Below are 144,179 nucleotides of genomic sequence, written 5' to 3'. Positions count from 1 at the left end.
AGCCAAGCTCTGCGATACAACCGCATTTGCTCCAACCCCTCAGACAGAGACAAACACCTACAAGATCTCTATCAAGCATTCTTACAACTACAATACCCACCTGCGGAAGTGAAGAAACAGATTGATAGAGCCAGAAGAGTTCCCAGAAGTCACCTACTACAGGACAGGCCTAACAAAGAAAATAACAGAACGCCACTAGCCGTCACCTTCAGCCCCCAACTAAAACCCCTCCAACGCATTATTAAGGATCTACAACCTATCCTGAAGGATGACCCAACACTCTCACAAATCTTGGGAGACAGGCCAGTCCTTGCCTACAGACAGCCCCGCAACCTGAAGCAAATACTCACCAACAACCACATAGCACACAACAGAACCACTAACCCAGGAACTTATCCTTGCAACAAAGCCCGTTGCCAATTGTGCCCACATATCTATTCAGGGGACACCATCACAGGGCCTAATAACATCAGCCACACTATCAGAGGCTCGTTCACCTGCACATCCACCAATGTGATATATGCCATCATGTGCCAGCAATGTCCCTCTGCCATTTACATTGGTCAAACTGGACAGTCTCCACGTAAAAGAATAAATGGACACAAATCAGATGTCAAGAATTATAACATTCATAAACCAGTCGGAGAACACTTCAATCTCTCTGGTCACGCAATCACAGACATGAAGATTGCTATCTTACAACAAAAAAACTTCAAATCCAGACTCCAGTGAGAAAATGCTGAATTGGAATTCATTTGCAAATTGGATACTATTAATTTAGGCTTAAATAGAGACTGGAAGTGGCTAAGTCATTATGCAAGGTAGCCTATTTCCCCTTGTTTTTTCCTAACCCCCCCCCCGACGTTCTGGTTAAACTTGGATTTAAACTTGGAGAGTGGTCAGTTTGGATGAGCTATTGCCAGCAGGAGAGTGAGTTTGTGTGTGTGTGTGTTTCCGGGAGGGGGGGGGGGTGAGAAAGCCTGGATTTGAGCTGGAAATGGCCCACCTTGATTACCATGCACATTGTAGGGAGAGTGGTCACCTTGGATGAGCTATTACCAGCAGGAGAGTGAGTTTGTGTGTGTATGGGGGTGGGGGGTGTGTGTGTGAGAAAACCTGAATTTGTGCTGGAAATGGCCCACCTTGATTATCATGCACATTGTAGGGAGAGTGGTCACTTTGGATAAGCTATTACCAGCAGGAGAGTGAGTTTGTGTGTGTGGTTTTTGGAGGGGAGTTAGGGAGTGAGAGAACCTGGATTTGTGCTGGAAATGGCCCACCTTGATTATCATACACATTGTGAAGAGAGTGGTCACTTTGGATGGGCTATTACCAGTAGGAGAGTGAGTTTGTGTGTGTGGGGGGGGCGGAGGGTGAGAAAACCTGGATTTGTGCTGGAAATGGCCCAACTTGATGATCACTTTAGATAAGCTATTACCAGCAGGACAGTGGGGTGGGAGGAGGTATTGTTTCATGGTCTCTGTATGTATATAATGTCTTCTGCAGTTTCCACGGTATGCATCCGATGAAGTGAACTGTAGCTCACGAAAGCTCATGCTCAAATAAATTGGTTAGTCTCTAAGGTACCACAAGTCCTCCTTTTCTTTTTGCGAAGACAGACTAACACGGCTGTTACTCTGAAACCTACAAATGGAGAGGTTATTCATGCTTTAGACTTAACACACAGAAGCCCCAGGATATTCTCATTCATTGTTTCCACTGAAGTCTATCACTCACTACAAGATGAGATTGTCTACATAGGAGCCAGAGAATGAAGGCTGAGGAGGTTCTGCAACTTGCCTCCTTCTGAACTCAAGAGCTTCCCATACTCATCCCTCTCAGGGACTGTGGGTTCAGGTCACTTCTCACCAGTGCATCTTTTCTTGCTCTTTCATAGAGCTACCGGGGGTTTAGAGTGCTGACCTATCACCTCTGGTGAGGCACAAAGCTGGTGCTAGAAGTCTTCCCCAAAGTTCCTGAATATAATTTTATCAGCTCTCTTTCATTGCATACCTCAACTTTGGGCAAAAAAAAAATTGGGTTATTGGAATAGATTCCAGTAATCAAAAGAAGAGATATGCCACACTTTGCATGTGATTTATATCATTCCATGCGATTTATATCATTCCATGCAACCATCAAAGACACGAGCCTCCTGCCAGCATTACTGGGCTGACTGGAAATCAACTTCCATGTTTATTACCTACAGAGCTCCCTGCACACAGCACCATCAATGGCCCTACACCCTGACCTGCAAGAACTCCGTTCTCTTAAAGGGAGGTTTTCAATGCTCATCTCCATTCAGCTCTGAGCTTGTTCAGTGGCCTTCCCACAGTCAGTTTCCAGAAAATAGTTAACAAAGAAGTCCAGTGTGATCTTGTTCTCTGACAGCCTGATAGATGGAGGAAGACGTGACACATTGAACAGTGGAGACTTTTCTGCAAGGGGAGCTCGCTAGTTTCCCAGGTGATCTGACACTATGGGCTGATCCTTCTGTACACTAACACCCCTTCACACCACGCAGGTGGTGAAAAGGGGGCCTGAATGTGGGTGTCACTGCCAGAAAGGCGTAAAGGGGCCTTAATGTAAATAAGAATCAGACCACACGACTCCTGGATCCCAGAGCTGCTGTAACAATGACAACAACCTGAATCAAGGAGAGTTTTATTAAGGGTTCCCAAGAGTTAAAACCAGCCTGTATAGGACAGAATGTGTCTCCTAGAGCACACTGATGTTTTACTTTTTCATACTTAGACTAACTCCATCTTAAAACCACTGTAGTAAATGTCTTAACCCCAGATCTTTATTTTTTCATGGTTTCCCCTCAGGGCCTCTTTAACCAGAGCACAGAAGAGTCACTGCCCGTGTAGGTGCAGTTGGCATGCCTGCAAGTGTACTTAAACTTTGCGTCTGATCAGGTTGTGTGTATTGGATCTGAAACCAGCTAGTCAATTCTTTCAGGTCCCTAAGTGGCGATTTGTGGTAATGTCTACATCAATACTAACAGAGCGGTCTGCTGGCTGGTTTACGTAAAGCAAATGCCTACAAGGGTGGAGGGGCTGCCTCCAAGGGTTCTCTCAGCTAATGGAGATGTGGCTGAAAAAAGAAACAGACACAGCAGAAGTGCTGCTTTTACAGTGACTGTATTTTACAGAAACATCCAACAAACTGGAGATGACAGCCAGGCACTTCCCAGACACACTCTCTTCCTTCTATCCCCCGTAAGTCTTCCCACAGAGACCTCCGCTCTGCCACTCCAGCTCTGTTCCCTGACTCTGCTTCCTTAGCCTCAGCCCTAAGAACCAAAGGGAAAACACCCGGAGTCTCCCATTTACCATCTCCTCCTGCCCAGAAAAAAGCAAAAGTAAAGTAAAAGTGACAAATAATTTTTAAAAATACAAAAATGCTATGGTTAAATATAACTAAATATAACTAAAAACACCCCAGAAGGGCAAATGGCTAAAAACAAACAAACAAAAAAGAGTGATAACCATAAATAAAGGCAGAAAATGGCTAAAGTTATCACACATTTTTGTTAATAAAGGCACAGTTCAAAATAAAAAAAATTGACAAGGGTTAGACATAAACAATAACATTTAAAAACAACGCTGGACAAGGCAGCTGTGGACATATCCTCACACTGTTGTGAGGCCCTTGTACCTGTTCCTTGCTCCTTCAGATTTTTCTTCTTGATCTTAATTAGACTGTCAGAGCTTCAGGGCACAGGCTGCCTCGTTCTATGTGTTTGTACAGCACCCAACACAAATGGGGCCTGGATTTGATTGGGGCTTCTGAGTGCTGTTGTATTATTCATACAAACAAATAAATTATTATGCAATAGGCTCCACAGGGTAAGGACTTTTATTATGTGTTTAATTTCTCTGTAGGGTTCCATACACACCTATGGGGCTAGAGAGATAATTCTACCCAGGTCTCTTGTCCCACACACCAAAAGCCCAGTTACTTCTTCACTGACCACGTTTTTTGTTCCATCTCAGATCAAGCAGCCCTGAGTAGAGATGACACATGTGTTCATGAAGAGCTCTGTATCTCTGGAATCATACTGGTTAAGAGAATTTGTGGCCAACAAGAAACAACAAATCAGAGGAATTTATGGAAATTTGGTTAGTCTATGATAGATCTTTGGATTAAATGGGCCAAATGTTCCCATGGACTGAGGAGAGAAGGAGTTAGTCAATCAGGGGTTACACTGGGTGTAGTGACGTATGCATATATGAGCATGGCTTATACATCTTTTGTCACCATTATTAGAGGCAGTGAGTGTCTGTGGGTGAAACCCAGCCCCATTTAAGTCAATGGCAAAACTCTGAGAACTGTGATCAATTAATACTTGTATTGTCTGCAGGTTCCCTGTTAGCTACTTGACTTTCACTCCCGTCCCTCTCTCTCTCTCTAGGAGATCCCAATGTTACACAACACAGTAGTTTCTGAACATTAAACTGATTTTAAAACAAAATACAGAAGCACAGTAACAAAGTGCACGAGGAATACTCAGCCTTCACACCCAAGAAGTAAAATACTTAGCAGATTTTTCATGTACTACAAGCGAACATGAGGTAACCTAAAAGTCTAGGATGTATATTGAACACAACAGCAGTTTTTCATGGCTGAGATCTGCTGCTTCAATTCACTGACAAATCCCAGAATATCAGTGACGTCACAGACTAGCATGGCCACTAAACAGTTCCTGGCTCCAGTGGCCAGGGGATGTCCTCTGAGCCCCCCAACCCTTGCAAGCCGCAGCCAGGGCCGTGCTTCCTGCCCCTGACAGTGACCTCCGATCAACTCATTCTGCTCTGGTGGCATGACCTCAGGGGGCCTTGGTTCTTAAAAATGCAGATACTGTTGAGAACTCTGGGCATGATCCCACATTCCTTGGACACAAAACCTCCCCCTGATCTTAATCCACAAGAACACAGAGGCAAGAAAGGGTCAGGTCCTATGACTGCAGCAGTGCAGTGTTACTATGACCATACCGGCTTCTACAAATGGCTCTTCCTCCTCAGGTGTCCCACCAAGGCAAGTGTGAGGTGCTGGAACTGTCCACAGATGGCTACAGGAGAGTTAATTGATACATGTTTCTCAATGTAGTGTCTCTAAACAAGTAGTGACAGTGATTTGTTTCCTCATAGTTTTGTTATTGTCTTTTATTAATTATTTGCTTTATAATTGTTCATCATCGTCTCTCTTTGTCTGTGCTGCAGGCATTTAGCATACAATTGATGGAAACTTTCCATATACATGATGCTACAAAGAAAGGGAGCGACATATTAGTTTAGAATTTGCAGACTATCACACGCTGAGCACACATCGCTGATTTATGAAACTCTGCTAGCCTATAAATTCCAAAGTACGGTGGTGCATTCATAAACTGCTGAACAGCTGGAGAGAGGAGCCTGGACTTGCAGCCTCTCACCACCCACCCACCCGAGAACAACAGTTCCATTCCTTCAGATTTTTCAGCCATTTATTGCTGGGTTATTAACTGGTACAACTGGTGACTTGTATCTACTTGCTTGGAAGAGGGTAGCATGAAACTGCAACTGCAATAACCATGATGTTCAGCTGATTCACACTCTCTTCACACCAGAGTTTCCCTGGAATAGAAAGTCCTGGGGTGAGCGGCACAGATCACTGAACATTCAGCATTTTACACAGCTCCACTGAGTTTCAAAGCAGTCTGAGTTGAGGATGAACAAACTCACTGCACCGAGATTTCACAAGAAAACTAGGCAAAGAGGTCCTGCAATGAATCAGCTGTGAGTGTGTCAATATGCACATCTGCACAGTGTGTATGTTCAGTGACATGTGCAGGTGTGTCCATATATGGTATGTCGGGCAGTGTTGTACTGCATGTGTGTGTGAGGGGATCACTGATGTGCGCCTATGTATAGAGATGCATGGTGCGCGAGGTAGATGCACATGTAGGTGTGTATGGATGGTGGGAGGGTGCATAGACAAACTTGTGTGTACGAGAGATATACATAAGCCTAGGTGCGTGTGGTCAGAAGCAATGGGTGTGTGCGTAAGTGTGGATATACTTCATAGAGTCATAGCTTCCAAGGCCAGAAGGGAGCATTGTGATCATCTAAGTCTGACCTTCTGATTAGCATAGGCCAGAGGAGATGCATGGGGGGCATATGGGGTCACGTGCCCCCCAAATTGCTCAGTCACACGGTGCAGCCAGGACTCCTCCCTGCGGGGCAGCTGAGTCAGCGAGCTGTGCCAGGCAGGAAGAGGAAGAGGCAGAAGGAACAGGGAGGAGCTGCAGCTTTCCAGGAGGGGGGCTGCCTGAGGGAGGTGTGACTCGAGCTGTTCTGGAGTTGTGCCCCACCCACCCCACTATCAGCAGGCACAGGTCGTCTCTGGCACAGGTAACAGAATGTCCCCAAAATAATTCACAGCATATATTCTAGAAAACCAGTGTCCGTGATGGAGACCTTTGGGTAAATTGGTCCAATGGTTAATTGCTCTATTAAAAGTTTACACCTTATTTCCAGTCTGAATTTGTCTAGCTTCAACTTCCAGCCATTGGATCATGTTGTATGTTTCTCTGCTGAATTGAAGAGCCCGTTATTCAATCTTTATTCCCCAAAATATTAAGTATTTATAGATACTTACAGACTGTAATCAAGTCACCCCCTTAACCTCCTCTTTTGCTATCTAAATGCAGAAGCTCTAAATATATATATATCTAAATATATTCAAGGAGCTCAATCTAAGGCAGGTTTTCTAATCCTTTAATCATTCTCATGGGTCTTCTTTGAACCCTCTCCAACTTATCAACATCCTTCTGGAATTGTGGGCACTACAACTGGACACACGATCCCAGCAGCAGTCACACCAGTGCCAAATATTGAGGTAAAATAACCTCTTTGCGCCTACTCAAGATTTCCCTGTTTACACATCCCAGGCTCTTTGGCCACAGCATCACACTGGGAGCTCAAGTTCAGCTGATTATCCCCCATGACCCCAAATCTTTTTCAGAATCACTGCACTCCTGTAAGTATGGCCTACGTTCTTTGTTCCTAGATGTATACGTATACATTTAGCCATATTAAAATGCATACTTGGACGGCATGTGTGTGGCATTGGGGAATTGTGTACGCAAATGTGGGTACAAGGGGATGAGGTGTGTGCGTAGAGGTGTAAGCATGAGGCTGTGCTATATGTGGGAAGGGAGGGGATGTGAGAAAGCTTGGCTGTATGTGGACAGTGTGTCTGGGAGGAATGGAGGTACAAATGTGGCTGCATATGTGCAATGGATATTAAAGTTCAGTCTTTCATCTTGATTCAGGACCAGGATATGTCACCTTCTGTAAGTGGCTGTGGAGGGCAGGGCTGCAATGCCCCAGTAAAGGTCTGCCCAGAAGTGGGGATTTTTCCTTCCATATGGCCAGGAATTCCAGAGCTGGCTGGTCAGGGAAGGCCAGGGACCTCTGTGCCTGGAGGACATACTGACTGAGAACGTGCCAAGGGCACTCTTTGCTGATCAACACCTAAAGAGAACCAATCACATCTTACGCTGGGGAAAACCCCAGGAACGGCGAGAGCTCAACCCCCACCCCCCACCCCTCAAGGGTCCGGCTGCCCCACAAGATGCAAGGGAAAGAGGACTGCCTAGTGGTAAGGCACTGGCCTAGGACTCTGTTTGGGCCCTTGGACAAGTCGCTCTCTGGGTCTCCGCTCCCAGTGTGTATGGGGGTAGCACCACTTCCCAGCTACAGAGGCTGGTCAGTGTTTTGTACGTGGTGTGGACATTTAAACATGCTGCTTGCAGTGTGTTTTGCCTGGCAACCCTGAGCAGGAGTTAGTGTTTGCACCTGCCAAGGTGTCGACCCGTTTCCACTGTGTGTTATTACCTACACTGAAATGAAATTGCCTCAGCCAATCAGAACACAAGGACTGCGGGACAGCCCCTGAGCCAAGCTGAACGGTTCTTCCCTAGTTGTGCAGGTCGCTGATTCAACCGAGAAGTCTGATATGCACAATCACTTTGAATATGCAAATCTATCTATTCTGATTAATTATTACAGACCTCCTTCTCTAATTGGCTCCTGTAGTTAGAATTTTCAAGCTGTTTGCCAGCAATTAAGATGCCACCTCAACCTCTCACTCCCACCAGCTTAAGCATAAAAACGTCCAATACAAGAGTCAAGAGGATGGGGTTGTCAAATCACGGACAGGAAGGTGTTTCAAGCCTCTTTCACTCATTTCCCTCCTCAGGCCCAGTCCTCCCACTGAAATCAAAAGAGTTTTGCCAGTGTGGGATCAGGAATAGGTCCTTCCTCAAATGGCTTTGCCCTCAGCCACCTTCCATCTCCACAGGCCAGCAGGGCTCCAGCCCCACAACTGCAGTGATGTGTTTACATGGTTACTCAGGGAGAATCCCAGCTCCTCCCTCTTGCGCCCATTTTAACAATCAATATGAAAGAACCATAGCTGACAGCAATTCTGGGGAGCAGAAGCTGGCTGGGCTGTGGGAAGGAAGGGGGAAAGGAGAGCAGATGGAAAATGCAGGCAGAGAGAAGGTCATTGATAGGAGGGAGGAAGAAGAACCACAAAGATTTTATTAAAGTTTGTTTTAAACAATGTCACTTCCCTAGGAGAAGGAGAAGGGCTTTCTTCTATTTTGGTTCAAATTTGAATTTTTAATATCAAATGTCAGTATAATAATGAAAACTTGAGGAAGCTTGCTGCTCACACAGTAGGAACCTTGTTTTGGTAAACTCTTTAACCTTCGCATTCCACATGTATCTAGCTCAAGGTCATGGGACCCAGCCCTGCAGTCAGATCTATGTTGGTAAGACTCTTGCCCCTCACGGAGCCTGGCTGACACCACTGGGTCGCCATGTGAGTGCAAAGGTTTCCGCTCTCACACCACAGATCAGATTGAAGGATTGGGGCTGTGATTAGCAGGAAGCACCCTCAAATTCTCATACTATTTATACAGCATGATAGGTATGTACAGCACTTTACAGACAAATAAGAGAAAAAGTCCATGCCAGAAGAACCATGTAGATCTTGCTCCCTTTAAAGTAGGTATTAAAAGTCCCATTGGATTCAGGGGGAACAGGATTCAGGAACAAGACACTACCAGAAGGAGAAAAGGTACTGGACAAGAGGATATGGTAAGGGTGGAAGTAACCCAACAGAAGGTAGTGAAAGTACGTGTTTGTGATACAGACGCATCATATCCGCCTCTGTTTTACAAACAATACTTTGATTTTATGGCTATCTTAAAATGTATTAGGCTGTATGTTTGTTTTTGCTTAAGTTTTATATTATATATAATAATAATAATATTTAATAGCCATAAAATCAAAGTATAGTTTATAAAACAATATAACATATATACATAACAAAACAATATAACATATATACATAAATAATGTGTGTGGGTTTGGCTGTTTATTTTTAGACCAAGTAGCAGATGAATGACAAGAGATCACTGAAGTGTAGGAGGGTATTTGTTTATTTCACACTATGGAACAGACATTTTTCTCCTATATATTTTGGGATTAGCACATCATATCCCATTGTTATGGCATAAATATAAAGATAGATAAACACACATGTGTGTGTCTGTCTATAGATATCTATTTATATATGTTATATTTCTAGAAACTCAACTTATGTGTGATGATATCCAGATGATTAATTGCAGAGCTATGTTGCAAACAGCATTTATTATGCACCTTTGACTGCCTCACCTGCACTCTGCCCACTCCCCCAATCCTCACTGCAACATATTCTAACATTCCAAATTTCCAAGAAGCTTCAGAAGTTGACATTAAACATCCATGTGTGTGCGCACACACACACAAACACACGTTCGTAAAAACTGCCAGAGAAACGTTCCCGCCTTCCCCCAGGTATGGACTTTTCTCTTAAAATTGCACTCTCCTAATGTGCAGGATGGGAAGACTCAGTCCAGCACCAGTGAGGTTTAAGGACAGTATCTCATTACCCATCATGACTAGATATTGGAGCATTTGTCCCATGAAAGAAGAAAGCCTGTCTTGCCAATGGCTACAATATTTGCTCCAAAGCACAGGTAGGCTGAGACATATGACTTTAAAATTGAGACATTTTTACAAACATTTAGGTAATGTTTAGAGCAGTGGTTCTTAACCTGGGGTGCACGCATCCCGTGGGGGTGCGAGATGCCCTTTTTCTGGGGGCGCGAGACAGGCCAGATTTTTTTAGAAGGTAAATCATCGAAAACACAAATTAAGCACAGGCACGTTAAGTACAACTACTTTGTTTCATCAAACCTCTGTATTTATTAACATTACACATTAAAATAAATATAGGTTTCAGAGTAGCAGCCGTGTTAGTCTGTATCCGCAAAAAGAACAGGAGGACTTGTGGCACCTTAGAGACTAACCAATTTATTTGAGCATAAGCTTTCGTGAGCTACAGCTCACTTCATCGGATGCATGCAGTGGAAAATACAGTGGGGAGATTTTAATATACACAGAGAACATGAAACAATGGGTGTTACCGTACGCACTGTAACAAGAGTGATCAGGAAAGGTGAGCTATTACCAGCAGGAGAGCGGAGGGGGGACCTTTTGTAGTGATAATCAAGGTGGGCCATTTCCAGCAGTTGACAAGAGCTGCCACATTTGTCACAGTTGTCACATTTGGGGACAATGTATACCTTCAAATCAGCGGCTCTGCTATGGGTACCCGCATGGCCCCACAGAATGCCAACATTTTTATGGCTGATTTAGAACAACACTTCCTCAGCTCTCGTCCCCTAATGCCCCTACTCTACTTGCGCTACATTGATGACATCTTCATCATCTGGACTCATGGCAAAGAAGCCCTTGAGGAATTCCACCATGATTTCAACAATTTCCATCCCACCATCAACCGCAGCCTGGACCAGTCCACACAAGAGATCCACTTCCTGAACACTACAGTGCTAATAAGCGATGGTCTCATAAACACCACCCTATACCAGAAACCTACTGACTGCTATGTTTACCTACATGCCTCCAGCTTTCATCCAGATCACACCACATGATTCATTGTCTACAGCCAAGCTCTACGATACAACCGCACTTGCTCCAACCCCTCAGACAGAGACAAACACCTACAAGATCTCTATCAAGCATTCTTACAACTACAATACCCACCTGCTGAAGTGAAGAAACAGATTGACAGAGCCAGAAGAGTACCCAGAAGTTACCTACTACAGGATGGCCCCAACAAAGAAAATAACAGAACGCCACTAGCCATCACCTTCAGGCCCCAACTAAAACCTCTCGAATGCATCATCAAGAATCTACAACCTATCCTGAAGGACGACCCATCACTCTCACAGATCTTGGGAGACAGGCCAGTCCTTGCTTACAGACAGCCCCCCAACCTGAAGCAAATATTCACACACCACACAACAGAACCACTAACCCAGGAACCTGTCCTTGCAACAAAGCCAGTTGCCAACTCTGCCTACATATCTATTCAGAGGACACCATCACAGGGCCTAATCACATCAGCCATACTATCAGAGGCTCTTTCACCTGCACATCTACCAATGTGATATATGCCATCACGTGCCAGCAATGCCCCTCTGCCATGTACATTGGCCAAACTGAATAGTCTCTAAGTAAAAGAATAAATGGACACAAATCATTGAATTATAACATTCAAAAACCAGTCGGAGAACACTTCTATCTCTCTGGTCACTCAATTACAGACCTAAAAGTGGCAATTCTTCAACAAAAAAAAACTTCAAAAACAGACCCCAACGAGAGACTGCTGAATTGGAATTAACTTGCAAACTGGATACAATTAACTTAGGCTTGAATAAAGATTGGGAGTGGATGGGTCATTACACAAAATAAAACTATTTCCCCTTGTTTATTTCCCCCCTTACTGCTCTTGTCAACTGCTGGAAATGGCACACCTTGATTATCACTACAAAAGCTCGTCCCCCTCCACCCCCGCTCTCCTGCTGGTAATAGCTCACCTAACCTGATCACTCTTGTTACAGTCTGTATGGTAACACCCATTGTTTCATGTTCTCTGTGTATATAAAATCTTCCCACTATATTTTCCACTGTATGCATCCGATGAAGTGAGCTGTAGCTCACGAAAGCTTATGCTCTAATAAAATAAATATATAATTCTATCCCTTTCATTCTACAGTTATGATATATCTAGGTTTAAAGAACTGACCTACTTCAACGATTTACGATAAGGGGTGTGAGAACATATTTTGAGAACCAAAGGGATGAAGGCTGTAGTAAAGGTTAAGAATCACTGTTTCAGAGGCATTTTAAATTTAATAAATAGTTTTAATTTTTCTCTCCCTCAGTTGGGCTCATGAGTGTTCAGGCAATTAGATTTATAGGTAGGAGGATTCAAGAAAAAGTAACAATACAAGAAAACTGTTCTGGAAACATTTGCAAGGGTTTTTTAAAATGTAAAGTATGTGGCAGATACAAGATATGTGAGTGTCTGTGGTGTGTTCACATCCTTAAAACTTATACCATAGATTCCTAGATTCCAAGACCAGAAGGGACCACTGTGATCATGTAGTCTGACTGCCTGTAGAACACAACCAGAGAAATCCCCCAGAATAGTTCCACCGTAACAATATGTGGTCCCTACATTTACACAGATTTACTTGTTTATATAAATCTGATGTGGCACATACTTATAGATACATGGCATAACTTATGTCAATGGTCAAAAAGGCCTTTAACAGAGACCATTAATATAGGCCAATTACAAGAGTTATTATAGAGCAAAAATATCCAAATAATGTAAAATCCAATCTACAAATCCATCTTGATAGGTTTCATCTTTGTGAGGAAATGTAGATATTTGAGTCTCTGGTAATCACACATATAAAGTTTAAAAAAGGTAAATGAGAGCAAAGACTGGATGTAAACCATATCCTGGATCTAACACAGATTTATTTACTGCAGAAATTCACACACATGTATTGTGTCAAACCTGACACTCATCATTATGAACATTTAGCTGGTTTAAAGTTGGCTCTCTCCTTCTCTGTGATGCCATTCTGAGCGTCTATGATTTATAGCTATCAGTCGATAATCAAGCCAATACTGCGAATGAAACTGACAATCAGAGAAAGCATCTAAATTAAACAGAATTGGAGTCTCTTTCAAAGAATCCTTTAAATGAAAGAATTCTGCTGAAGACTCCATGGCATTTAGTGAGAACACCTCAGAGCAAGAATCAAACTGTGAACAAAATGGACAATCTCAAAGAGCTCTCAAAATTAATTAGAAAAATTAAAACAAATTTGAAAGAAAAGCCTCTTTGTAATGGAAGTTCATTCAGCTGATGAGATGCTGCTTTAGGGAGAACCATCTTGCCTTACATAGTCCTGTGTTTGGCATGATGCGACACTTCATAAAAAAGCAACTAATTCTCAACTGAGGTAAAAATGACTCATTACAGCTGAACAAAATTCTTTCTTTGGGTTACAGAAAATAACATGATTTTTTTCTGCATAATAAACTCTTAGTTTACTTTGATAAACGGTGCCTCCTGGACGCACTAGGTTATCTCTGTGTGCTGATTTTCCACCAGGTGTTAAAAAGTTAGTAAAGAAAGGTTGAGGAAATAGCATAAAAAACCCTGACAAAGGTTCCTCTAGGACATACACACATGCAGACGTACACACAGCTTTAGAATTCTGAGCAGGGGCTTTCTGACTGGCTCTGTGCAGTATAGTTGTAGCCGTGTTGGTCCCAGGGTACTAGAGAGACAAGGAGAGACAGAAGTTGGTCCAATAAAAGATAATACCTCCCCCACCTTGTCATTCTGATTGGCTGTCAAGTCCTCCAAGGCCAAAAATGCCCACTAAATGCATTTAAAATGTTCACTTCCTTTGGTTACCAAACCATACCACCACCTCAGCCATACATTTCTCAGGAATTACTAAACTTTCAAGGAGTTAAAGTTACTCGTCATTTGATATCTTGCCTCATAACTATATCTAAGAACAGGAGGACTTGTGGCACCTTAGAGACTAACCAATTTATTTGAACATTAGTCTCTAAGGTGCCACAAGCACTCCTTTGCTTTTTGCGGATACAGACTAACACGGCTGCTACTCTGAAATATCTAAGATGTACACTAACCATCCATAAATGCACTGTTTCATGTTTTCTATCTATGGTAAGGTTTACTATAGCACCCATCATCATAGCATTGAAGCACTGATTCATTTTGTTGTTGAACCAAAAGAAATATCTTCAAACATCACACTGTGAACACATGGTTCTGCCCACGTTTTCCCCTGACTTCTTGAACATGCATGTGGCTTCAGCCAGAAACATGTGCAGTGCTGTCTGTTTACCCATGACAGCAATCACAAATACACATGGTCATGAATAGACAGCAGCAAGTCTGTGCCCGTGCAGTCACATGCATGCACAATATCCTTTATTTGTCTGTGATGCTGAAGAGAGAGTCCCCAAAGAGCACGGTTCTGCCACCGTGTGACAGTGCTCCTACTCTGTACGCCTCACAAAATCCAGCCTCCCCATTCCCTGCAGCAAAACCATGGCAGTTTCACTGCAAGGCACCCTCTTCACCCGTGGAAGTAAGGGCAGGATTATCCCCCAAAAGAAGAGAGGCCTGTTCAAATGTCCTGGGATGGAACATCAGATGTGTCAAACAGAAAGAACTGTATTTAAAAATGAAGAACAAATGAGTTCAACTATAAAAAGAATGCTTAGCACTTTAGAGAGTGCTTCTAAATTTCACAGTACTGTGAAAATAGCAGCTTCTTTATGAATTTCAAAGGAGTAAAGAATGCAGCTATTAGAAAGGACTGGCCACTCCTACTGTATGTACAGACTTGGGCAGCTGAACTGGCCTGGGCCAATTCCAGGTGAAATCTCTGGTTTTGGTTAATGATGGTTTCAAACCTGCTTACATCAATATGCTTTCATCAGAGTCATGGTAATGTGGTTAGGGTAAAGGGAAAAGCCAAGAGTATTCCTCAGAGACCAAAAGGGAGTTTTGTTCCCTCTCAGGAAGGGCTGCTGGGACCAGACATGCTAACAGATCAGTGTTCAGACCTGGGCTGATGCAACGAACTTTGGCTCTTTCAAAGTCTCAGTCCTTCCAGCTGCCACTCAACACCCAGGTCAGAATGAGTCAAAACAACTTGACTGATATTCTTTGACAAACTGCAGTGACCAAGATCAGAGTGAAAACTCTGCTGAGACCTTAACAGCCTCTCCTTGGCCTTCTGTGCTTTAAGTTTGAAGGAACCACACTGAAGACACTGAACAAGTGACACATACAAACTGGCTGCCCCTGACTTGGGAAAAGGAAAACTAAAATCACTCGTCTACCTGTCCTGCCCTCAAAATTATTCTGTCCCCTGAACTCCAGCCATCAAAAGAGAAACTAAATAAGAAATACTAACAAAAAGTTAATTAGTAAACAAGCAGAAATTGAAGGAGTTGGGCGGCAGATTCCTCATGACCAGACTTCAGGAGTTCATCCCTCCTTTGAAAGCCTCTCCATGGTGGAGAAAGTGTCTCTTTAATCCAAGCTAATATTTCTCTCTCTGTTGCTGAGCACAGGGAAGGAGGCAGGGTAGCCTGTATTACAGAATCTACAGCAACTCTTTGAACACGTAAAAGGAGCTGCATTTTGTCTGCTTTTTATTATCACAAAGTCTGCCTGGCATCCAATCCCCAGAACCAACCCAAGAGCAAGTGGTGTGTTCACTGTGCAAAACATGGCAGCATAAAAAAAGAAAGAGAGAAGGAATTATCAGAGGGAAAGAGAGAGCAAAAATAATGAGATAAACAGGGGAGCTGGGCCAAATGAAGACAAAGCAATGCACTTAACCCACCTGGAGAGCAAAACAGGGCATCAAGTCTGTGTTAGCCCATCACCTGGGGTTTGCGACAGGGAGGAAAATCCGCATGGGTTCATTTGGCCGAAGAGTGTTTCACAAACCTTTACAGTGCTGCTATGAAAGCTCTCAGAATCTTCCCACGTTCCCTGTCATACTGTGGAGATTGGCTGCTGGAGTGGTGGTGGGGAGGGGGGTGGACTGGCTGGTGGTTTGTTGGGGGCAGCGGGATTCGCTGGGTGGGGAGGGTTGTTCAGAATTTTTTTTTTTAGCTGCATATACTGATTGAAGAAAACAGTTTATTCCTTTTGGGTCATGTGAGAGAGCCACTGGCAAAGATAATAATATACGAGGCAACAGAATGAGAGAGAGAGAGAGAGAGAAGCAAAAGGCTTTCTATTATTCGGGACACCGGTGATGCACACTGAGGCAGTCAGAAGATTAAATTAAGTATTATATCTGCTGACCCAATTGCCATGGTTACCGGACAGCGGAAAATATTAATCAAGCCAAGCCTTTTCAGCTGAACATACGAGAAAAAATGCTAAATATATACGTATATACTTGCTGCTCCTCTGAGCGAATGTAGAACACCAATGACTGGACCACCTGATATTGTCAAGATAAATACATTAAAAATATTCTTGTCTCTCTGAGAAGGCGTACGGCACTGTGGAGAACGTAGCATTGGAAACGCAGCCTGCAGTGCGCTTGCTCTCTCCTTTAACTGATCTTTTTTAAAATAATGAACTATAAAGTCTGGTTTGATTGCAATGTTGAGGGTGTATTTAAGGCTCTCTTCTCGGAAATCTAGCCACAAACTAACCAACTGGTAAGGTATCATCCACATTGAAATATGACACTCAGGATTATTGTAAAAATAAAAAAGTCCTTGTAAAAGTGAGGTTGATAAGATTATACAGGGATTCCATTCTGCCCCTTACTGCAAGACCAGAGAACTGAGATCCCCATACTGCCACTCAGGGTTAGAATTGAGCCTACTGTACAAGCTATGAATTTCGGCTCCCATAACATCTGACTGCTCCTCAACACCAAATTTCGCCTCTTCACAGACTACTGCCACCCACAGGAGATAAAGATGCTTCCCACAGAGTTTACACCTGCTCACTCTACCCCAAAGTAAAAGCTAGAGCTAGTATTCCAAGTTAATATGGCTGCAATCTTAAGGACCCTACATATGCCGGCAAATCTTCACTATTCCTCTGTGTTGCATGCCTAATCTGCAGTAGGTTGGATATGCTTAGTTTCCTGTGACTCTGCCACAGACCCTGTTTGTCTGACAAATGCAAGTATAATATGGTGCTAAAAGATGGTATCCAAGGCAGTAAAAAAACTGGTAGAATATTTTGAATTATCTGAGGAACAGTATGTGATCCTGTAATTAAAAAGACTGTATAGTAATGCACAAAAAACACTGATAAGAGTAAGGCTTCCTGTGCACCCCTAATGCTGGCATTTCCTGATTCCTGAGTCCTTACCCATGCACCCGTAACCATCTCTGAAAACAGCTTTCTATATGGGATTTCTAGGGTTTTCTAAAAAGAAAAAATATTAGAGAAGAAAAAAATGAAAAACCACCACCACTAGTAATTTTCTATTATACCTTCTGCCCACATAGCAAAACCAAAGGGGGATGGGGAAACTGAGGAAGAAAGATTAGTTTGTTTGCTCATAGCGCGTGAGATAGGAAGTCAGTCGTAGAGTTAGAAAAGGAATCCAAAAGAACTCCAGTCTGCTGCTCTAACCACTTGACTACACTTCATGTCATACATCACCCATACTAAAAGAAGATTATTTTCTGGAGCTGCTGGGGAATTTTTCAGCAAAATGTTCTTCCGTTGGAAAATGCTGATTTATCAAAACTGAAACTTTTCCTGGAACTATATCAATTTAGCAAAAATGTTTGTTGGGAAAGTGTCCCAGGTCCAGGAAAGACTTTTTGGCCAAAATGAGAGATCCAGAGACCCCAGAATAGCCAGGAGTCCAGTGGTTAGTGCACTCATCTGGAAATCAGAGGTTCAAGTCCTTGCTATTGTAAGCAGGGGAATAGTCCTGCTATTGTGGGAAACTTTCCTGGCTTCTGCACTACCCCGGTGAAGTGGGCTAGCGAAAGGATCTGAGTCCTCGCTCCCACTTCCTTTACCCAGAGGCCTCCCTGCCCTTGAGGACTCCCCTTCCACTCTCCTGTCTGGCAAAGTCCTCGTAACCCCAACAAGGCTGGGCCCAGGATTCCTGGGGGGCCTGACCTCCAACCCTGCTGTGGTCACCTAGGACAGGGGCTAGGGTGTCCCCACTGGGGTGCACTCTCTCTGCACGGGGCACTTCTCTGACCCACTGATCACTACATACAATTTAAAGCAAATACAAGTTATTTAATCAACAATTAATTTTAAAAGAATAAGGAAAAATGGGAAAGGTGAAAGGAAACACATCACCCCACTCTGTGGCAGGGAACATCACAGACAGTGTCTCTGGAACGTCCGGGCAGTTCACAGTCTGTTCCTCGTAAGTCCCAGGCCCCTGCTCAGGCCCTGGCTGTGCTGCAGGGATGCTGCGGGTTGGACACTCGCTCTGGCGGTGGCCACACGCTTTCAGGCTCTAGGTGGCAGGACCCTTCTTCCCAGCGTTGCCCCTGCCCTGTCGGGGTTACCAATCTCCTGCCCCCCCACCCCCCGACCCCGGCCTGCAGAGCCTCCTGGATGAGGCGTCTCCCTGTGCTGGGCTCGCTGCCCAGGGTCCCCCCTCACTCTCCCCAGCTGCTCACGACACCAGGCTCCAGACTGCTCCAGCCCCAGCCCCAGCCCCAGCCCCAGCTCCACTCTGCCTCAGCACGGCTGCTGCTCGGCCTCCAGCTCCCTGGGCTGCTTCTCTGGCTCCCCTGGCTCTGGGTGCTACAGTTCCTCTGCTCCCAGGACAGGTCTGCTCTGCAGGCTGCTTCTGTGACTCTGCTCCCAGCTCTGACCTGCTTCCTGGGCTGCTTTCTGGCCCCTCTGGCTCTGGGGCTGCAGCTCTCCTCTCAGGGCAAGTCTGCTCTCTCAGGGCTGCTTTTCTGGTCTCTGTGGATCTGGCCCAGCTCTGCTCCCCAGCTCAGCTCAGGCCCCTGCTTTCTCCTTAGCTCGGCCCCACTCTGTCTGTCTGACCCAGGCAATTCCAGCTCACCCGGAGGAGGGGACACTCCTGGCCTCCTGACTCCCTGATGACCCGCCAACCCTGTCATTCAGGCTGACCTGGAGCATTGGCCTCTCCCCATTGTTCCCGGGGACTGTCAGTCTCAGGGTCCTGATTCCCCATCGACCCTTCCCCTTTGAGTACTGGGAGCTAGCAACTAAAACACCCCACGAAATGTTAGTAAGGGGGCGACAGTCCCCTTACATTATGCGTGATTCAGAGCAGCTCCTGGGTCTGCTACTTCCTGGGCAGTGCCAGGGTATTGGCTACTCTGTGGTGACTCTCTCTCTCTCTGGCCCAATGTGCCCTCACCACAGCCCTATAGCTTCAGTCTGCAGCTCTCTGGACCAACGAATAGTTAACGATTTGTACAAAGTGGAGCAGCTCTAACAGGAGAGATTAAGCAAGTGAGAGACTGCCTCTGTAACCTGATGGATAGGGCTGTTTTGGCAATAGCGACCCAGGGCGTTCTGTTTTCAGGTTCAAAGATACAAAGATGAGGCACTGCCAGAGACTGAAGTGACGAGAGAAGAGGTACTAGAACACACAGACAAGGTAAGGAGCAATACATTGCAAGACCCAGGAAAAGGTAAGAGTTTTGAAAGAATTTAAGAATAAAGTGGCTGATCTGCTAACAAAAATATGTAATTCCACCGTAAAATTAGCTACCATATGAGAGCACTGGAGGGTAGCAAATGCACCTGTCTTTAAAAAAAAGCCACTAGACGTGATTCCAGAAATTACAGATCAGCAGGCTCTGTACCAAATTTCAAGTAAATTGGCTGAAATTATCAAAAGAGAATGATAAACTACCTGTATAAACATGGTATGATAGGACAAACCAGCATGATTTCTGTAAAGGAAAGTTGTGCCTCTCTAATCTATCAGAACTCTTTGAGTGGTTCAACACAAAGATGAATAAGAGACAGTATGATAGAAGAGTACAAAATAATGAGCAGTACTGAAAACTGGGCACTCACATATACTCTCTTATAATAAAAGAAAAAAAGACAGCCTATGAAATTGAAAGGCAACACAGTTAAAACAGATAAAAGAAAATACTTTTTTACTTAAGACATCATATTTGGAAGCTGATCAACTCACAACTCTTGTGATGCTAATATGCCTCCGTAACCCATCACATACTGTTTATGGAGAAGAGACCAACTCCTAAACTGGAGGAGGTTTGAAACTGGAAAGAGATACAGAATGTTTTACAGTTGGCCCGAAAATCCTGGGGACGTGTATTTAATACACTGATTCACACAAATACACCTGTAAACATACTGACAAACAGAAACTGACGCTTGTACCCACACTGAAACACAAACAGGCTGATGTGCGCGCGCACACCCAAATGTGCTGACTCACACACATGCACTCACACAAGCCCATGCAAACACACACACTCTCTTATCCTTTATTTTAGGAAGGAATTTTGGCAAAAATTAAGGATAATAAAATTTATTCTATTGGGATTTGCAAAATGCTGCAGATTCAGATAACGTATTTAACTTTTTGTATAGATATTTTTAAACGGGAACAAAATTTTATGGCTGAATTAAGATGACCTAAAACACAGTGCCAAATTTATGGAAAGGATAAACAAGTAGGCTTATTTCATTAAAAAAAATGTTAATAAACACTGAGATTCCTATTTGTTCTTGATTCACTCTGATTTTAGCAATGGTTCTAGTGATAATTATTGACTGTCTATATTTAGAGAAAAACAGCACATATGGCAATAACAGGGCAATCTGATATTTAGCCCCTCAGCTATGTATTTTCTATAATTTATAAAATCCAGTAATTGTAACAAATTATTCAATCAGTTTGAAACTAGATAGATATCAATATGTAACAACTAGGCATGCCATTTACTCATTACAGCTCTCGAGATGGAAAATATCTCCCCATTAATCCTTAACATAAATGAAGCAAGCAAGCAAGCAAACAAAAAATGATGTTCACCTTTCAACCCACACAGTGTGGGTGCTTCCTAAAATGTACTTACTGACACTCAAGAGGGATGCCAAGTGTCAGCCAAGTGGGCTCACATGATAATCAACGGTCACGTCTACTTTCAAGTACATATACATTCATCTATACATGATGGTACATTCGTTCCAGAATTTTACCCAAATGTCATTCCTACCCGAACACACAGCCCCACATGTCCCCATCTGATTCCCCACAGGACAGGAAGCTTTGTAAGGTCTTCCTGACATCCCCCAGGACTCACAAGCCGTAACCAGGCAGGGACCTTAGTCATTCACACAGTCTCTGCCGCCTTATAAAGGTTTTGAATTTTTTCTGTTATTTCAGTGATTGTCAAGCTCCCTCCATGTAAACCCTGTAAACCAGAGGGGAAAGCTGAATACAGCACGAGATGGAAGGCCGACAAAAATATCACCCAGAGTTTTCAATCTCAGAACCTTCATGAGGATTTCCCGTTTGTATAGCCCTCCCCCTCAAACAAAGAAACAAGACCCAAAATAAAACCAAGATGCAAGATGGCTTGGACCACTCACTGGCTGGCTGGCAATCCATTCCTGGCTGGGAAAATGATTACTACACAATGGCCAGCGCGGATGGCTTAGGGCAGCTGTGTCATATAAATTGTCAGCAATGACCATAAGCACTCAGAGAAACAATTTAATTCTTCACTCCCGCCATCATGGGCTGATATATTCTTTCAAGGTCATTACCCAAGGCTAGGAGGGTCGCATGATTAACGAGTGACATGTCCAATGAGGGCTGGTGTGCTTGAGCAGGTCTTATATTAATTAGACTGAACCACTGGAAAATAAATGTTGCCAAGAAGGGAGGGGCCACATTTGAAACCTGATCTCTGTCTCCCCTTCCCTCACAAAAATCCAACACCCTGCCCTCCCCCTTAGCCTTAAACTTTTGCTTTTCGAAATTACAAAACATGGTACATAAAACATGCTTCACGTCTTGTTTGAAATGACCTGCGCTCTGACCGCAACTTCTGTTGAGTCTTTGTCTTAAGCTTTCCTTCCTCCTTAGCTGAATTTATTGTTGAATACTGAGTGATAACATGAAAGAGAATTATTCCCAATTAATTACACACCTCAAGAGCAGCGAAAAATATTGCCTAAGCCCTATTAAACTTGCTGGGGCTAGAGCATTCAAAGCCTCATGGCAAATACGGGGCCCTTCTTGATATTTTTCAAAACACAGTGAGTTTGCTGAAGGGTTTCAGTGATGAGCCAACACACTATTTGGTGAATTGAATGGTTCTGAAAAAAATCAAAACCACCTTCTTCCCAGACTCCTAGTTAAGGTGTTGGGCATTCCCGATTGCTTCCCATATAAACCAACAGCAGAGAAAATCCCCAAGGCTTCTGGTTAATTCTCAGCCTCTTTCTGCAGTGCGAGAGGTGAGGTTTCAGTATGATCAACCATCAGAATGGGCCTGTCCTCTCTACAGCCTCTGAAATCAGGGTTGCTGCTTCCAACACCACTACAAACAGTGGTTTTCAGCCTGGGGTCCACAGTCTAAGATCTCCAAAGGGGCCTGCACCTCCATTTGAAAATGTTTAGGGGTCTGAAAATGAAAAAAGGTTGAAAACCTCTGCTCTAAATGACCCTAGCCTGTTGATGACCCCAGGCAAATAAAGTAAACCTTCCTGTCTGCATCTCTGCATGTCAGTCACATCTCTTTTAAGGTGAGCATAAGTCGTGCCTGTGAGCTGGGATTCTACCAAAGCCAAAGGGATTAATGTCAAACTTTGCATTTTGATATTGGGGAGTTCATAACTGCAGGGGCAGGTGGTGGGGGAGAGAAGTTTTATGAATTTTGAAGCCACTCAACTGAGCAGAATAAAATATCCAGATCCCGCCAAAGAATCCAAGTCATCAGGTTTTTTTTGTCTGATGTACAGCAGATAAGAGCAACTTCTAGCTGAGTAAAGCTTAGCAGAGCTCCTACCTGCTTGGGCAGCCAACAAGGGTTCTTCTGTCTCAGTCTTAGCTGAGGGGTATGCAGGCTGCACACAAAGTGGCCCACATCCTTGGCTGGAACTGAGAGGGCAACTCAAAAGGGTGTTGAAAGGTGTCTCTAAGTCACATTTGCACTCTCTACCCTGGGCCAATTGTGCACTGCAGAAGTCGCCCAGCAAAAGCCAGAGCAGCCTTGGGGCTGCTGTTAATTATGCCAGCTTCCAAAGCCCCAAGGGGGTCGATATGCAGCTGCAGATCACTAGGGTTGCAGGAAAGCCTCAACCATGTCCTAATGATGGCAGCCACCTGTGAGGGGAGCTCTGTAGGAGCTTCTATGCCAGCTCTACCTCCTGAAAGGCCACCCCTTGCCCTGGGGTTCCTCCTCATTGCCAGGTACACAAGCTGTAGGAATGCTTTGCCCTGGTCATCCATCATACCACTGAATCAGCAAGGGATGGGAAGAATTCATTATCTAGCCTAATCCGGCCATCAGCTAATAATCTGCACAAGTCTGAGTACATGGGACCGTCCAGCTAAGATTCTTTTGTTGAATAAGTTGCAGCTGGTGTTGAGAACAGGTCTAGCTCTCCTCCAGCCACCTTAATCATCTAATTTTTTTTTGAGGGCGGGGGAGAGCTCTGTCTCTCCACTAACCATATTGTTAAATGCTAATGGTCTCTTACTAGTTGCAAGTCCACAAGTGTAACAGGTACTGTAATTATGCCAGAACACCCATCCATACACCTTGGTTACTTGTGAGACACAGCACGAAGGCCTTCAGGCATCCAGAAAGGAAAGGCAATTATTCTGGGGTGCCCTCACTTCTTGAAGCTGGTCATTATGTATATACTACCAGACGTCATAATACTATTTTGAACATACTCTATACTTTGCGTTCAAAGTTTTCAGACACTTCAAAGAAGTAGGTATTCTCAATCCAATTTTACAGATGGGAAACAGAAGGGAGGTTAAGAATTTTTTATTATAATTATTATTAATAATAAAGGCCACTCGGCAAGTCAGTGTTATAAATTACAGGATTAAGAAAATAGGCTTCTCTGACATCCACCTCTGTGATCTAACCACTATACTATTCTACCCCTCTGAGGAGTGTGGCTAGGGAGAACAGACACCCACAGCCTGGAATCCCTCCAATCCCATTTCTCTGGTTACCTGCATGTTTTATAATCCCCTTTATTCTCAGAGAAAACTAGATGAATTTCTGCCATTTTGCTTCCCTTGTGGTATGTCTTGTCTGCTCTCTTCCCATCTGCCATTTCACATGGTTTCATTGCTCCCCAACCATTCTCTTGTACTTTTGCGTGTTTACAGTGCTTCTGCCTCTGCCTCTCTTGTTTGTGAACAATAACTCGGCTCCCAAGGAACAATAACTGGGCTTACTAGGAGGTCCGAGATCCCCTAAAGCAGTAATCCACCCTTTGATTAATGTGCCCATGGCACACAGCACTGCATACATAGGTCTCGAGTTGTCTGGAGACATCTCCCGCCCACCGGGCCATGTTGAACTAATTTGATGGTATTAAACCTAGCAAGAGACAGACACTTAGCACAGACGGAGCTAGGACTATCTATTGTTGTTATGTGGAGAAAATGTGTTTGCATGTTAGCTCAAAACCAGATTTCCCTACAAAAATCTAGAAGTCAGTAAGTACAGGTTCCCACAGGTTAAACTGTGCTCGATTTATCTGTCCTAGGAGACTGAGAGGGACTGATGAATGATCTCATTGCCACCAGGTGCTCCTAACAGATGTGCCTGAAGTTTGCATTTTTGTATGAAAAGAGTTTACACAAATACAGAGCACTCAGGGTCTGAGTGAACATAAGGGGCCTGATTTTCTAAGGGTGTGTCTACACAGCAACTAGACACCTGTGGCTGGCCTGGGCCAGCCGGCTTAGGCTGTGGGGCTGTTTCATTGCTGTGTAGAGTTCTGGGCCTAGGCTGGACCCCAGGCTCCAGCACCCTGCAGGGAGGGCGAATCCCAGAGCCCAGACGCCAGCCCATGCCCGGATGGCAATGAAACAGCTCCACAGCCTGAGCCCCATAAGCCCAGGTCAGCTGGCCCGGGCCAGCCCTGGGTTTTAATTTGCTGTGAAGACAGACCCTAAGATACTGCGTTCCCACAGCTCCAAACGAAGTCAATGGGAGCATTCAGCAGCTCTGAAAATGCAGGTCTGGTATTTTGAGAGGTATTTAACCATGCCTTACGCCCATGTGGTGCTGATGTGTGCCCGCTGGCCAGCAGCAGTACTGGAAGCTGAGAGACATCCTCCTGTATCTTAACTACATTGTCCATGACAAACCAGCACCTTTATCTAAGGTGTGGCCAAGTGTACCCGGAAGGCTGCAGGTGACCAACGGCATTGTCCTATGCAGGCCTTTCTCATTTTACTGCAGAAGCTGAGCCTACAGATAGTCCAGATCCCTGCATGCACTTTTTTATCACTCTGAACGGCCCGCCTGCAGTTAGGAGCTGTGATCTCTGTGGCCTGCACCTTCATATTCAAGACAGGACGGGCTGTCTTTTATGCAAATTAGGCATAACCCTTATGCGTCTCACAAGTTACTCACGCCCCTTGAATGGGCACACAGTTGGGGTCCATCAATTTTACCTGCTTGGGCCTCATTTCCAAGCTGTGAAGTGCAGTACGGCAATTGACACGGCGCTGAAGAGTGTCACCAGGGGTCACAGAGACAGAGGCCTGTCCTCTGAACAATCCTCCCCCATATACAGGTGGGACAGAACAAGCCGTATCAATAATCTGAAATACGATTGGCTGGCCAGTCCAGCATTCCTTTTTCGAATCTCAGTAACGCACGAGAAAAACCCAAATGCAAACTCAAAGTGGACAGTGCTCCTTAGACGCAAACTTCTTATTTTTGCACCAAAGTTTCCGTTTATTCATGAATTGTTTTCTAGGTGCACATTCAGATCAGCTTTCCTCCTCTTCCTGATGGAACAGGCAGCTCAATGTAACACCAAAGGCAGACCTGATGTACAAGTCTCTCCCTAACAGTGTATCCTGGCCAATGCACGCATTCCTGTTCCCCCTGCTGAGACTGTTCATGTGTGGATACTAACCTGAGCTGCTTCCAGGGCAGTGCCTGTCTTCACCACACCCAGGCATCCCAGTTCTCGGGCTGTGATGGGCACCTGCTGCTGTGCGGACGCTGAAAAATCCTTAGAGCACCTCCAATGGCAAAGCAGGGATCTCTATGATACAAACTGAGCTAATAGTCTGTTTGTGTTGAAGGTGATGGGGGTCTTGTTCAATATCTTCATAAATGATCTGGAGGATGGTGTGGATTGCACTCTCAGCAAATTTGCGGATGATACTAAACTGGGAGGAGTGGTAGATACGCTGGAGGGGAGGGATAGGATACAGAGGGATCTAGACAAATTGGAGGATTGGGCCAAAAGAAATCTGATGAGGTTCAATAAGGATAAGTGCAGGGTCCTGCACTTAGGACAGAAGAACCCAATGCACAGCTACAGATTAGGGACCGAATGGCTAGGCAGCAGTTCTGCGGAAAAGGACCTAGGAGTGACAGTGGACGAGAAGCTGGATATGAGTCAGCAGTGTGCCCTTGTTGCCAAGAAGGCCAATGCCATTTTGGGATGTATAAGTAGGGGCATAGCGAGCAGATGGAGGGACGTGATCGTCCCCCTCTATTCGACATTGGTGAGGCCTCATCTGGAGTACTGTGTCCAGTTTTGGGCCCCACACTACAAGAAGGATGTGGATAAATTGGAGAGAATCCAGCGAAGGGCAAGAAAAATGATTAGGGGTCTGGAACACATGACTTATGAGGAGAGGCTGAGGGAACTGGGATTGTTTAGTCTGCAGAAGAGAAGAATGAGGGGGGATTTGATAGCTGCTTTCAACTACCTGAGAGGTGGTTCCAGAGAGGATGGTTCTAGACTATTCTCAGTGGTAGAAGAGGACAGGACAAGGAGTAATGGTCTCAAGTTGCAGTGGGGGAGGTTTAGGTTGGATGTTAGGAAAAACTTTTTCACTAGGAGGGTGGTGAAACGCTGGAATGCGTTACCTAGGGAGGTGGTAGAATCTCCTTCCTTAGAAGTTTTTAAGGTCAGGCTTGACAAAGTCCTGGCTGGGATGATTTAATTGGGGATTGGTCCTGCTTTGAGCAGGGGGTTGGACTAGATGACCTCCTGAGGTCCCTTCCAACCCTGATATTCTATGAGTCTATGATTCTTGTCTCCCACTCCCCTACTCCCTTTTGAATGGGCTCAGACACCCTAACCCCGAAAAGCGTGGAGGGAAGTAGCACCAACCGCTGAGCAGCTTGTCTTGGGGCTTGCTGAACCTACCTTACCTGGCTCGTACACCAGGGTTGCTGTCTCCTGGTAGGCACTGGGTGGGGCTGGTACATGGCCTTCCAGAGGGCAGTTTCCCTCCAGGAGCCATAGAGCTACCATCTGCCCTCTTCCAGAGCCACACAGAAAAGCCGGTTCATAAGCTTATATTCCACCTTGAGGTGATTGCCAGGGCTGGAGAGATGGGGCCAGCTTACCCACAGCAGCTCTTTAACCCCTTCATCAACAGTCTGGGTTTCCATACTCCCTGGCCTGCCAGAGTAAAACTACACACAGCAGCACCAGGAAAATATACCAGATGACAGAGTCTTTTAGTACGTCTACACTGCTGCTCCATCCCCCAAACAAACCAACGTGCAACGGAGCATCTCAGAGCCCTGCTCAACTAGCTTGGGATCCTGGGGTTTGCACTATGCAGCTACAAACAGCAGTATAGACACTCCTATTTGGGCTGGAGCCCAGGCTCTGAAACCTGTCAAGGGGACTGGGTCTCAGAGCCCAGGCTCCCACCCAAGTGGGAATGTCTACACTGCTATATTTAGCCCTGTTGCATGAGCCCCGTGAGCCTGTGCCAGGTGACCTGGCCTCTGAGACTTGCTGCCACGGGTTTCTTCTCTTTCTTTTTTATGAAGTGTAAACGTACCATCTGTAGCTTCCCAACTCATCAGCACAAATCAGCACAACTGTACTCCTTCCCTGTGCCAACTGTCTGCACCAGCCGCAGTATGATCCCACAGCACACTATTAGCATCTGCAAACAAACTTCAGAATTCAAAGCCAGACTGATAAACAAGCACATGAACTCAGGGAGATAAATAATGGGGGTCACAGGGGATCAGTCTGAAGAAAGGGTGACGCTAACCTACCCAGGGGATGAAGGTGAAAGACAAATTTCTGAGAGATAGTCACATTCAAATTGTGTCATGCCTGGCTAAACAAACACTTGTCCACACACCATGTGCACGGGAGGGACAGGGCTGTTTGGGGGGTAAACATGAGCTCTTGAGGAAAAAGCTGCATAATTGTGGAGAAGTGTGTCTCTGTGTTTTTAAGTGACTTTGGGTGTGTTAGAGAATGCATCTGTGCATGCTTGAATGTGTGTGGGAGTCGCTTTAAAGAGGGATGTGTTCTCGCTCCCAGTTTCTGCAGTTACTCTTGATAAAACTGAGTTTTAGTGCAAGAAAATAAAGCCCCAGAGCATTACCCCCCCCTTTTTTTATAAGGCCTCTGGCCTTACATTGCTGTTTATCACCTAAGGCAAACTCTCTCCCTCTCTTCCTTTCCCTCTCTGTTTCTTTAAAGCTCTAAACCACAAGGCAGCGTGTGAGCACCACCGGGGGTCACGATATCAAAAGCAGGAACTTTTATAGGTTTCCTCGCTAACACGGACAATAAAAGAAGGCGGCAGCACAAGCAGCATCACTGACCTTATTTGATGCTGTGCAATAAAGGGAGACTGTTCCCTGCCTGCCTGCATGTGTGTGTCCAAGCTCGCGGGTGTGTGGAGAGAGAGGCACTGTATAAACAGAGCCTGGGCTTTTCTACTCTCTCGGGTTGAGGCTTTCAAAGCTATTTCAGCAATTAATACACAAATAATTGAGATTACTCAATGCAAGAAAGGTAGTACAGCAAGAACTTCCCTGGGGACACAAATAGAGAAACTACACGCATCATACACACACAGGAAAGCACACGGTATGTCACACTGCTGCTCGCAACGACAAAGACACATTCCCATATGGATGCCAAGACATGCAGAGACACACCACAAACCTTCCATCAGCTGCTGGAAAACGTGTGCACCCACGCCACATGTTCCATGTGGAAGCTGCAGTAGATGTGTACAAATCACATAAAGCAGGAGGGGCGCACACGCACACACTCCAGCATAAGCACCCAGGCCAGACACACGAACAGTGCGTACAACAAGCAGGACCCACTGCACACACTCATGGCAGGTAGGAGACACATGTACATGCGCACACATCAAGTATGTTATTATTGATTATTTGTATTACCATCAAGCCTAGGAGCCCCAGTCATGGATCAGGGTCCCATTGTGCTAGGCGCTGTACAAACACAAAACAAAAAGATGGTTCCTGCTGCAAGGAGCTTAAAATTCAAGCATTAGATAAGAGACAACGCTGGATACAGACAGATGGGGGATGTCCAAGTCATTAGAACTAGATGAAATTTATGGACCAAAACTTTTTCTCTGAAAAATGCAGATTTGGCAACATTGAAACATTTCACCAATTTATTTTGGTTTCACTGAGTAGTTCTTTCAGGAAAAAGCTCCGCAAAGTTAAAAAAAAATGAAAACATTTTGTTTTGACATTTTCAAAATCAAACATTTGGATTTTTCAGTTCAAAACAGCATTTCATTTTGAACTGTTCTTTCCTTCTATTTTAAAAAAATTATAAACATTTTAAAATGCTCAAAATCAAACCAAACTTTTTAGTTTTGGATTGAACAAAACATTTTGTTCGATACCAAATTCCCCATCCCCACCTGTATCTGACTGAAACACTAGCCCCCGATCCCCTTGTTAGTTACACATTATTACTTGAAGCTTATAACACTGACTCGACAGCAGCCTGTTCTCTGAACTCTGTCACATTTCCGCCCCTTCCTAGGGGGCCCGCCTCCCAGGCAGGGATAAATCTCACTGCTTTGGGGGAACTGCTTGGCAGAATGGGGCTAAACCCACTGACTCTAGCAGCCACCTGCGGGACTAATGTGGGGGATCCCACCGCTCCGACATACTCCCGGGGGCTGCTGGAGGGAATGGGGAGATAAATCCCTTTGTCTCTTGGGGGGCATTTGGATAAATCCCACTGGCTCTAACACAGGGGTTCGCAAACTTCATGGCACTGTGACCCCCTTCTGACAACAAAAATTATTACATGACCCCTGGAGGAGGGACCAGAGACCGAGCCCCACTGCCCCAGGCAGGGGGACCAAAGCTGAAGTCCAAGGGCTTCCACCCTGGGTGGGGGGCATGTAACTTTAGCCCTAGATGGTGGGGCTTGGGCTTCAGACTTGCTGGGGCCCAGGGCCAACACCAGCCTTGGTGATCCCATTAAAATGGGATCGCGACTCACTTTGGGCTCCCGACCCACAGTTTGAGAATCCCTGCTCTAGCAGAATGGCGGGTGGGGTGGGCTCTCCCAGTCATTCGGCCAAGGCACTCGCCTTGCCCTACTCTGAGAGCTAGGTATCTGCTATATTTCCTGGGTCATACTCTCTCCTTTCCTAGTAGGCTGCATTTCCCAGGCCATTTGAGGATGTTTTCTCCCCTGCCAAACTTCCTGAAGCAGGGCTGAGGTACGAGCACTTCTTGCTCCTGCCCTTGCTCCACCTCCCTCCTTTTGCTGACCTGCCGCCATGGAACCTCATAAGAACATAAGAACGGCCACACTGGGTCACACCAAAGGTCCATCCAGCCTAGTCTCCTGTCTGCCGACAGTGGCTAGTGCCAGGTGCCCCAGAGGGGATGAACAGAACAGGGAATCATCAAGTGACCCATCCCCTGTCGCCCATTCCCAGCTTCTGGCAATAACAGGCTAGGGACACCATCCCTGCCCATCCTGGCTAATAGCCATTGATGGACCTATCCTCCGTGAACTGATCTAGTTTTTTTTAACCCTGTTATACTGTAACCCTTTTAAAAACTCTTTCAACTGCTGTTCTGATCAATCTGGATCCAGACATGGGAGTTACTACAAAGGATGAGGGACCTGTATTCCTTTAGTGACCTGCCCGCTCTGCATATGCTTGGTGCCGCCTCCCACAGCAATACACAGCCCCTGCATACAGTCTCGCACACTGCAGAAATACCCGTGCCTGCTGTGCAGACAGACACTGCATACGTGCGGCAAACAGGCATACCTCACACTCACACATACACTGCAGCATTACACACACACACACACACACACAGCCATGGGTTTGGAGACATTTTTCCACCTGCTAGGGTGTTGAAGACCCATGGATGAGTTCTGTAAGAACCGGAGGTAGTCACCATTTGAATGGCACCTTTTCAGTCAGTACCACCATCATTAGAAATACACTCCCTGAGCTGATGGGGCAGCAAAGGCCAGACTGGATTAGCAAAGCTGCTCCCCAGGAAGGAATAACCTTGCTTCCATGGATGCCGCTTGGAGTGATCACAGGGTATTGTCAGGCAGTCAGCACGTGTGGGGCTCTGAATCGCTGTAATGTGCCCTGCATGTATACGTCTGGGAGTATTTGCATTACAGCTGTATGAGCATGTGTGAAGAGAGAGCAGATCTGGTGATGCCCACTCAGATATAGTATAAAAACACACAGACCAATTACTCAAGCACATGTACATACAGACAGACCCCTATGTATTTGGCAGACCATATAAAGGCTAAGAAATGAAAAATGCACTCACACGCCCTCTGACACCCAGGCCAAGTATATGCACGAGAGCTCACAGTGGTAGGGACTGAAGATTGGTTTCTGGCTCCCTCTTTCTCCCTTCTGTTAAGAAGATACTTTGAGTGCAGGGATTGCTCAGAGTCTGGCTGTGTGATTCACATACGTGAGTTGTAATATGCCTGCTCGTATTTCTCCCCCCCCCCATCTCTCTTGTTCTCATGTTCAGTGGTTATTTTAGGTTAACGTGGTGACATCACAGCTCTCTGAGTGAGATAAAGCCCGTGTATTCTGCAGTGAATGCAGAATACAGCTTCACTGATCACTTTCAAATAATGGCATTTAGTGCGGGCTAGTGTTTGCTGTAACGTAAGATGCTGTGCTGTGGGGCAGGCTGCATGTGGATTTCTCTGCTCTGGGTTTAGATTGTTGTGCTGCAATATGTGGATGACAGCTCTGTGTGTGACTGTTTGTGTAAATTGGGGGTGAGACCAAGTGGGGGACGGGACTTTTATTAAGGGTATTCCTTTTTATGCAGCATATTGGAATAGGTAGGCACCTGCCCATTGTAACCACTTGACTGGGTGGGGTTTATTGACCAAATGAGATGGCTCTCCACAGAGCAGAGGTGTCTGAGCGCTGGGTGACATCTCATTTTTCAGGATCACAGAGCAGCCAGGAGAGCATTTGCATTAAAATAAAAATACGGCATGATTTTTTCAAGTTACTTAAATACCCATCTGCAACTTTTCATTTATTTGGGGCTTTCCCCAGTTCTCTATTTCAGGTACACAATGGCCCCAATGGTCATTGGAATTTGTACTCTGCAGCTTCTTAAAGGAGAAACAATGAAAGAGCAGATGATGCAAACTCGATTCCTAAGCGGGTGGGAAGTGCAGGAGGAGACAATAATGCAGTCAAATCAGCTTCCCTTTGTTAGCAAGTGCTGCAGGACAAAAGTGGGGTCCAAAATCCTAAACTATCCAAAATCATCCGATTACCGGTAGGAGCAGCTTGGCATAACACGCGAGGGGCTGTGGTTTCACGGCTGCTCCTAGAGCACATACATACAATTACCATTTCTATGCTGAGGTTTATTACCTCATTATAAAAATTCCCATCATAATTGTATAGGTAAAAACACCTTGCTATTAAATAGCAACCTATCCCTTAGGATGACCAGATTATCACTTGAATTTAAAATCTTTCTGAATTTTTAATAGTGCATAACAAATAAGATTATTTATGCACTTTCTTCAGCACGCCACTTGAAGGGCCTACAATTATTTACAGCCCCTTCTCGTGCAATGGAAGGTCTTAAATTAGGCTACATTTAGTGCTCGCTTTCTCTGTACATTCTCTCTCCTCCTTTAAACTATTTAGCTTGTAGCTCCCTATTTTCTTGTGAGCTGGATGAGGGAAGCCAGTCACTGGAGCTCAGCACGTCTCCCTGGGTGTTGCAGCCCTCGGCTGCACTATTTTCGAGCCCCCGGTAATTAGCACTATGGAGTTAGCAGCCACAGTAGTGCAAAGGAAGCAGCTGAAGAATCATAGGGCTAGCTGATGAGAAAGTCAAGTGGAGCCCTGGCTGTCTGAAACCTCTTCAATAGATCTGTAGTCTGGACTTGAACCCTGACCTTTCAACTCTGGGTCCAGTATTTCTTTTTTTCCCCTCCCTAACTCCCCTGCCCCCACTCTCTCTTCTCCCAGCTTCTCTATCAAGCAGGGATGTACTCAGGCTGACTGTGAATAAATGTAAGTGACCCCCATCCACCCACCCCCACTTCCCCGAGCCTTCTGCTGGAAAGAGAGAGAGAGAAAAAAGGAATGAGATAGAGAAGAGAGAGAGAGAGAGAGAGAGAGAGAAAAGGGTCCCCGACTTCCTCACAGGTAATTAAAGGGACTGTTTTCAAGGTTGCATGGGCAAAAGACAATTCGGCCTAATGAAGCATCGATCGGCCAGCACTAAGGTAGAAAGGAGCTGACATTCATTCAAAGGTACCTTTAACTGATGTAAAACACTGCACCGGGAATTATTCTTACGCTGCTCGTCATTGCCTATGCCCTGCTTTAGAAAAAAACTGAGCTTGTTTTAAATTTAATTCCGTAATGCCACAAACGTGAATATCGGCTGCATACAATTATTAATCAGAGGGTCAGTTATTTTTGTGGTGCATTTTTTATTTTTTTTCTTCTTCAGGATAAATTTTCTTCATTGTTCACATTAAAACTCCACCAATCAGCTCTAAAGATGCTGAATGCATGAGGTCAGTTATGGAGATGCAGGAAATTACTGGGGATTGGCAGGGACATTTTTGTTGATTTGTAAGCAAAATCCTATGTTACTGCAAGATTTTCATCACTGTTGGTTTGTGCCGGTGCAAGATATTTAAAAATAAAATCCTCTCGGTTACTGCAGAAGAATAGATGGGGAAGGATTACAAATATTAAACAGAAATATTTTTTTAAATATTTCCTCTAAAATAGAATCAGGAAATAGACATTTTAATCTAAAAATCTGTCCCATTAACCCCCCTGCAAATGACGACGTTTAAAGCTAGGTTTTCAGTCACAAGCAGGCATCTGCTGCTCCTATTCGGAAGCCGAACTAGCTGGAGACGGTGCTGTTTCTGCACAGCCAAGCCCCCGCTTCACCCACGTCTTCTCTTGTGCCCTAAATGTTTGCATTTATGGAATGTCTGAATGGTAATAAAGGGCTAAGGAAATGATAGTTGTGCCAAATAAATTGGGGTGAATGATGGGGGAGGGTAGTGCGTATTGATTGGGAGACAACTTGAGTATTATCTGGAGAGGATTTGCTCACAGTCCAGCACTACTTGGAGTTACATGAGGCCCCGCACTCAACAATAGCATGTCCCTTCAGAGCAGAAAACACAAAGGGAATTTGCTCTGATTCAATCCACACAGTGAGGCCCCTCTCAGGCTAAAGAGGGTCACTTTTTACCCTAGCTAAAAATAAGAAAGAAATTCTCTCTCTGTCTCACATACACACACAAATTCGAGACAGCAGCCTGCCTCCACTTGAGAGGACTTCTAAAACCAGCAGTTTTCTCCCTCGCTCATTCTTCTTTATAGACTTTGGAATTTACCATAATTTATTTTGGGGTTTTTTAAAAATAAAGTACTTTTAAGATGATCAACTAGCATTAAAACGGCATCTCTCTGCTATTGTAATATGTATTTACCAGGTGACAACACTTCCCTATATTACAGTATTGGCCTCTAAGAGCACATAAGTGGAAGCTGAATTTTAAGAGAGAAATGAGAACGCAGCTTTCAGGGCTTTGATGTATCCAGATTTATTTGTTTTGTAATATTTTTCTTTTATTTTTAAAACAGTTTAACATTCCCCTTATAAATTCAGTATGATTTCATCGAGAACAGGTCAGGAAAGAGAGGCAGTAATTGTGTGGAACACCTGCAGAAATTAAAAAAAAAGTTTTCCCTAAAAATGGCTCTAACGTACTCAGCAGATTCTATCTGCATTAATTTGGCTGAACAACCAGATATTGCTGGGGACAAACTCTGAATAAAGCAGTTCCAAATTCCCAGAATTGGCACAGCTCAGCCTAAACAATGGCTGCTTCCTAGTCACCTTAACCCAGCTTTTCAAAAGAACATCCCCAGAAACACAAAGCATCAGCGGGAAATGGCAATTTTATGAATCCTAATCAATCAAAGGGCTTATTAACTCAATGTGAAGCCAGATTAAAATCTTTAATTATAAATCGTGCTAAAAGGAAAAACAAAATGTACGTATGGTACATTGAAAATTCCGGATATTAACATCGCTGCCATTATCTCTTGTAATATTAAATCCCCCTCCCTGCCCCCAAACATGCTCACCTTTTTCTGTTCCTAAAGAACAGGTCTGCAGAGCAAAACTCATTTTGCTTTTTGAAAGCTTATTAAAATGTATTCTTTTTCACTGCACACCACACAGTTTGTAGGAAAGCTGGTGGGTGGGTGGGGATTGAGGAAACCCCATTTCAGCTGCACAGTGAGAGGCAAAGGCGAGCGAACAGTTGTTTATTAAGGGGGCAGAGTTGGAGTTAGAGATTTTGGGGATGGGGGCCCACAATCAAATGCGAAGCATTTTTGGTAATGAAAGCGGCATGCATGTCTGTGCAAGTGTGTGTGATTGGCAGGATTGCAGATTGATAGCCACAGGAAGGGCCCTTGCTTTAGGCCACGGTGTGAGAAAAGGCTATGGGTGCTTTTTTATCAGGCAGACATTTGGGAAATGACCACAGCAAATTTAATCACAGTTGGATGGGGAGTGGGGGTAGGGGAGAGCAGAGACTGAGATTCACATGTTTTATTTATTTGTTCAAAGTCACGGTCATCCTATTGTGTGTCCCTCTCTCATTCTGTCATTTCAGCCCCCTCCGACCCACCCCCTACCCTATCCTCATTGTTCATGCAAGAGACAGAGAATATAACCATGCTTTATAATAAAAACATACTCAACTCTCAAAAGCAGAAGGCTGATTTTCTGTTCATAATATTAAAATGATAAAAACAAAATAAATTTCCGCTCTAATGACACTGTGGTACGAAGAGATTTGTTCCCTGTGTGAGAATTAAGGCAACTGTTTAGCCGAGTGTATGCCTTGGTCTCACATACTTTCACCTTTGTAGCATATTATTTTTATATTTGCAATTGAAGCCCCTTCCACAGAATTGAGTTTAAAAGGAGTCTGCAATTTCTTATGGACAGTCAAAGCTAATGAAAGAAACAGAAGCCATGGTTCAGATTAAAGATTACTTCATTTCTTTTATGTAAAGTTCCTATTTCCCTCTTTCCAACTCTGACTCCTGATATGCCACCTCCTTAAGATTTATTCCTTCAGCTCTTCTAATAACTAATTTTTTCCTAAATGTGTGCTCTTAAGATTCACTGTCAGCTTTCTGCACTCTGCTGGAACCCTAAGACCATGAATCCCCCTTGGAAAGCAGGGAGGAAAATGCTTTTGGTTATGATTGATTTTGTTATTTAGAGTTTTCATTTTCATAATGCAGATTTGATTTTATATTTGTATAATTATCTGAACATTGGTTCCAAAAACATATTTAAAACCACATTAGAGTACAGCCTCATCTTTTATATTTCCTAACGAATCATTGGCTCCTATTTCTGTACCCTGTCCTGAATCTGTACTTTCTCCCATAAATGCTAGAGACGACTGCCACACTCTTTCAAATGGATTCTATTTCATAAGTAAGGGTGTGTGTATTTACCATGGACAGGTTAAATAATTACTAACATTGTTTTTCAAAAAAATACTAACATCTCTATGTAAGATATGAGTAAATTATAGTGGTTGTGAACATGAAAAAATTGCAATTTTTACCTATAAAAGACATGGTGTTTCACATCTTCTAACCATACACAGATATGCCAAATTTCAAATTTTAAAATTAATAAATGTATACAAACACAAAGAGAGTATGTCTGTCCTTACACTGAATACTCACTGTGTGCACTGGGCACACACAGCAGAGATATAGAAAACGGAGCACGCAATCTTTTTTTTGTTAACCTACATATATTTCTCAGCTAAAAACACAAAAATTCATAGAATTCTTCTAAATTCTTAAATGCCAAACAACTGTGATATTCCTTTGAAGATGATCATTAGACAAATAAACAGGATACTGGAGGCATAGATCTTGTCCTCTTTAGTTCTTGCAATAGCCTTTCAGTACATTCAAAAAAGACCCTTTGTGCCTAACTGGGTTTTCATTTCATTGCTTTTAAATTTGTTCAGCTTGACTTTTGACACTTTAGAGGCTTAGTCTTTTTTTTTTTTAAGTACAATAATATAATAAATATTTGTGTTTCCAAAGAAGAAGTGAATCTGTTGTTAGTGTTGGTATATAAAGCATAAAACCTACTTTATTCTTTTGTTATAAATAATTCACCCAACTATGTACATTTTATAAACATCACATTTAAGAAACTGATATTATCTAACATTTTTGAGACAACACACAGAAATGGAGATATCTATATACACACAGAGAGTATTTACTACACTGTATTGGAAGTTGTAAACAAAATAAAAATTATTAATAAAAGCAAAAAAAGTAAAGCTATTTTATGTAAATAATTATGTTAATACAATGTGTTTTCAGACTTATTTATACAAATTAGTCATCTAAATGACAAAAAGCTTTGACAAACTACAAACCCCTATCAAAAATCAAATTATTTGGCTCATTTTCCCCTGTGATTTCTATCCCCAGTTTTGCCTCAGAAAACAGGAAGATGGGTTTAGAAGCATGCTTGCTCTCTGTCAACATATTAGAAAAGAGATGAGTCAAATGGTTTTCTTTAATTGTACATTAACAAATATTCTCTCCGATTTACAGAAAATACCTGAAAAAATGGGTTTTAAAATATCTAAAAAAACCAAAATGCCAATTTTTCATTCAAAATGTTTTTTCCAAAATATTTACCTGCCTCATGTAATTGCTCAATTAGATTAGAAGAGTCAAATTTTCAATTATCAAATTAATCTGCAGAAATTATCTTATTTTCCAACACAAAAGAAAAATACTTTAAAATATTGAACAAAGAAAATATGCATTTAAAATTAAATGAAAAACAGAATTATGATTATACTTTGGAATAATTACCAACAGACTGAAATGTGGTTTTCATCTTTAATATGAGTATTTTTGTACATTTCACAATTGGTCTAATTTGAGGGTGTGAGGTATGCCTCTTTTTTATTCTGTTCCATTATCATTAAAGATATCTAATGAAGGAGCACTGAGGATTTTTCCGCTGGACTGTAGGAAATTATGAAGGAAACACTTATTGTATGATTATTTTAAAAATAAAAACCTAAAAAATTCCAATTAACTATTTTTTGATCTCTCTTTAAAGGTTGCAACTTTCTTAGTGTTTGGCTTTGTCAACACCAGACAGGCCAAACATGCTTTGTATTCTCATCATCGTCATCCACACCTATACGAACAAACATGTTCATACACAGCAGCCTTCCTTGAGATAAAAGCCACAGCAACATACGTGGTTCCAAAAGGTTTAATCTGGATTAAACCAGCTCCACATTTGCTCTATAAACCTAACTTTTTAGGCATGCAAAAGGTGAAAAGCAGGGTTAGGGGACTGCACAGAGACCCAGTTAGATTTGTCTCCCCATCTTTTTTCTGCATCAGTCTCCATGTTTAGATAAAATCATTTATCTTTATCATTTCCAAGCTGGTCAGACAGAAAGGGGGTGGGGGGAGAGGTGATTGTTTCACTTGTTGTCAGAGGGCATTGATCAGCCCTTCTGTCTGCTGGTCTCAGAGGTGAGGGCAGTTCCCCAAGGAGCACTTCAGGGCTCGGCCATGTCAGTGTAAAGCTGTATTGAGTCATGATCCAAATGACTGCTCATTGAGGGAAACGGGTATTGGCATCCAAATCATTCTGAGACACCCTCAGTAACACTTAAACAAGTCCACTCTGTTAATGTCAGGTCACAGGGGACACATTTAGCCCTCTCTGCTGACCATTAGACCCTTTGATGGAGTGGACGATAAACTTGACAGGACAGACTGGACAGTGCTCTTGAATATGCCTATGTTGACAGCGTGCCATGGCACACAGTTTATGGTCTGCTCCTTGCATGTACAGTAGGTGACTGTTTTCCCCTCTTCCAGAGAACGTCAGCCATCTCTCTACCAGAGTTGTCAAGGGATTGGTCCCTTTCAAACACAACAGGTTAAAATACAAAACTAAAACCACTTTAATGACAGTTTCATCAAAGGAAGAATAACTGGGCAGAAAGTCCTTATAAAATACTCTCCGCAACCAAGTAAAACTCTGAGTGTGGCTAAAGGAAATGGACTCTACCATGTTATAATTTTCATTTTTTCTTTGATTTCATTCTTCTAAATGCCATTGCTACGGTCTAGGCATTTTGAAATCCATTTGTTATAGCCTTCTGGGGGGAAGAACAAATAATTTCTTATTGTTTCAGAAAGAAAAGACTTCTACAAAACAGACTGCATTTTGGTTGCAGTGTTTTCAAGGCAGTTTCTAAAAGTGGTTTATGTCACATTCTTAAGAATCGAAAATAGTCAAGGAGGGAGAACACTAAAGTCAACTGCATTTCCCCATGATGAGGCCAATTAGTCTAAAACAAAATCAAGCTCCAACAATGAATCAAAAGTAGAAACTAACAAGAAATGCAGCCTTGGTTAACTGATGTTTTTGAAGACAATATTAATAATTGTGTTGCTACTATTAAAAGAAATTATATTTAAATCTTCCCTTAGATGAGAGCTCACTAGTGTTTACTTTTTCATCTTTTCCACCAGAAAAAAGAGCCTCAAGTTTGACAGAGCAGATTTTCTGGCATTATGAAGCTTTTATCCCAATTTTAACACCTTATCTCTTTTCCTCTGGAGAATTAACTGATACTGCGTTAAAACAGAAAATGATATAGAATTTTAAACAGTCCACACAACTGGAAACTGACAATTCCTTAAAAAAATAATCTCAATTGGAACAGAATCTTTATCTGAGCAAGGGGTAAATAATATGCACGCTGTGAATAGGGATAAACACTACCAAGTGGCTAAATAATTTGACAAAATTAACTTAAAACAAAATCTATTCTTTATTATTAAATACTACATTAACAAGAAAATGTTAAAACAGCTGTGGAATGTTTCTTTACCTAACATCTAACAAAGAATGACACAGCTAACGAAAATGTGAGTATAATCCAGTTTATTCAAACAATTTGTATTGTCAGTTAAACCTGACAGGTTTGGGGTATTTTGTCTTGTTTTTTAAAAACAAAATAAATATTTGTTGGCTACTAATGCAGTTTGTAACTTTTACAATATGTTCCAATTTAGAGCGGTCTTAAAAAATGCCATTAAAAAGCCAACACTTTAGCTCCTCATTTCTTACTAATTTAGCTGTGTTGCTCTCCAAAGAAAATGAAAACTGAACCTTTTTCCTATCATATATGTTACAGTAGTTTGCAAAGTGATTCTTTCATTTATTTAGAGTACTTAAGTATCTTCAACCTGGAATCTGATAATTATAGTAATTATCACTTGAAACTGTGTTATTCTTTATTGATATGAGTAAAAGGTAAAGAACACCATCCCCGGTTATCCTCTGCTGTATGAACGGCTATGTTGAGATAACGTACGAGGGTGCTGTGTGCTCTGTATGTACATGCTTGCAAGGTGGGCATGAATGTGTAGATAGAGTGTCGGTGAATGATATTTTAGATATTTAGGTGAAGACAAAAGCAAAGCAGATTAAAAACCGTCCTATTTATTTGGAAGTTCTTTTCCAAGAATCAGCTATAACTATTCTAATTTATTATGGTTGAAATCCAGTGATTTTCAATGGGCCTGGGGACTGCAGAATCTAGCGTCAAAGGGGAGTCTGCACCGTGCCTGGAGCCAAACCTACAGCTCCTCTTTGTGTTACATTTCTCTTACACCTCTTCTCTTTGTTTTTCAGTAGCCTGTAATTCTATAATTACAAATGTACTGATTAAATTAAACATCTAATACTTAGTAATGCAAATTTACATCACTGATATTTTATTGTAGCTAATATTTTAATTAATAACTAAATTTATAAGGCATGAAACACATTTCCTCCAAATAAGCAACAAATCCCAAGAACACAAATTGATAAATACGAAAAAATAATTTACAACCAATAATCTTCTGATTTTTTTTCTTTTTTTCTGTTCGCAGTGTCTGCAAACACACGGTGAAACTCCTTGACTTTATGCGTTTTTCAAAATAGTTCACTAATATCTGCATCAAATCATTCTTGGTCTGCAAATCATTTGTGGAAACTGTCACAATGCCAGTTATTACATGATATATAAGCCATCCAGCCAGAAATAATAACTAATCAAAGCTCTAATCCTGCCATGCAATCCACTCATATGGAACCCTGCCCTGTGCAGAATTTTGCTGAGCAGGCACAGGTATCCAGGTCGTAGACGACCATACTGCAAGACTGAGTCCAACACAGCATTAAGGGAAAATCAGGAATTTTATAATTGAATTTTGTAAATTTGGGTGGCTGTCTGAGCTAAAATCTTACTTCCCCGCATATACTTAGATTATTTAGATAGTGAGCACTTTTTGTTGTGTGCATTCAACACCCAGCACAATGGGGCCCTGATCTCTGATAGATAGACAGTAGATAAACTCTAGCTAGATAAACAGTAACAGTACTCCCAGTGGCAAACCTTGAATCTTCAGTACTTGTGAAAGCAAGCAAGTATTAGCATTAAAATATTTCCATCATTCTCAGCAAAACTAACTGGATATAATTAGCAATTTCAATTTGATATGTAAATCAGTAAAAATGTTATCCATACTTCGGAGCTATAATTTTGGTGTCTACCACAGGAATTCTATTAAAACAATCATTTAAAATCCACAATGATGGATACTTTGTGTACCAAACAATATGTCCACCTGTTAAAAAAAAAACCCACTGCACTGGACAAATTATGAATTTAAAATCTCTACCACTGAACTTGGAGTTCAGAAGTAACGTACAGAAGAAGAATTTTGTTCAAGCAGTAAAAGTAATAAAAAATGTAAATGTTGCATCAATATGAACAGTCTAACTGGCTACCATGGATTTTCTTGAGTCAGGAAGCCCTTGATCAGGACAGTGCAGGCCATTTCTTCCTTCCCCGCAAAATAAGGCTCAAAGAAAATAAACCAAACAACATAAAACATTTGAAAATGGCCAGTGAGCACAGTTACTCCTCCCTACCTCCACATTCAAACTACTGGAAAACCTATCACACAAAGGACTCCAATACCCACCCTTAGAAACCTTTGGCCCAGACAGCACTATCCTAACAATTCTGTTCCACACACTGTACGCACATGGGAGTCCTAGCAGTGTTGTATGTTCCTTATCCCACTGCTAGGCCAATAGAAAAATTATGTCCTCAGCTAAAATAGATTTACGTTTACTAACATCATGCATGTAAACAGCTCAAAATAATTATTTGAAAATGTATTGTTTCATTGTTTCACAGAATTATACAGACATTTAGAATGCATATATATAACAACATTTCTTGTTGTTTTACTTACATCAGACATGGTAAGCCTGATCACTGAGCAGATTTTCTTTTTGCATTTTTATGGATACAAATAACCTGGTTTGATCACCTGTTCTGATTTGGGGAGGACTCTTTCATACTAACCAACAAGGGCACGGTGTACTGATTTTCTCCCTAAATATCCAACGATGTAAATATATATTTTACAAACAGTTCTGCAGTTATCATTGGGAACTACTGTAAACATAAAACAAAACAGCTCCAGAAAGACTTCAGAATACTGAATCATAAATGGAGAAAGGTAGCTTTGTACACTTTTCCTCTTAGGATAAATATGCTTAGTGAAACCTCTTTTTGCTAAGTGCAGAAAGCAGCTTAACAATGGACAAGACACCAAAATGATCCTGGGACCAAATGCTCTTATACATTCGACAATAAGCCCACTACAGTACATAATGGTCACTGGCACCTTGAGAGGCATCCTGACATTTCTCTTAGGAACACATGACTTTTTGGTTGCTGGGTTGCTTTTTGCATTATAAAAAATTCCTGTAATATTTTAACCCAGAGAAATCTACTGAATTTATTTATGAATTGATCAGATATAAATTTTATGAATTCATCACACACAAAAAAACCTGAATCTTTCAGCATCAAGATAAATATCTGCAATCTCCTCTCAATTGATAGGGAGCCCTTTTGCAACTCCAGGACGGTCCAGTGGTTCTTACGTCAGCTACACAGTTTAAATAACAGATCTGGAGCTCATTGGAAGAATGCTGGTAGGTTTCCTGGCAGAAGAATGTCGGCTGGTTCATCAGGAATCTCACTTTGTTAAATAACTTTTTGTTGTTGTTGTTAAAGAAAGGTAGTAGCTTTCTTACAGCTTAGTAAAGACCAGATCTCTCCCTGAGCTCAGGCCTGATGGTCATGCAACCTGGATATTCTTGGGTGAAAAGTATTTTCCTTTTCCTTTAACTTGCTCATCACCTAGCCACTGCTTAACCCATGATTTCAGGGGAAAAACAGGACAGATGGCTAGAAAAAGTGATAAAATGTGGGGCTGTGTTTCACAGAAATGTTTATAAGAAACTAACTTTGAATCACTGCACCAGATGCAGTCCAAGGGAAAAGCGTATGCAGGCAACAGGGAGTTAAGTAAATAATTTTTTTCTTTTCTTTGTCAATGTGTTTAGTTCTCTTCCTGCCAAGACTCATTTCACTCTGCTATCTTGTGAGAGACACATATGGTGCAGTGAAATTGCCATCCAAGAAAGCATGTCCCAGCCTGTTGAGACATCATCAAATAAGATTAAAGCAAAGTAAAAATAAAAAGATAGGATGATTTTTTTTTCTTTTTCTTGTACAGAGAACATCTGATGAAAGTCACTGAGGTACTTGAATGCTTCTAAAGGTTTTGCAACCATTTCTTTACTTTGCATGGTTAAGAAAAAGGCAGGAATAACAAGCCAGCATCTCCTTTTCCTTCTTCAAGGTAGTGAAAAAATGTGCTTCGTAATAACCCTGATGTATGTGAATAAAGTACAACATTGGCTTTTGTACTCCTGTGGAAAGAGCACTTAAATGCGCTACAAACAGCACTGACTTTCTGGTCTAGTCTCCTCTTCACTCCTGTCTGAGTGCTGGGTACAAAATATCTGTTGGGGTCAGTACAGAAAAATTGACGTATTAATCGTACCGGGTGAAGGTACAAGTTACTTCTTGATAGCATATTCATAGGGATTCTCAGACGACTAAAATGAAACCTCCTCATCTGAGAAATACAGAAACTTCTAAAGTTATATTGTTGAAACTAATGGGACAAGGGGATGAAAATAGCTGCCCTGTTCCCTGTGCCTTACAAAGGCCTCACGACACCCATTTGGATGAACAAGTCCATTCAGGTGTCTTTCTTACCTGTTATATTCAGCAGCCACATTTAAAAAACATTGGATTGGGCTAAGAAATTCCAGCTGATCTCCGCCTGCTTTTGTGCAGCCTACGTGTGAAAGCACTAGGACGAGCTTGAAGAGCTGATAGGGTTTGTAGGGTTAGAGCAACAAGAATTGCTAGGGAAGCAACATTTCTGGTGCCCTTTCTTGCTCTGAAATGAGGCACTGTAATTATTACAAACTTCTTTCACTGTTCACTTACCACCTCGAGAGCACACATGATAACAGCACGGTGCGTTTATCAATCCTTTTATCAGCCTCCTAAACCCCCGACACAGTGCAAACAACATGTGCTTTATTTAAAGGGGCCTTTTAAAAATGGTCCTTTTATTCTTATTTTCATTTATTGATATTACTATTGGGCAAATAAACCCCTACCCAGAGCCAGCGGAAAATCCACGAAGAGAACAGGCGCCTACACCACAATTAATACCACCACATAGTGCTACAAATAAAAAGCGTGGGGGGAACATCTTAAATGCACACGTACAATCACCTGCACCATACAGCCAGTCTGGTTCTAGTGCAGAAACAGGAAAGCAGCTTGTGCATTTGTTTGGAAACTGTTCTAGGTGAGAGGCCATATATCTCCAGGATCTTGTTTCAGATGCACAGCCTTAATTGGACCTCAGGAAAGCAACAGTGCAGCAGTAGCAGAGATTATCACTGGCCTTAATAAGCTGTTGTTGGCTTTCATAACAGCCCCAGCCGAAAACGAGCCACACCGAGCGCAGAGACAATCTTAGCCATAGCCTGGAGCAAGGATTAAACAAAACAAGGATCTAAAGAGGGAAAGGGAAAAAAAAAAAAGAAAAAGAAAAAACCCAAAAAACAGGGGCTAATGTAAAATCGTTTACATATTAACCTTCCTTTCTTCTGACAGTGGTCAAGTTTTGATTCAAAATACAAATTATCTCCAATTACTTCAGAAGAGGCAGTCACAGAGCTGTCACTTAACCTTCACCATCTGTTTGGCTCAAAAGAAAGCTGTACAGCCTGCCACTTTGACCACATCTTTTTCTTTCCGCACTGGACAGGCACCAAAAGAGGAGAAGGCTTATTGTTCTCCAGAAAAACCCATCTATTTCTGGGGTGTGTGGAGGGCAGGGGATGGAGTTTCAAGAGGTGACTTAATTCAAACGTTTCAGGGGTTTTGTTTTGAGAGGATGAGTCTGCAGACCTTTCTGACCTCTTCTGTCAAACATCCGCAGAGATGAAGTTTGTTTAAAAAGGGAGCCTTCTGTCTAAGAGACAGTCACTGCTGTACACTGTGCGTGTGGTGTATGGTGCTGGTGGGGGGACTGAAGTCCATTTACAATGAATTCTGGCCTGCAGACTTTTGCAAACTCTTCTGTCTAGTCACAGTGCACACACAGCAAACCATGAGCAATTCAGGATTTCACTATGAGAGTGACACAGGTGAAGAAATAACTTACTAAGCAAGAGAGCAACACTGTACAACAATCCCCAAAACAAAACAAAAAGGTCCACGCTACTGGCAAGGACAACTGTAATGTTCTAAAATATGATCCCATTGTAGGATAAATCAGGGATCACTACCACTTCCAACTGTACAAATTAGACCAAAGTTTCTCTCAAACTGCTCATTAGGGGCTGTATATTCCAGCCTGTTTCATGGCTTCAGGGGGAGGGAGAGGAGTTTATGTTTCAAATCGAGCTCAAAAGTGGTAGCAGTAAAGCAAAAAGTATAAATCCACAACCGGTGAAGGAGAAGCAGTGTCAGACAAGGGGGGGGGGGAGGGGATCACAAGTGCAGCCTGAAGGTGCCAAGGTGTTGGGAATAAAAAAATCTGTCAGTGGAGAAAAGAGGTTCTGGGGGGAGCTGCAGGGCACAGTAATGGGCTGCAAATTTCTGAATATCTCATTGTCTATGGACAGTTTCTAATGCTTCTGCTCAGATACGTTACACCATTTCCATTGACTCCCATCTTTACTTTCACATTTATTGCCCACCGCATACTGGGTTTCTTTGAGAGAGAGAGAGAGAGAGAGAGAGAGAGAGAGAGAGCAGGTCCTTTTGTAAACAGGGGCATGTTTCATGTACCGAGTGTCTAGCACCAGGATCGTTTACGGTGTGAACAGAGCTCCTAAAACAAAATTCCCTGTGCCTGCACACACTACATGACACGCTTGGCATCTCTTGCCATGCGGAAGTAGAGCACCTTTTCTTGTCACACACTATTTAATGGATGAGATCCACACTACAGTGCACAGAGCTGGATGACAAGGGCTGCATACTTTCCAATTTCATAGCGGAGGAGAAGCAGTCGATGAAATACACAAAGCTTCAGGACAGTTAATAACAAGAAATCAGTGTATAAGAGATAGTATTTTCCTCTTTGGAAGAACTGAGAGGAAGATGCAAACCATGAAGCACACAATCATATAAACACCTCCAATTAATATCCTTTTACTCCACAGAATCAAAATTCCTTTGCTGCCTTTAAAAAAACAACGAAATATTGCACTCAATTTCCAGTTTAGTGTGTTCCTGCGTTCTCTCTATCTGAATACCCTGACAACAGCTGCAGCCACACTGAACTGTTTAATTTGACCTAAACTCTTCTCTTGGGCTTGTGTTCTATTTGAAGTGCTGTGTGCAGAATTATTTAATGAATTCTCAAACTAAATACTCCCATTTCGCTGCAGGCCGTTTCCAGAGAACAAACTGAAGGCACATGGGCTTCTCTCTCTGTCTGAAAGCTGAATTTAAACAGATGTCCTATGGACATCAGCTCCCTTCAGATTACTTCCCCCATTCACTCTCCTGTATCATTGGCCAATGCAAACCCCTCAAATTAAAAACAAACAGAGAAGAAAGATAAAAAAAATATGGCAGACACCCCCAGAACAAAAAGGGCTCTCACAGACTCTGGCTAGCCCTTCTCCAGGGTAAGAGATGTGGTGACAGTGAGAAAGCTGCTTAGGAACAGCATCTGACTTTGATTAGGGAGCAAGCAGTAGCATCTGCAAACTTGTCAGCTCTAAGCCCACAACAAGGTCCTGCAAGCAGATTTGTGTTCAGAACAGGAACTGGCTGTTACATTTTATAAGACCAATATTATCTATTTCCATTCCAGGGTACATTGTTATTAAAGCTCGACGTAATACACAAAATTAAAAAGGCTTGTTTCACTTGATATTTCATCTCTTAAAGACCCAAGGGAAAAAAGTACACAATTCTGAGCTTGTCCATCAAGAGTCTTCTTTTCACCTGTGTTTTCTGACCCGATTTTACCCAGAGTGAAACAAATCACGAGATCGTGGTAGCTGTTTCCTAATTTTGGTAGATAGCAATTTGCCCCAGAGTGTGCTACTTGGAAGGGACAGACGTAACCATTTTCAATACTTTTCTGTTGATGGAAAAATTATGTTCTTTATTTTGTGGTGATTTGCTACATTCAATTTAACCTTATTTATTTATTTATTGCAGTTTAGAAAGTGCATTTCATGGAGAGAGAAAGTTCCCATATTGTGCTAGGTTCTTCAATACCTTTTTTTTCAAATATGTTGAGGATTTGATCCCTCTCTATGCTCTTTGCATGCATCTGAATGACTGAGCTGCAGCTTTGTGTCTCTCTTCTATATCCTGAAACAGACTTAGATTTCTGCTTCAAAAAATGAAAAGCAAGAGAGTCCTGCACGCAGCAGGGTAACTTGTCCAAAGCCTAAAACACAGCAGAGAAAGGAAACTTAAACGCCACCGAAAAGTTAAAGCTCTGCCCATTTCTGCTTCTGCCACGGCCACAGTGGGAATATTTTTAACATCTAAAGGGGACCAATCACGAGCTACTCCAGTAAAACACTTCTCTGTAAAATTAAATATTCGTCAAATCAGTATTAGGGCTTTGGGTACCATATTTCTCTCAGTGTGGTTTCTGGAATGTGTCCGAAAAGCACCTGGTTTGGGAATTTCTCTGTCTGTGCAATTTGGTTTTGAAAGTTCTCAGCTGGTGCTCTGACCTGTCCAGTGATGGGCTGTATAAACTCTCAGTGTGGCTGGCAGCAGGAATGGATAATACAGGAAGGGGGAGAGATGAAAGCAACACACCACAAACTCCCTAGCAGAGACCCACATACTCTACCAGGGATAGAGGGGGAAGAAGAGAAAACACAACTTGCTCTCAAACAGAAAGAAAGAAAGAAAGAAAGAAAGAAAGAAAGAAAGAAAGAAAGAAAGAAAGAAAGAAAGAAAGAAAGAAAAACCCTGCAAAGGAAGAAAATGCAGACTAATTAAGAGGATCCCATTTATTGTTTTTTAAAGCCTTGCTAAGAAATCTAGCCTATTTATTAGAGGTGAAATACAAACCATGTTATCAAGAATCTTAAGGAAATGGATGGATGTTAAGTGATACTTCAGAATCCACCCCCTAGCAAAGCTACTGCACCATTACAGAAAGATAAGCAGAAAATCCTTCCCAGAAATAAAGGAAACTTTTCTGATATACTGTAAACCATTCAGTTGCATTTCTGAAGCCACTGATCAATGTTCCCTCTCATTTTTGACAGGCCGCGTGTGCAAAAAATGTCTTCTGTGCAAATTTTTGTGCACGCATTGTTTCGCCGTGTGCGCAGGGTTTACGATCTGTGTGTGCGTGCACACACGCACAGCTTAGAGGGAACAGTGCCACTGACACAAAATATGGCTCTGAAAAATTCTGCTACGCAGCAGCATCCAGTACTTCCTATAAAGTGAGACATATTAAAGAGGAATGTGTCTTAAACTAATTATCCTGAAATGGTGTTACATAACCCTTTAACTTGCACTTATTTTGTTAATACTATAAATGCATCTCAATATTGCATGGGATTGAGTAGCTTCCATACAGAGCTATGAGAAAATTCTAAGAGAAATCCTTTCTAAACAAAGTAGAGAAGACACGCAGTGGTGAACACCAAAGATAGAGGTCTATTTCCACTTGGATAGCACTAACTGTTTTGGCAGTCATTTTGCTCTCAGACAACAAGGAGGAAGACTGGAGACTGCTAACACAACACCTTTTTGGAAGGATTCAGGTGTCGGGATTGTCTGATTCAAGAATAAAGTTGAGAGAAAGCGTCACTTCTTGCCCAAAAAGATTTGCACCAACAGCAAGCACAACTTTAAAGTTCTTAAATATTATGCTGCTTTACGATAAACCAGCTATTGCCACCTCTTTCAACTTGAAAAATCACAGTGAAACATGGGGAAATTTATGGTATATGCAGTAGGGTCCCTCTAATTCCACGGCATCTCCAGCGGAGGTCTGAGCGAGACAGCTTCACTAAGAATATTTACAAGGGATTTGAGTAGCCCCTATATGATTTTGTAAACTGTATCACTCTGTTAGTACACGTCTTGGAGGGGGTGGGGTGTTACATCAGCGGCCAAATGCAGCTAAACAAAGAAAACAAGTGGGGAGTTTGCAGGGTTTTTTTTCATTTTGCAATTATCAATAAAATCCTTTAATCACAGAATGATGTTGTTTAAAAACACATCACATGGTCTGAAAAACAAAACTGCTAAAATGTTAACAACAGTTCTTGGGGCTCGCAAATACTGCTGTGTGCTCAGTCACAGAAAGCAATGCCTGTTGGGAACTGGGTTGTATGGGGGTCCGACACGCTGAATTGGGTCTGATTGGCAAGGACAGAATCTGAAGTCCTGCTTTCCATTTGGGCACACCACAGCCCATCCCCACTTTGGGACTGTGATGAATGTGGGAATTTTCTCTAATATTTTATGAATGATCTGTATAAATCTGTAGCCATCCTCTTGGAACCATTACCCCTTAGCATGATGGGGCACTGATTTCCACCCTGGGACAGAGGGGAGGCACGATGTGTGTGTCACACAGCTGTCTGGGGCAGCATCACTGAGTCATCAAGGGCTACCTGGAAGCAACACATACCAATGGAGGAACCAGGTGGACAGTGGGAACCCCAGTGACTGTATAATGAACATGTAATGCAGCTGATCATGGGAACTCAGCATGGCTTTCCAGCGGAAGGACAATGGCCTGGTGGCGACAGGAACCTGTGATAAGAACAGGGCTCACAGACACAGGGACCGAGAGACAAAGGGGGCACAGTGGGCAAGGATGGGCACCAGGGAAATAGAAAATGGCGAAGCCCTGGCTTCCTCCAACAGGAGCCAAACCCTCAGTGTCAGCCTCTCTCACGCTAACCCAAACCCATAAAATTCTGTATGCCAGGTGACTAGTAAATTGTTACCTTGCTCTGAAAAGGCTGCCTGGTGTCGCTGCACTTATTTTCTGAGAGCACTGCACCCTGAAGGGGTAGAACAAATCTCCCAGAGTCATCTTGCTTGGCTGGACTTGCAGCAGGGAGATGGAGAGACGAATCACTGGAGCCTGAAGACCATGTCTTGGAGTTGTGGAGACCATGGGCCAACTGCTGTGGAATAGTGGGGATCCTTCGTGTCCAGAACACCAAAGGGTGACTCCCACAAAACTGGTTAAAGGCCAGTGCATAAAGCAGACCCTCTGAATCTGTGACAGGGATATTTTCCTGTAAGATTCTTGAACTTCTCAGGACACTATATTCTGATACATAAGTATGCCATAATTGGGCTTCTACATTCAATGCAAATTGTAAGAAATCTCATTGGTTCACTGTCTGTCTGCTGATTTTAGTTTTGCCCTTTCCAGATCAGTATTTCAGAGCATGCTGTGCTCCGTTATGGGCCTGGATTTGTCCTCACGCCCCTCTTGGTGACTACTGAAGTCATACAGCATCCTGATTAGCAAATTCTGGCTATTTCACTTTGTTATCCACTTTCCTTTTTCTCTGCTATTAAAACATGCCTGCCTGCTGGCAGACCAAGCAGCAGCATTACAAATGCATTTCAATAGGCTTCCACCCCTCCCCCTTACAGAACTGTTGCAAACTTGTGTGATTCCCTCATCAAACTCTGACAGAGCCAGCACTTCTGAGACCATTTTAAGCCCTCAGTGAAAACTCATGTATTATAAAACCAGCATGTTGTGTCTGTTATGATAAGTGTTATTTGTATTAGGGTAGCACCCAGAGGCCCCAATCAGGGCATTGTGCTGGGCATCAAACAGGAAGACAGAGTTTGCTGTGAGGAACTACCATCCAATTTAAGAGTTCCCTTACCGGTCATCTCAAGGCACTTATTCACTTACAATTTTACAGGGCCCTTCCAAAGCTTTATTCATCCCCCCTCCCACTGAAATCCAGATTTGTGTTTTTTCTAGCACAACCATAGCCAGTTAAAGGCATAGCCCTAAAGATTTCCATGGCCACAGATTGTTATGTCATCTGTGTAAGGATCTAGAGCCATATTTTTAAAGGTGTCTAGGTGCCTAAAGATGCTGATACGCATATAGTGGTATTGATTTCCATGGGAGTTAGGTGCTTTTGAAAATCCCACTAGCTGTCAATCTGCATGGTGAGGTGCCTAAATACCTTTAAATGTGACCTGTAGAGAAGTTGGTAATTATCCCAGAATTTGGACAAACTCCTTGAGTTTTGTGAGAAATCCAAAGGTTATTTAAAAAAAAAAAGAGACCCCTGTTAAATGTAACCCACTGCCCCACACAAAGTAACAAAGCAAAGATGACAGTTTCTTTTATGTGACTCTCAGTCCTTATAATTGGAAAACAGTCAAAAACAACTGTTCGAAACGGGAAGAAAACTTTTAAGAAATCAATTAAGCACGAGAAGCAACATGGATCCTTGCAAACAATGTCAGTTCAACAACAAAGAAAAGGTGGAGGGAAGAATGCAAATATCTTCTTTGAAAGCAAAAAAGTGAAAAAATCGCCTCCCTGGTTTCTGCTGGCAGCTGGCGATGATTCACAGTCGGTTTTTCTTTAACAAAATTCCCTTATGTTTCTTTACGTAGAAAACAAATTATCGGCCAGTTAACAGATATTAAAATGACAAGAAGATACAAAACCCACTAAAACCCACCTTTTCCTTCAGATTCTTTCCCCATTTGGACAAAAGCTTTGATATTCTGAATATAAAATCCCTCAGTTTTATGCCTTTGTGGAGTTACTGAAACAATAGTTTGTGAACTGAAGAAACACCCCCTAACCAGTGCAGAATACACGAAAGTTCTGGTACATCAGCACAGCTGCTAGCCGGCAAAGCATGAAGCCTGAGCTCCCAAATGGAACACCTCATTTACAAAAAAAAATCTGTCCAGAAAATTACCTGCCTCTCTTGATTGCTGCAAATGGTTTTAATCAACCTGCACTGAACTGTACTTTCACTGTGTTTCTCCCACACTGACAGCATTAAGTATAAGAGTCATTGTTTGAGAAAAAGGAATAGAAGCCATGTTTAAAAGCCATTAAATAAATAGAGGGTCCCCACTGATAGTGGTCAGTGCCTTGGGTGTCCACTCGTTAGGGTGGTCTCCTGCTGAGACACTGCATAACCCACCACCAAGCACAGAACTGGCTTGACTTAAAGGTTTTAAGGGCTATGTTCTCTTGCAGGATGCTTCGGTTTTGAAATCTATCACAGGAATCTCAAAACAAATTACATGGTAAATTATTATCTCTGTTCTGGCCTCCTCTCTACACCCCACTGTTCAGCATGAACAGCGATGGGAGAGCTGCTTGTGAAAGCCTGCAAAAATAAGAAGATTACAGAATGTCCAGTGCCTCAGGCTACTCTGAATTTCACAGCCAAACTTCTCCGGACAAATCAGTTCTTCTCACTAATATGGGTCACAGACTGTGTCAATTAATACACCTCTAATAACTAATGTTTGTTCCTTAATGTGAAAGGATCAACAGAGAGAAATACAAAGCAAACTCCTTCCTACACCCCACCCTAGCAGCACCACTGCATTTAGTTTCTCAAACCGCCTAACAGGAACGGAGAAAATATGCTTGGGAAGACTCTAGAATTCCTTTCAGACAGAAACCTTTTATGTAGCTTTCCTATCATTACCAATGCATTTCTGGCAGCTTTCAGGGTCCTCTAGATCCCAGCATACTAAATAACAAGGCCTGATATGAAAACAGAATGCAGAAAACAAATTAGCATTTTGAAAATAAAAAGCATGGCTTTTAATCCTATTAAGATCATGGCTTCTTTTTTAAGTTCTCTGAAAGGGATACTGATGTTTGCATTAACATAAATGCTGAAATCAGCATTTCCTTTGAAAGAAGTTGTTAATATTTGGAAATGGTAGGATTTCCAATCCTAGCTTTGATTGTTATTCTATGCTACCCTGCAAGTGCCAAGGTCATGGGGAGATTCACCTGCACACTGAGCTAAATAAATGCACTCGGCCACAATGCATGTATAATTTAACATTCTCCTCTCAAGTACCTCCATGCATTCCTAAAAATATTTTATTACAATAACAAATTGGTTTCAAAATCATGCATTATGTATTCTGAAATTAGGTCTGCCAGTGAAACCTGGATATATATATACACACACACACAAACATACAAGCAGCCATGCAGGACAGCATGAACACAAATAGTACGGGTACCAGGAAGGTTGAGAAGAACAATTAATTCCTCCTGAAAACTCCACAAACTCCCATTTTATTTCCTTCATCTGCATAGTTAAAAGAACAAACTGATCATTTGCTGTGAAATGTATTTAGCAATTGAATAGGAAGTCTTTTCTAGACAACTCTACACACAGAATTTGTTAAACTTAGAAGTGTGCAGTATATTCAAATAAGTGTTTGTCAGTCCATGTCTCTTGAGCAGAGATTAGGAAAATTATTATAAAGCTTCTCAAATATTTACATCACTTGCACTTGCATCTTGGAACTTTACTGATAAATATTTTTAAAACTTTTACCAAATATTCTAGATAAAGTTATCTAAGATCTCCTGAAAAAATTATTGATAAAGAATAACTGTCCCTTATCATGAGCTCTCTTCAGTCAGTTAGCCAAAGAGTTAACAAATTCATAACATTGTTGCATTTTCTGCAGCAAATGCTGTGCTGTTAATGGACTTTTGTGATAGACCGTTGTTTCTGATTTGCAAATTTCATTTTAACTTAAATATACGTTGATTTAGCATTCTTTTACAGCATAAATATTCTTTTCCTCATGAAAAATAAGCATGTTTTTGGTCAACTGACATTTTGTGAAAATGGACTTGAGGTAGCTATTTATGAATAATTAAGATTAAAATGTTTCTCTGATTCCCTCAATGCTTTTTTTTATTTTAAAACATTTATATCATGTCAGAAAGGACTTATCCTACTAAAGGTAAGCTTGCCATTAAAATAATGCAGAAAATGACATTTCTAATTTTGATAATAGTCGTGAGTTCTTAACTAAAGTCAAAGCTCTTTGTTGCAGAAGCAGGGCACCTTTTTTTAGGGCTGAAGCAATTCTTCACAGTGCTCTTAAAAGACTTCATTTGAAATATTTAAAATATGACAAAGAAGCTCACCTACATTTCCATTTTAAACTAGTTGCACAGTTTAAATCTCTCCACATTTCTTCTGGACACGTATTTCACCCCATTAATATCATTTGCTTTTCATTTAATTGTGGGGGGAAATGCAGAATGGCAGATATTACTATTAGTTACACCTTGTTCAGTTTTATAAAGAAATTATTTGAAAAGTAACTTGAAATATATTAAAATTAGATATATTCTATTTTACTCTTATTCTAAGGAACACAGCTATAAAATTATTCTAAAAAGATTGTGGTGTTTTGCAATAGAAAAGCCAAATCAGATCTAAAACTTTAGATTTCTAAGAGATTTTAATTAAAGAAATACTGGATAAAATTAAAACCCTCAATCTTTCATTCTTGAATAAGTCTGCAAACATTGTGTAAAGAAATTGTTTCTCTATAATTTCGTTTAGATGTTCTGATATGACTAGACATATAGCTTTTTCAGTGGTGAAATTATGAGGAATAATTATCTCTAATCTAATCAGTAGTATCTGAAAATGGTAAATGTTAACAGCATAATTTGTGATTTCTTAAAAAGCCTTTTGTAGTGCAATTTAGACTGACACATTGAAGCTTTGCTTTTAAAAGCAACAATTAAGAAATTGTTGATAGAAATTAAATGTTACTGACAATTTTAAACAATTACAAATGCATTTTTCTTCTCTTTTCTGAGTTAAGAATGACAAAAAGGGAAATCTAAATACTTAGCATGAGTGAAAAAGATCTGAATCGTTTTCTGTATTAAATAAAAATGTGATTCATACAAGTAATAAGCAAATCCCATTGTACAAATCTATATTTTTAAAAAATCCCTTAAAAATTCTGTAACTTGTAATCTGGAGGCTAAATGATTAAATGCCTCCCTGCATATTTCAGTTTGGCTGCAGAGATATTTACTTGCATTTAGCTGTGGGCTATTTTAAGATAAATACAAACTGCTCTTTAATTTGTTATTAAAGTCTGTTTGCATCTTGCATAACTGTATATTGCACACATCTCAACACACACACAATTTAAGAAAATATTAAGATATGCTGAAATACACACAAAGTTGTTATTAAATCTAGATTTCTTACACTGAAAATGGAGGATTTCACTTTTTGGTGAGTGATTATCTAAATGAAAAAAATCCATGACAGGAATCTATATTTGTTGCAAATGTTATTCTTCTTGAACCAATTCAGATCCAAAAACAAATGTAAAATGTGTTCAAATCAGCATGAACAATTATTACAAAAAATTACTGAATGAAAAACAGATTTCAGAGGGAGAGGTCTGTGGGTATCAGTCCAGTGTTAAAAGACAGAACATGAGCATATGTTTCCTCATCAGAAGCAGCCAAGTGGTCAGAGACAATGAATGCATGGCGGGCAGCAGCAGAATCACTGAGTTTGGAAGGGTCATTTCAATATGACACCTATTTAAAATGTGTGTCTTGGAAATTATGAAAAACATGTAGAAGATAAAAGACACATTAAAACCTTTTCTCATTATAGCTGCTGAATCGTCACCACAAGGCAGGAGGAAGACATAGTAAAATAATCTTGTGCTGTTGTTTATTTGTTGTGTACATTATGAACAAGTCTGAATTCAGTAGCTTTGGTAAATACCTAAATTAAAGAAAATACTGGAAATGTAGCATGTAACCTGCTGACCAGATTCCCAGCCCTCAGTCCAGCTGTCTTCCAGGCAAGGAAAAAAATCTGAGGACTAAAATGCCAAAATTGGGACAAGGTTTCTGCAGAATCTTCACACTCAGACTCAGGTGATGACTGATGAGGTGTATAAAGCTAAACAACCCACCAGTTTCTAACAGGATTTACAGGAAGAGGAAAAGACCAAAAATCAACAGCATCCTGGCACCTCTTCCAGTATAATTTTGCTTTATCCACAGAATAACTGTAATCAATAAAATTCTATGCTACAAGCACTATCATAAAGTTTTGTCAGGAAAAATGGAAGGCTGTGTTGGGCCATATTTTCAATTAGAAATCAGCGAAGTGCAGTTAGTTTATGAGAACTGGGTACAGGTAGGGACAACTGGAAAATGCACAAACCTATATACATAGTTACAAGAAAGACATTTATAATTTACATTGTGTTTTAGGGTGAAGTGTGGACGAAGGGTCCGAGCAGATGACTGAGAATCAGGAATACCGGAGTTCTGTTCCTAGCCCCAGGACTGACTCCTTTGCTGGCCATGGGCAGGCCCCTCAGTTTCCTTTTGTGTAAAATGCAGATAAAACTACTTACTTGCCTCAGAGGGGTGTTTGAGGTGAACTGGTTAGTATTTGTAATTCGAAGGTAAAAGGATAACATCAGTTTATAGCTAAATACCAAGATGGATCCCTGGAAACCTATTTTCATCTTGGCAATTCTTTATTATAGAACTAGCCAGGTACTAGAGGGATGCTCTCCAGGCTGCATTATTCGACAGCATATCCCTTCTGGACAAAGCGTTTCTTGAAACCATTCCATGAACTCATTATTACGTTCTCATGCTACACCGTGTCAAAGGAGAGACAGAGCGTGGAAGTAATAGACTCCTCAGTGCTTCTGCTTCATCCAGAAGGCAAAACCCAATTCCCCATACTTCACAATCCTACAAAAATGCAATCTCTCAGAAACAAATTGCAGTGCATTCTTCAAAACTAGATTGTAGCCATTCAGCATATGGAGGAGGTTGTGGTGGTTAATAAAATATATCATTAACTATACACACACGCACAGAAGAACACCAATATTTTGCCCACCTAATAATTTGTATAAAATGAAGCAGTTTACAGGGCCCTCACTTGTAGTATGAAGTTGTGACCATAGCGACTAGTTCTTAGCATGCTCCGTAGCCTGGCTACTCAGATCAAATTGTCAGGGCAGGACGGAATGAAGGGGTCTGTAATTTGTTTACAGCTCTATGCTGCAGAGGTCAGCTGCAGGCCATACTCTGAGCCCACTTGGTCTAGAGTTTTGTAAATTTACAATACGAAGAAGTGACTCCAGGATAAGGCCATTTGACTTACGACGGATAGGGTGACAGCCCATCCTCTAGTTAAGAGAAATTATTGTTTTGTGCCAATATACTGTAACTCGTGTCCACGCTAAGCAGCACGAATTAGTTTATTTGGGTTTCTACAACGAAAGAGGATGCCTATCCATGAGAGCTAAGTGCCCTGACACCAGTTACAAAAGCAAAAAGAAAATTCAGCAGCAGCTGCCCTGACAGCCAACAGAATTCAGGCCCCGATGAAACACAGAACACAATCCGCTTCTCTCCCCGCAGAACTCGCCGCCATCAAATGCCACCCTTTGCGGCAGCCCGTGCAAACAGATGAAATAGAAGAGATCCAAAGTACATTTTCAAACAACAATCCCTAAAGGATCACACACAATGACACACATTTGTAAGTTTGTGCTGTGAACAAAATTATTGAAGAGCAGCGCCCCCTAAAAATAACTGTTGTCCTGTGTCTATCATACAGTAGTTCCTCACGTCCTTGGAATGCAGGTCATTAGATAATGGTGTTTTTCCTTAACTACAAAATTCTTGGCTCCCTCGCAATGGAGGGGGTCTTTTGTGTATATGAGAGGGTTGATGGTTTAGGGTTCATTTATATTTTTGTTACTTGTATTTAATTATTTCCACAAACATGGGTCTCCTGGCAGTAAGAACTGGCTGGGAGGGTGAGAGCCATTATTCATGCACTAATGCTAGACAGTGGTGGAAGGACTTCTGGATGTAAAACATCTCCATATAGAGTCCAACCAAGGGGCGCCATGTTTTTCAAGGAAACGTAAAAAAAAGTCAAGAAGTGGCCAGAATGCCTCCAGTGTGGTCGGGAGCGCTATCTGCTGCCATAGAGGATTTCACCCTGACCCGGCTCTGGTGACTACTTTCCTTGGATCTTCGTTCAGAACGTTTGCTTCCTTCTCTTCATTTTAGAATCACCAGCTCTTGTGTTTGATGTGTTTTGGGTGAAATGTCAGGCAATTATGGTGATGTGCTCGCTGTTATATTCCTCTCTCTTCCCTCGATGGCTTTTAAACACACTCATATCCCCTATTTCCTCCCTTGCCCTTGTCTTAGTGGGAGCTCACCCTTGGCACAGGTGAATGGAGGGCGACCACATCCATATCTCACTCTCCCAAAGAGACTCAGTGGCAACAGTAAATCCAAAGAGCAGTAATTCTGAAAGTGGCCCATGTGCACATTTTAAACAGCGAGTAGAGTGATGCAGCCTGTACGTCCTTCAGCAGGGCCCCAGCTAAGTTTTGTTTCCTTTTATTGTTTCTTTTAGATGTTTGTTGGGGTTGATTCATTATACAGCACAGCAGTGATAGGAACAAGCCATTTTTCAATTTAACAGGTTTACAGTGAAATGAGATTATGGTTTTGTAAATCTCTAGGATGAAAAAAAACACAACCCAATCTGTCCCACATATGAAGGAAAGGGACTTTCTGTCTGCAGTGCTTTTCTCTTTATAGAATAACGGCCCTCTGAATTCTCTTTTTAACGTACCATACAGTTTAAGCTTTTTCTGGTAAACTTCCAGCCCCAGTACTCAGCGGGAGATCCTCATCAGATCTCCATTTACCCTCTTCAGTGTATCTATTTGCTCCCCGCCTGCCCTTCTCTCTCTGCATAAGGGAGGGCTAGAGACTTGATAGCTCCTTACTATTGCCCATGAGATTGTGTGGGGCAGCAGCAGAGTTCTACCGCTCGGTGCCTCTGATAGCCATCTCGGCTAGAGGTGAATTGTGCTCTCCATCTCCTCCCAGCCTTGTCCAGCTTGGAACCGAGAGATTCCTATTTCCTGCCATTGCCCAGGGAGAGGAGATGGTACTCGCATGAAAAGGAAACTTTCAGTTTGACTAGAATGGAGAGAGAGAGACACACACACACACCAGATTATGGGACTTTTTTTAAAAAAAGCTTTGTTAAAAACAATTCCCATTTAAGCAGTGACAGGCAGGAGTCTGTAATCTGTACATACAATTTAATCCTTTAAAGAATCAGCAGGACCCACATCAATCAAGCCTTCATCAACTTGTAAAAACAATATTTTGATTCAATCAGATTCAAAGCCCTGAAATTCCCAGCTAATTAATGCAGGGTCACTCAGGGGCTGTGCAGAAGTGGCTAGCACAGTGGCCAAATATTTACCCCTCAACACACTAGACATTAGGACCACCAAGGACCTGAGGAGTGGCCAAGAATAGATAATGCACCTTTCACTGCAGCAGGTTTCATTCACTACAAGTATTTGGATAAAGAATTATTACAAAGGGGAGGAAGAAAAACAAAATGACGCCCCTGCCTCAAGCAATGTTCACACGTCCTGCCCTGGGGCTGTTCAACAGCCAGCAACCGAGGCAAGAGCCTTCTCATTTTTTTAGTTTTTAACATGCCTCTCTCCAGACGGCTGAGTTGCTCTGGTTATGGTCCTTCCTTACACCATTCGAAATACAGTACATGCTGAAAATAATGCAGACAGGCGAGAACTGCTGAGGGATCCAACCCGCTGAAACTTGTTGGTTTATTTCAGAGTCCTTGGTTGAAATTTTCTCCTTTAAACATTCTCAGGATCTGCCCGTGGAGCACAGTATATACCATACAGTACATACACACGAAGTATTTTCCTACTGGGTGTTTGTGTGTGTATAAATCACACATGCACCTGACAAGTCTCACTCAGTGGGAGAGAGATTCCTTCTTTGGGGATTAATTTGAAGGCAGTTTTAAACTTCCCCTTCCGAAGAAAGATTTTTGTGTGTGTGTCATGGTTTTTTTTTTTTTTTAAATCTCTCTCATTCAAATGGTCACAGCTGCAATGTATATACACAAGGGGCCTAGGTACAACTGAGGGCATAATTGGATCCTTTGTGTGTGTATACACAAATACAAACACACACAATAGACATATAGTATATGAGAGAGAGAGAGAGAGAGAGAGAGAGAGAAATAAGAATATATTTCAAGTGTTGGTCTCCATGACACCTGATCACTGACAGGCAAATCTTTGGTGAGAGAGGAGATTTTTTTCTCTACATTTCTTGAGAATGTGCGGGATTTTGGAAAGCAGTTCATGCAAGAGCTGCACCCACTCACACCCATTTTACCTTCCTTGTTTGCAGCTTGACTGCAAACACCTTCTATTTTCTCTTCAGAAACTGTACTCCATATATTTTCAGGGCACAGATACCGCAAAAGACATTCCAGTGACATGCAAGGAAAGAGTTTGCTGCAGAAAGACAATGGAGCAGTGTTCTCTCTTCCCTTCAAGACTCCCTTTGGGTTATTGTATTTTTAAACATTTCTGCATTTTATAAGGGACAGAAAATGAATATATTCTGCATCAAATGACTATGCCATTTTGCTTCTGCCACTAAATTCATCATACCTAGGCATCTATTCTAGACAGACATTTAGAGACAGACAGATAAATAATCAAATAGCAGACTTTAGTGAGTAGGAAAAAAACACGATGATCCTTATTTGCAGAAACTTTTCAAGAGTTATGGATCAAATATTCAATAATTAATTCATAATTCTTATGTTGCCTGTTTGTGGCATCCCGAGTAGGCACAATGCAGCTAGATGACTTTTAAACAGCCATTTTCAAGAAGCTATGTTGGTGGTATTTCATCTGAACGAGTGTCAATGCTTAGTTATACCTAAGTGGATTTTACAGGGATGTTCTCTCTTCGCATATTGGAATTCACAGTATACCTCACTCCACTCGTACAGGACACACTCCAAAAAATTCTCCCCATTTTCCTTTACTAATCCTATTCATCTGCATAGGATGAACTGGACAAATAACTCGAGGCTTACAAGGGGAAAGGCACAAATAATTAGTACAACAAACAAAAAGTGAAAAATAAAAACACTAGTTAAAAAGATTAATACTTGTACTTGTGTTATTACAATCACTCCAGATTATAAAACAAAGAATATGAGCAATGTTATTTGCATTCCAATACTGATGTGGTTTGCTTATTTTTTTGCACTTCACACTCACACTCTCAGCAGTGAAGCTGGTCTGGTCTAATTTGAGTCACTTTCACTTTCTGAGTCTCAAGCACTAATGCAATCCTGTAGTGTGTGGGATCCTAAATTGCTAAGAGACTTATTCAGACCTTAAGAAATTGCTGCTGCATGTGTCACTTTTGCAGTGGTTTGACCTTTTCAGAAAACAGGCCAGTCTGACCCATAAAAGAAATAGAGCCACCAGCGTCACACTATGGGTAGTGGGCTGTGTGTAGGAGGACTGTGTAAACAAACTGCTTGCCCCAAACAGCAATGCTCCCTGTTTTCAGTTCCCCGGCTCTGCTCCAGCGGGGAATACACAAACTGCACAAATTACGACAGCCTTAGAAATGCTGGGACAAAGACAGAAACGCACACCTTTCTAAAATTCATGATCAAACCTGCTGTGGGCTAGCCCCTCCCCCCAATGGCTTTGTGGACTGATATCTTCAGCCCAATGGGCCATTCTCCACACCCAAAGCAGAGTACTCCCCTGCAAGAGCGGTGGTTCTCAACCTTTCTACATTCCTTTACCCCTTTCAGGAGTCTAATTTGTCTTGCGTACCCCCAACTTTCACCTCACTTACAAACTGCTTGCTTACAAAATCAGACAAAAATACAAAAGGGTCACAGCACACGCTTTCTGAAAAATTGCTGACTTTCTTATTTTTACCATATAATTTTAAAATCAATCAATCAGAATATAAATATTGTACTTACATTTCAGCGTACAGTATATAGAGCGGTATAAACAAGCCATTGTCTGTATGAAATTTTAGTTTGTACTGACTTCACTAGTGCTTTTTATGTCGCCTGTTGTAAAACTAGGCAAAAATCTAGAGGAGTTGATGTACCCCCGGAAGACCTCTGTGTATGCCCAGGGATACATGTACCCCTGGTTGAGAACCACTGCTTTAGATGTCTATGAAGGTACGAGTCTTCACAGAAGAGGCACAGAACCGTAAACTCAAGTCTCTTAAAATATATGTCGGTGTAACTTTTAAGTCTGCAGACACTTCCTGTTAGTAATTTAGGTTCTTAAACATCTTTTATTTAAAAAGCTTGGCAGCACATTTTTAAGGAACCTGTGATGTATATCCGATAGGTGTACATCTCTCTGCAGCTATCCTGCTGTCCCACGTCTATTGATCTGTGGGTTTCTGTTCATTCATGCATAGAGACAGGACTCATACAAAAAAATATTAAAACCTTTGTACCATTCAGGGAAGCTGAGAAACTAACCAGAAACTTTCCGGAAAAATTTCCATATACAACAATAACGGAGCTCTTTCTGTCCCCACATGTCATCGGCCAAACTGCACCGGGTGATGTGAAAGCAGCAGATAGACATTACAGATTCTATCCCCAAACCACCAACTCATTTTGATTTGAATGAGAGAGTGGTCATTATTCGAGATGTACAAAACCCAGCGTGAGGAAGGCAAAGGAAGTTATTTCTCTTCTTGGCATCCAGATCATGCACCTATCTGCACAGAAGACACTATTCAGGCCTTTGCAAAATCTCAGGACAAAGTACATTACCATGCACAAGGTTACTTGGAAACAGCTTACAGAATACCTGGAAAAGACTGTACATGTTTCTTTTATCATTTTTACTCTTTGAATTGCATTCGGATCCCCTCTTGCTATCAGGCTGAGGGTGATAAATTCAAGACGAAAAAGCACACATTTTTCCATGTCTCTTGAAAAGCCCTTGAATAAATATTATCAGTCCAGCCAAGTGTGTCCTGCATTCGAGTAGGTGCAAAGCGGCAGGGACCCCCAAGTACGAGGCTCCTACCCTTCAGCTCCACAGCACAGACACACAACACACTGCTCTTAACAATGGCTTTTAATAGCAGGAACACAAGCTTTTCTCCTGGGGTTTAATACTGATGTGTTATAGCTTCCTGTCTCAGATGCTAACCCAGCACTGGGACTTAATTGTTGGTAATTACTGATTTCTTGGGAATTATTTCTTAAGCAAATTCAAGGACCATTCTCTTCCTGTGTGGTTTCCCATATGCAAAGTCTTGCTAACCAAACTGAACTATTCCACTACGGGGGAGGGAAGGCATGTAGCAGTCCAGTGGAGAGATTTAATCTTTAAACTTAAAGTTCCAGTATAAACACAAACCCTAATAAGAGCCAAGATAACTTCACCATGCCTGCACGCTGTTAACAGAAACGTCACCTTGCACATAGCAGCTCCAGGTCCTGATGCTATTTTTTTTCTGTATTATTTCAATTTAGTGATTATTGGAAGCAAGAAAGCACAAGTCCTCTGGAGGTGACATATGTTCCCAGCAGCAAAGACCTTTTCACATCATGTTTTTACTGCAACGTATGAGCCTAGGATCGAACTGTTCGTCTCCTGTCTTCCAGTCTAGAATTTTTCCAAATGGAGACAAGCCTGCTAGCAAATCACTGTACCATGCCGTTCCATTCACACTGCACTCGTTGCCCCGCTTCTGAACTACAGCAGGCCTTAGCCACTCCCAGCATTGTCTTGCATCAGCCCCTGTTCTACCCCAGACACTCAACCTGTCACTATGTCCCGTATCCCTCTAGTAACTTCATCCGTCCCCTCACTCTATACCTACCAGCTCACCAGACATGTCCCTGGGTCTTGCATTCACACACACCCAGAGGCTACACCTGATACCTTGCCCTGCCTCACCCCGGTCACAGTATATGTCACCTCACTCTGTAGCCCAGGGTCACTGTAAGTGTCACATTGGCATGTGCTGCCTACCACAGTTGTCACCTTACCCTGTATCCTTGTCTCCATAGCTCTCAAGATAGCTTATGTCCCCAGTCACTGCACCTCTCACCTCATCTTGCATCCATGATCATCAGCTCTCTCGTCTTACCCTGATTTCCTGTGACATCCATCCTGGGTTTTATAGCAGAACTTCTTGCTGAAACCTCTTCTTCTTTAAACTCACTTCTGCATCATTGCCCATAAAAAGTACTTCACTTAAAAAGAAACCCTACAGCATTTAATTTGCAATCGAACCCCACAAAGGGCACAGACCCAAACTGAGAATCTGTGATCTTATGACTGTAATCCTTGTCCTACATCACCCTTCTCTTTGCATCATATCTAAAATTAAATTGTAAGCTCTCTGGGGCACGGGCTTTGGCTTTCCACATCTTTCTGTTAACCAGCTAGCACCCTGTCAAAAGACTAAAAATACAATAAACGTGACAGGGTGTTCTGACTGCTTACCAGAATTCACAAATCCGAAAAGGTGAAAGGAGAGACCTTTGGCTATATCCTCACCTGGCATCAATCAGCATATCCCAGTGAAGACAATGGAGCTCCACAGTTTTACACCAGGGGAAGAATTGGCTCAGGTAATAGAAAAGCAGTGCAGTCTATGTCATCACAAACTGCTGACATTTCACGTTCAGTGATTCTGTGCCTTTGGAGTAGGAGCGCAGATCTCTGATTTTGATGGGTCAGAAGCACAAACCTAAACATGCAGATCTAAAACAAAGCAAGAAATGTTGGAAGTGCTTTACAAAAGTGCATGCAAGTGGCATTAGTTTGTTTAGTGGCTTATCTTCTTTGAGTGAATGATTTTAAGTGTGAAATTATTATATAGCACTGGAAATAACTGCTTCAGTTACAAAAATTATCCATGTCACCCTGTACACACAGGAGCCAACTTAAATAGTGAAACTGCCATGACCAGAACTTGGAGACCAAACCAAAGAACTGTAAGAAAAACCAGAGCAAAGCATGAAAACAGACCCCAAATCGAACCAAAACAGCCACCAAATGCTAAATTAAACAAACAGACCCAGCACTATGTTTATGACACTGTTGATCATAAGATGCTGTGGACCTAACCCACTGGCCTAGAGACAAGGTGGGGGATTGCAGGGAAGTGCACTGAAGCCTATCAGTTGTGGTGGGCCATTAGCACTGAGGTCCCTTCCACACAGAGCCTTTTGAGGATCAAGTTCTGTCACCATAAAAGTTTAATGTGGAGCTATGAGAAACCGGCATGGTCCAAAGCATCTCTTTTACACTGACTCTCTTCAGGTTCAAGTTACTGAATTGCTGTGCCATAGTTTGACTGAGGTTGTAGGCAGTAGTCAATGTGATAAGACAGAGCTAACACCAGGGAGATCTTTGCCATTCTGTGGCTGCCCTACCTCCTGAGGAGGTTTGTGCTAGTCAGGCTGATCAAATAAGACATTCAGGGGCCATTTCAAGCTAGAAACTTATCCTGGAGGCTCAGCTAGAGCAGAGGAATGGGCAGCGATATCATTCAGTGATATTGCATTAGACTGGGTCACAGAAGACTTCAGTTCTCTGCCACTGACCATTTGTGGGACTATGGGCAAGTCACTTCACTTCTCTGTGGTTCAGTCTCCCCACTCATAAAATCAAGTCAATGCTTTTCTTCCTTTGGAAAATGCTCAGCTCTACAGCTGAAAAGCAGACATCCCAAACCGGTGGAAAAAATGCAGAAATTGGGATTGTTTTTGGCTTAATTGGCTTGTGAGTTGCTTGTTGGCTAGTTTTTGGCTTGTAGTCAGGGGTGCACAATGGGCACACCACAGTCCCAGACTGCACTCCGGGGGATCTGGTCACAGAGTGTTGGGGTTCTTAGGGATTGGCTTGTTTTGGCCTTGTTTTGAAATGGGATTCGCTTGATTTTTGGCTTATTGTGAAAGTCGGGGTGCTTATTTACCACGTGAAAGTTGGCAACTGTGCTGAAAAGCTCTACACGAAAACTAAGTGTCACTGTGGCTAACAGTACAGGACTTGCAGTCAAGAGTTCAGGGCTTGTTCTCAGTTCTTCCACTGCCCCCCCCGCACTGTGATCCTGGACCTTTCCTCTTGGCACGAACCTAGTCCCAGTGATCCACATTTAAATGTCCTCTCAGCAGAGCTAGCACAATGTGCTTCCATCTATCTGCCCTGGGAACCCGCTTGCAGGCTGTAGCTATGGGGGAACATGGTAGCAGAACAGCTCACAGGTCTTCATCCATCAACCGTGACACCTCTGCTCTGCGATCTGCACTGGTTATTTTTTATCCAGCAAGTGGTTTTACTTTATATATTTAAAGCCTAAATTAATATAGGGCTAGTATTCCTGATGACCCCCCTCCAAACCTGTGTCCCACTGCAGCAGCTGAGGTGGGAGGAGTGGGAACCAATTTACAAGCTTAAGAACAGGAGTTCTTTTCCCAGCAACAAATGCCGAAGGGCCTTGGTGGCACTCTTCACAAAGACAGGTTTCAGAGTAACAGCCGTGTTAGTCTGTATTCGCAAAAAGAAAAGGAGTACTTGTGGCACCTTAGAGACTAACCAATTTATTAGAGCATGAGCTTTCGTGAGCTACAGCTCACTTCCTCAGATGCATATCGTGGAAACTGCAGCAGGCTTTATATATACACAGAGAATATGAAACAATACCTCCTCCCACCCCACTGTCCTGCTGGTAATAGCTTATCTAAAGTGATCATCAGGTGGGCCATTTCCAGCACAAATCCAGGTTTTCTCACCCTCCACCCCCCCACACAAATTCACTCTCCTGCTGGTTATAGCCCATCCAAAGTGACAACTCTTTACACAATGTGCATGACAATCAAGTTGGGCTATTTCCTGCACAAATCCAGGTTTTCTCACATCCCCCCCATCCCCATACACACACAAACTCACTCTCCTGCTGGTAATAGCTCATCCAAACTGACCACTCTTCAAGTTTAAATCCAAGTTTAACCAGAACATCTGGGGGGGGGGGGGTAGGAAAAAACAAGAGGAAACAGGCTACCTTGCATAATGACTTAGCCACTCCCAGTCTCTATTTAAGCCTAAATTAATAGTATCCAATTTGCAAATGAATTCCAATTCAGCAGTTTCTCACTGGAGTCTGGATTTGAAGTTTTTTTGTTTTAAGATAGCGACCTTCATGTCTGTGATTGCGTGACCAGAGAGATTGAAGTGTTCTCCGACTGGTTTATGAATGTTATAATTCTTGACATCTGATTTGTGTCCATTTATTCTTTTACGTAGAGACTGTCCAGTTTGACCAATGTACATGGCAGAGGGGCATTGCTGGCACATGATGGCATATATCACATTGGTGGATGTGCAGGTGAACGAGCCTCTGATCGTGTGGCTGATGTTATTAGGCCCTGTGATGGTGTCCCCTGAATAGATATGTGGGCACAATTGGCAACGGGCTTTGTTGCAAGGATAAGTTCCTAGGTTAGTGGTTCTGTTGTGTGGTATGTGGTTGTTGGTGAGTATTTGCTTCAGGTTGCGGGGCTGTCTGTAGGCAAGGACTGGCCTGTCTCCCAAGATTTGTGAGAGTGTTGGGTCATCCTTCAGGATAGGTTGTAGATCCTTAATAATGCGTTGGAGGGGTTTTAGTTGGGGGCTGAAGGTGACGGCTAGCGGCGTTCTGTTATTTTCTTTGTTAGGCCTGTCCTGTAGTAGGTAACTTCTGGGAACTCTTCTGGCTCTATCAATCTGTTTCTTTACTTCTGCAGGTGGGTATTGTAGTTGTAAGAAAGCTTGACAGAGATCTTGTAGGTGTTTGTCTCTGTCTGAGGGGTTGGAGCAAATGCGGTTGTATCGCAGAGCTTGGCTGTAGACGATGGATCGTGTGGTGTGGTCATGGTGAAAGCTGGAGGCATGCAGGTAGGAATAGCGGTCAGTAGGTTTCCGGTATAGGGTGGTGTTTATGTGACCATTGTTTATTAGCACTGTAGTGTCCAGGAAGTGGATCTCTTGTGTGGACTGGACCAGGCTGAGGTTGGTGGTGGGATGGAAATTGTTGAAATGATGGTGGAATTCCTCAAGGGCTTCTTTTCCATGGGTCCAGATGATGAAGATGTCATCAATATAGCGCAAGTAGAGTAGGGGCTTTAGGGGACGAGAGCTGAGGAAGCGTTGTTCTAAATCAGCCATAAAAATGTTGGCATACTGTGGGGCCATGCGGGTACCCATAGCAGTGCCGCTGATCTGAAGGTATACATTGTCCCCAAATGTAAAATAGTTATGGGTAAGGACAAAGTCACAAAGTTCAGCTACCAGGTTAGCCGTGACAGTATCGGGGATAGTGTTCTTGACGGCTTGTAGTCCATCTTTGTGTGGAATGTTGGTGTAGAGGGCTTCTACATCCATAGTGGCCAGGATGGTGTGATCAGGAAGATCACCGATGGATTGGAGTTTCCTCAGGAAGTCAGTGGTGTCTCGAAGGTAGCTGGGAGTGCTGGTAGCGTAGGGCCTGAGGAGGGAGTCTACATAGCCAGACAATCCTGCTGTCAGTGTGCCAATGCCTGAGATGATGGGGCGCCCAGGATTTCCAGGTTTATTGGTCTTGGTTAGTAGATAGAATATCCCAGGTCGGGGTTCCAGGGGTGTGTCTGTGCGGATTTGATCTTGTGCTTCTTCAGGAAGTATCTTGAGCAAATGCTGTAGTTGCTTTTGGTAACTTTCAGTGGGATCAGAGGGTAATGGCTTGTAGAAACTCGTGTTGGAGAGCTGCCGAGCAGCCTCTTGTTCATATTCCGACCTATTCATGATGACAACAGCACCTCCTTTATCAGCCTTTTTGATTATGATGTCAGAGTTGTTTCTGAGGCTGTGGATGGCATTGCGTTCCGCATGGCTGAGGTTATGGGGCAAGTGATGCTGCTTTTCCACAATTTCAGCCCGTGCACGTCGGCGGAAGCACTCTATGTAGAAGTCCAGTCTGCTGTTTCGACCTTCAGGAGTCCACCTAGAATCCCTCTTTCTGTAGTGTTGGTAGGGAGAACTCTGTGGATTAGTATGCTGTTCAGAGGTATTTTGGAAATATTCCTTGAGTCGGAGACGTCGAAAATAGGATTCTAGGTCACCACAGAACTGTATCAAGTTCGTGGGGGTGGAGGGGCAGAAGGAGAGGCCCCGAGATAGAACAGCTGCTTCTGCTGGGCTGAGAGTATAGTAAAGAGTTGTCACTTTGGATGGGCTATCACCAGCAGGAGAGTGAATTTGTGGGGGGGGGTGGAGGGTGAGAAAACCTGGATTTGTGCTGGAAATGGCCCATCTGATGATCACTTTAGATAAGCTATTACCAGTAGGACAGTGGGGTGGGAGTAGGTATTGTTTCATATTCTCTGTGTATATATAAAGCCTGCTGCAGTTTCCACGATATGCATCTGAGGAAGTGAGCTGTAGCTCACGAAAGCTTATGCTCTAATAAATTGGTTAGTCTCTAAGGTGCCACAAGTACTCCTTTTCTCTTCACAAAGAGACTCTGAACTATTCAGTTTCTCTTTACGTTTGGCTGTGTAGTACTCCCGGGTTGCAGTATTTGGGTTCCCTTTACCACACTGCTATGAAGTCTGTGGTTAATGGGGTTAATTTCCCCTTTCGAGCTTTTAGGCTTTTTTTGTTGACGTGCACAGAAACCTTTATATTTATTAGTATAATATGAACAAAAAACTGCCCAGCAAGTGCAACATTTCACTGATCCATCTGCTGTACGTATCGAACAGAAAAGCATTTCCCTGGCATATTCCCTCTGTGTAGAAGTTTGGTTAGCTCAATAAACTTCCTGCTCCCCATAATGAGGAGGGCAGATGGACCACTGACACCAACTTTTGTCCAACCTTGTGGCTACTGATGACTTGAGAGCAGACTGAAGGCCAAACAGTTTGCATCATGAATCCAACTGCAATGAGTCTTATCTTCAATATGGAAGCATGTGCAAGGTACACTACAGGTCCCAGCATGCACTCTGTCCTACCCACTTGAAACAGGACAGATCACTGTGTGCTGGAATCTATACAGTCTGTAGATTACACCTCCCTATTAAAGATGAAGGCAGCTACTTGCAGAAATCAATCTTTTGCACTTCAGCCACCCCTGCTGCAGAGCCTGTCCTTAGTCAATGAGCTACAAAGAAAACATTTCTGCCTTGCCACTGCAGAGGTAGATGTAAAATCAGCAAGAAATCTCTAAAGGATGAATTAACAAAAAAGTGATTCAATAAGATGATAGAAGAAATAGGGGAAGAACTTAGAACTTCACAGGTGTATGCCCCATATTGCTGAGTCTATAACTAGTCTTATTATATCCTTTATTTCTGGTTATTTAATAGTATTAAATTGATTTCTCCTCAGATATTGGACTTGCACAGCACATCTAATTCTTAGTGACTTTTAAACAGATGCTGTGAGATAGCACCAACATAATTTCCTTTACTGGCTTGTGTTAAGCCTGGAAGGAGCCCTTTTTCCTTTTGGTTCAAAAATCTCAAATGCATCTTTTACTCATGTCCAAAGGAAGAGTGTTTATTATCTCCATTTTTAAAAATCTGAGATCAAAAGCTGACTTGCAAAATAAAACCTAATTGGGATTATAACTCTCTTTTGTTTCTTTAATATTTATAAGACGGGCCTGAAAAGAATTGTTATTGTTATTTTCCAAACAGTTTTGTTTCAGCTTGTTATATCCATTAGACATTCAAGTCTTATCTGTCCTGGAAGATACTGTGATAACTGGAGAACTACCGAAATAATGACATAAAAATCAAGAGAGTGCAAGCTTCAACAATTGAGAAAGGAAGAGATGGTTTTAAAAAAACAATGTAGTTTTAGAGTTTTTTTATCCTCATATCAATAAACTATTGAATAGGTAAAGAAAGAATATCTTTGTTAAAGACTAAGTAACTCTTCATTTAAGGCATAAAATCACAGAATCAAAGAATATCAGGGTTGGAAGGGACCTCAGGAGGTCATCTAGTCCAACCCCCTGCTCAAAGCAGGACCAATCCCCAACTAAATCATTCCAGCCAGGGCTTTGTCAAGCCTGACCTTAAAAACCTCTAAGGAAGGAGATTCCACCACCTCCCTAGGTAACGCATTCCACTGTTTCACCACCCTCCTAGTGAAAAAGTTTTTCCTAATATCCAACCTAAACCTCCCCCACTGCAACTTGAGACCATTACTCCTCATTCTGTCATCTGCTACCACTGAGAACAGTCTAGAGCCATCCTCTTTGGAACCCCCTTTCAGGTAGTTGAAAGCAGCTATCAAATCCCCCCTCGTTCTTCTCTTCCGCAGACTAAACAATCCCAGTTCCCTCAGCCTCTCCTCATAAGTCATGTGTTCCAGTCCCCTAATCATTTTTGTTGCCCTCTGCTGGATGTTTTCCAATTTTTCCACATCCTTCTTGTAGTGTGGGGTCCAAAACTGGACACAGTACTCCAAATGAGGTCACACCAATGTCAAATAGAGGGGAACGATCACGTCCCTCCATCTGCTCGCAATGGCCCTACTTGTGCATCCCAAAATGCCATTGGCTTTCTTGGCAACAACGGCACACTTTTGACCCATATCCAGCTTCTCGTCCACTGTAACCCCTAGGTTCTTTTCTGCAGAACTGCTGCCGAGCCATTCGGTCCCTAGTCTGTAGCAGTGCATGGGATTCTTCCATCCTGAGCGCAGGACTCTGCAGTTGTCCTTGTTGAACCTCATCAGATTTCTTTTGGCCCAATCCTCTAATTTGTCTAGGGCCCTCTGTATCCTATCCCTACCCTCCAGCGTATCTACCTCTCCTCCCAGTTTAGTGTCATCTGCAAATTTGCTGAGGGTGCAATCCACACCATCCTCCAGATCATTTATGAAGATATTGAACAAAACCGGCCCCAGGACCGACCCTTGGGGCACTCCACTTGATACCGGCTGCCAACTAAACATGGAGCCATTGATCACTACCCGTTGAGCCCGACAATCCAGCCAACTTTCTATCCACCTTATAGTCCATTCATCGAGCCCATATTTCTTTAACTTGCTGGCAAGAATACTGTGGGAGACCGTGTCAAAAGCTTTGCTAAAGTCAAGGAACAACGTGTCCACGGCTTTCCCCTCATCCACAGAGCCAGTTATCTCATCATAGAAGGCAATTAGATTAGTCAGGCATGACTTGCCCTTGGTGAATCCATGCTGCCTGTTCCTGATCACTTTCCTCTCCTCAAAGTGCTTCAGAATTGATTCCTTGAGGACTTGCTCCATGATTTTTGCAGGGACTGAGGTGAGGCTGATTCACCTGTACTTCCCAGGATCCTCCTTCTTTCCTTTTTTAAAGATGGGCACTACATTAGCCTTTTTCCAGTCGTCTGGGACTTCCCCCAATCACCATGAGTTTTCAAAGATAATGGCCAATGGCTCTGCAATCACATCCGCCAACTCCTTTAGCACTCTCGGATGCAGCGCTACCGGCCCCATGGACTTGTGCTCGTCCAGCTTTTCTAAATAGTCCCAAACCACTTCTTTCTCCACAGAGGGTTGGTCACCTCCTCTCCATGCTGTGCTGCCCAGTGCAGGAGTCTGGGAGCTGACCTTGTTCGTGAAGACAGAGGCAAAAAAAGCATTGAGTACATTAGCTTTTTCCACATCCTCTGTCACTAGGTTGCCTCCCGCATTCAGTAAGGGGCCCACACTTTCCTTGACTTTCTTCTTGTTGCCAACATACCTGAAGAAACCCTTCTTGTTACTCTTAACATCTCTTGCTAGCTGCAACTGGGAGGAGTGGTAGATATGCTGGAGGGGAGGGATAGGATACAGAAGGACCTAGACAAATTGGAGGATTGGGCCAAAAGAAATCTGATGAGGTTCAATAAGGATAAGTGCAGGGTCCTGCACTTAGGACGGAAGAACCCAATGCACAGCTACAGACTAGGGACCGAATGGCTAGGCAGCAGTTCTGCGGAAAAGGACCTAGGGGTGACAGTGGACGAGAAGCTGGATATGAGTCAGCAGTGTGCCCTTGTTGCCAAGAAGGCCAATGGCATTTTGGGATGTATAAGTAGGGGCATAGCCAGCAGATCGAGGGACGTGATCGTTCCCCTCTATTCGACATTGGTGAGGCCTCATCTGGAGTACTGTGTCCAGTTTTGGGCCCCACACTTCAAGAAGGATGTGGATAAATTGGAGAGAGTCCAGCGAAGGGCAACAAAAATGATTAGGGGACTGGAACACATGAGTTATGAGGAGAGGCTGGGGGAGCTGGGATTGTTTAGCCTGCAGAAGAGAAGAATGAGGGGGGATTTGATAGCTGCTTTCAACTACCTGAAAGGGGGTTCCAAAGAGGATGGCTCTAGACTGTTCTCAGGGGTGGCAGATGACAGAACGAGGAGTAATGGTCTCAAGTTGCAGTGGGGGAGGTTTAGACTGGATATTAGGAAAAACTTTTTCACTAAGAGGGTGGTGAAACACTGGAATGCGTTACCTAGGGAGGTGGTAGAATCTCCTTCCTCAGAGGTTTTTAAGGTCAGGCTTGACAAAGCCCTGGCTGGGATGTTTTAACTGGGAATTGTTCCTGCTTCGAGCAGGGGGTTGGACTAGATGACCTTCTGGGGTCCCTTCCAACCCTGATATTCTATGATTCTAACTCCAGGTGTGATTTGGTCTTCCTGATTTCATTCCTGCATGCCTGAGCAATATTTTTATACTCTTCCCTGATCATTTGTCCAATCTTCCCCTTCTTGTAAGCTTCTTTTTTGTGTTTAAGATCAGCAAGGATTTCACTGTTAAGCCAAGCTGGTCGCCTGCCATATTTACTATTCTTTCCACACATCGGGATGGTTTGTCTCTGTAACTTTAATAAGGATTCTATAAAATACAGCCAGCTCTCCTGGTCTCCTTTCCCCCTCACGTTATTATCCCAGGGATCCTGCCCATCAGTTCCCTGAGGGAGTCAAAGTCGGCTTTTCTGAAGTCCAGGGTCCGTATTCTGCTGCTCTCCTTTCTTCCTTGTGTCAGGATCCTGAACTCGACCATCTCATGGTCACTGCCTCCCAGGTTCCCATCCACTTTTGCTTCCCCTACTAATTCTTCCCAGTTTCTGAGCAGCAGGTCAAGAAGAGCTCTGCCCCTAGTTGGTTCCTCCAGCACTTGCACCAGGAAATTGTCCCCTACACTTTCCAAAAACTTCCTGGATTGTCTGTGCACCGCTGTATTGCTCTCCCAGCAGATATCAGGGTGATTGAAGTCTCTCATGAGAACCAGGGCCTGCGATCTAGTCACTTCCGTTAGTTTCTGGAAGAAAGCCTTGTCATACACTATATATCCTTTAAATCATCCTAAAGGTCTTTCAATAAAGCCATGGAAGACCAAACTTGATACTGCTGATACTGTTAAGAAAAAAACAAGCAAAAGAAAAATCTCGTAACAAAAACAAAAACAAAAAAATCACAACAAGCCCTTTAATGGCTTCTTTATAGCTCAAAAGCATCAAAGAGGCCTAAGGTCCATTTTTGAAATATCCTTTGCAGGTCATCTTCAAAGTAGTCTAAAAGGTGAGTAGGAATTAAAAAATTTGATTTATCATCCAAATTAATACTGTACATATTCATGGCAGCCAAACTATATGTACATATAATAATATAAACTGCCTCAGAAACCAGGGGAAGAACTTGAAAACAAATAGTGCTTTTTTATTTAGCATTTGAAGATCTAGAAGTCTCCATTTAAAAAACTGGAGAAAACCTCAGAACTATATCTGGAATGGAGAAAAAGGAATAACTGTTTACAGTGACATGAAAAGCAAACTACAGTGCACATACCCACTACGAGCTCAAACCCTACGTACATTATAGTCTGCTGTGTAAAGAAAAGAGCGACAGTTTCTAAGATGCTTACTGTTTACCTAATAGACTATAAAAGTCGTCACATTCAGCTGGGTCAATCGGAAATACGTAAATATGTACGTAAATGCTGCACGTATGGACAGGAGCTCAGCATGTGGAGAGTGGCGGCTGTTGTGGAGTGGGGCAGCTTTTTCAAAGGTGCTTACGCTTCTCCAACTACTGCTCAGCTGCTTTGAACCCTGAGACTGAAAATGGGAATCGATTGGCCTGCGAGGGTCTATTTTAGCTAGCAAATGGCCACGAACACACTGGCGAGCTAGAGAAGGACTAGCCTCACATTTATTAATTAAATCAACTTCAATAAAATTAAATTTTAAATAATTCACCATAACATCTATTTCTGGTGCCAGAGAAGGGATTGTTCATTTTCACTTGTGAATGAAAAGATAAATATTCAGTCAGGAAAACAGTCTGAGTATTAATTTAAAAATACATACATTTTATACGTTACCCATATATGCAGAATGTGCACGACAGATTTTTTAATGTGTTTCTTTTCCTTTCTTGAGCTTTCTCTTGCCTTAAAAATGTATCACTTTAGTATAAATGAAATTGCTTGTAGCCTTTTTCTATTTACACACAGGAAAAACAAACTCTTGGTACCTTCAGCCCTCTAAGAGGAATATCAAATAGAAGAATAAATCCATTAGTACTAAATTATTGTGCCCATTGCTCTACAACTGCTAAATGTATGGTGCAACCAGGTTAAGAAGACCTTTGTTAAAGAATCAGGTTTGTTAAAGAATTCTCTAAGTAAAACCACTGGACTGTTTGATACACACTTGACCTCAGACCAATACCTGATAAAGAAATAATCTAGTTGGGGTGGGAGAAGGAGAGAAATCCATGAATTTCAAGGCATGGCAGTGAAGATTTTTTCAGTCATGGGGAAAGCTCTGCAGGTTTACACTTAAGAGAAAATTCCTCTCTGACCCAAGTTCTCACCTCATCCAGGCCACATGTCAATTTATTTATATTATGTTCCAAACACTAAATCTAAATAACTCAGGATTTAAAAGGGGGTGGGGTGGGGTGGGATGGGATGGATAGTTTAGCTTTTTTAAATTCCAGAAGTGTGCACTACTAGACCTCTAGACACAGAGCTCCACTTGGATGAATAATAGGGGAAGTGTGTAAAAATAAAAAAGAATTTCCAGTACCCTAATACTGAGGCTAGATGGGGGTTCGTTTGGTCCCCTGAATAACTTAAAAGCAGCCTGAGGGGTGCACTGAATTACACTGGAAGGAAGGGCTCCTAGGGCTCGCTTCCTTGGCTGTGAATCACTATAGCGCACAGCATTCCAGCCTTGTCCTCTCCTGCCCCTGGCATGCCCCTTTGCATGTCCCTTCCCAACAAGCCGTCTCTCTCTTTGTAGGGGGGAGAGGGGGCAGGATTGAGGGGGGACTGAGAGGTTTGGAGGGGAATCAGGACTGGGGCAGGCACAGCCTGGCTTGGAGCAGGGAGCCTTGGCAGCAGCCAGACTGCGGGAGCCGGGACTTGGGGGGAAGCCTGGCTCTGAGTGGGGCATGCGCAGCCTCGCTGGGAGCAGGGAACTCAGGGGGAAGCCAGGCTCTCGCTGGAGCCCCCAACCTGCCCTCGGGTGACAGCCCAGCTTGCTTCTCAATTTCACAGCTCCATGCTGGAATGACAGCCAAGTGAGCTGTAGCTCACGAAAGCTCATGCTCAAATAAATTGGTTAGTCTCTAAGGTGCCACAAGTACTCCTTTTCTTTTTGCGAATACAGACTAACACGGCTGTTACTCTGAAACATCTGATTAAGTAACCCGCAGTGTCTATACGGTCACTGCGTCGCCCTAATTACACTGACATAAGCCCTGCACTTCTCATGGAGATGGAGTTATGATGTTGGTGTTATAGGGCACTTACACTGGCGAGAGCAAGGTGGGCACTGACATAATTATGTTGACGTAAACTGCTTTACGTCAACTTCAGTCTGTGGTGCAGGCGAGGCCTCCCCTTTCTTGCCTTGGAGACTGAAGCAGCATGTTCACTCTCTTTTGCTAAAAGTATTCAGTATTTTTCAAAAGGGTCATCAATCAATATTTAGTATAGATCACTGAAAATCCTCTTAATAATCATGATCAAAAGGATTCAGATATTTCTATGTTTAGTAACTAAGATGTTCTAGTGTTTGACTTCAAAATGGCAAAAGGAATTAGCATTTGTTTTATTTCAGAGTAACAGCCGTGTTAGTCTGTATTCACAAAAAGAAAAGGAGTACTTGTGGCACCTTAGAGACTAACCAATTTATTTGAGCATGAGCTTTCGTGAGCTACAGCTCACTTCATCGGATTCATTCAGCTCGCGAAAGCTTATGCTCAAATAAATTGGTTAGTCTCTAAGGTGCCACAAGTACTCCTTTTCTTTTTGCATTTGTTTTAGATGGATAATGTGCCAAATTCCTTCGGATATTGAAATCTTTTTACATACATACAAAGAAATTACAATTGTTCCACTTCTTGAGGTATTTTTGGTCTCAGCCAAATTTTGAAAATGGTAAATAACGTGTAGTTTAAATTTTGTTGGAAAATCAACCACCCCAAAGCCTCATTCTGTGCTCGGAGCTTCAGAGCCACCATTCAATGCTGCATAACCAAAAACAGCTGCATTTTTCAATGGGGTGTATAGTGCCATGCTGCCACAGCCTTAACTCTACAGGTACAAACGTGCTGCTCTAATAAGAAAGTTGTACATTAACCAGAATATTTTAAGATTTGTTTGATCATGTTCAGTAACCTTCCCAGTTTCATATAATAAAGAATGACTACAGGGGAGATAAGGTTCTGCCTCCTATACCTAAGCTGTAGATTTATCTTTGTCTTTTGGAGGATTTCTGAATAGAGGAGGTTGCAGCAGCTTCCTTTGAGTTTGTGTTTCATCACAGCTCAGAGTTACTGACATTTTCTGCCACAGAATCCACCTTTTAAAACAAAGCTCAGTGTCTAAAATTAAAACAACTAATATCTGGGGGGCTGGCCAAGAAGAGAAACATCACAGACACAAAACATAAACACTCTGTTCAATTCTGCTTTTCAAATGAATGAAAATGAGACCATTGTCATTAACTGCAGCATTTGAAGGAAAATGCAGGTAGAGTCCAAGAGCCACTGTAAATAAACAAACATGACAGAAATAGAAGGATAAAAACATTCTAAGATGAAAATAGCAAACACGGCAAAAAGAAAGACAAGAAAACTCTAAGAGTGTGAATGTGGGAACAAGACTGAATAGGAAAGAGATTAATACATTTAGAAGGAAAGGGAAACAAAAGGCTGAGAGACAGAGAAGGGGATTTCAAACAAATATTTTGCTAATTTTGAAAAGACAATAGACAGAAAAACTATAAGAAAATAGAAAAAAAGAAACCATTAAAATAAATAAAAATAAATGTGGGAAATGTAAAATATAAGGAAAGTGACTTCAAACAAATTCCAGTTATTAGCAAAACTGGATTTGCTTAGATGATAAAGAGGAAAACTTGCTTAGGTCACAGTACACTTTGGATCACCCTAAACCTCAGCTGAACAAATGTATTCAGCATCCCCCATGATATTCAGGTAACTATTGGTGACGTGTAAAGAAATAGAGCCATGGGGGAGGGGTTTCTGAGAGAAGAATTGGCCTAATAATCCAAAACTTCCACAAGATATGAAGAAGTGTTGGTAGTTTCCCAATCATTACGTCTCACTTTTGGGTAGTAACTGTACTTTCTGGTTCAGGGACTAGAAGTGGAGGCACTGTAGTGCTGCAGGGCTCTTCCTGTGCTAATTCTGCCTGCTCATGAACTGGAAGTACCAGAAATCTTACGAGAAAGCCAGCTCCATCAGATGTACAGTCCAATTCTGTGGATTCAAGAGGTTCAGATACTGTTTAGAGAAGCATCTGAACTTGCCTATGGGGCATGTTGGTTCCTTTGCCATTGGACTATATTCCTGAATGGAGATTTCTGCATTTCAGCAAAATCCAAGCTATCAATAGTACCTCTGGATTTGAGTGCAGCTTTCATAATTAAAACCTGAATTTTTTGCAATTTGTGACTGGTGTTGTGTAAACACCACTGAATCTGTTAATTCTGCAGGGCTGTGTGGGGTCAGTATGGACGGAGAGGGTTTGGGAACTCTAATGCTAATGTTGGAATAAAATCAGCCTTTGCAATCAGATTCCTAATTTTTCCCACACCCTCAGTGCATTGCTGTTTTCCATTAGAACTTTCTCTTAGATAATAAGATCAAGGAAAACAATGAGTTTTAGCTTTCTACTGCCTCCAGTTTGTCCAGCTTGAAATGAACAGCATCTTAGCTTTACATGCTGTCTTTAGTTGTGAATGTATCAGGAAAGAATGAAGTGCTCTTTCCAACCAAGTGATGGCTGGAGTAGAGGATAGGGAGAAAGGAAGTAAAATAAAGCAGTTACTTATGAACTGGTATTGAATTTCAACAAATCTGCTAATCATATATTATAAATAATTCAGTCCTGAAAATCTTATTTTCAGAAATGTTTCCTGATGTAGCGAAGTTCAGTGTCCGAGTGTATTGACACAGCATGTAAATACATGCCCCAAAATAGTGGAAACCTCACTGATATGGAGGAGAAAAGGTTTAATCTAAATAATATATAAAATAATAAAAGGCTTTCCCATGAATGGATAAACTATCCCATAATCAACATCTCAGCTAATGTTTTCTCAGCTTCAGACCCCCGCATTGGCAAATCTGCTCCAAAGCATCATCTTTTAGTACAAATACAACTTTCTTCTCTTGTTTGCTGGTTTGTAATTTAAAAATGAAGTTATAAACAGCAACTTACTAAGAGGAAATTTGTCAGGGTGTTGACGGGTGACTTGAACTCATTACCTTTTATCTTGCCTTCAATCTTTTGAAAAAGACACAGGTACCTTTTTCATACACAGTCCTGCCCAATAACGAGTTACTAGCCAGTTACAGAGCTAAAATTCCCCTAAACAAAGACCAAAATATATTTCTTTAAAAGTGCTGTGTTTAGATAAAAGGGGCCAAAGACAATTTCTAATCCAATAACCAGTAACCGCCTTCTATCAATACTGAAGCAGAATTGTGATAAACTCTCTCTTTGTTTAACCCACTATACTCTTTCAGGGTACAAACGGTGAATATTGAGATTCCAAAACAATTGTTAAAATGCAAAGTTACAAGAGTCTTTTTCAAATTCTCAGAACAGAATCCCAGAGAGAATGCCCAGCCGACACCAGAGATTTCTATGCAGCCTAATCTGAACACAAGAAGAGTAGAACACCTCATACCCCCAAAAACAAAACAAAACAAACAAACAAACAAAAAGTGCTGTCATGACAGATGGACAGAGGGACTAATGAAATCTGGAAAAGCCCATATAAAGTACTTCAAAAAAAAAATCAAGTCAGAAATTTATTCGGAATCCTCGAAGTGAAACACACCATTGAGCTTCATCTCTTATAGTCAATTATAATAATTTAAATATTTTTTACTAATACAATCTTTAATTTTAAAGTAAAAAAGCGTTGAATGAAAAGGTTGGCTCATTGATATAAGAAAGATTCAGTGAAAAACGCAAAAGCTACATGAAATTTTAAATGCAATTATCTTAGATTAGAATATTTGGCTTGAAAGATCTTGAGGGTATTGTTTTTGATAAAACAGACCCACTTGACAAGGCCTGTCACCACTCAAGGTCTCTCTGTTGTCAACTAAAGATGAAAGGACATCACAAAGAATTAACTTCAGCTTTTAAATATTTTGAAAATGTCAAAGAGGTCATAGCTGATCTATTTCCTTATACAGCATATTTACTTGATGAAATTTGTGGTAACAATGTGTTTTTACTTTTCATTCAAGATGGCCTAAAATCCTGGTAATTGATCACAAGATAATGAGAGCTGACAAGGAAACAATGTTATTGGCTGAACTCTGCATCAATCACAGCTGTTGCAGGTACCCACTGTGCATTTTTAGACTTTCTAATAGCAGTAATTGGTGACTATAGAAAAAACCTGCTAAATCTCTTCATGTAGTTTCTAGAACCATTTATTTGGTTTCCAGTTACACTAAAGCCAATTTAAATCCTTTTATAACTAATACCTTCCCATGTGTAAGACCTATTGTTCATGCCTTCTTATGAGCAGTCTAAATATCCCCTACAATATTCAGTGGGATGCTTCTCAGGTATTGGTCCATTCTTTGGAACAGTAAACATACCAAAAAAAACCACACACCAAAAAAAAAAACAACAACAAAAACAAACCATCAATATTTTTGTTGACCTTTGAAGAACAATAACCATGTTAAATTCCTTAAAAGTCACCTTACGTTGCACATAGAGACTAAAGTTAAAATCTAACATGCGGCCACATTTGCTAGCATCTGATTTTAAATCTCCAGTGTGCATTAGCTTCTCTAAATAAGAAAGTGGTAAGTTAAAACAAGTTAAAGTGCTGTTGTATCATGCAAATTTTTTTCCATATATGATCTGGAATGAAAGGTCAAGTCTGCTGTCACTTCTCTCTAACTGAGAGCTTGTGTGCATTGAGCATGATATATTTAAAAGAAGCCAAGCAATCGGCCATTTTCTGTATCAAACTGTATTAATCATAAACCCTCCATCTTGAGCTGAAACGAGAGATTAGGTCCATAGGTATACGCAGAGAAAGTTCTTTCCCTGCTCCAAACTGAACACATCCTTTCCCTGTTTCAGACACATTCCTTGCACTGCGAGAAGGGGGTAATAATATTAGCTATAATTTATAAGGTAGACTGCCTAGGAAACAGGAATCTAGCTACAGATCTAATTGGACAATTGAGACCTGTGTCCAGGACAGACAACAAGAAGGCATGTGCAAAACCAGGTGAAATGAACGGAAAATTGAAGATATTGAATGAGAATGCTGCTGGACAGAGTATTATTTCATATATGTATATCATATCTATATACATTGCACATGGACAACACAACGGGTATGGTTTGTCTCTGCATAGATAAGAAAGAAATTGCAAGCAATAGTAAATATATTGTGTTTTAGCCATAGTAGTAAAAATACCAAAAGAGAATTAAAAATGAAAAAAGAATACCAAGTTACTCTAATATCTGCTCTCCGTGTTGGGCTCAGAATTACATCAAACATCTTAACAGGACTGTTCAGATAGATGTCATATATTTCTGTAAGCAATTTTTATTTGGAATTTAAATAAATATCACATGATGTTTAGGTAATTTATTAAGATGGGAGGTGTATTCAGTCGGTATGTTTTCTTGAATATAGTTATACTCTGCATTTGTAATAATCTGTAACAAGATTGAAATGATTTATTGAATTATTACTTATTTGTTCAAAATATTGACTAGACGTAACTGATTAAGGAGACATCTCGTGTGTAGGCACAGCATGCTAGGTCCGTAGGAACAAGAACATATTACCAAGAAACAAAACAATCCCAGAGCCAGTCATGAGTTTTGAGTGGACAAGGAACAGAGTCTCAACAAGCTGCCCAGATTTTACTTTGTGTGGCTGCTCTAAACCCTTCCCGTTCAACACTGTCTGTCTCTGATAAGGGTTGAAATGCATTTTTGTCATACTGTATCCTGAGCCACATTGCCAATTAACTTTCACTGAGAGTGGCCCCAATTCAGCAACAATGTTGATTTCAGGGGGACTTAAGCATACGCTGAAAGACAAGTATGAGTTTAGGTGCTTTGTTGAAAAGGGATGAAATTGCTCTCACATGCCTCAACACTTGCTGAACTGAGGCATCTATGCATTGGCTTGTAATAGGCTGGTAGCACTTTCAAATGTTTGTTAACTGATGCTTGTGTATGGTACCATTAAATCAGCCCAGAAAGGATCTCGGGAAGCCCAGAGGACCACAGCATGTTAACCAGATGAATTCCTTATATAAATAATATATACTACACAGATTATACAATGAGATGCACTTATTTAGTACATGTCACCTGAAACTCTCAAAGCGCCTTACAAACATAATCAAGTCTCATAACCCACAGGTGAGAGACAAGGACTATTATTAGCACCATTTTACTGATGGGTAAACTACAGTCCAGTGCAGTGAATTTAATCAAGATCACAAGGAGTCAGTTCCTGGCAGTGCTAGGAACAGATAAATGGTGATGTATGTGGTGCATGATCCTAAATGCAACAGAATCCAGGTGTCCTGATTCTCTGTCCACTTGACCACGCTTTGGCCGTAGTAAGAATTACAAACAGACACAGAAAGGAAAGATGATTTTAAGGTGTTTGTGCATATTTCACTGAAAATTAATATACAAAGTTGGCTTAAATTGTCTGGTGATGTACAGTAAGCCTAGAATAACAGGCAATCCAATGCTCCTCCTCCCCCCCCCACGTTAGAGCTACTTACATATCTAAAGCAGAGTGGGAGTCAGGAATGTTATCCGCCTCTCTCTCTCTCTCTCCGGGGCAGGCTTTACAATAAGGAAAGCAAAACTGTAGCCACTGTTGCTTTGCTGGTAGAGTTGCATACTTTGAGCTGATGTGTGGACTGTGGAGTTACCTTACACGTGTGCATGGATGGCAGATGTAATGAAAAGAAGAGAAGAGAAATGAATAGCCTTTCTCCAAGGTCCCTCACTCAGGAGTGAAGAACTCCTCCCAGATACTCTCAGGAACATTTTTAAGTGATCCTTCAGAATTCTACTAGACTCTCCAAAAAAAGGGCAACACTGTCTTTGAACAGTAGAAGTCTGTTGCATAGAAAGGAGCACCTGAGAGAAGCACCCAAGGCCTCTCTCCCTTTCTGAATTTCTCTTTCGACCAATATATATTTCCCAGACTACCCAGCTTGGACCACAATAACACTTGGGCAGAGCACTTCTATCAGGGAATCTGGAGAGTGGCAAAAGGGAGGTAATTTCCTCATCAAATGATATTCAGTGACAGTGCTCTGTGTCTGTTTTTTCTAGACTGGGATAAAAATTTGGACAAAATTATGCACAGGTGATTTTGTTTGTTGGGTTTTCCCCCAGGTGAAAAGTTGAGCCTGTATTTTTAAAATTAAAATATTTTGGGTTAAATCAGTTAAAATGGAATTGATGTAGTGAATTACTTTGATTCAGGGATGGAATGAGTTGAAATTAATTATTAGGTATATCTTGAATCCTGCTGCTGTTTGTTCAGGGGACTGGACATGATGGAGACAAGAGAAGCAGCCTTACACATTGCACAGCTAGCTTGAGAGCCAAGAAGTTGCAGAGCTCCCTGGGACAAGTGGGCAAAATATTTTCTTAGCAAAAATACTGACAGTTAAAGGGGAAGCGGAATTTGGGTAGAAACTGTGTTTCATAAGAACATAAAAATGGCCCTACTGGGTCAGACCAAAGGTCCATCTAGCCCAGTATCCTGTCTTCCAACAGTGGCCAGTGCCAGGTGCCCCAGAGGGAATGAACAGAACAGGTAATCTTCAAGTGATCCATCCCCTGTCGCTCATTCCCAGCTTCTGGCAAACAGAGGCTAGGGACACCATTCCTGCCCATCCTGGCCAATAGCCATTGATGGATCTATCCTCCATGAATTTATCTAGTTCTTTTTTGAACTTTGTTATGGTCTTGGCCTTCACAACCTCTGGCAAGGAGTTCCACAGGTTGACTGTGTATTGTGTGAAGAAATACTTCCTTTTGTTTGTTTTAAACCTGCTGCCTATTAATTTCATTTGGTGACCCCTAGTTCTTGTGTTATGAGAAGGAGTAAACAATACTTCCTTATCTACTTTCTCTACACCAGTCATGATTTTATAGACCTCAATCATATCCCCCGCTTAGTCGTCTCTTTTCCAATCTGAGAAGTCCCAGTCTGATTAATCTCTCCTCATACGGAAGCCGTTCCATACCCCTAATAATTTTTGTTGCCCTTTTCTGAACCTTTTCCAATTCTAATATATCTTTTTTGAGATGGGGCAACCACATTCACATCAGCTAATGTGTAGGGGTGTGAAAATATGAAGAACTCTATATAGTAAGTATTACTGTTAAAGTTTTTTAACCATAAGAGATTCATATTTGGGGCGAGAGTGAGTTTCGTCCTAAAATAAGGCTAAATGAGACTACTGCTGAATACAGTCCTGTCACTATTACCTTGTCTTCCCCTCTGCCCAGCTTGGCTTTTCTCCATCTGTTGTGTCTTGTTACATGTTCAGATTGTAGGCTCGGTGGGTCAGGGACTGTCTTTTTAGTTGTGCATGTGTTTGTGCATGTCGTGGGACAGTCTGCTGAAAGTGCCCTCCTGCTGCAGACTGTGGTGTGACACGCACACCTGCCGCAGGTACCCCTTCAGCAAAGTGCCCAGTAATAGTCCAACCAGTCTATCTGAGTACAAACATAGCCCTTGCGAGGATAATTTATACAAGCAAAAGCCCCGTGCACATAACAGCCAACACGGGCAGTACATCAAATACAGCCCCGGTATCCCTCACCATGCCCTGGCTCTCCAGAGGCAGCCTCTTTGGCCTTATGGCTTCAGCTCTCCAGCTCTGAGAGCCAGGAGGCATCTCCCTCTGTTGCTCTCAGCCTTCAGCCCCCTCCAGCCTTCTCTGGCCTTGGGTCCCTCTTGCTCAGGAAGGACACCTGACTAGGCCCTCTGCTGGCTCCTAGGTTCCCAGCCCTTTTTGGCCTCCCAGCACGGGCTTTGATTCAGAAAGCTCAATGGGCTACCACCTCAGTTGGTTTCCTGATAAATCCACCCTCTTTCCAGGAAGTTGCCCAAAGACCTTCTCCTGCCTTATTCTCACCAGGGCCCCCTGGCTTTCAGATTCCCCTGGTCCTCTATATCCCTCAGGCGACTCCCTGCCTTCTGCACTGGCCAATCTGGGAGCACATGTTCTGGCACAGGGGCTCTGGACCTACTTCATTCATGGGGCCAGCCTCCCTGTGCCCATGCAGTACCTAGCAAACAGGGCCCTGATTCGTGCCTCCAGGCACTACGGCAATGTAAATGACAAATAAATAATGATAATAAAACACTGTTCCTGGGACTGTGTATGTTTCAGAGCCCCAGGTTTTCAGAGTCACCATTATCTAAAACCGAAATTCTGATTATAACACTTTTGCTGCCATCCTCCTCCTCCTCTCTCTACTCTCTTCAGTGTCCCCACTTTCAGTGTTTACAGTCCCATGTCATCAAAGTATTTAAGCCTGTTGCACATGCTTAAGTCCCATTGAAATCAATGAGACTCAATCATGTACTTAAATGCTTTACTCAACAAAGGTGGACTGCTGAAATTTGGCTGAAGAGTTCTGTCTGTCTCCAGATTACCATCCCTCACCATCAACTCTGATTCTCTTCAAGTTTCCTGGGCCTGCCAACTCTCAGAAACCTGATGCTCCTGCTTTGGAAATCCCAAGGGCTGGAATCCTGACACAGTACTTATAATCCTTTATCATTTAAAATGTGGTAGCACCTGGAAGACCCAAACAGAATTGGGTGAGTCCTGTAAGAAAGAAATCATCATCTCCAGAGGATTTACCAACTATAACCCTCTGACAACCACATACAACTCCAAATATGCTGAACAGCTCCGCAGAAGGACTCAGAAAAATTGAGGAACCATCTTCTGGGTTTACATACGCTAGAAGGGATCACCTCAGATAGGAAATCACCACATGTTCCCACACAGTGGACTAAAAAATAATAATTGGAAAACCAACCTGGAGATCACGTGGGAAACCCAAAACAGCTATCAAAAAACCCTGATGACAGCCATCCAACAGAAAAACAAAAAGTGGAACCAACTACAAAAACTCTACAACCAACAGAATATCACCCACAGGAAAAACCTCTTTGCCTGAACCCAACATCTTCAACATATCAAGACTATCCATCACCAGACCCAAAGTATCTATATTCTTCAAGGGACTGAACTCCTGCCATACCACACAATCTGATATCATACTAACATGTGGAGAACTAGAAGAATTCTTTCACTGACCCCACCCCAAGGAATTCTTTCACAATAAAGACACCACCACCCACAACCACCACATCCCCATTGACAGTCATAAAAAAAAAAGAAGCATCCAACTGGACACTCTCTCCTACAGTGGATGGAATCCACACTGGATCATTACAAGGATAGCTTCAGGAAAGAAATCATCTGTGAAATCCTCAATAAACTTTACATTCACCACAATCTCTCCTCCACCAAGAGGACAGCTATATAGTCCCTGAAATATATCAGATAGTGATCAAACCAGAAGACAAAGGGGGCACCATCACCATCCTTAATTGTGAAGACTATATTAATGATGCCAGCACACAGCACTCCCAACACCACCAACTATAAAGAACTCAAAGACGACTCCACACTACACTTCATCAAGGAATATAGGGATATCATCAAATCCTTCCCCAAACAACTCAAGAAAAACTCTACAATTTCATCCCAATGTACTTATCCCAGGGAACTTCTACATGCTTCCCAAGATACACAAACAAGAGAATCCTGGCAGACCATCATATTTGGCCATGGAATTTTCATTGAAGGAATTTCAGGACTAATAGAAACCACTCTCAAATGTCTCAGCACACAAAGAGCCAGCTTCCTCCAAGAAACCACCAACTTCCTCCAGAAACTCTGAAGCATTTACAACCTCCCCCAGAACACCATCCTTACCACCAAGGATGTCATCTCCCTATACACCAACATCCCTCACAGTAACAGCATTGCTGCCTGCCTCAAACATCTACAAGACTATGGACAACACTTGGAAATCCATCCAAAACACATTGCCAAACTCATCAATTTCACCCTCATCCATAACAGCTTTACATTCAACAACAAACACTTTGTCCAAACCAGGGGAACAGCCAGGGGTACTAGGATGGGTCCCCAAAATGCCAACCTCTTCATGAGCCACATCAAGGAAGAATTTCTGGAAAAATGCACCACCAAACCAATCTTATACCTGAGATACATAGATGATATTTTCGTCCTCTGGACAGATGACCTAAGCTCCCTCAGAGATTTCTATCACAACTTCAACAACCACTACCCATCCATCAAACTCTCTCTAGAACGCTCCCATGCCAACATCAACTTCCTGGACACCACAATCAGCTTCAGCAATGGAACCTTACAGATGACTATATACAAGAAATCCATGGATCACCTCACTTACCTTCATAGATCCAGCAATCACACCAAGAAATCTGTTATTTACAACCAAGTAACCAGATACCACAAAATTTACTCTGAGGAGAAAGTCTGGGAACAATGAATGCAAAAACTGCAGACATATCTCCACTGCTCTGATGATCAACATCCCCCACAACACACCTTTCAAGATCCCTGGGTCCTACACATGCCTATCACAGTATGTGGTGTACAGCATCCACTGCATAAAATGTCCCAACAATGACTATATATGTGAAACCAATCACTACACTCTTAAATGAACTTACACAGACAAATGATAAAAGACAAAAAACCCTATCACCTGTGGGCAAACATTTTTTCACAGATTGATCACTCCATATCTGATCTCTCAGTCTTCGTCCTCAAAGGAAACCTGCCCAACACCTTCAGAAGACAAGCATGCGAATTTAAATTCATAACTTCCCTGACCTCTAAAAACCATGGACCTAACAGAGACACTGGTTTTATGCTTATTAACAATTTGTAAAACACCCTGCTGCTTGCTAACCCTTAATTGCTCGCTGAATTTTAAGTGGTCTCTTTTAGCAGTGTGGTCCTCTTAGGCTTAACAGTCTGCCCCATCTGGTGTTTAGATTGGACACCATGGTTATCTTCTCCAGATCTGAAGGAGAGCTCTGTCAAGCCAAAAGTTTGTCCCTTCACCAACAGAAGTTGTTCCAATAAAAGATATTACCTCACTCACCTTGTCTGTCATAAGTGATTGTAACAAACAAGATTGGGAGGGACGAGGATAGTAGTGACAGTATAGTGGTTACATAGGCTGCTGAGTCTAACTCACTAAGAGGTATAGCAAAGGTACCAACACTAGCGGGCAGCTTCAGATTATTGAAATCAACAGTGCAGCTGGATAATGGCTCAATTTTCATGCAGCCTCTCAAAACAATACTTAAACAAAAGGATTACTAAATATTAAAATAATTATCTGCAGTCATATAGCTATGTCCGTGCAAGATCTCAAAAGAACTTTACAGACATTAGTTAGCTATAACTCATAACACCCCTTCCTGTTAAATGAGTAAACACTAGAGATCACATCCCCCATTATTGAAATGCAGCCACTTCTGGTATGGAAGGCAGCAGCTACTTAACAGCAAAGAGCAACACTTCAGGACACAGAATGAAAGGTGATCTCATATCTAGGGCCCTACCAAATTCATGGCCCGTGAAATCTGGTCTTCTGTGTGCTTTTACCCTATTCTATACTGATTTCATGGGGGAGACCAAGACTTCTCAAATTGGGGGTCCTGACTCAAAAGGAAGTTGTGGGGGGGTCATAAGATTATTTTAGGGGGGTCACAGTATTGCCACCCTTACTTCTGCATTGCCTTCAGAGCTGGGCGGCTGGAGAGCGGTGGCTGTTGGCCAGGCACCCAGCTCTGAAGGCAGTTCCCCACCAGCAGGAGCGCAGAAGTAAGGGTGGCAATTCCGGACCAGGCTCTGTTGCTTTCAGAGCTGGGTGGCTGGAGAGTGATGGTTGCTGACTGAGGGCCCAGCTCTGCAGCCGCCGCTCTCCAGCTGCCCAGCTCTGAAGGCAGCGCCGCCATCCGCAGCAGCACAGAAGTAAGGTAGCAGAACCGCAACCCCCCCCCACAATAACCTTCCGACCCCCTCACACAACTCCTTTGTGGGTCAGGACCCCGACAATTACAACACCCTGAAATTTCAGAATTAAGTAGCTGAAATCATGAAATTTATGATTTTTTAAATCCTATGACCGAGAAATTGACCAAAATGGACCATGAATTTGGTAGGGCTCTACCCATATCCAATACCACTTCCTGGAGCACCGATGTATTCCTGGGGGTCTCCCATCTAATCACTAAGCTGATACACGCTTGTTGACTGCTGTGACTTAACAGGATCAAAGTAGACAGTGGTACAGTTGCGGGCACATCTCACTACCAGAGTCACACACCAAAAGCCTATCATACCTTCTCTTCAGATGAAAAAGAGGAGGAACAGAGAGACTTCGATGACAGTCATGATCTCAAGATTTAATGAGCAGAAAAAAATTATGAAGGATACAGCCTTCTCTGCAACCATCCCGGAGCCCCGGAAAGACAAACACCCCCCCACTCTGAGTCTTATGTTAATTACATTTAAATAGAGAGATTATGGATTTTTAAAAAAAATTAAGCAAGCAAGTATCACTTTCTCTCAGCTTGTCTGCTCTAAAAAGGCCACCTCTTTCATTTGACTCGTAACTGCCCCTCTTTATATGAATTTAATGGGGATCTAAAGCATAGTACTTGACCTTTGCTCCCGGTCTGACATTTTCCTCCGTTTGCCTGTATTTTATGTTGGCCTGGAAAGGAGTTCTCAGGCAAGAGGCAAACGTAGGCAAAGTATTTGTTTCCCAAAACCAAGGACAAGGGGCACGAAACCCCTTTTCTTGGGCATTAGGTCCTTGCAGGGGTCTTTGTGTTCACAAACAATGTCCCTGTTGACTATGCTGTGGCTAGACTGGGTTCGCGCTCTATAAAAGGAGACAGACATTAAATTGACTTGTCGGAAATGCATATTATATTTTAAAAGTGCAACATATTTTTTCTCTAATTCAAAACAGTGAATATTAAACTTAAAGACTCTTCCTAGCGCCTGTTAGTGACAGCAGCGCTCCCAGAGGGGTGACTGCCTTCAAAGACAGGTAAATGAGGGCCCATATAAAACAGCCAAGTATTGATGTTGTAGTAAAGTTCCAGAAAAACACATTGGCAGACAAGTAAATTTGTCACTAATAATTTAATGTAATTTCCCTAAAATGGAGGTAATAGGTACTCAGGGAATACACCTCCAGGGTTTAGATCAAATGTGCATGTGGAAAATCGTGAAATAATTTTTTTTAAATGTAGATGCTCTGTCTGACATGTTAGTTTATGATGAAAATCAGTCTCCTGAAATGATGAAGGAGATAGGAAAAAATATAAGCCTCCAAATATACACAACTTGTATCTCTCCTAAAACCCCTCCCAGAGATGACAGCTCGGATACTGCGACTGCTGGATGCTAAGATCATTTGTTTGTGTTTTAGTTTCCCTTTTAAAATGATGGACTGCAATTACCAAATATTAATGAACCAATCATGTTGCAAATACTATTTCCTGTGTCATTCTGAGTTATAGAATCTAATATCAGGCTCATTTGAAACATTCCAAAATTGCATTTTTTTCTGTTGTGAAGTGACAGCTCAAATTGTGTTTAGTTGCATCTGTCCGACCATGAGAAAATCAAGTATAAAAATTTCATTTTCTCTAAGCGTTAAAGCAATTTTTTAAAGCTCATCTTCTACGATGGCTCACTTTGCACCACACCGGATGGTAATAGATGCTGCTTAAATACCATTATCAATTATAACATGTTGCCAGAAAATTTAAAAAGAGCACTTGTAGGTAGCACAAATTCAGAGAGAGAAAAACACAAAGAAAACACCCTCTCTGCTTCTTCAAACTGCTGTACTGTTTACATTACAAATAGGGCTATTTCCAGCTATAAATCTGAATTTCATTGCAGATCTTGTAGGCTTAATACGAAAAAAGGCCTGCAGTTTTCTAAGGCAATAAGGAAAAACGCAGCTGCCACCAGCCCAGCTTCTGATCAAGGTGGGAGATGGGGAAGAACAACAAGAATTATAAATTGATATGAAAAACAAAATTATAGAATGTCCATCATTTCTTTATATAAAATTGGCAGAGTGAAATGAATTCAGGAGACAATAAAGAATCTATCCTCCGAAAAATAAGCAGTCAAACATGCCAGCTCTATGTGCACATTTCATCAAAGGTGCAAGTTTAAAACTGCTGCTGGAGAAAAGCCTGATCCAATTTAGCAGCAGGTCACAGTAAGAAGTCCCCAGCCACAAAAGCAGCTCAGGTTTCCCTGTGCAGATGATGTAGCCAGGCTAACAATGATTTGTTGTATGATATTCATGTACTCCATGTCTTTGTTTTGTATACATACATACTACTATTTAGAAATGTATTATATACATCCACTATATTCATGGCACATGTAATTATTTATGAAACCTCATTTTTCTTAGCGTATCTATCTATAAAATGATGTTATCCACAGGAAAGGTTATAAACAAAAGGCTATAGTAATGTGTTTGCCAGATGCCCTGCATCCTTTGGCCCCACTCCTATTGGTAGAGCCCTACCAAATTCACAGCCATGAAAAACATGTCACAGACTGTGAGATCTGGTCTCCTCCCGTGAAATCTGGTCTTTTGTGTGCTTTTACCCTATGCTATACAGATTTCATGGGGGAGACCAGTGTTTCTCAAATTGGGGAGCCTGACTCAAAAGGGAGCTGCAGGGGGGTCACAAAGTTATTTTATGGGGGGGGGTCACGGTATCACCCCCCTTACTTCTGTGCTGCCTTCAGAGCTGGGCGGCCGGAGAGCAGGGGCTTTTGGCCTGGCACCCAGCTCTAAAGGCAGCTCCCTGCCTGCAGCAGCAGTGCAGAAGTAAGGGTGGCAATTCCATCCCAGGCCACCCTCACTTCTGCACTGCTGCCTTCAGAGCTGGGTGGCCAGAGATTGGTGACGGCTGACTGAGGGCGCAGCTCCGGCTTCAGAGCTGGGTGGCCAGAGATTGGTGACGGCTGACTGAGGGCGCAGCTCCGCCATCAGAGCTGGGTGGCCAGAGATTGGTGACGGCTGACTGAGGGCGCAGCTCCGCTGTCAGAGCTGGGTGGCCAGAGATTGGTGACGGCTGACTGAGGGCGCAGCTCCGGCTTCAGAGCTGGGTGGCCAGAGATTGGTGACGGCTGACTGAGGGCGCAGCTCCGCCGTCAGAGCTGGGTGGCCAGAGATTGGTGACGGCTGACTGAGGGCGCAGCTCCGGCTTCAGAGCTGGGTGGCCAGAGATTGGTGACGGCTGACTGAGGGCGCAGCTCCGCCGTCAGAGCTGGGTGGCCAGAGATTGGTGACGGCTGACTGAGGGCGCAGCTCCGCCGTCAGAGCTGGGTGGCCAGAGATTGGTGACGGCTGACTGAGGGCGCAGCTCCGGCTTCAGAGCTGGGCTCCCAGTCAGAAGCCACCGTCCTCCAGCTGCCCCGCTCTGAAGGCTGCACCACTGCCAGCAGAAGTAATTATAGTACTAGCACAGCCCCCCCGAGTTACCTTGAGACCCCCCCCCCATAACGCCTTTCTGGGTCAGGATCCCTACAATTACAACACTGGGACACTGCAGATGATAATAGCTGAAATCATGAAATTTACAATTTTTGAAATCCTATGGTCGTGAAATTGACCAAAATGGACCGTGAATTGGGTAGGGCCCTACCTATCAGATACTGTGTACAATTGATTTCAGTGCTTAAGTGCTCACAGGGAGCACTCAGCATCTTGCTGGATTGGACCTAAATGTGTGATCCCCCAGTGGTTGGAGATTTCTGCCTCTTCCAGGCATAAGCATCTGAACTAGAGTGGAGCTTCAACTTCATGCCTGAACTCCTGGGATTAAAACTGCTTTGGTGATTTCACAAGGATTGCAGAAAATGTCCACTTTTAAAAAAAATTCAAACTTCACCTTTTGTGACTAAATCAGAATCTGTTTCTTAAATTCTGCTTATGGATTTCCTTTTTTAGTTTCTCTTTTGTGAAAAAATATAGCAGCATTATGGGTACAAAAATACATATAAGAGCTCCTGGTAAGTAAATCCAGCATGTGGTTACATTGCATTCTTCTGCTGGGTTTGTACCTTGTGAACATACAGGGGTTTTGTAAAGGGACACTCCAGATAAAAATCATATTCACTAAGAAAAAACAAGACATATCTATTTACCTTGCAATTATGATGCTTTACAGTTTCAAAGCAGAGCAAGAGCATGTTATTAATAAATAAAATCTAGCTCTTATTTAGCTCTTTATCTCTAGATCTCAGAGTGCTTTACAATGGAGGTCAGTATTATTAATCCCCATTTTACAGATGGGGGAAATTCAGAAAGAGAGAAGTGAAGTGACTTGCTCAAGGTCACTCAGGCCAATGGCAGAGCCAGAGCCAGAGCTCCTGAGTCCCAGCCCAGTGCTCTAAACTCTCAACCACAATTTCAATTATTAAAATTGAAGGGAAAAAAAACTAATTTACTTTTCACCAGCCATGCTCCTTATTCCTTTCTGTATTTCCTCGGTTTGCACTATGAAAGTGGATGTATCCGTTCCTTTGGATTCTTATCATTTTCATTTGCTGGGTCTCATGCAGCGGCACAATACTGCAGCAGTTGGGTTTTACAGAACGGAGGCAAATTTACATCCACAGAAACGGTTTTAACTGAAATTAAAATAATGGAAATATGTCAGCTGAACACAGGCTTTGCCAAATTTTGGAATCATACCCATGGTTTTGGTCTGTCGCACATTTACAAACCCTCATGGTTGGGGCCTTCCCTAACCATTATTATTATTATTATTTTTATATCCTATGAAGTGTCGCTGGTGTGCACAAGGCTTTACCGGACTATAAAAGGACACCATTCTTGCCCCAAAGAACTTACTAACAGAGATCTAAATCTCTCGTTTTACTCACGGGAGTACAGTTAATTGGAACTACTTCCTGAATTAATGAGAACAGAAGTTGTCCCTAAATGAAGGAAGAATTAGAAACAAGACATATGGAAGAGATAGAGGCTGGTTATATTGGGGCAAAGAGATAAGTCTGTGCGCTGCGTAGGCTGTTTCCCCAGAGCGACCCCACTACAAAGACAGATCAGGGGTTCAGACACTACAGTGATAGGGGTGGTATAAAATCCCAGGAGCACAGATTGCAGCCTAAAAGAGCTCCCGTCAAAAACATTTTTTTAATGTTGGGGGGAAAAGGACATAAATTTATCCCTCAAAAACATGTATAACCTCTGTTAGTGCCAACAACAGGATTTGAGAGTTATGATTGCTGACACTGTTACAATATAAAAAACACACACAAATGCAAAAAGCCATCACCTGTATTCTACAGGCAATATGTATACCACAAGATAGAAATCAGTGACATTATATATTTAAATCTAACTCTTTCTTCCTCTTCATCTGTGCCTGTGTGAATACACAAAGCAATCATACGCATGTATAAATACACATATATGTGTATATATAAATCGATAGAGAAGAGTATCCCTTTTACAAGGTCTCTTTCCCTTTTGCCTCTATACTCTTAAAGTATTGTACAGAATATGGAAAGTTATCACCAGAAACTTTGTTCAGAGCAGGAAAACTGGATTGCTAGATTCAAAGATTTTTCTTCTTATGTGGGAAATCAGCTCCTTAAAAATTGCATTACTGATGTTTATGATTCACATTAAAAATAGTGTGACTTCTGTGGATAAATTTGAATTTTGTTTAAGATATTGTGAGTTTAATAAGAATAAAAGTACCATATTTTTCAAGGCAATAAAGAAAGATGCACCTGCCACAAGCCTGACCACAGAACAGACTGGAAGGGAGAGAGACTGAGCAAAGATAGAACAAGAAGGGTTATGAATTCATATGAAAAAATTATAGCACATCTATCATCTGTTACTGAAAGATGGACATAACAGACTGAATTTAAAACACAATCAGAAACCTGTCATTCTCCTTGCCCCAGATGGAAAAAATAAGAGCAACAGAAGAGAGACTTGGAAGTAAACCATAACAGATAACAAGGTGTTCAGCTAATGCACAAAAATGCCATGCCGAGGGTGCATAATGAAGCACAAGGCCAAAGTCCAAGTGCCTCCCACCACTCAAGAAATTCAGCTTAAAGTGGGTTAGTGCTTTCATGAAATATTTTGTTGCATTTTTGCCACAACAGATTTATGAGTCTCAAATCTGACCTGTGCTCTTGTGCTGCTCAGCTGGACCTTTACACTGACAAAAACGTCTCCTTTCAGACAACAAAGATGCTCTCCTTGAACACCTGTTTAGTACATACAGTTTCTAACATTCAGTCTCCTCCTTCACCCCGTCTCATTCTCTGTTTGGTCCAAGTAAATGTTATGGTATCCAGAGACAGTCAGGAGATGCCGGATGCTTTTGTCAGCAGGATTGAAACAGGAACACTTCAAGAACTAGCAATGTTTTAATGGCATGCTCTGAAATTTACTACTAATAGCTTAAATATCATGGTAAAAGGATTTTAAACCCCCTCCTTTTACATACTCCCCCTGCAATTGCGGAGCAGTGCATGGGTTTTAATATTAATTATTTAGAATCAAATTTTGTCACTTTTCCCCCCAACAAAATATTAAGTAAATTAATTTTAGATGAAATATGAAACCCCAAAAGTTATTTAGCATCCCTGCCCCTGTATATTCCCCTGGGATGCTAGAGTGCATTGTGTGCGAATCTTTTTTCAAAGAAGAAGTTTGTATGACAGTAACATTGTGACATTAACTGACAACAGCCAGGAAATGGAAACTTCAGGATGAGGCTTCATCCTTTATTCGCAGCGCTGCAGAGCGGGGATGTGGAGGCACTGAGTTAAGGACCCAGCGTAAGGCTTAACTTTTCATTTCCTGGTTGTTATCAGTTTAAATAACAACCTGATATTTAAATGTATTTTTCTATATCTAATTTCTCTGGGGGGAAGGCAGAGGGAGGTTAGAAAATATTATTTCTCCAAGAGACAGGAGCTGAACTCTAGTAGCGGTTTGCTTTTAAACGTGTATTAGCTGCCTGGGATTTCGCTGGTCCTAATGGAGCTAGCTGCAGACTGGAAGTGATGCTGCAGTTCACCTCTGATGTTGGGACTCAGACTGTAGGCTAGAAGGGACCATTATGATCATCCAGTCTAGCCTCCTGCGTAGCACAGGATCATAAAGCAGAGGTGCCCGTCGAATACAGCTGTAGCTAATTCAGCACGGGTTATGAATCCAGTTGCACTGTAACCTGGCGTGCTGCTGCTGATACTAGCATTCCAGCTATGACAAGGAGGCAGTGCAGTGATGGCCTCTGTCTCCTGGCAGTTTTCCTTGGGCCCTGGAGCTTTCATCATGGATACTAAGATCTGCTACATGAACACATTCCTGGACTGTGCAACACAGATATAACTGCTCCTCTCATTCTTGCAGACACTTTGACAGAGATGCACTAGTGCTTACAGACAGTATGATATTATACTCAAGTAAGTTCCCTAGCCAGGGATTCGGAAGCAGGAGACAAGATAATGCTTCATGGTGACGTATTTCAAATCATTGTGGCTGCATCATCCTTCTCTGCTGCAGTTTTCTATCACTGCCCATCAGAACTCTTTCTTGGGGACTGGGACTGTGAAATACCTAGGGCGGACTCTCAGGTGGACAATACTGAGCTCTGGCCTTTTCTGTGCTCCTGGATTTAAATAAAACATGAAACAACCTATTGTTAAAAGAATGCTAATTGATAATTGCAATCAGAAGGGAAATCTACACAAGAGAATGCCATGTGTCCAAACCCATCTCTTTGATAGCCAGGCAGAAGCCAACAAACCTGTGACATGAGGATAACCCTATTACTTTTGATTGGGTACCAGATGCTGTAGCTAAGCATGCTACCATTTTAACACAACACCTTATTCCTCAAGCATGACAGCATCACGTTGCTGAAGCCATCCATCTATTTATCACCTGTCAAAGACCCAGGTGAAAGAACTTTGTGAACATATGCTAGATGTATAAAACGTAGACTGCCATCCCCTCTCCAGGTCTAACATCCTAGTATGCAGTGCACCTTATCCACACACATCATAATCCATGACTCTAGTCCTAGGTGATAAAGATATCCATTTCCATTAGGCAAATGATAATCCAATCCAAACGTTGTGTGCCTGTGTGCTGTTGTGGCAAAGTTACACAGAGCAGTCAGGCCTACACATCACAACAGTACGCCATTGTCCATGTCACTGGCCACAATGCCATGCACTCATTTACAATAATCAAAAGGAATATTAGTGTCTATAACAAACTTAGCATCTCTTCCAAGGCCAAGATACCTTGTGGATAAGAACATAAGAATGGTCATGCTGGGTCAGACCCATGGCCAGTCTAATCCAGTATCTGGTCTTCTAATAGTGGCCAATGCCAGATGCTTTACAGGGAATTAGCAAGTGATCCATCCACTGTTCTCCAGTCCCAGCTTCTGGCGAACAGAGGGTAGGAACACCCACAGCATGGGTTTGTGTCCCTGACCATCTTGGCTAATAGCCATTAATGGACCTTATCTAATCCATGAATTTATCTAATTCTTTTCTGAACACAGTTATAATTTTGGCCTTCACAACATTCCCTGGCAACGAGTTCCACAGTGTGTTCTGTAAAGAAGTACTTCCTTGTGTTTGTTTTAAACCTGCTTACCTATTAATTTCATTTGGTGACGCCTCCTGGTTTCTGTGTTTTATGAAGAGGTAAATAACACTTCCCTATTCATTTTCTCCACACCAGTCATGATTTTATAGACCTCTGATCTGATTGGAGCTGATAAGATTGCATACAAACAACGCTTACCTGATGCCCAGCGGTATCTATTGGATATGGGCAGGAACAGTACGAAAAGTGCTGACTCTAAAGGGCTAGGGATAGATAGTGAACATTTTAAGAGCTTATACTTGTAAGTGTGTGTTCTTATTCACTGTTTATTTCAACGGTTTAAACCTCTCCCTAGACTAAATGGCACTTGCAATGGAACCTTATTAAAAATAAAATTTCTGTGAAAAAATTCCATTGCTTCAATTTCACAGCTTTTAAAACAGATCCATCTTTGAGTTTGTGAAAAAACTACAATTTTGACTGAACATGTTATCAAAGCTCTTTTGAAATGGTTGTTGAAATTAGGTTTTGTTTGTTTTGCAGATGAAAGTTTTTAATAACCATTTCAATGTTTTCAATATAAAATAAGTAACAAACGTAGAGAAAACTGAAAAAAATTGAAGTTAACAGTTTGTGACAAAAATCTATTTTCCAAAATAGGCTTTTTTTTGCTTCTTTCTTTCTTTTCTTTCTTTTTCTTTTTTTTTTTTTTACAAAAATACTTTTCTTTAGGACATTTTCAACCAGTTCTATTCATCACCATCTGCATCTACAGAGTGAGGACTGCCAGCTGTAGCTTTGGAAACATTATGGTAATGGCCCATTGTTTATTTGAAAACAATTTTGATGTTTCATCATTGACACTGTACATCAGGAAGGAAATTCTGAGAGTAACTCCTGGAGTTTGCTAAATTAGTTATTGTTTGCTTCTTGGTCTGTCTCAGGCTCGGGGACTTATTTCTCTCCTCCACTGAACAGTGCATTTTACTTTTCTGTAATCACCTGTACAATTATTGGATTCCCCCACAATGAAGTTGAGATTTCTCCATTGCAAAACGTCAACAGGATGTGGTGTCCCAGATCATGTGGATGTGGAGCAGTATTGGAGGAACTCTTAGAATTGTCACTGCCTTGAACTAGCTGAGAAAATTGGTTTCAAGTGCTTGAGTGAAAACAAGATTCATCAAGGTTGCAGGATCCACCTTGGTAACCTTTCTACTTTGATATTGCTTGATATGAGCTTGTCAGCAACGCTCCAACTGCTTTCATCTGGCAATCGATAATATAATGTATATCCAAGCATCTCCCTGGATGTTAGTGGCTCCTGAATAGCAATAGCCTATGAAGACTTCTCTCAAATTAGTGTGTGTATATGCAACTATTGTCAATGTAGTCCTCAGAGGGCCCAGTGTTTTAGAACTTCATGCCAGCATTATGCTCCTAGTAATTAGTGATCACATACAAGATGCATTGCTCTGACACCTTCCCATTACCCAAACTTCAGGACCAGAGATCTAAAAGTTTGCTCAACATGGTGAAATAAACTAGTTAGCTATTATAGCAGTGTTGTTGTCCAACAACCATGTGCCCTACTCAGCCTTTAAAGGGTACCTTAATGGACAAATTCGCCTAACCTGAAGGAAGTCAGTGAGTAACTGAGCAAAGCAACTGAATCCCATTGTGTAGCCTCACCAGAACACAAGGTTGCAGTGCTTTAAAAGCCACAGGTATTTCAACAGCTTCAATCAACATATAACTGGCTGGCTCCTTATAGGAAGATTTCAATCTAAACCTTCTTCTTGCCTGCAGTAGCACAGTGCTTTGCTAAGAAAGTCACGTTGCCATCAAACGCTGGGGTGACAGGTAGTTGGTCGTGGACTGCAGATTTTCAGTAACTCTGCCGGTGAAGACACCATCATCCGGTGGCAGTGTTGCCACGCTACATTTGCCAGATGATGGGATATTTGTCAGGCGGTTTTGTATTAAGAAAATCTGTCTTATGGATTGTTGTCCCTCCCTGCCAGGTAGTAGCTTTGTTATTGTACTTCATTATTTATCTGTGACTAGCAATGGGCCCAAACATAAACTGGCTGTACAGAAGAATAAGGAGGTTTTGTTGGAGAAAGATGTGGCTATTTCAATTGGTCTCTGGTCCTGTCAATATTACTGAACCAACGTTTGTGAATTAGATATGGGCTGGGCGTACACCATTGCTTGCTATGTAGTGCTACAAAAGGCAGTGAGGGAGGGGACCAGGCAGATTATAAGACAGATGCCACGGGGTACTGAACAGATAGAGTGTATATTGATTACTTTTTCTGTAACAGAAAGGCTATAATTGACTTATACTGGCACCCACCATGGAAACCAAGTCAAGACATAGCCAGACCAGACCCTGCTTATAGACAGGACAGGTATCAGGCTGGGTGTTCACAAAAACAACGAGGAGTCCGGTGGCACCTTCTAACAGACTTATTTGGGCATAAGCTTTTGTGGGTAAAAACCCCACTTCTTCAGATACATGGAGTCTGGGTGTTGAACACGTGCTTATTTCAACAAGCAGCTGGACTGGGACTTGGCCTGTGCCATTTCTCTGTCACAACCTGCTTTGAGCAATTCATTAAGGGTGGGATTTTCAAAGATGCCTACCTGAGTTAGAAGCATAAATTCCATTAAAAGTCACTGGGTCTTGTACTGCTGAGTCACTTTGGGATTTTCAAAAGGTGCCTTTCTGAATCTCTTCTCCAGCACATGGAGAGATTTGTTTCTCTTTCACCTATTTCTGTGACCATGTTCACTTTCCACTACTAAGTATAGTCATTGGTCAGCTTAGCCCACAGCACTCCCGGAGGCAACTTACAGAAAAGGAAACTGTCCCACAGAATGATGTACAGGTAGCCAGCCAACTGTCATTTTGATGTCACAACTGGAGGATTCTTAAAAATTGCTGCCAGACAATGGTAAGTGACTCAGAGGTCCTTTCCCCCAAGAGGAGTGTGTACATTAGACTTTTTTCCCAGGGGGTGGAATTTGGTGTTTAACTGCATAGTTCTTCAGGAAGGATATTGACATGATGAAGACTGCACAGCTGTGGCCTCCCAGACCAGAGTGCATGCATAAGGGCTGGTGCTGTGGGTTGCCATCCAAGCAGAGATGCTGGATTGGATGGATAGAGGTAGGTAGGTAGGAATGAAAATGTTGGTGGACCCAAACTTATGTTGGCCATGACCAGAGAGCCTGGCTGATGACGTTTTGGCTCCAGCACCGTGAGCCCCATATCCTATCCCAGCTACCCAGTCCCTTTCACCTCTCATGTAATGCATTGTTCCTTACACCACAGAAGCAGCAGCCCCTCTACCTCTCTGTTCCTCTGCTTGGACCCCTGCCACCTCAGGCTGCACAGTCCTCCCCAACTGCACAGCTATGGGAAGTCCATACAGGTCTCTGTAGTGCAACTGTGTTCCCCTTAGTAGTGTGTCCCCCACTTCCCTGATGGGAATAGGATGAGAGCAGGCAGAAGCTCCTGGGAGTGGACAGAAGCTCCCGGGAGTGGACACTCTCCGTCTCCTTGCCTGGCCCCTTGAGCAACCCACCACTGCCACATTGTTGTTGTAAGGGAGAAAGGGGGGTTCACATACATTCAGATTTGGGTGGGCCTGGGGCTAATTGGGTGGGGCATGCCCACCCAAGCCCATCTGTGGCTACATCCGTGCTTTAGTAGAGTGGTAGATATGTGAGTTGTTGGTGTAAAGATGGTATCAGAAGACACATTTGTTCATAAGGACACTTAAGGAAGGTCTACACTACGGGGTTAAGTCAACCTAAGTTATGCAACTCCAGCAATGTGAATAACATAGCTGGAGTCGACGTAGCTGAGCTTGACTTACTGTGGTGTGTACACCATGCTGGGTCAACGGGAGAAACTCTGCCGTCAATTTACCTTATGCTTCTCATTGGGGTGGAGTACCGGAGTCGACGGGAGAGTGACCCCCGGTGGATCGTTCGCCATATCGTCGATCCACGGTAAGTGTAGACATACCCTTAGAAATGTGAGGTGTAGAGAGAAGAACAGGATGAAACATTAGGAGATGCCCACTGAAAGAAGGAGAGAAGATTGTTCCAGCTGTTATCTGCATTATGCCACTCCTGTGTGCTACCATCAGGTTGTTCTAAATGGAAATGTTGTTCCAAAATGAAAATTCTGTTTTGAATTAACATTTCATTTGAAATGTCAAAAACTTTTTCTTTTGATCAAAAACATGACATTTTTTGACAGTTCCAAATTGAAATGTTTCTGAAATTTTCATATGTGAAAAATTTTGATATTTCATCCGGATTCAAGACAAAAACAAATGTCAAAACATCAGAATTTCCCACAGGATGAAAATTCCCTTTTCCAACCAGCTCTACCACTTCATGCCAGTAGTACTCTGTGTGCTACCCATGTTCTGACAGAACTACATATTATGAGTGAACCTACATTAAATGACAGAGGTTATATAGATATTTCAAGAACCTAAAACAATATGGGCCAGAATGATTTATTTCCCCCCAATTTTACTGGAGAAAATACGGCTCGCATGCAACTAAAGAACAGAACTTGTGTGTGTGTGTGGGGGGGAAACAAAGCTGCTGTCTCTGTGATATAGTTGAAGAAGAAATAAAAGTGGTGGGTGTTTTTGTTGTTTTGTTTTGCTAATGGGACTAAATGTCATTGTTTCTATTTCTACAGGAATAAATCCAGACCTGGATAGAGAGCAAGGACATGAGTTGGAGTGTGTTTGAAACACCAAAACATCTAGTTACAGTGGGATTCCAATAAAGAGAGAATTTTAACTGACATTGATTTCCCTTTCTCATTCCAAACACCAACAGAAGAGAAAGGTTGTTGGCCTCCTTTCAGTCCTTTTACTTCAGAGGGATCAGCTTCAAACAGTTGAGTTTACACTGAGCTTGTTGAAGCGAGAGGGTCTTGGTCCTGTGTTTATTAGCAGAAGGGAGGAGAAAAACATGGAAGTCAGGTCTCCTAAGTCTCCATTTATGATTTTGGAAACTGGAAAAAAAACACACATTGCCCACCTCAGCCCCCAACTTATATCTTTTAAGGTCATTTCTAAACAAACACACAAACACACTGAAGAGCTATCAGTATGGGACAGTTCTGTGTAAACAGCGGGGAAGTGACTAGTAAGGCAAACTGTGGCAGGAAGGCCTATTTCAGGCTATACGCTGCACAACCTGTGACAAATATGTCTACAAGAAGGAAGCTGAAAAGCTGAGGACCACTCCAGAATATCTGGAACTTTCGCATCAGGCATTTGGCTGTTGCCTGAAGAAATGTGGGAGGTTTTATGAATATCCTGTAAAGCTGTTAAAATAAAAACTGTTCCACAGAGACGAACATAACATGCAATTTTTGCTTTCAATTCACTAATGATTTTCTCCAAGAAATTTTGAGTGGTTATCCTAGTTATGGAGCAGCTTATCTTTAAAAGGAATAGTTGTTTTCAGGTTAAAAGAAATATAGCAGACTGACAGTATATTTTTGTGTGTGTAATCTTGTGAAAGTTTCTTATGAAAGAAATCAAATAAATTCAGGCAAAAGTCTCCAGAAAGGATTGGTATAAAAAGGAGAGAGGGAAGTCACATCTTAAAGTTATTCATTGGAGAAAAAGCCTGTGCCATAGTTCATGGAAGAAATTAAAGCAAGTAAATCTATTTATTCATGTCTGAATATTCATAGCAGAATGTTCGGAAGCCTTCAGGATCCATTGCTCACTTTAAGCATTCAGCAGCTCACCTTCCAGTGATCCGGTGCACACCATCCACCCATCTCCTCCCATGTTGAGCCCGACTAGGATGATGTTCCACCATTCTCTCCATGATAATGTTATCAACGTTATTTCCACCTCTATACCTAACATGACCAAAGTACATACATGTGTGTCTTTGATTTCTGACATTAGGGTCTGCTTCTCTCCAATAATATTCCTAACATAGGCATTCATCATTTTTTTCTATTCAGGAGATGTGCAAGAGTCTTCACCTGCACCACATTTCAAAAGCTTCAATTTTTTTCTTGTCAGCAGCATCTACTTCCCACAATTCACATGCATAAATCATTACAGAAAAAATTAAGCTTTTCACCAATCCTGCCTTTGTACATTTCAAGATGCCATGGTTTTTCTACTTCCTTAAGGGAAGCCATAGCTGAGTGACCCATCCCTAGTCTTCTTCCAATTTCTTTGGGCAGGCCCCTTGGTTAGATACATTTAATTATCTGGGATCATATCTACTGCTTTTAGAGCTTATCTGCTATGATTGTGAAATAAATTAGTCAAGTACAATTCACTGACATTCATCTCCCTGAAACCCAGGGAAGGAAGGAAGGCAGCTATCAGAGATGAGTGAGTCTATGAACTGTGAGTCTTTACTGCTAAGTGTTGCGTCTAGAGTTTGCTCATCACTTGGTCACATCCTTTGCTGCACAATGTACCTTCACATTCTTTTGATAAAATGCCCATTTAAAATAGAAGCATGAGAGGGTAGAGGGATAGAGTCAAAAGATGTTGAGCTAAAGTTTAAAGATTCCGGAAGTGTGTGTGTATGGGGAGAAGGTGTGTGTGGAGGGCATATTACACAATAACTGTTACAACACTGTTTACATCCCTTCTGGTCCTTGATGGCAATTACTTGCAGGGCCGCGCAAAGCACATCTGGTTCGAAGCAAAAGCACAGCTCCTAGGTGTGGATTTTCTTTACAATTAGTGCTCTTAAAGACTGCCCTTGGCATCACCAGGATGCTGGGAGCGATTCTAAATGAGTCTGTCAAACAGCACTTGTCTCAATGAGTGTATAGTCCACAATGCTAACAACGAATAAACCTGCATCGTATTACAAGGAAAGCCATAAATCCCTGCAACCAAATTTAAATAACCGAAATTAAACAGGCTATGTGGATTTGTGAATTATACCATCCTACCCAAAATTCCCAAATTGTCCCTACCTGGACTAAACAATACCCATTTGGAAGGGGAAATTAATCAGATCCTAAGTCTCTTCAATCTTCACTCTACAGACAGTAAAATTCACAGTAACATTTCTTAGTGTAACACACCATAACGGTAACAGAAAGAGTTCTAGCTGTCAACAGAAAAAAATCCTTAATGGGACTGGCTCCATAATTCTACCACCTCCGTCATCAGCTATTATCATAGATCGGTTTTATTTTCACATTTACTCTGCTTTACTTATATTCCTAACACCTAGATGATTTTATACTGAAGTGAGAAAAATGTCTGGCATATTGGTGACACAGGCAAATGGTTTTACATGGCACATGCCAATGAAGGAGAACAAAGAAGAAAATACGGCTAAAACCAGACAGACGTGGAAAACAGGCTCTACATGCAAAGCAGGCTATAGTTCAGAATGTTTGGGGGCTGTGGGCTGAGCCTAGCAGCCTTCTAGGCAAGGTTGAGCGCTTCCTAACAAGAATGCAGCCTCCCATCCTTTGATCCATAATCCCTTTAGGATCCCTTGATAAGGAGGTGGAGCTAACCCAAGGAGAACTGGATTTTAAAAAGCCCGCTCCTAAGTGACCCGAGGAGCTAGCGAACAGGGGAGTTTTGAAAAAGAGTTTGAGCAGGAGCAGGACAGCCAGATACATTTAACAAACATTCTCTACATTAAGGCAAATAAATGCCCCCCCACCAAAAAACCCCAAAAACAAACACAGAAAACCCTGCAAGAGTCAAAATAATGCAGGCAGAATTCCAGCAACACAGTGGGAGCTATCTAGTTTATTGCACTGAATGCAGCAATTATGATTACCTGCCCATGATTACCTGCTCATGACCCTCAGAGACCAAGTATAGGCTTTTGAGACCAAAGTGGCTGAACTGGACCAGCTAAGGGAGACAGAGTCATAGAATTGTAGGATGGGAAGGCACCTCGAGAGTTCATCTAGTCCTGTCCCCAGCACTCATGGAAGACTAAGTTACTATCTAGACCATCCCGGACAGGTGTTTGTCTAACCTGCTCTTAAAAATCTCCAGTGATGGAGATTCCACAACCTCCTTAGACAATTTATTCCCGTGCTTAACCACTCTGACAGTTAGGAAGTTTTTCCTAATGTCCAACCTAAACCTCCATTGCTGCAAGTTAAGCCCATTGCTTCTTATCCTGAACTCAGAGGTTAAGAAGAACAATTTTTCTCCCTCCTCCTTGTAACAATCTGTTATGTTCTTGAAAAATGTTATCATGTCCCCTCTCGGTCTTCTCTTTTCCAGACTAAACAACCCCAATTTTTCAGTCTTCCCTCATAGGTCATATTTTCTAGACCTTTAATCATTTTTGTTGCTCTTCTCTGGACTTTTTCCCATTTGTCCACACATTTCCTGAAATGTGGCACCCAGAGCTGAGTACACTACTGTAGTTCAGGCCTAATCAGCGTGGAGTAGAGCGGAAGAATTACTTCTCGTGTCTTGCTTACAACAGTCCTGCTAATACATCCCAGAATTATGTTTGCTTTTTTTTGCAACTGTGTTACACTGATGACTCAGATTTAGCTTGTGATCCACTATGACCCCCAGATCTCTTTCTGCAGTACTCCTTCCTAGGCAGTCATTTCCTATTTGTATGTATTCAACTGATTGTTCCTTCCTAAGTGGAGTACTTTGCATTTGTCCTTACTGAATTTCAACCATTTCTCCAGGTTGTCCAGATCATTTTGAATTTTAATCCTATCCTGCAAAGCACTTTCAACCCCTCCCAGTTTAGTATCACCCACAAACTTTATAAGTGTACTCTCTATGCCATTATCTAAATCATTGATGAAGATATTGAACAGAATTGGACTCAGAACTGATCCCTGCGGGACCCCACCTGAATGCCCTTCCAGCTTGACCATGAACCGCTGATAACTACTCTTTGGGAATGATTTTCCAACCATTTATGCACCCACCTTATAGTAGCTCCATCTAGGTTGCATTTCCCTAGTTTGTTTATGAGAAGGTCATGTGAGACAGTATCAAAAGCGTTACTAAAGTCAAGATATACCACATCTACCACTTCCCCCTATCCACAAGGCTTGTTACACTGTCAAAGAAAGCTATTAGGTTGGTTTGACATGATTCGTTCTTGATTAATCCATGCTAATTGTTACTCATCACCTTACTATCTTCTAGGTATTTGCAAATTGATTGTTTAATTATTTGGTTCATTATCTTCCCGGATACTGAAGTTAAGCCGACTGCTCTGTAATTCCCTGGGTTGTCCTTATTTCCTGTTTTATAGATGGGCACAATATTTGCCCTTTTCCAGTCCGCTGGAATCTCTCCTGTCTTCCATGACTTTTCCAAGATAATTACTCCTTGGCTCAGAATCTCCTCAGTCAGCTCCTTGAGTATTCTAGGATGTATTTCATCAGGCCCTGGCGACTTGAAGACATATAACTTATCTAAATAATTTTTAACTTGTTCTTTCTTTATTTCAGCCTATTTTAGTGGTCTCTTGACATTCTTCCTAACTTTCTTATGCACTGGGATATTTTGCTCATGTGCCCTTAATAATAATGTCTCTCTGAAAAACTGCCAACTCTCTTGAACTGTTTTTCCCCTTAGACTTGATTCCCATGGGATCTTACCTACCAACTCTCTGAGTTTGCTAAAGTCTGCCTTCTTGAAATCCGTTATCTGTACTGCGCTGTTTTCTCCTAACATGCCTTAGGATCATGAACTCTACCATTTCATGATCACTTTCACCTAAGCTGCCTTCCACTTTCAAATCTCAACCAGTACTTCCCTATTTGTCAAAATCAAATCTAGAACAGCTTCTTCCGTAGTAGCTTTCTCCACCTTCTGAACTAAAAAATGGTCTCCAGTACATTCCAAGAACTTGTTGGATAATCTGTGCCCTGCTGTATTATTTTCCCAATAGATGTCTGGGTAGTTGAAGTCCCCCATCACCACCAAGTCCTGTGCTTTGGATCATTCTGTTAGTTGTTTAAAAAGCCTCATCCACCTCTTTTTCCTGGTTAGGTGATCTGTAGTAGACCCCTGCCATGACATGACAGAGAGATTTTCCGGGACACAGTAGAGTGGTTCCACCCTCAGTCTGACAGCCTCTGTGCTGTTGAGGAGGGTGAAAGCCTTGAGGAAGGAGAACATCAACTTGGAGAGGAAGGAAACAATCCCACGACTGGGACCTCCTTCCTGATGATGTTATGGTATGCTCTTGCACTCAGGATACCTCTCTGGGTAGAGAACCCCTGTCATTAGGAAGAGACCGGTAATAGTAATGTGGGATTTGCTTATTAGAAATATGGATAGTTGGGTTTGTGATGACCGGGAGAACCACATGGTCAATTGCCTGCCAAGTGAAAGGGTTGCAGACCTCCTGAGACATCTAGACAGGCTTATGTGCTGTGTTGGGGCGGAGCCAGTGGCCATGGTACATGTAGGTACCAATGACATAGGAAAAGGTAGGAGAGGGATCCTGGAGGCCAAATTTAGGCTGCTATGTAAGAGATCAAAGTCCAGAAGCTCCATGGTAGCATTCTCTGAAATGCTTCCAGTTTCACAAGCACATGGCAGGCAGGCAGGCAGAACTGCAGGGGCTCAATGCATGGATGAGATGATGGTGTTGGGAGGAGTGATTAAGGTTTATTAGGAACTGGGGAACCTTATGGGAAAGGAGGACCCTATACAGGAAGAATGGGCTTCACCTAAACCAAAATGGAACCAGACTGCTGGCATGTAAAATTAAAGGTCGTAGAGCAGTTTTTAAACTAAGGGCTGGTGCTGGGGATGGGAGACTGACAGGTGCGGAGGAACACACAGTTCCGACAGACACATTCTTTAAGGGAGGATTTATTAAACTTTACAACCGAGTAAAGAGAAGAGGTTAGAAGTTGATAAAGTACAAGTAGGAATGGAAGAGAAACAGTCAAACAAAAAAGCGTACCATTCAATTACATCACATGTAGGCAGACAGTGCAATATTGACAAATGTTACCAGTACTTGTATACAAATGCAAGAATTTCTAAATACTAACATGGGTGAACTTGAGTGCTTGGTATTGATGAGGATATTGATATAATAGGCAACACGGAAACTTGGGGAAATGATGATAATTAAGGGGACATGGGAACACCAGGATACAAAAGATATATGAATGGAAGAGTAGATCATACTGATGGGGGAGTGGCACTGTATGTGAAAGCATAGAGTCAAATATAGTGCAAGCCTTAAATGAATCAAACAGTACTCAAATGAGTCAGCAGTGTGCCCTTGTTGCCAAGAAGGCCAATGGCATTTTGGGATGTATAAGTAGGGGCATAGCGAGCAGATCGAGGGACGTGATCGTTCCCCTCTATTCGACATTGGTGAGGCCTCATCTGGAGTACTGTGTCCAGTTTTGGGCCCCACACTTCAAGAAGGATGTGGATAAATTGGAGAGAGTCCAGCGAAGGGCAACAAAAATGATTAGGGGACTGGAACACATGAGTTATGAGGAGAGGCTGAGGGAGCTGGGATTGTTTAGCCTGCAGAAGAGAAGAATGAGGGGGGATTTGATAGCTGCTTTCAACTACCTGAAAGGGGGTTCCAAAGAGGATGGCTCTAGACTGATCTCAATGGTAGCAGATGACAGAACGAGGAGTAATGGTCTCAAGTTGCAGTGGGGGAGGTTTAGATTGGATATTAGGAAAAACTTTTTCACTAAGAGGGTGGTGAAACACTGGAATGCGTTACCTAGGGAGGTGGTAGAATCTCCTTCCTTAGAGGTTTTTAAGGTCAGGCTTGACAAAGCCCTGGCTGGGATGATTTAACTGGGAATTTGTCCTGCTTTGAGCAGGGGGTTGGACTAGATGACCTTCTGGGGTCCCTTCCAACCCTGATATTCTATGATTCTATGATTCTACTGTAGAATCTCTATGGATAGAAATTCCATGCTTGAGTAATAAAAGAATATAGCAGTAGGAATATACTACCAACCACCTGACCAGGATAGTGATGGTGAAATGTTCATCAGGGAGACTGGTAAGGCTTAAAAAACAGAAAATCCAAAAATAACAGGGTATTTCATCTTTCCCCATATTGACTGGGAACATGTCACCTCAGGAGAGGATGCAGAGATAAAATTTCTAGGCACCATTAATGACTGCTTCTTGGAGCAGCTAGTCCTGGAACTCACAAGGAGAGAAGCAATTCTTGATTTAGTCCTAAGTGGGGCACAGGATCTGGTCCAAGAGGTGAATATAGCTGAACCACTCGGTAACAGTGACCATCGTGTAATTAATTTAACATGCTTGTAAGGGGGAAAATACCAAAGAAACCTACCACAGTATCATTTAATTTAAAAAAGGGGGACTATACAAAAATGAGGAGGGTAGTTATAGAGAAATTAAAAGGAAAAATCCCAAGAGTGAAATGCCTGCAAGCTTCACAGAAATGTTTTTAAAACACCATAACAGAGGTTCAAATTGTACGTATCTCCTCTTCCTCCCCCCAAAAACAGTAAGAGGACCAAAATAATGCCACCCATTTGTCTGTTAGAGACAAAAAGACATCTTTTAAAAATTACAAATCAATTTCTACTGAGGAGAACAGAAAGGAACATGTACTTTTACACTTGACTTGTCAGAATTTAATTAGGCAGGTCAAAAGAGAATTTGAAGAGCAACTAGCAGACGACACACAAATGAACAGCAACGAAAAATTTAAGGACATTAGAAGAAGAGAGCCTGCCAAACAATCAGTGGGGTCACTAAATGATCAAGATACTAAAGGAACACTCAAGGAAGACAAGGCTGTTGCAGAGAAGCTAAATGAATTATGGGTCTTCACTGCAGAGGATTGAGGGAGATTCCCACACCTAAGCTATTCTTCTTAGGTGACAAATCTGGGAACTGTCCCAGAATGAAGTGTCAGAGGAGGTTTTAGAACAAACTGATAAATTTAACGATAATAAGTCACCAGGACCAGATGGTATTCACACAAGAGTTCTGAAGGAACTCAAATGTGAAATTGTAGAATTATTAATTCTGATATGTAACTGATCACATAAAATTAGTTGGTAGCAGATGCCTGGCAGATAGCTAATGTGACACCAGTTTTTTTAAAAAGGCTCCAGAGGAAATCCTGGCAATTACAGGCTGATTAGCCTAACATCAGTACAGGGAAACTGGCTGATGCTATAGTAAAGAACACAATTGTCACACACATATATGAACACAACTTGTTGGTGAAAAGTCAACACAGCTTTGGTAAATAGAAATCATGCCTCACCAATCTATTACAATTCTTTGAGGGGGTCAACAAACATGTGAACCACGGTGATATAGTATATGTGGTCTTTTATAAGGCCTTTAAGATTGTCCCCACCCAAAGCCTCTTAAGCAAAGTAGGCAGTCATGAGATAAGAGGGATGGTCCTCTCATGGATCAGTAACTGGTTAAAAGACAGAAAAAAGGGTAGTAATAAATGGTCAGTTTTCACACTGGAGACAGGTAAATAGTGGGGTCCCCCAAGGATCTGTACTGGGACCAGTGCTGTTCAACATATTCATGAATGATCTGGAAAAAGGGGTAAATGTTAAGGTGGCAAAGTTTGCAAATGATATAAAATTACTCAACATAGTTAAGTCCAAAGTAGACTGTGAAGAGTTACAAAGGGACCTGGGTGAGTGGGCAAGAAAATGGCAGATTAAATTCAACGTTGATAAGTGCAAAGTAATGCACATTGGAAAACATAATCCCAACTATATATATAAAATGATGGGGTCTAAATGATCTGTTACTCAAGAAAGAGATCTTGGAGTCATTGTCGATAGTTCTCTGAAAACATCTGTTCCATGTGCAGTGGCAATCAAAAAAGCTAACAGAATTTTAGGAACTACTAGAAAAGAGATAGATGATAAGACAGAAAATGTCATAATGCCACTATATAAAGCCATCGTATGCCCACACCTTGAATAATGCATGAAGTTCTGGTTGCCTCATCTCAAAACAGATATATTAGAATTGGAAAAGCTACACAGAAGGGCAACAAAAATGATTAGGGGTATGGAACAGCCAAAATTAAAAAGCTTGAGACTGTCTAACTTAGAAAAAAAAAAGACAACTAAGGGGGATATGATACAGGTCTATAAAATCATGACTGGTGTGGAAAAAGTGAATAGGAAAATGTTATTTACCCCTTCACATAACACAAGAACCAGGGGTCACCCAATGAAATTAATAGGCAGCAAGTTTAAAACAAACATAGGGAAGTATTTCTTCACACAACACATAGTTATTCTGTGGAACTCGTTGCCATGGGATGCTGTGAAGGCCAAAAGAATAACTGGGTTCAAAAAAGAATGAGATAAGTTCATGGAGCACAGGTCCATCAATAGCTATTAGCCAAAGTGGTTAGGGATACAACCCCATGCTCTGGGTGTCCCTAAACCTGTGACTGCCAGAAACTGGGACTGGATGATAGAGGATGGATCACTCAATAAAATACCCTGTTCTGTTTATCCCCTCTGAAGCACTATTGGAAGATAGTGGGTTACTACTGGAGGATACTGGGTTAGATGGACCATTGGTGCAAACTAGTATGGCCATTCTTATGTTCTCATGCATCTGGAGCAATTCACAAATCTAGCCAGTTTCCCAGTTCCAGTAAGACCACGGTGAGTAAAGAAACAAACCAGATTTCCACGCCTATAGCCAGGTTTGCCAGAACAAACTGTCTCATTTTACACCTAATTTGACAAAGACAGGGCAGATGTCTTGTATGTGACTCTGTGTCAGCAGCTCCGGCCAGGCCAGGGACATCCTCCCTTGGCTCGCCCCAGGTAAGATGGGAAGGGATGGGATGGGGAGAGTGTGGGAGTCCCGGGCTAGGGGTGGGGCAGGGAGGGGTTACACAGGGAGGGGTCATGTGGGGAGGTCCCGGGTTAGGGGTGGGGTCATGTGGGGTGTGGTCACAGGGATTACTCCCCTGACCCCCAGCTTGTCCCCATCCCCCCAAAATTTCCCCACCAGTTGCTGTTCCAGCCCATCAGGGTAAGCTGCTGGCAGGCCAGGACATTTTGTTTACTTAGGTTTACCACCAGGCCTGCGGACGCTCGAGGTAAACAAACTTAAGCAGCTTATCCTGGTGGGCTGGGAGCCAAAGTTTGCTGACCCCTGTCAATTAATAAATATAAAAATGCAACCTAATGGTGGCAGAGTTAAACTGAAAGAGTAACAAAATGCAGAAGTTAAGGTTTCAACTACAACTAAACTGTTAGTTCAGCCATGGTGCACACCAGCCTACATTTTCAAAAGTGATCAGTAATTTTGGCTACATCAGCTTTTGGGTACTAAACCTGGCACTTTGAAGAGGCCTGATTTTCAGAAGTTCTGAGCACCTGGTCTCTGAAAATCTGGCCCTTTTATGGCATCTGAAGTTGGGCACTCAAAAATTGAAGCATCCAAGATCTATAGTCCTCTCTGAAGACATCCTGTATATTTCATGTTACTTATTTTACAGTGGGCAGTAATATATAACACCACAAAAATTATACCATGCAATATGCAGGAGCACAAACACATTCCCAGTTAAAGTTGCTGTTAGACCCACTACCTTCTTTCTTGATTAGTGTGGACACCACCATCAAGCCTGTAACCTGATGCTCCAAAAAACATCCAGAAAACCACCTCATTATCCACCTTCAAATTCCTCCCCAAAACTCTTTTGCCATGATGTCTACAAAAAACTTAACAGCTAGGCTGCTGGTGCAGCTAGACCATTGCCTATTATGCTGACCAATATTATCTCACTGTTTCTTTGTATCACCACCCCCATCTGTCTCCATCTGTTGCCTCTTGTCTTATACTTAGATTGTAAACTCCTGGGGGCAAAGACTCTTTTTGTTCTGTGTTTGTACAATGCCTAGCACAACGGGGTCCTGGTCTATGAATAGGCTCCTAGATGGCATGGTAATAATGTAATATAATAGATACATTTTCTGACTTTGTGGTTTTCAACTGTACCAGCTCAGTGTTCCATTAAGATACTTTTTTTAAAAAAACAAGGAAATTAAATACTATTAGTTAAGACATTAAAAGGATTTGCTATAAATTCACAGATTTAAAGTCGAGAAGGGACCATTATAATCGTCTTGCCTGACTTTCTGCATAACACCGGCCAAAGAACGTCACCCAGTAATTTCTGCATCAAGACATAACTTCTGTTTGAGTTATAAAATATCTTTAAAAAAGATATCCCAACTTCATTGAAAGACTTTAAATGATGGAGAACCCACCACCTTGCTCCCATGGTTAACTGCTTCACTGTTTCCACTGAATGCATCCGATGAAGTGAGCTGTAGCTCACGAAAGCTTATGCTCAAATAAATTTGTTAGTTTCTAAGGTGCCACAAGTCCTCCTTTTCTTTTTGCAGATACAGACTAACACGGCTGCTACTCTGAATACTGTTAAAATATTGCACCTTATTTCTAGTCTGGATTTGTCTAACTTCAGCTTTCAGCCACTTGATTTAATTATGTCTCTTTCTGCTGATTAAAGAGCCATCTACTATTAGAAATCTCTTCTCATGTAGGGTCTTCTAGACCACGATCAAGTGCCTACTTAACCTTCTCTTGGATAAACTAAATAGATTGAGCTTCATATGTTTCTCACTGTATAATAGGTTTTCCAGATCTTGAATCATTATTGTAGCTCTTTTCTGATTCCTTTTCCATGTTTCAACATCCTTTTTGGAAGGTGGACAGTAGAAAAGGACACAGACTTCCAGTAAGCGTCTCACTAATGTCCTATATAGAGGAAAAACTACATCCCTTCTCCAATCTGATATTTCCTTGTTTATACATCCAAGGTTTGTTTGTGCCTTCTTAGCTACAGCATCACCGTGAAAGCTCATGTTCAACTGGTTATCAGTCATGACTCCTGAATTCTTTTCAGAATCATTGCTTTTCAGGATACAGTCCTCTATGCTGTAAGGGTGACCTACATTCTTTGTTCCTCAATATAAGATCTTGCTTTTAGCTGTTGTTCAGATTAGCCCACTTTACCTCGCAATCCAGACTGGTGTATACAACTCATCGTTATTTCCCCTCTACTAATTTATGAACAAATTTTACCAGCAACGATTTCCAGTTAGGCCGTGAATAGAATGAGATTTGCCACTGTTCTTGTATGAAGATCATGGAAAACAAGATAAAGCTTAATAGGTTTCAAAATGAAAACTTTCAATTTTAAGATTATTTTTTTAAAAATGCAGCACAAATTGTGCAGTGACAAAAAAAATTGCAGGTGAAAACTTGGCCCTGTTGAAGTCAATGGTAAAAGTCCAACTGACTTTGCTAGGGGTCAGGATTTCACCCACAGTCTACAATTTCTCCATTTTCACAAAATCCTTACCCTTACCCACAGTCTACAATTTCTTCATCTTCACAAAATCCTTACCCTTCTAGCTCCCTGCTGATTTTGAGCAGCACCACTGAATGTGCACTGTAGTGGCACAAAGGGAAACAGGCTTTTTGGGGCGCCGCTAAAATCTTTTCAGCTACCGAGTATGCTCCAAAGTGATTTTCAATCCCGTAAAGTATTTTAGGTTTTTTCCCCCAAAATCATGCAAAGATGTTAGTCCTCACTGAGAGCTCTACACAGGCCAAGTTGCAAACTTCAGCTGTTTCTACTGGAGCCGGTCCTAGAAGTTTGTTTCTCCATTTTTGAAATGGAAAAAGTGAATTTCCCCTTTATTTTCTCCTCATTGATGTTGATGAAAGAATTTATCAAATAAATAAATGAATGAAAAATAAAATAAAATCAACCCCCTATAGGGATAGAAAAAGCCTTGAAAATTGGAGCCCAGAAAGACAAGAGAGTGTGTGTGCGCTCCTGTACAATGGTGTTAGACATTTGCTTCAGAAAGTTACACATTTATCAAAACAGGATTATAATGGAAACTGTTTTGCAACCTTAATTTAACAGGTGCTACCAACTGTCTGTTCTAACAAAAGATGCATGCTCATGTGAGCAACCTGTGTGCAAAACCATGCCTAATTATGCAATGCACAAACATATAAATACAACCCAGTACTTATACACACTTCTACCATATAGAATACACATGAATGCATGCGTCCCTGTCCCCTCCCATCTCCCCTTAGTCTTGAGAGACCTGTAAATAGAAATTCACTACATACAATATGCACACATGGTCTCCTGCAGCACACACACATGCCCATGTGGGCACACACGCATGCCTGCATGGATAAACAAAGAACTTCTAGAAAAGATGCTGTTTTTCCTTCCTGACAAACGGGCATGAAATAAGAGGCTGACATCTGCCTCTGCAGGTCATTCAACTCAGGCTGCTGCATGTCAGAATTCAAACTGCTCCATCCATCAATGGCAGACCAAAAATTAACGTAGCTTGGAAACTCTGCAGCAAGACAGTAACAGCCCAATTTAAAATCTGACCTTCGAAGAATGCTGGGGTAAGATGGAAAAATTATTTCATGCGCTGCACCAAAGCCAACAATACAGTCTGGAGAGATTTTCAGTTAAATTAAATTAAAAAAAATCTCCCAGCACCCAGCAGTTTAACTTGTAGGTCAGATAAGAGAAGTGTTAAGCACAGGGATTTTTAAATGGTAAGGCATTGCCTGTGACATTTGCAGACCTGAAAACACTTTCTTAGATGATATTTAGGTTTTAATTTCTATGCATCAGTGATCAATGTTAAGAAGAAGAAAACAAAAAGGTATTTAATTACAAACCGCACTAAGTTCTTGATTCTTGAACAGAACCAATTCCCTCTCAGACCTGTTTTTGGGAGGTGTGTGGGGGTTCCCTTTTCAACACATTTCTTTTCCCACTCCCACTCTCAGCACAAATTATGGCTCTACATTTTTCAGCCAATAACATTAGGGAGCCTCTAGGCGCCAGCTAAATAAATTAAACAGAAGGCCTGATGTATAAAAAATGCTACATTTTATATCAAAATTCCATTATAAATTGTTTATAAAGGGTTAATAAATGGGTAAGAAATGTTATAACCATGTTACAGACGTGAGTAACGTGTTAAAAGTTAGAAGCATGTCAGTAAAAGGTGTTATAGGATGTAAGCTATGGTTAAAAGCAACTCATTGACCTGTAGGACTCTATAACCATATACAATAATTGATTCACCATTTATTAAGACATCTGTTAATCATTTATTAACCCCTAATAAACTACTTAGAAATGGAATCTTAATATAGAGTGTGACCCAAAACTCTCTACTACTCTATGGACCTAATATTAGAAAACGCCGTACTGCGTCTCCAAATGACAACTTAGGTGTTCACTAAACTCTGTCAATTACATTTTACAGGCATGTTCCAAACCAATGGAAACTTATTTATTTTTTCCCCAAGATTGTCCCTGGAGCTAGTCTGAGAAGTTCTCTTAACATTCCCTTCCAGCAGACACTACAGAACATTTTCCTTTGTCAAAATATTAGTTAACTTTGTAAGAAAATGCAAGAGACTGACTAACTGTACGGCACGTCCTCATACCAGAGAAAGCCAAATACCCCGAATTGCGTGAGTACTATCTGCTTCCGAGGAGTATTAGTGTGATTACCGCTGGCCATTGATTATTGACAAAGCTACTACTGTTCTGTACAATGATAAAAACGTACGTATGACCCTGCGGCTTGCAGATCAAATGGTCAGCTGTGGCCATGTTGTCACTCATAATTTTCAGTTTGGCATTAGCAGCTTTTTAGAAAAAAGTAAATGTACTCAGAAGATTGCTGAATAGGTCTAAACATAATCAGATGGAATTTCTCAAAAATTTACAGAGCTAAATCTTTTGGCATAACTTGAGCAATAAACAAATACATGCACTATTTACTAGGGCTGTCAAGCGATTCAAAAAAATTAATTGTGCGATTAATCATGCTGTTAAACAATAACAGAATACCATTTATTTAAATATTTTTGGATGTTTTTCACATTTTCAAATATACTGATTTCAATTAATCGACAGCCCTACTATTTACACAGGCACACGTACACACACTGTATTTTTAGAAATTTATTAAGAGTCTACACAGGAGTGTGAGCTGGTGTAAAGGTTTTATGGAATGATTTTGAGGTGGCCGCAACATGAGGCAGAGCGTTTTATGTAGCCATGAGTGAGTTATGCTGGTCATCCCCCAAAATGGTGTCTCTCTCTCTCTCTCTCTCTTTTGGGGAAGCTGCCAAATGCTACTAACATGGGGAACACAGGAAAATTAGTTTAAACCTGGTTAATCCTGAATTTGGTTGCAACCATGAGGAATGAGAATTCAGTGGAGGGACCTGATTTCTCAGAAGTGGTAGCACACAGGGGACTGCAAACCTCCCCCAGCTTGAAGGACAGAGAGAAATTAACAAGGGAGAAGGCTGGAGGCCCCCCAATATAGAGAGAATGGGGGAGACACTCCCCCCCATGTCCAATTTAGAGAGTGTGGGAGAATCATTTTGAAAGGCTTGTAGGCTCCCAAAAGACCGTTAAGAGAAATAACTGAATCCCCAACCTTATGATAATTTCAAGAATGGAGATACTCATATTAAGTTAACCTAAAATCTTCCTTAATGCACATGACACACACACATCCTGCTATACAACCTCCAGAGCCTCAATTTCATCACAGAATTCCACAATTTGTTTTTGGAAAGAAACAAGAAAATATATTAAAGTAACATAAGAATGACGAATTACTTTCCTCCTCAGTAACTAATGGACTGGATGTTAAACAATATCTACTAGATATACATATTTTTAATCAAAGAGACCAGATACCTTGCACCCAAGAGTCCTAAAAGAGTTGGCTGTGGAGATCTTTGCCCTGCTGATATTTTTTTAAATAAAACTTGGAACACTGGAAGATTCCAGAAAACTGGAAGAGTGCTAATGTTGTACCCATATTCAAAAGTGCAAGCAGGATGATTTGAGTAATTATGGGCCTGTTAGCCTGACATCAATCCCAGGTAAAATAATGAAAATGCTAATACAGGATTCAGTCATTAAAGGATGAGAATATAATTAATGATGGTCAACAAGGATTATGGAAAATAAGTCTCTTTAATCAAACTGGATTTCATTCTTTGATGAGATAACAAGTTTGGTTGATAAAGGCCACTGTGTAGATGTAATCTAGTTAGACTTTTGTACGTCTTATTACTACATGAAATTGTGATTAACAAATTAACACTCTACAGTATCAATAAGGCACATGTTAAATTGATAAGAACTGGCTAACCGACAGTAATCATCAATGGGGAATCATCATTGAGTGTGGGTGGTTCTAAGGGAGTCCTGCAGGGATCATTATTATACCTGACACTACTTGATATTTTTATCAATGATCCAGAAATAAATACAAAATCATTGCTGATAAAATGTGTGGATGACACAATGATTGGCGGAGTGCTAATAATGAGGAGGACTGGACAGTCATGCACAGTGATCTGGATCTCTTGGTAACCTGAGATCAGTCAAACAAAATGTGTTTTTAACATAGACAGAATGCACGCCATACCTACAGAATTGGGGACTGTATCCTGGAAAGGATTTAGGGGTCATAATGGACAAACAACTCAACATAAGCTCTAAGCTATGGCAAAAAGGGCTAATGCGATCCTTGGATATGTTAACCGGGGAGTACGGTGTAGGAAGGTGATTTTATATCTGTATACTGCATTGGCGAGACTCTACACAGGGACACTCAGATCCGTTTTACCCTGTATAAAGCTTATACAGGGTAAACTCATAAATTGTTCACCCTCTATAATACTGATAGAGAGATATGCACAGCTGTTTGCCGCCACCCTACTCCCTCCCCCAGGTATTAATACATACATTGGGCTAATTAATAAGTAAAAAATGATTTTATTAAACACAGAAAGTAGGATTTAAGTGGTTCCAAGTAGTAACAGACAGAACAAAGTGAATTACCAAGCAAAATAAAATAGAACATGCAAGTCTATGTCTAAGAAAACTGAATACAGAAGAAAACCTCACCCTTAGAGGAATTCCAGTAAGCTTCCTTTTACAGACTAATCTCCTTCTAATCTGGGTCCAGCAATCACTCACACCCCCTGTAGTTACTGTCCTTTGTTCCAGTTTCTTTCAGGTATCCTTGGGGTGGAGAGGCTATCTCTTGAGCCAGCTGAAGACAAAATGGAGGGGTCTCCCAAGGGTTTAAATAGACTTTTTCTTGTGGGTGGACACCCCTCCCTCCCCCTGTGTAGAATCCAGCTACAAAATGGATATTTAGAGTCACATGGGCCAGTCACATGTCCATGCATGACTCAGAACTTACAGGTAGCAGCCATGGGTCACATGCTATCTTGAACATCCTCAAGTAGACTTCTTATGTGGATTGGAGCATTCCAAGATCCATTGTTCGTTAACTGCTTCTTGATTAGGCACTTAATTTTCACATTCCTTTCTCAAGAAACTGACCAAAGGCTTTACTAAGGCTACTTAAAAATCAAGCAAGTACACTGCCAATATTCATAACTTCGAATACAAAAATGATACATGCATACGAATAGGATTAATAGATTCAGTAGATTATAACCTTTATAGATATATGTTACATGGCATATGTAGCATAAAACATATTCTAGTTATGTCATATATACATTCATAAGCATATTTCCATAAAGCCTTATGGGGGGCACCATCACGGAGTCATAATGGACAAACAACTCAACATGAGCGCTAAGCTATGGCAAAAAGGGCTAATGTGATCCTTGGATGTATTAACTGGGGCATTCGGCATAGGAAGGTGATTTTATATCTGTATACTGCATTGGCGAGACTCTACACAGGGACACTCAGGAAAATTAATCCAAATTAACTAAAGGTTTGAATTTAAAGTGGATTAGTTAAACTGCATTAGGTTGCTGTGTGGACACTTTTATTCAGAATTAAAGTGACCGTAATTTTGTTTGTGAATTAAACTAAACTGAATTAAGGCCACTTTTTAATTCTGAATAAAAGTATCTACACAGGAACCTAATTCAGTTTAACTAATTCACTTTGAAAGATAATTCAGATTAAATTTCTTGACTGTTCCCATGTAGACAAGCCCTACTACTGGAATATTGTGTACAGTTGATGACCACATTTTAAAAAGCATGTTGGAAAACTGGAAAAGGAGCAGAGAAGAGCCACAAAAATTATTCAAGGGTTGGGAAAAATACCTTACAATGTAAAGATTTAAAGAGTTCAATCTATTAGTTTATCAAAAAGGAAATCAAGACGTGACTTGATATGTTGTACAAATACCTTCATGGGGAGAAAATCCCAGATATTAAAGGGCTTTTTTATTTAGGTGAGAAAGAACCATAACAAGAACCAATGTCTGGAAATGAAAGCTAAAAAAATTAAAATTAAAAATAAAGCACACATTTTTAACTGTGAAAACAAACTACAAAAGGAAATGATGGATGCATCTCATGAAACCTTCAGTTCAAGACTGGATGACTTTCTGGAAGACCTGCATCAGTCAAACTCAAACTATTGGGCTCAGTACAGCAGTAACTGGCTAAAATTCTATGGCCTTTGCTATACAGGAGACTGACCTCCTACATCAACCAATGGTTTCTTTTGGCCTTAGGAAAAAAAAAACTGTAAATGAATCTATGAATTGTCTTTTACAGGGTTTCTTGTGTCTGCCTCTGAAGCATCAGGTACTTGCCACTACCAGAGATATGATACTGAATTAGATGGGCACCTGATCTAATGAAGTTTGAAAATTCCTGTATTCCTATAGCCAAAACTGTCCTGACAAACCACAATATAAACATCAGAATTCAGTTGCCAACAGGAAGTAAAGCTGCTTGCCAAAAGAAAGAAGAAGCACTGAGAGATAAAAAGGCATCTTTTAATAAGTGGAAGTCAAATCCTAGTGAGGTAAATAGAAAGCAGCATAAACACTGCCAAATTTAAATGTAAAAATGTAATAAGAAAAGCCAAAAAGGAGTTTGAAGAACAGCTAGCCAAAAACTCAAAAGATAATAACAAAATGTTTTTTAAGTACATCAGAAGCAGGAAGCCTTCTAAACAACCAGTGGGGCGCCTGGACGATCGAGATACAAAAGGAGCACTTAAAGACGATAAAGTCATCACAGAGAAACTAAATGAATTCTTTGCTTCAGTCTTCACGGCTGAGGATGTTAGGGAGATTCCCAAACCTGAGCCGTCTTTTGTAGGTGACAAATCTGAGGAATTGTCACAGACTGAAGTGTCACTAGAGGAAGTTTTAGAATTAATTGAGAAACTGAACAGTAACAAGTCATCGGGACCAGATGGCATTCACCCAAGAATTCTGAAAGAACTCAAATGTGAAATTGCGGAACTATTAACTATGGTTTGTAATCTGTCCTTTAAATCAGCTACTGTACCCAATGACTGGAAGACAGCTAATGTAACGCCAATATTTAAGAAGAGCTCTAAAGGGGATCCTGGCAATTACAGACCAGTAAGTCTAACGTCAGTACCAGGCAAATTAGTTGAAACAATAGTAAAGAATAAAATTGTCAGACACATAGAAGAGTATAAATTGTTGCGCAAAAGTCAGCATGGTTTCTGTAAAGGGAGATCATGTCTCACTGATATATTAGAGTTCTTTGGGGGGAGGGGGGCTCAACAAACATGTGGACAAGGAGGATCCAGTGGACATAGTGTACTTAGATTTCCAGAAAGCCTTTGACAAGGTCCCTCACCAAAGGCTCTTACGTAAATTAAGTTGTCATGGGATAAGAGGGAAGATCCTTTCATGGACTGAGAACTGGTTAAAAGACAGGGAACAAAGTGCAGGAATAAATGGTAAATTTTTCAGAATGGAGAGGGGTAACTAGTGCTGTTCCCCAAGGATCAGTCCTAGGACCAATCCTATTCAACTTATTCATAAATGATCTGGAGGAAGAGGTAAACAGTGAGGTGGCAAAGTTTGCAGATGATACTAAACTACTCAAGATAGTTAAGACCAAAGCAGACTGTGAAGAACTTCAAAAAGATCTCACAAAACTAAGTGATTGGGCAACAAAATGGCAAATGAAATTTAATGTGGATAAATGTAAAGTAATGCACATTGGAAAAAATAACCCCAACTATACATACAATACTATTTGGGGCTAATTTAACTACAACTAATCCGGAGAAAGATCTTGGAGTCATCGTGGATAGTTCTCTGAAGACATCCACGCAGTGTGCAGCGGCAGTCAAAAAAGCAAACGGGATGTTAGGAATCATTAAAAAAGGGATAGAGAATAAGACGGAGAACATCTTATTGCCCTTATATAAATGCATGGTACACCCACATCTTGAATACTGCGTACAGATGTGGTCCCCTTATCTCAAAACAGATATACTGGCATTAGAAAAGGTTCAGAAAAGGGCAACTAAAATTATTAGGGAGTTGGAATGGGTCTCATATCAGAAGAGATTAAAGAGGCTAGGACTTTTCAGCCTGGAAAAGAGGAGACTAAGGGGGGATATGATAGAGATATATATAATCATGAATGGTGTGGAGAAAGTGAATAAGGAAACATTATTTACTTGTTCCCATAATATAAGAACTAGGGGCCACCAAATGAAATTAATGGGCAGCAGGTTTAAAACAAATAACAGGAAGTTCTTCTTCACTCAGCACACAGTCAACCTGTGGAACTCCTTGCCTGAGGAGGTTGTGAAGGCTAGGACTATAACAGGGTTTAAAAGAGAATTAGGTAAATTCATGGAGGTTTAGTCCATGAATGGCTATTAGCCAGGATAGGTAAGGAATGGTGTCCCTAGCCTCTGTTTGTCAGAGGGTGGAGATGGATGCAGGAGAGAGATCACTTGATCATTACCTGTTAGGTTCACTCCCTCTGGGGCACAGGGCATTGGCCACTGTTAGTGGACAGGATACAGGGCTGGATGAACCTTTGGTCTGACCCAGTATGGCCGTTCTTATGTTCTTATCAGTTCTGCAGGAGAGTAAAGATGTAACTTTCCCAGGGACCTCACATTCAATATCATCTACCCCTAGTGACCTCATATGCGGTCCTCAAAAGGCTACAAGAATCACCTTGGTTGTGACAAGTTGTTTGTTCCTTAGCACATCCGTAAATATACTCAGTCATAGTGCTAGACACAACTTAAATGGTTGTGAGGCCCAGAAGGGAGACAAAGTGGAAGACCACCAATGATGATGCTCCGAGAGAGAGACTGAGTACAGCTGCCAGTTACCACATGGAAACTAGTGAGAGAAAAGTTTGGACTGAGAAGCCAAGGAGAAACAGCATAGTTCTGATCTTCTATTTTATGTATCTAAAACACAAATCTGAATTGCTTGCCAAGTGACCTTAATCGATATCTGAACAACTCCACCAGAGATTTGATAATATACAGTAACTGCTTAACTTGGAAGTCAATACTGATTTGACATTACTTTAAAACCTGAGCCCTTTGCAACAGTGCAGCAAAGAGAAGTAAAATCGTTAAAACTCCTTATTGTTAGGGTTCTTTCCCAGAAATACTATGTCACACTAAATTTTCAGACTAACAACACTCATTGTTAAAGTTAGTGCGTTTTCCTTTTGGAAGGCCACTGACTGAGGATTTTTATTATTTTTGGATAACTAGGGAATTTTAATAGTAACTTAAATATTTGTTAATATTTGGCAATTGGCTTTTCTGAAATAATCACAGTGAAGTAAATACAATCCAATAATGGGAAGATCATGAAGTGACTGTAAACTGTTAAAGTCCTATGACTAGTTTAAAATAATTCCTGAAGTTCTGTGTACCACGCATATAAATCCTGAGGAAAACAAAAGGGGTAAATACTTTCCATTAGTTTAATGGAATAATGGCACTGGGAGATTTTCTCTAGTGTATAATAATTGCATGTTTTATTTTGGGAATAAAATACTAAGAGATTCTTAAGAACTACGAACTGTTCATAATAACAAATATTGTAAACAATTATATTTTTAATAATAAAAATGCTTGTTTCCTAAAGTGAATAGTTACTGATAACTGTTAAAATTCCCTTAAGAGAATTCTGCAGAGATTTTTAAACCCTACAGAGATTATGCTAATTTTCAGCTCAAAGTGAGGCATGGTATACTTGTCCTGGTCAATTGTCCAGTAATAATTTGAGCTTCCCAAGTCTCTTTGTAACTAGCAACACATTTGATAAAGTTGGTATTTGACCACAAAATTCCTATGATTCAACCAGAACATAAGAACAGCCATACTGGGTCAGACCAAAGGTCCATCCAGCCCAGTATCCTGTCTACTAACAGTGGCCAATGCCCTGTGCCCCAGAAGGAGTGAACCTAACAGGTAATGATCAAGTGATCTCTCTCCTGCCATCCATCTCCACCTTCTAGCAAACAGAGGCTAGGGACACCATTCCTTACCTATCCTGGCTAATAGCCATTCATGGACTTAATCTCCATGAATTTATCCAGTTCTCTTTTAAACCCTGTTATAGTCCTAGCCTTCACAACCTCCTCAGGCAAGGAGTTCCACAGCTTGACTGTGCGCTGAGTGAAGAACTTCTTCCTGTTATTTGTTTTAAACCTGCTGCCCATTAATTTCATTTGGTGGCCCCTAGTTCTTATATTATGGGAACAAGTAAATAATGTTTCCTTATTCACTTTCTCCACACCACTCATGATTTTATAGACCTCTATCATAACCCCCTTTAGTCTCCTCTTTTCCAAGCTGATCTCCTTCTTTTCCATTTCCACTGATTGTGGAACTAGGCAAAGCTTCACATGAAATCTAGAACCTCATCTGCCAAACTGATACAGTGAGCTCAGTCTCCCCATTGCCCAGGAAAGCCTGGTTGCTAGATAAAAGAAAGTGCTGGAGAGTTTTTGGGAACTTTGAGGGGGAGCATCATATCCACTACACCCAGGACTCCCCGTCCAATTTGTACTCAGAAAGCCTCTTCACCAGTCATCCTGCCCTTACACCACACCTTAGCAATGCCACATGTGGATAGCGCCTCGCTCGTTCATGACCTTTCAGTTAGCAGTGTGTTGGAATCAGGGAATCACCTGGCACAGTTCCCTGGAAAGGCTTGCATGCTCCAGATTTCCCCACTCTTTCTTCCAGAGTTTTCTAAAAGGTTTTGTTTTCCTCCATATGGGCTTTGACTTCTCTGCAACTCAAATGTTTTAGGGAACTGACTACCTACTTGCTGGCTCCTTTCTGTTCTCTCTCGCACGTGCCAGATCCAGCTCCTTTCTATTTTTTTTTTCACACTAAGCAATTACTCTTCTGGCCCAATCAAACTCCTTCACCAGCTGCTTCGCACTTTCCAGCAGGGTTCTGTCACTGCAATATTCTTTCCCACTCTTTTACCCTTTCCTAAACAGCCAATGGTAATTTTATTCCTCATTCTCTTCTACAAGCAGTGTGAATTCTTCCTTATTGTTGACATCAACACAAGCCAACACAGTGTATATGAAGGCACATGGCATTGAAGGAGCTGGTCTCTAGAAGAGTTTCAGCAGCTGGGAGCGGAGACAGCAGTTAAACACAGGCAAAGCGTGGAGCGAATTCAGAATATGCAGAATTTGAAATTAAAGGTGTTCAGGGGAAAGGCCTCTGGACCTGAGAAGGCATTTCCAGTGCTACTTGAAAAGATAGGAAGGGGGAATTCAGGAGGAGGATTAGCTAGATTTGAAATGTGATGGGCCCTGAGGCTGAAATTCTATCAGTACAACCTGAAAATAACATGTGGTGTGCTCAAAATACAATTATCTATAAGCCATAACTTAGTTATTTCTGGGGGGGAATGGTCATGCTTAGCAAAGCAACTTCCTAATTCAGGACGGTCACATGTCCAGGCTGATTGTTTTTTTAACAGCCATTTTTGTTCTGCACGCCAAGAAGTCAGGGAGTGAACACGTTTCATTTTTGTTCTGCACGCCAAGAAGTCAGGGAGTGAACACGTTTCATTTTTGTTCTGCACGCCAAGAAGTCAGGGAGTGAACACGTTTTTCTTTAAAGTGCAGATGCTTTTTTATGCTTGTCTAGCTGAAAAATAAGCAAACAGATTCCATTCAATCTCTCAGAATAAAATGTCATCTTTGGGCTAAACCCAAGAATGTGAAATTTCAGCCCAAATGGCCTTTTTTTTGGTTGAGAAAGTTATTAAAAACTGAAAATACAGATTTACAAGGGAAAAATCATCTCAACGGTAACTATAGTATCTCTACTGCCCTACAGTATACACATTGTATATCTTATGTAATAATTTCCTGCTTTAAGAATGGCTGTATTTGCTCTGCTTTGTCCATTTTTATCCAAACCTAACAAAATTGTAATGTTTGGATGATGCATGGTTATGAAACGATAGCAGTACAAAAAAGGCCAGGGTGTTGTTTTCAGTTGATGTAAGTGTTACAAGGGTATTGCAGAGTGCATTTTACTTCTGCTTTCCAAAGTTCCTTTGTTCATGGACTATTCATGGGGGCAAAGTTAAGCACTTGTATATCTATTTGCAGGATCAGAGCCTAACTGTATCCTTGCAGCAGGCAAAGTTTGTGCGCCTGTGCCCTGAGATAAAAGCTTCCCTGTACAATAACAAACCAACATACACAGAAAAACCAGAGAGGTTAGAAAGAAAAATATCCGACTGTTATGAGGTCAAGTACTCTCCGCCTCCCAGCCAGTGCAGGGTTGGTCTCTGCTTAGAGAGAGGTGGAAACTGTTTTCCTCTCCTGATAATATTTTTGAGATTCAAACATTTTTCCTGTTTCAGGATGAAAAGTCAAAATCCCAGAAATATTTCAGGACTGAAAACCTGATTTTCTGTTTCACGTTAAGCGAAACATTTTGTTTTGATAATTTCTAAACTTTTTGTTTGGATTTTGACCCCCCCTTTTTTTTTAGTCTAATTAGCTTATATTTCTAAATGAAAAGATGTTTTCAACTGCAAAACAACATTTTTTCTGTTTTGAAGGTGTCCAGACATTTCATGGAAACAATTCTGAACCCGGTTCGGATGCTGTTTTTGAGTCAGGAAACCGAGCATGCCCAGCCCGGCTTTGTCAAGAGTTTCGACACTGGGGAATCAGAATTTTTCAACAAAAAAAAAGGTTCATCAAAAAAATTTCCCGACTCGCTCTCGTCCTGTCGGATACTGAGGAACGTCTTGTCAAGTCTGATTTTAAATGTGCCACACAGCGAGGCTTCACCAAGGCGCAGGCAGCCATTTTGTTTATTAGTAGCAGCTGCCCTCTTTCATCACATAATTAGCACAGCAATTAGCAGCTATTTATATCAGCTATGAACTGAAAACAAACGCTCAGCAATGTAAACTGAGTGGAAACATGCTATCTGCAAAGAGCCTCCATTCCCAGAAAGACCCTGCAAGGGGCACAGGAAACAGCTGAGGCTCATATTTGTGTTATAGTCACACACAACAGGTATTTGACTTCAGCACAATTCTGTTTGCCATAAGGAAGGAGTCACCGCTAAAAATACTTAGCTTGTTTTACTTAAATTATCACCCTTTAAATTATTTGCATACTAGCACTGTTCTATTCTTAGATTTTTGTTTTAAATAGGTTTAAAAAACCCAAATTGAAATATAAATTGTTTAGAAGCAGTTAAGGAAGAATAAAAGCTTTGACGTATAAGAATATGATTAAATAAAACTGCACATAAACTATATGGTTTAACCTACATTGTAATTATTTTTCCTAATTAATTATAACTACAGATACAATGAAACAATGTTACTGTCACTGCAAACATTTATTTTTAAACAATATTTGTTATGAAAAGCTGAAATTTGTAAAAGAAAAAAAGGCGTGGAAGTTTTCCATTAGGTACCAGAGCACAGATCATCAGCAGTGCATTAGGGCGAAACAAGAGACAGCACCAAGAGAATTGGAAGATGTAAAGAACAGAAAACTTGCAAAGATATAAAAAAATAGAAAGAGAAAGATGTTATTTTTAAACAGTTCTACTGACTTTCCAGAAACTTATATACATATCTTGTGTTGGATCTGCATTGGCAGTTTTGTATCAAAAAACAAACGAAAAGGAAAAACGAAGAAAGGAAAGGAAGACTACGTTGATCTGACCTTGTTATTCATGAGAAAGGCAGGTATCAGAAAGGGAACATACTGCGTACGCTTGCACAAAAATGCTTGTAGTATATTAATGGGCAAAAACAAGCAAAAAGTTGACATTGCTTCTCGGATACAGAAACTGTCAAAATCTGTCTGCATGTAACTCACCTCTCACCGCACCCACGTGCTCGGGGGTGGGAGGTAACAATCTCTGGCAGGACAGGCGTAACTCTCCCTAGTGTTAAGTGGACTGGAGCACAGCGGCAGAACAGGGAACCCCTTTTAATGAACAAATTGTTTGGAACATTGATCATTTGATGGCTCTTTTGCGGGCACTGGTGTGCTGAACAAGTGCACGCTGCCACCCCTGGAGGAGCATTTTTAAACGTTTCTCATCATCATGGTCAATGGGTCTTCTCGGGGTGTGGTGCCTACAAAATTGGTGCCTCCTGATGAAGGAGGCCTCAGAGGTCTTTTTGCTGCACCAGATCACTGTACTTGAGTAGTTTGTAGAGCGAGGACTGTTATCACGGTTACTTTGTGTGCATGCACACCAGTTTTCCAGACAACCAACAAAAACTAGAATGTTACGTATTTTTACTTTATATTGGCGCATATTTTTTCAGCTTGCTACATTTATCTGTGCGAGGTGCCCATGCCTGTACATATGCCTATCTGCTGTGACGGAGTGTGTGTTTTTGTATGTCTATAGAGAGGCCATGCATGATCCATGTTATATGCATATTGGATTTATACAGTTTGAAAAATTTCTCAGTATCTGATTCTTCTTAACAGTGAGTGTGTCTATTGCAACCACTTTGAAAGCTCATTTAATCAAAATAAAGCAATGCAAATGAACCTAAAATCAGAAAAAAAAAATAGATTGATGGAAATGCGTTGGTCACTGTAATTACAAAAGGTGTATCATTTCCCAAATTCTCTTTGCCTTAAATGCATACCATACATTTATCAAACATAATTAGTACTTTAGGTGACAGTGATTTGATTTCTTTCCTAGTAATAAAATTCCTCTGCACTGACATACATCTAGAAGGGAAAGTGTGCATTCACCTATTGTTGCTGTTTATCCTCTTGAGGCAGAATTTCATATAATCACAGAGTTAGAGAGAGAAAAGTCTTGCTGGAGAGAGGCCAAGCGGGCACTAAAAGCAGAAAATGAGCAGTACGGACAGGTCAACCCTTAGTGGATATCATGAGTATAAAAAAAAAACAAGTTAAAGCTTTTAAGGATCTCTCTCAAATGTATGTTCTTTGAAAGTAAAATAGTTGATAAGATCCATAGTAAGGCTCTGTCTCCTTTCAAAATTGGCATTTCATTATTTAAATGTAAAAACTTTTATAAAAATTGATGAGTAGACAGCAGCAGAAACAGAAATAAATTAAAGAGCTACATCAAAATTAGTGGTTAGATTTTGGTTTTATAAGGAAAGAAATAAGTTTTCAATTCAAGTATAAGAAATTAAGTATATTGAGGAAAAAAATCATTCCCTATGCAGAATCTACATTTTTCCCTTTCTTCTCAATAGTTCATAGTTTTCTAACCATAATTTAAAGAACACTCTAGTCAATATAGTCATACACACAAGGAAAATTAAAAGTGATGCTGTGTCGTGCCTAGGCATAGCAGTACACAAAAGAGTTGATGTAACCCATTGACCTCAGATCCCTGACAATTCTGTACTCTTCATGACAGCTTACGGACGGACAGTCTGTCTTAACTTTGAATTTTCTCACTTTCGTACATTTCAATTTCAGCCTAAGGTAACCCTTCTTCTGAGTGACCATTCTGTTTTATAATACAGGTAGTTCACAGTCCCCCCGCCCCAGATTGTTAGAATGTCAACACTATGGGTTACTGTGCCTTTGGAAACGTTCCAATGTATTGGATAAAAACATATTTAGGAGCTTTCTAAACATGGACCTATCTATATAAATCTGAGACTTTTTATAAAGGGTGTATATTTCTAAATCTGTTACAAACCAGAACAACTCCAAAGATGTGATAATTGAAGATGGTCAGCACCTTGCACAAAGCGCTCAGAATCCTACAGGATCTGCCCTTTAGACCGTAAGCTCCTTGGAGAAGGGACCCTGAATTTTAAATGCCATGCACATCCATGGAGTTATGTAAATAATGCTAATACTATCAAGTCATTATATACTCTGTATTTCTCAAGTCTAAGTTTTAGATAATAAAATGATCTAACTGTTGTGTATCTCAAATCTTCTCTGAAAGCACAAAGGCAGGCACAGTCTCTGTTGTAACACCCAATAAAACTCAGTTTTTAATCATAATACACAGTTCTTTCCTGCTGCAACACTGTCAGTTCCTTTTTGCTGCCTTCTCCACTTTTCATTTTCAGCAGAACCCAAGCTGCTGCGAAAATAATTGTTTTACCTTTAAACTAAATCTACTCGTCTTGATATCAGTGCTTTGATTTCACACAAACTCTGCTGCGTGCCTCAGTATCGCTTCCTAGTGCTATTTCAGCCTTACACATTTAACTCCTGAGGTTTCAAATGTACAAATTCACTTTGGGGGAAAAATCATCTTGGAATTTTTATTTGTAAAGAAATTAAAAAGTACAACATATTGATCCTTTTTTATATTTAACCAACTAGTACCAAATAAAGGTTAGCCAGTTTAAGAACATAAGAACGGCCAGACTGGGTCAGACCAAAGGTCCCTCTAGGCCAGGATCTTGTCTTCTGACAGTGGCCAATGCCAGGTGTCCCCGAGGGAATGAACAGAGCAGGTAATCATCAAGTGATCCATCTCGTCGCCCATTCCCAGCTTCCGGCAAACAGAGGCTAGGGACACCATCCCTGCCCATCCTGGCTAATAGCCACTGATGGACCTACTCTCCATGAACTTATCTAGTTCTTTTTTGAACCCCAGTTTTCAATGCTTTTTTGTTTTTAAGACACTTCTGTGTTTAAAAGTAATCTTCTGTTGCAAGTAATTAGTTCCAGGATGGCAAGAGCAGAGTCTAATTTGATGGGGGCGGGGGTTGTTTATTGTAAAATGTATTTGTCATTTATTGGTATATCTGTGGCTGGCACCCAATAAATGGCAGAGGCGAGTAGAGAGCCACTTGTATCTGCGTGCAGTGCGCATACAATTGCTACTTTTCAAATGCTGTGTTAGCAGCCGAGGTCCATCCAAACGGTCTGACTCTGTGATAATGCAACAGGCCAAACCCACTAACTTCCGCTGGAAGGGAGGTGCCCTCAGCAGCAAGACCTACATTGCTATTACTTCCGGGTCATGATTCCTACCCTCACATAATTAGTTCAGTCTGGTAAAAAAAAAAGACATTAAAAGCTAAGGCTGTTTAAGAATTTTCATTAGCACTTATGTGCAATTATGAAGCGCTGTGCCTTTTAACGTTTTTTCCCTCTGCAGTTAAACTGTGGTGACATCACTTTCAAAGACCTCTCTCGAGATGACGCTAAAACATTAAAATAAATACCATGAAAATAAGATTAGGAAGTATTTTTTTCTCTCAATAGTGGAATGTTTTTTTACATTTACACACACACACACGCGCGCGCTCTCTCTCTCTCTCTCTAAGAACGACGGCAGAAAGCACTCTCCATTTTTCTCTTAAACTCCCCTAGGATGATGTGGGGACCTCATGTCAAAAACCCTCACTTTAGAACAATAAATAAATAAACCAGCTAAAGCCTTCCCGAGGCTGGCCAACTGTAGCATAAGTAATTCAAGAGGCTGAGAGATGCCAGATAAATTTGATTACTATAAAAGATGGGAATACGTTTCTTTCCTCTGAGAATTCACAAAAAGGGGTCAAAAACAAAGCAGCACTGAAAGTGAACAATTTCATTTCACCTGCAATTCAAGGCGAAAATACAAAGGCAATTCCGCAGGAACATTTTACCACATTGGCATAGACGCTCAGCCTCCTAATCATTAATTCCTGAAAAAGTAAGGGGGGAGGCAAGGAGGCAGAGTCCAATCAAGATGGGCCTTTTTCTTCTTTTTGGAAGATTTGAATGCAGATTTAGGTGAAAAAATCCCTCAAAGCTAAATCTATTGTTGGGACCAGGATTTGCTAAAAGCTGCTTCAGATAGACTTCAAAAGTCAGCAGGAATACCCTCCCCATACCACTCACTAACAAAAAAGCTATTCCAATTAGCATCTCAGTAGAGACAAGAGTTTGAGAACTGTTTCCTTTTTACACCTGCTGCCTGACTCAGACTAACTTCACCACCCATGAACTGAGAAACATGGGATTCCACTCCTCTCAATATTTCTCCTCCTTCTGTGAATGCCTGGGCATTTGCATGTTACAAGGCAACTCACTAAGGGAGATGAGCTACCATACCTGAAAAGTTCACCCATCCTTATCTGAGGGGTAAAGTGCTGCAGCTCCAAGTCCTGGTTATAGCTGAATACCCTTTCTGCCTGACCTGGCCTTAAGTGCTCCTGAACTCCCAGTTTTCTATTTGTACATTCTGCCTCCATAAGTAGTTCACAGTTGTTGCTTTAAATACTTCAATAGATATTTATTGACATAGAAAAAGGATGGAATGACCTTTGGCTAAGATTGCAAATGAATATGGAGATAAACCATGGGAGGGGCAAAACTGCATCGTTCCAGGCTCTCCCACTGCTATTCACCTCTACCAAAAAGATGCAGCTCATCGTCCAGCTTTTCTAAGGGAACAGGAAATTTACAGGAGATCTCATCTCAGTGCCAGATTCTAGGCCCTTCCACTCTTCAACAAAGAGCTAGTAACCATAATGAGGATTTGAACAAATTCAGAGATTGCACGACACCGTATAATGTTTGTTCAGTTGGCATATGGTGACATTTCCCTTAAAATAAATACTAGTTAAAGCAAAAGCCTTTGAACATTATTAGCTGCATGAGTATACAGACATATACTGTACACACACATCCTCACATACATAATTTATAATAATAATAAATTTATATAGTCCTGTAGATGTACATAATATTGCATGGTACAAAGTCTGCATCAAACATAACTCCTTGTCCCGGAGCTCTTGCAGTAAAAAGGCACAGGCAAAGGCAAACAGAACAAAACACAGATTGGAAGTTGGAGCACATATGTTAGAGCTTGAACACTTCCTGGAACAGGCAGGATTTTGGTAGTTTCTTGAAGATGGAGGGAATTTCTTCTAAAGTGTTGATGACTGGGCAATATTTAAGACAGGAAACTGAACTACATGGATCATGAGTCTATTCTAGTCAGGAAATTCCCATGTTTCAATACTGAATGCAGGGAACAAGAGTCTCTGTATCAAGGAACTGGGAAAGTGGCAAAACTGACTTTCAAAAATGGGAAACAACTGAGATGGATGTTGCACTCAGAGGCAATCAGCACACCTCTCCCTTCTACCTACCAACTTTCTCTCTTTCTAAATCTTCAATAGGCCCCACACCAATGTAGCTGAAGAACAGGGCTGCTGGAGTGATATATTTTGATTGGAGAGGGTGGAAAGCAGGGGAAAAATACAATGAAATTTAGAATAAGTGATAAAGCATTAACAATGAAAAGTGCTTCTCACTTCTTTAAAAAATAAACTATAGTTTCTCCTCTCTAAGACTAAACAACACCATTTGCAAATGATTTTCCTTCCAATGTTGATTGATTTCAATATTAATAGTAAAACAGACAGCTAATCAATTTATAAATGCACCAAAATTATGTGTCCAGGGGAAGGGAATAATTCCCAAGCAAACACTCAGCACAGAAAGAGGGATGACCTGTTTCCTTTTACTGAGGAATCGTTTATCTATGTAACTTTATAAAACTAATATGCACAAATCTTCTCCAGTTACCAATAATCCCTGTATTTCAGTGGCATAATTAGTTGCTTTCTACCAAGAGATTATTTCGCAAACAGCTGAAAAGTCCAGGAGGATGCTCTTGTGTAAAACAGATTTATAGAAGTGACTGATGGGTGGCCCTTTGACTAAGTCAATGAACAAATGCCCCTGTGGGTTTTAATAAGACTGATCCACTCTAATGGATATTTTCTCTGCTCAGAGTAGGGTGACCAGATAGAAAGTGCGAAAAATCGGGACGGGGTGGGGGGTAATAAGGGCCTATATAAGAAAAAGCCCCTAAAATCGGGACATCTGGTCACCCTAGCTCAAAGGATTAACACATTGTTTTCTAGCCCAGCCAGAAGCCTGTAATGAAATGTAAATAGAATGCTCTGTAAATATGAGAGGAGGTACTGGCATTTATCCAAGAAAAGGAACAGTCAATATTTCATGAGAAAGCCCAAGAAACACTAAACACATTCAGCTGTCACAGGGGAACTTTTTAAAGTTTAAGCTAACAAGTTACACATTTCTACTTTTCTCATCTCTCTTTTAACAGAATAGCATTACCATTATTTATTTTCATCAGTAGTCTCAAAGGCCCTCATCAGAATCAAGGCCCCAGTGACCAAGGTGTTGTACGCACACGCACACAAACACTATCTAGCACATACTTTATACATAGGTAATTATAGATGCTCTCTTTTATATTATGCACAAAAAAACCTATGTTATAAGAACACTAAGACTGTAACGTCAACCACTCAAAAGTTACAAAATGCCAGTATTAAGGCTGCCTGTGAAAACTTAATGCATATGAACAAGGAAGCAAATTTACGATACAGTCTTTAATTACATGATCACACACTATTTTTGCCATAGGACACCACCTCATTCAGTGCACAGAATGGATCCTACTCGAGTGAATGAATCAGGATTGAGCAGTAAAGGAAGCTGTTGCCTGTCGGACCCCGCTTCACTGGTTACATAAATTGGAAGGTGTGTAATGTACGAGGCAAGAAGAGAAAGGATTGTCTACTGCAATGGTTTTCAACCTTTTCTCATTTGCAGACTCCTAAAAATTTTCAAATCAAGGTGCAGACCCCTTTGGAAATCTTAGACCCTCACAGGTTGAAAACCACTGGCCTAGTGGTTAAGAATATGTGATGCCACTCGGGGGAAATGGATTCCATCTCTGCCTCTGGTGGAGTTCCTCCTGTGTGATGTGGGCAAGTCACTTAACCACACATTTCACACATGGCCAGTAATGGTGTGTTCCTCCTTTTCTGGATGCACAAGTTTGATACCTGGGGTCTAATTTGCAGAAGCACTAAGCACTCACAGCTGCAACTGAAATCAATAGGAGCTGTGCTTTGAACATCAAAAATGCTTTATAATAGTAAGCACTCTGAAAAATCAGATCCTAAGCATCTGAAATTGGGCACCCGAAATTAATAGCAATTTTTAACCTTCATCTTCCTACACAGGAAACTTTAATTCTGGCATTTCCAAACTCCGAGTCCTTGACTTTGCAACCCTAGTGTTCTTTTAACATAGCTTTTTGCATGTAAATCATAGGTTTTTAAAAAAAGCAAACTGAAAAGCCTGTATTTTAAAACACACAAATTCCATCATGTGGAATCATATTGACACCCACGTGAGTCATCAGCAGGGTTAGAACCATGTGATCCAAAGCACAGACCTCTGCCACTTGAATAATTGAGTAGCTGAAGGCTGGTCATTTAGTATGTGAACCAACCCCCAGAAGGGGAGGAGACACACACTTTGTCAGTAATTTTTACAGCCATTTGCTGATAGCAGAGAAATAGTGAGACTAAAGAATCTTGGGTTCCAGACCTGTTTCTGGAGAAGAATGTACTCTAGTGAGCACAGACCCTTCTGCCCGTGTCCTCCAAACCTGACCTTTTTGCCCCAATACCCTCCATCCTGTCCTTTCTCCAGTCCTGTCTTCCCCTCCCTCATCTCAGTTCTAGGCTCCTTGTTTAGCCAGTTACAGTCCCCACCTTCCCAAGTTCCTTACCCCAGACCCAGTGTCCTTGCCCAGGCATTCCCAACCTCCCCTTCTTGGCTCCTCAAACCATCTCAGCCTTCTACATCCTCCCAGTCCCAGGCCCCCTCTCTAGGCTCTTCAACCAAGTCTCTTTGTCCAGCCGCTCCTAGTCTCTTCCTCACCAGGCTCCTCATTCAATCCCAGTCTCTTCCCCATCCCAGGTTCAGGCCCAGTCTCCCCCCACTGGAGTCCTCATCCAAGTCTCCCCAACCTAGCTCCTCATCCCACCTAAGTCTCTCCCCTGACTCCAGTCTCAATTCAGTCAAGTTTATAAAGACTCAACTGATGGAAGGTGCTGGAGAAGGGCAAAGTGTTGCTGTTATAATTTCAGTTTGCCTGTCTATGTTGTATTGCAACATTGTGCTCTTTGGCATCAAATGAAAAAAATAAAAATAAAAAACTATGGGAAAATGTCAAGATGTTCATTGTTAGAGTACTGTACAAGGATTGATGGTTTTGAAAAGGTTTGTGTTTCTGGTGGGCAGGATTCCCTCCTCAATAGCTACAGCAGCTGATAGGAAGCACATGAGTTAAAAAATTAAAAGGTGCTATATGTCAGAAATCTTATTAAAACAAGTAGTCCTGCACAGCAGCGATTACAAAGATGGCACAGGCTGTATTCGCTCCATGCACTGGACAGGGTTTCTCATTTCATACATCATTTACAACTTGCTGCAGTGATTCCACAGAATCAGTCTATACCATTACTACAAAGAAAAGAGGCACCTTCTATATTACTTGTTGCAAAATTCAGATGCTCTCGGCCAAAATTTTATTGCCCAACCAGACTCCCAGCAGCACAAGTGACAGAAGCCACAAATTCTTAGTGCTAGATAAAGCAGAAAGATTATTCTCTCTTTTACAGGTATACAAAGGTATATTGCACATATTTCATTGGACTATATCAAAACACAAGTTATACTGACTACCATCAACCACTAAGCTTACTGCACAAAACAGCTGTATCACAGACAGCAATAACCAACCCAATCTTATTTCAATATTATACACATTTCCTTGCATGTGTGCCTTGTACTTCCATGAATTCATCTCCTAGAACAGCCTTTCCCCCCTTGCAAAAATGAGTGTTCCTGGAGGATCTGAAGGCACGCCCACAGTCTTGCCAAGCCCACATGAGTGAACAAGGGCAGGGCACTTAACACTGCAACTTTCTCACAAATATCATGATGACAATTATCACTGGGGTGGGCGGGATCTTAGAAGAAGGGCACCCCGAGGGAGGGGCGGGCGCCAGAGAAATGACAGCTTACCCTTAATAGTAGAAACCCTTAAAGGTTATAAAAGGCTATCCTACGGGTGTGCAGTTTGGGAGGGAGGCCATTTTATTTATGGTGGCATTCATTATTGCCTTCTTTGGTCCTTGTAGAGTGAGTGAGCTAGTGCCTTTGTTGTGGTCCCAATGTGCACTGAACTTAAAGGACGTATGACTATCCACAGGAGCAGCATGTAAGGTATGCAGTCCCTGCATATAAGGTCTGCAAAAATGGACCACAAGGGAAAGGGGGCTTATGCAGTATTGAAGGAACACGCAGGCAAAGGTTTGTGCCCCAAAAAAGCACCAAAAGCCTTACTAAAAATCAGGGGCCAGAAGTCAAATATATAGTATCCATATATTGTACTTTTGTTATATAAAGTTTTTGTGTATCAGTATTTTAAAAGGGAGATTAGTTAAAGCATGGTATATCTTTGTGTGCTTTTCCTGAGAAAATATCCTATTTTATTCGTAGTTTCAGTGTAGAATTTGTCTAACATATAGTATACAGTAAAACCTCAGTGATACAAACACCAGAGTTATGAATTGACCAGTCAACACACACCCTCATTTGGAACAGGAAGAACACAATCAGGCAGCAGCAGAAACCAAAAAAAAAAAAAGGAAATCTAGTACAGCGCTGTGGGAAACATAAACTACTAAAAAATAAAGGGAAAGCAGCATTTTTTTTCTGCATAGTAAAGTTTCAAGGCTGTGTTAATTCAATGTTCAGTTGTAAACTTTTAAAAGAACAATTAGAGTTATGAACATTTCAGAGTTACCAAGCTCCATTCCCGAGGTATTCATAACACTAAGGTTCTGTTGTACATGGCCCTGTGAATCAGAAAGAAAGCTAGTTTGTGTCACCTTCTTCTGAGTGGTAAAGAACAACACCTGAAATCAGCACAACACCAAAAATCAAAATTTTGAAGGTTTCCAAGTTAATTAGCAATATATAACCAAAGTGTGGCAAAGGTGACAACGTTTGAAGATAATGCAAGCCTCCAAGTCTCTAAATGTGAAAGTTAGTAAAAATTACCTTGCAACTATTAAGAAAAACTAGAGGTGTTTATACGGTGACAAGAACTCATGAGCACTACTGGTTTATAATAAACATTTCAAAACCAGCACTTTAAAAGACAATATATAAATATTTTAAGTGGGTAAAATATAGGTGTTGGCTTTTTTTGTGTGTTGGTTCCATGTCCAAAAAAATCTGCACATACGCATCAAACTCTGTGCCTGGGGAATTACTTTTATTGTTATGTTTGCATTTAAAACAATGTACCTGACCTATTTTGGGGTTAATATAGCTAAATGGAACCTATTTGTTGTTTATTATTTATAGAAGATTCACTTCAGATTAGGCCTTCTGCAGAAGTGTGTGTTTGTGTGGCATCATAAAGTGTCTCCAGATAGCCCCCAGGACTAAACCAGACAAGAAAATGGCAAGTTACGAGGTATCCCAGCACACACAGTATTCTATAAAGGGAAAGATTAAAGCTGGTTTTCCCCCTCTTCAGAAAGGCCACATGAATGAGCTGGTGCAATGGCTAATGCATTGACCTTCTATGTTTGATAATGACAAGTCCAAGTTCCTAGAGTTGGCTAAGATGTGGAATGAAACTAAGTGCATTCAAACAACAAGTTCCCCTGATCTATAAGAATCCTACTTACAAAACCAGAATTAAAAAAGGGGTGAAGAAAATTGACTACTTTTCATTTTTAAGGAATTTCTTTTCTAAATTATGAGCTAAACTCACAATTTGTTTCTTCAGCGAGACACTGTTTCATGAATTCTTTTTAAAAAAACCCTCAGATAACTTCAAATGAGTAGAAGTGACATGAATACAGAGTTCTAAATTTGACTATATACATTTGTTTGTTTCTTGTGTTTAAGTTTTCATATTGTTATGTTCCCTCATTTAAATGGAAAGAGAATAAAAGATAGGGTAGGAGGACTTTTAATACTACAGTAGACTATAGCCCTCCATATTAAGTCATGTCAAGAAATGAGAAGCCCGTGTATACAGTATATGGACATTGCAATGGAGACATCACTAGAAAGTCTCCTTTCATCCCCATAATCTGAAAAGACCTTTTGGTTTCCCTATCTTGGTTTCAAGACAGAACATCATAGTTACAAGAAGCTTTCACCCATAAAGCCACTTTTTTTCTGGAATGGAGCTTCCTCAGCGGGGTATTCAGAGCCAGTTTGGGATTTGTTTGTTCATTATTCCTAGATCTTTAGCCCCCAGTTTTGCCAGTTACAGTGTGGGGGGCTACAAAGGTCTGCCCATGCAATTTTACTGGCAGGATCAAGGCACAAGAAAGCCTGCCAGTCCTGGTAGATAGGTCAGATGAACAGGACATGGACAAAGAAGTTAAGTCGGAGAACACTTCAATCTCCCTGGTCACTCACTTACAGACCTAAAAGTCACAATATTACAACAAAAAAACTTCAAAACAAGACTCCAACGAGAGACTGCTAAATTGGAATTAATTTGCAAACTGGACACCATTAAATTAGGCTTGAATAGAGACTGGGAGTGGATGTGTCATTACACAAAGTAAAACTATTTCCCCATGTTTATTTCCCCCCTACAGTTCCTCACATGTTCTTGTCAACTGCTGGAAATGACCCACCCTGATTATCACTACAAAAGGTTTTCTTTTCTCTCCTGCTGGTAACAGCTCACCTTACCTGATCACTCTCCTTATAGTGTGTATGGTAACACCCATTGTTTCATGTTCTCTGTGTATATAAAAATCTCCCCACTGTATTTTCCACTGCATGCATCCGATGAAGTGAGCTGTAGCTCACAAAAGCTTATGCTCAAATAAATTTGTTAGTCTCTAAGGTGCCACAAGTACTCCTGTTCTTTTTGCGGATACAGACTAACACGGCTGCTACTCTGAAACTTTTTTAATATCAGTCTTTTACTTTCCTTTTTATGTTAGCTTAATAAAGGAAAAAATAAAATCTCTTCTGGAAGTATGTAAGATTTGACACGATAAACTCTAATTTCTTTGGAGGTGTTATGACCTATTATGCAGCTACATATTTAGACAATTTCTAAAGTGTATATTATTTACTTGATAACGACATATGGTAAATTATTTTGCCATTGAGTAAAGATGTTTAAAGAGTTTCTTACATGTAAGTTATTTGCTTAACACACCTAAGGGCTCATTATGTAAAAGACAAAATGTTTTAAAAAAAATTTACTCAAAAAATTAGGTTTTTAGGGAAGGAGCTATTGCATCCTAGTGGATAAATAGATATTTTTTTAAATGAGCATTTAAAGTATTCATAGTAAAAATCCTTATGAATAATGGTTATTTCCGATCCACAGCACACATTGCTCAGAATTAAGCCCATCAGCAATTTAAAACTGTTGCCCCCCCCCCCGCCGAAATAACAAAAGGGACTTCATCTTCGAATAGTCTAATCTGACAAAACTGATTAAAGAGCTTCCAACTCCTCACTGACAATGTTAAAACAAAGCCCGTTTAAAAATCATTCTGCTAATTTATTTTCTGTTTCTTTTCCCTTGTTTCTAATCATAAGTGGATAGTTGCATAACGACATTATTACATTTTAGATAATGGTGTGCCCCTTTTTCTCCACTCTCTTTATGACATCACATTTCTTCATAAGTCATTGGAGGCATCAGAAAGAGAGATTTAGGACTTATAATTTCAGTTAGGGAACAAAGAGCAGGAACCCATGAGGCTCCATCCATTGTGAGGATAAAACCACGTTAGTTGAACCATTTTAAATATGTTTGATTTCGGCAAAATAGCACAGGATGGAAGGAAATCTAGGATTTGTCCTTTCTTATTCACAAATAATTCTGCTGCTTTCTCGTACACAGGGATTTCTTCTACTTCTTTCTTTTATTCTTTCATATACAGGGATATTTGATCAAAATAAAAATGTATTTAATGTTAATTAATCCTCCAAATCTACCTGTGAAGGTGTCACTAGGCATTTAGGTCATAGAATCATAGAATATCAGGGTTGGAAGGGACCTCAGGAGGTCATCTAGTCCAACCCCCTGCTCAAAGCAGGATCAATCCCCAATTTTTGCCCCAGATCCCTAAATGGCCCCCTCAAGGATTGAACTCAGAACCCTGGGTTTAGTAGGCCAGTGCTCAAACCACTGAGCTATTCCTCGCCCTAGGGCCCAATTCCTAAAATGCTTAAATACTTACTTATGGCTGAAGGTGATTAAATGCTTTACTCAATCATGGTGTCACACCAGACTAAGTGCTGGGACAGGTATTATTGCCATTTCAAAATGGGGATACCGATTCAATCTCAAACTAAGGTACAAGAAGATCAAGGGACTGGTCTTCAAATATGCACATAAATAAATGCAATTGCT

This window comes from Lepidochelys kempii, chromosome 12, assembly GCF_965140265.1.
Source record: "Lepidochelys kempii isolate rLepKem1 chromosome 12, rLepKem1.hap2, whole genome shotgun sequence".
Lineage (NCBI taxonomy): Eukaryota > Metazoa > Chordata > Testudines > Cheloniidae > Lepidochelys > Lepidochelys kempii.
The sequence above is the reverse complement of the archived record's forward strand: the minus strand, read 5'-3'. Positions refer to the sequence as shown.